General features: G+C 42.0%; 2 protein-coding genes and 1 pseudogene across 5 annotated transcripts; 1 reads left to right on the forward strand and 2 right to left on the reverse strand.

Moving 5' to 3' along the window:
* Window positions 1–18,468: 18,468 nt before the first annotated feature.
* Window positions 18,469–43,228, reverse strand: LOC122889964 (cytochrome P450 4V2). Of its 3 annotated transcripts, XM_044225565.1 has the most exons (12): window positions 43,087–43,228; window positions 40,512–40,620; window positions 36,000–36,112; window positions 33,835–33,920; window positions 32,841–33,031; window positions 32,368–32,437; window positions 30,486–30,612; window positions 28,138–28,323; window positions 24,825–24,927; window positions 20,895–21,029; window positions 20,623–20,802; window positions 18,469–19,219 (listed from the first exon to the last, which is right to left on the reverse strand). In XM_044225565.1, exons 2-12 carry the CDS (start codon window positions 40,618–40,620, stop codon window positions 19,047–19,049), a joined length of 1,473 nt encoding a protein of 490 aa, XP_044081500.1. In that variant the 5' UTR covers window positions 43,087–43,228; the 3' UTR covers window positions 18,469–19,046. The 3 variants fall into 3 exon arrangements, with proteins under 3 accessions (XP_044081500.1, XP_044081501.1, XP_044081499.1); XM_044225566.1 differs by lacking the exon at window positions 40,512–40,620; XM_044225564.1 differs by lacking the exon at window positions 43,087–43,228 and having other exon boundaries at window positions 40,512–40,785.
* LOC122889965 lies at window positions 21,258–22,807 on the forward strand (annotated as a pseudogene).
* A 4,912-nt stretch (window positions 43,229–48,140) lies between the features above and the next one.
* Window positions 48,141–120,388, reverse strand: FAM149A (family with sequence similarity 149 member A). Of its 2 annotated transcripts, none has more exons than XM_044225567.1 (14): window positions 119,730–120,388; window positions 76,088–76,198; window positions 75,698–75,836; window positions 73,154–73,296; window positions 71,280–71,405; window positions 70,461–70,631; window positions 69,468–69,658; window positions 68,495–68,649; window positions 65,178–65,266; window positions 64,499–64,708; window positions 53,159–53,276; window positions 51,479–51,607; window positions 51,315–51,393; window positions 48,141–48,449 (listed from the first exon to the last, which is right to left on the reverse strand). In XM_044225567.1, the coding sequence occupies exons 1-14, from the start codon at window positions 120,386–120,388 to the stop codon at window positions 48,376–48,378; spliced, it is 2,394 nt and encodes a 797-aa protein (XP_044081502.1). In that variant the 3' UTR covers window positions 48,141–48,375. The 2 variants fall into 2 exon arrangements, with proteins under 2 accessions (XP_044081502.1, XP_044081504.1); XM_044225569.1 differs by lacking the exon at window positions 119,730–120,388 and adding an exon at window positions 89,260–89,345.
* Between the last annotated feature and the right edge of the window lie 4,422 nt (window positions 120,389–124,810).

Below are 124,810 nucleotides of genomic sequence, written 5' to 3' on the forward strand. Positions count from 1 at the left end.
AGCCACACAGGTGCTCCTTTATTGTGGTTTTGATTTGCATTTCCCTAATGATTCATGATGTTATCTTTTCATGTGCTTATTGACCATTTGTGTATCTTCTTCAGAGAAATGTCAATTCAAGTTCTTTGCCTATTTTAAAATCAGGCTGTTTTTTGTTGGTATTAGTTTTATTTTTTTTTTAAAAGATTTTATTTATTTATTTGACAGAGAGAGATCACAAGCAGGCAGAGAGGCAGGCAGAGAGAGAGGAGGAAGCAGGCTCCCTGCTGAGCAGAGAGCCCGATGCGGGACTCGATCCCAGGACTCTGAGATCATGACCTGAGCCGAAGGCAGCGGCTTAACCCACTGAGCCACCCAGGCGCCCCTGTTGGTATTAGTTTTAGAAATTTCTTATATATTCTGGACGTTTGCTCTTTCTCAGATATATGACTTGCAATTAGTTTCTCCCATTCTGTAGGTTGCCTTTTTCACTCCATTTCCTCTAACACACAGAAGTTTTGATGTTTGATGTATCTCCATTTGTCCATACTTGATGTTGTTACTTGTCCTCTGCATTACTTTTAACAGATAAAGAAAGCCTCTATCAGAGTTCTGATCCCCAATCCCTATACACACAGACTTCCTCCTAGGTAGCTATTGGCTGGGATAAAGCCTTATGTCATTGCCTCAACCAATCAATCCCTGTTAAATGGAAAGAAACCACTGTGATAACTTCAGACAATCACGGCTCACCTTTCTGTGGGTAGGAAGACAGGAGCCTTCTTTGATCACTCAGGAGTGAAATCAGAACAAAATTCAGGCTTTGCAAACAGAAAGGAGAAGAGGGGTATTACTGAGTATACAACCAGTGATTTCCCTGCGTTTTCATGATATTTGAAATGAGTTCTCAGAGATTTCTCAATCCAAATCTCATGAGATCATGCTCCAAATCTCATGAGGTCTCAGCCCAAATCTCGTGATAAATCAAGCTGGAGTGTCCATTACCTCCACTGGAGGCAGTGGTGATCTGCACAGTGAGAGGTGATAGAAGATGTGACACTGCAGCTTGACACCACTGGAGGCAGTGGTGAGCTCCAGTATAAGAGGCTGGAAGAATTCACTTTCAATCCACTGCATGCATTAGTGATCTGCAGTGCACGACCCCAGAAGGTATAGCAGTGCAGGTTCCTGTCACTGAAGGCAGTGGTCAGCTGCATGGGAGCAACACCTGAAGACCTTGCAGGCTGCTTATGGCCATTAGAGGCAGTATTGAGATGCAGTGCGAGACCATGGACAATGTGGCTGTTCAGCTTGTTGTCACTGGAGGCAGTGCTGAGCTGCCATGCGAGATGCTGGAAGGAGTGACAGTGAAGTCAGTGCCACTGGAGGCAGTGTTGAGCTGCATTTTAAGATGTTGCAAGGAGTGACAGTGCAGTTTCTTACCACTGGAGGCAGTGGTGAGCTGCAGGGCAAGATGCTGGAAGGAGAGGTAGTGTCTGTTCCTGCCACTGGAGGCAGTGGTCAGCGGCAGTGCAAGGGAAGCCGGAAGGATTTGCAGTGCTACTTACCACCATTAGAGGCAGTGTTGACATACAGTGCAAGACCATGTATGGTGTGGTTTTGCAGCTTGTCACCACCACTGGAGACAGTGATGAACTACAATACGAGATGTTGAAAGGAGTGTGAGTGAAGTATCCCCACATTGGAAGCAGTGGTGAACTGCAGTGCAAGATGCTGGAAGAAGTGGCAGTGTCCATTCCATCCACTGGAGAAATGGTCACCTCCAGTGTGAGGGATGCCTGAAGGCATTGCAGTACCGCTTACTGCCACTAGATGCAGTGTTGAGATGCAGTGCAAGGCCATGTATGGTGTAACTGTGCATGTTGCCACCAGATGCAGTGGGGAGTCTGACCCACGCCCTCAAGTCAGCACCACGGGGAGCTCACGTGAGCACTGGCAGATTGGGCCTGCCATGTCCCTAGGCCCTAACCCTACTTTGGGTTTTCTGGCTTCTGTCCCCAGAGGCTGGCACCCCAGGTCTCCAGATCAAGGATACCTGAGCCATCCCGCAGGACTCCACCTGCCACCCAGAAGGAAACTGTGCTTTTTGGAACTCCGCAATGGTTTCAGAGCTGGAGAAATATGCATGCCCACTGAGGCCACTCCCACTTTCAGCAGCCCCCGGACACAAACCCAGAGCCTGACACTCAGCCTGACACATGCCCTCAACTCAGCGCCCCCGCCCCAGGAATTTTCCTCAGTGCCAGAAAATTGGGCCTTCCATGCCCCTATGCCCTAACCCTTACCCTAGTTTGGGTTTTCAGGCTTCTGTTACCAGAGGCCTGGCACCCAAGCCCTCCAGATTGGGGACACCTGAGCCATACTGGAGGACTCAGCCTGCCCCCCAGAAAGAAACTGTGCCATTTCAAACTCCAGAAAAGATTCAGAGCAGGAGAATTCTGATTGAAATAATCAGCAAATCCCTGTTTATATCTATGTTTGTTACCATACTGAACACAAACCCTGATCCTAATACTCTCCCTACTTATAGCCCTCAAATCAATCCTCTGTGATATTCTCCTGACATCAGCAGATCACACCTTCTATGCTCCTGGACCTTAATCCTTACCCTAGCTCAAGACATGGGTGAAAACCTGAATAAGCATTCCCTGTAGACCACATACAAGTGACTAACAGACATAGGAAGGAGCACTCAATATCACCAGCCATCAGGGAAATACAAATCAAAACCACAAGATACCACTTGACACCATTTAGAATGGCTAAAATTAATAAGTCATGGAATAACAAATATTGTGGAGGATCTATAGAAAGGAGAACCCTCTTCCACTGCTAGTGAGAATGCAAGCTCATACAGCCAGTCTGTACAATGACATTGAGTTTCTTTAAGAAGGTAAACATAAAGCTATCCTATGACCCAGCAACGCACTATTGGGTATCTACCCCAAAGATACAGATTGAGTGAAAAGTAGTGGCACCTGTGCCCCAGTGTTCATTGCAGTAATATCCACTATAACCAAAGGATGAAAAGGGCCCATATGTGCAAGACAGATGAACGCATAAATACAATGGAATATTACTCAACCATCATAAAGGATGTATACTTACCATCACATCAACCTAGATCACACTGGAAGGTATTATGATGAGCAAACGAGTCTATCAGAAAGGAAATTGTCATAGGGTTTCCCTCATACATGAAATAGAAGAAACAGCACAGAGAGTCTAGGGAAGGGAGGGAAAACTGAATGGGAAGTCATCAGAGAAGGAGAAAAACCATGAAAGACTCTTAACTACAGAAACAAACAGGGTTGCAGGAAGGGAGGTGGATGGGGGATGGAGTAACTGGTTGATGGGCATTAAGGAGGGCACGTATGCAATGAGCACTGGGTGTTATACACAACCAATCTATTATTGAAGACTACATCTGAAACTAATGACGTACTCTAAGTTGGCTCATTGAATTTAAATTTTAAAAAACCAAGAGCTCAAACACTCCTAAAAATTGGTACGGAACCACCAAAGATACTGAACAGCCAATGCAATCTTGAGAAAGAAAAACAAAGCTGGAGGAGTCACAATTTCAGATTTCAAGTTGTACTACAAAGCTGTAGTCATCCTAACAGTATGGTCCTGGCACAGAAATACACACAGCGACCAAGAGAACAGGGTAGCAGCTCAGACATAAACCCATAATTATGTGACCAATTAATCTTCCACAAAGCAGGCATGAATATCAAAAGGGAAAAGGGCATTCTACAAAAAAAAAATGGTATTGGGAAAACTGAACAGCTACACACAGAAGAATGAAATTAAACCACTTTTTTACACAATACAGACAAATAAACTCGAAACAGTTTCAAGACCTCAATGGAAGACCTGAAACCATAAAAATCCTACAAGAGGACACAGACAGTAACTTCTCTGACATGGACCACGCCAACATTTTTCTAGACATGTTCCCTGAGGCCAAGGAAACAAAAGCAAAAATAACTGGGACTACATCAAAATAAAAAGTTTCCAGACAGCAGAAGAACAATGAAAAAGTAATACTCATAAATCAACCTACTGAAAGGGAGAAGATATTTGCAAATATCCTATAGAATGAAAGGATAATGTCCAAAATATATAGAACTGATAAAACTCAACACCTGAAAAACAGAGTCCAGTTAAAAACAAATAGGCAGATGATAGGAACAGACATTTCTCCCAAGAAGAAATACATATGGCCAAATGTTGGAAAAGATGGTCACCATGACCCATCATCAGGAAAATGCAAATCCAAAGTACAATGTGATATTACCTCACACCTATCAGAATGACTCACATCAACAGCACAGGAAACAACAGGTGTTGGGTGGATATGGAGAAAGGGAAACCCTTGTGCACTCTTGGTAGGAATGCAATCTGTTGTAGTCACCATGAAAACAGTAGGGATGTTCCTCAAAAAATTAAATACAGAACTACCCTAAGATCCAGCAGTCACACAACTGGTGTTTGCCCAGAGAATAGGAGAACAATAACTGAAAAGGATATATGCAACCCTGTGTCTTGAAACATAATTTACAATATAACAATAGCAAAGAAACCCAAATACCTACTTATAAATTGATAAATGAGGTGATGGATATGTACACACACATGCGTGATGGAATACTACTCAGCCATAAAAAAGAATGAAATCTTGCCATTTGCAGACATATGGATGGAACTAGAGAGTGTGATCCTAAGCGAAATCAGTCAGTCAGAGAAAGATAATACCATAGGATGTCACTCTTATGTGGAATTTAAGAAAGAAAAAAATAAGGGAGATAAAGAGACAAACCAAAATACAGACTTTTTTCCCCAAAGATTTTATTTATGTATTTATTTATTTGACAAAGAGTTAGAGAAAGAGCACAAGTAGACAGGACAGCAGGCAGAGGGAAAGGGAGTGGCAGGCTCTCTGCTGAGCAGGGAGCCTGGTGTGGGGCTGGATCCCAGGACCTTGGAATCATGACCTGAGCCAAAGGCAGATGCTTCACTGACTGAGCCAAACAGGTGCCCCACAGATTCTTAACACTAGAGAACAAACTCGTGGTTACCAAAGGGGAGGTGGATGAGGGATAAGTGAACTAGGTGAAGGGGATTTAGAGTCTGCTTTTCATGATGAGCACAGAGTAATATATCAAATTACTGAATCACTCTATTGTACATCTGAAATGAATATACCACTGTATGTTGTCAAGTGGAATTAAAACAAAACCTAAAAAAAGATTTTTCTTTCAGTAACCTATTTGAAAAAGCTTTTGCTGTGCAATGGTCATAAGCCCTACTTGGGAGTGTTTCCTTGACAATATTTATTTACTCTCTGTCTCAAATTCAGATTTCACTAAGTTCTTATAGTTTGATTGTTAATCCTAGGAGACACAGTCCCGACTCTGCACCTAGGCATTCAACAGTGTAAACAGAGACAGAGGCCACTTCACAGTCCAGAAAGCAATTACTCTTTCTGTTTTAATGTGAGATAGTCATGGAGTATGGGACAGGTTTCAGAGAAGGTTGGTTCTCTATCCTGGATCTCTAATTCAATGGTTGTTCTCTAGATCCATTTGGCTGATAGGTTGCCTGTGGACAGGCTTCCTCCCAAGCCCATCCATGGAGGATGCAAAGGTGGGTGGGCTCAGTTCAGGGCAAGAAGAGGTCAAAGTGCAGACAAAGGTACGATCCCTCCCCTGATGCAGGAACTGCCATGGGAGCAGGTATGGGAGGTATAAGCAACAGGAGACCACCGAGGTCACCAAATGAAAGCAGAAGGCACAGGTCATGCAATCTTGAGATGTGGGGCTTGGGGCCTGTTCTGAGCTACCTCTGGGAGGGAGGGCGGTGAGGAATGAGAAAGAGAAACTGTCTGCCTCTGGCCCATCCTAGCTGCTCACTGCTCCTGGCACACTTCTGTCTATATAGTTGACACAGATCCTGGGCTCAGGATGGGCTGGCTCAGGTCCCTCAACCCTCAGTGGGTTAAGTGGTCCCAGGGCTCAGGGACATGCTGAGGGAGGTGGGAAGGTAGGCTGCTCCTCCCAGGTCATCTCCTCTTTGAGCAGACATCCCTGCAGGACTGCAAAAAACCCACCAAAAGGTTTGAAAGACATGCTGTGGATGAACTAAGTCAAGGAGAAATAGAAAAAAAATGACTTTTAAGGTCAGAGCTGTTAGCTCAGGAAGTAGGGACAGCTTCGCTGAGGAGGACTGAGGGAAGGGAGGGCAGGCCAGGATGAAAAGGGAGATGTGGCTCTCCTGATTGGGGACCTGAAGTCCCCTTCCAGGGCAGGGCATCGTCCTCACCTCATAGGGTATCCATGCAAGTGTTCCATCAGGGGACAGAACCACCCTGGCATCAGGGTGCACAGGGCCTCAGGGAGAAGGGCCAGATGGAGGGAGGGCAATACCCCAGAGACCATGGGGAAGAGCAGAGGCTCATGACCATGAAGATGATGAAAAGGAGGCAGCAGCATGGGTGCTGGTTTGAAAGTACCATGGGCACTGTGCCCACTGGTAGACCTGGCCAGAAACCCCCAGAGAACTCGCTTCCAACAGTGGGGGCCCTCAGGGGAGCCTCCTGTGCCTGACTCCTGGTCCCCCATGTAGCAGCCAGAACCTCACAAAAACACGCTCCAAATGCTATTTGCGCACGTGGCCCAAATCTCTGCACAATGCTGGCCAATTCTCATGAGTTTTCTCCCCAGATCGATATCAATTTGGGCAGAAAACTTGAGAGAATTGGACAGAAACTCCTGGTTAACTCGTTTCTGGCAGTGGAAGCAGAGCCTCCTGTGCCTGGCCCATGGTCCCACACAGTCACGACCTAAACCTCATGAGAACCTGCTCCAAACACCGGCTAAGTCTCCTGAGCAGACAGATCATGGGAATTGGCTGGAAAGCCCTGGCGAACACGCTTCTGGCGGCGGGGGCCCTCAGGAGAGCCACCTGGGCCAGGCCCATGGATTGGGGACACCTGAGCCACACCACAGGTCTTTGATTGCCCCCCAGACGGAAACTGTGCCATTTGGAGCTGCGCAAATCCCTCAGAGTGGAAGAAACCTGCGTGACCCCCAGAGGCCATACAGATCTTTGGTGACCCCCTGGACACAAACTCACAGCCTGACATTCATCCTGATCCTCGTGCTCGTCTGAGCCTCCCGGGGAGCGTGGCTCAGCGCCAGCAGATCGAGCCTCCCATGCCCCTTGACCCTAAACCCAAGTTGGGTTTTCAAGCTTCCATCCCTAGAGGCCCTGCCCCCAAGGCCTCCAGATTGGGGACCCTTGAGCCACACTGCAGGACTCCGCCTGCCCCCCCCAGAAGGAAACCTCACCATTTGGATCTGCACAAAATCCTCACAGTAGAAGAAACCTGCATGCCCCCTTGGCCTCCCTGGACACAAACGTGAAGCCTCACAGTCAGCCTGACCCCTGCCTTCAACTCAACCCCTCCCCGGGGAGCTCCTCTCTGGGCTGGCAGATCAGGCCTGCCATGCTCCTAGGCCCTAACCCTAACCCTAGGTTTGGTTTTCAGGCTTCCGTCCCCAGAGGTCTGGCCCCCTAATCCCTCCATATTGGGGAACCCAATAGGTCTCTGCCTGCCCTTCAGAAGGAAACTGTGCCATTTGGAGCTGCACAAAACCCTCAGAGTGGGAGAAACCTGCACAATCCCCTGAGGCCACCCCCACCTTCAGTGACTGCCCTGGACACAAATCCCAGCCTGACACTCAGCCGGACCCCCACCCTCAATTCAGCTCCCTGGGGAACTCGCCTCAGGGCTGGTAGATGGGGCCTGCCATGCCCCTTGGCCCTAACTCTAATCCTAGGTTGGGTTTTCAGTCTTCCATCCACAGAGGCCTGGCCTCTAATCCCTCCAGATTGGGGACCCCTGAGCCATACCACAGGAATCCACCTGCCCCCTAGAAGGAATCTGTGCCATTTGGAGCTGTGCAAAACCATCAGAGGGAAAAGCTGCATGCTCCCCTGACTCCACCTCCACACTCAGCGGCCCCCCTGACACAAACCACAGCCCTCAACTCAGCCCCCCAGGCAGCTTTCCTGGGGAGATCTTCCCCCCTGGGCAGATCGGGTCTGCCAAGCTCCTAGGCCCTAACACTAACCTTAGGTTGGGTTTTAGGGCTTCTGTCTCCAGAGGCCTGGCCCCCAAGCCCTCCAGACTGGGAAACCCTGAGCCACACCACAGAACTCTGCCTGTTCCCCAGAAGGAAAATGCACCATTTGGAGCTGTGCTAAACCCTCAGAGTGGGAGAAACCAGCATGCCCCCTGAGGCCACCCCACTGAGACCTCACAAGATTATGGGCCCGGCCAGCACGATTCTCCTGAGAGCCCCACCATCAGAAGCGAGTTTGCCAGAGGTTTCTGGCCAATTCTCACCACCTTTCTACCCAAATTGATGTCGAGATTGGCCCTTGTTGTCTAGCACTCAGTGTTTGGACGAGTTTTTGCAAGGTTTGGGCTGAGACCTCATGGAATTGTGGGCCAAGCTCATGCAATTCCCCTGAGGGCCCCTTGCCCTATTATTTTTTAAAATATTTTCTTTATTAGAGAAAGAGAGAGAGCAGGAGCAGGGAGAAAGGGAGAAGCAGACCGCCCCCGCCCCATTGAGCAGGGAGCCTGATGCAGGGCTCAATCCCAGGACCCTGGGATCATGACCTGAGTCAAAGGCAGATGCTTAACCAACTAAGCCATTCAGGAACCCTGCTTTCCCCACCTTCCAAGGATGGCCCAGTGAAACAGGGGGCCCATGGGGTCACGGCCCTGCAGTGATTTTCTGTCACCCTACTGTCACCTCCCTGAAGTCAGGTCCTAAGCTATCTCCTGTGGCCACAGGGCCTGCTTGCTGCTCCTGGACATACCTGTCTCAGGACCTTTGCATACACTTTCTCTTGCATTTAGAAGGTTCCTGATGTGACATCACTCATCTTTTTTAGAAGTTTAATCAAGCATCACCTTCCTAGTGAAGTCCCACCTGGCCTCCTTTGAGCTACCCTTTAAAAGGCAGGAACAGGTCCATTTAGGCAGACCAGCCAAGTGACTCTGTGTGCGGGAAACTCAGACAACATCGTCCCTGAACAGAGACGCTTCCAAGTCCAAGATTCAAACCCTCACTCTGTGCTCTAGGCACAGAGCACCACATCAGCATGAGCCCTGCTCTTTCAAATCTCTTGTCCCCCATTCCTTCAAATCAGACACCAAGCTCCAGTCCCCACTCTGTTTTCCCTTCAGAGAAGTAAGGAAAAGGATAGAATAAAGCACTGTGTGTGCACAGCACATTTCTATCCAAATAGAATTTCCTGTTCCTTTTCATCCGGGTAGCCCTACATTGCCCATACTCATGAGAGGCACCACAAGTGCAGTCCTCATGAGTATATTGGACCTTATATTTTTCCTTTTGATATTGGTATCCCGAAGTCAATGTCGGTTGCTTTCTTAAAATAACAAGAACTGTAGATTGCTTTCTTAAAATAACAAAAATAACAATGACATGATCACGTAAAGGTCTGGATCTCCATAAGGAGAAGACATGGATCAGATAAGGATGAACACACAACCTCTTCCCAGGAAGCAAAGCCCCACACCCTCAGGCATCCGGACATGCCACACGGGTGATAGGTTCCTTTGCTCCATGGAGTTGTCCAAGCGCAAAGGATGCAGGCACCTTCCAGGGTTCATGCTGTTTTCTTCACAAATTCCCCAGGTCAAGTCACAAGTGACTCACTGGGTCAGGTTTCAGAGCCCAGGATGGGCCACCAGGTGAAGGCTAACAGGGGCTTGTGTTCCACTGGGAGCACAATGAGCCACTCCCCAGGCTCCTAAACAACCTTCACTCCTCTGTTTCTCCCCCTCACAAAGGGCACTGCACCCTGTTACAACTCTGAAGCTGTGCTTTAAAAAATACTTTCTTTTTTTAAAAAAATATTTTATTTATTTATTTGACAGAGAGAGACACAGTGAGAGCGGGAACACAAGCAGGGGGAGTGGGAGAGAGAGAAGCAGGCTTCCCACCGAGCAGGGAGCCTGATGTAGGGCTCGATCCCAGGTCCCTGGGAGCATGACCTGAGCCGAAGGCAGATGCTGAACAACTGAGCCACCCAGGGGCCCCTCAAAAATAATTTCAAATATCAGAAAGTGGTTCATGGAAGAGAAAAACATGAACTCCCCCACAAAGGATACTTTGACTATTCCAGAAGACTGTTTCCCCAGTGTTTAATTAAAGCAGGAAATAAAAACACACAGATCGCCCCTTCCACTAGCAGGTCTGATGCACTTCAGTGATTGGAAGAAGATCAGGAAATACAAGAGGAACAGATGTCCTGGTGACCCGTCATTTCCACCATCTAACTTTTGAAACATCACCCACACGCAGAGAATGATGCACAAACCAACATCTTGGCCTGCCAACGCACAGAGGTCTTAACTGGAGTGACAGGGACAGACGACAAGGTTGTGTGTGTTGGGGGAGGCTGGTGGCACAGAAGCAGGTGCTCTGCCAGCTCTCTACCTGGACCTCATCTGTCTGTCCTCAGCCAGGAAACTGCTCACAGCCCTGACCTGTCACAACTGTCACACGGGGGACACACAGCCACCCCTGGAGCCAGCCCTGCCCACATCCCCTCCTGCAGAATGCACTCTGCTCTCCTCCGGGACCTCTGTCAGCTCTACCCAGCCCTGGAGCTCCCCTGTCTGTCGCAAAGCTCCAGGACCCACCCACCCCTTCCAAAATTATACTGGCCCAAGGCTCTCATGAGAAAGGCAGGCTACCTCCTGAAGGGTTAACACTTCCTTTCCTCTTCTGTCATATTTCTCGCACTCACCTTCCTACCTGGGCAAACCATAAGTCACAAAGCAATGGAACATGAACGTGCTCTGAGATCTGAATCTTTCATTGCAGCTTTCCGAGGACTCCTTATGCGATAAGAAACTGTTGTATCCTACCACAATGTGTTGGAAAGCTATCATCTACAGAATAGGAGAGCAAAAATCACTCCGTTCCTCACTCTTCATGAAGCAGAACATGATCTTTTCCTTTTCTTCACTGACTTAAATTCCAGTTCGTTTCCATGCAGTGTTCATTCCTTTGCTTTAGGGGTAGGATTTCATGATTCCTCATCTGCAGACCACAGCTGGGACTCATCACAAGTGCTCCCCCCATAGCCATCACCCATTTAACCCTTCCCCCCATGCACCTGCCCTCCAGCGACCCTTGGTTTGTGCTCTAAGGTTGAGTCTGTTTCCTCATTTGTCTATCTTCCTCCCCCACTATGTGCATTCGTGCTCTCTCTGAAATGCCACAGGAGTGCAGTCAATGGGGATTTGTCTTTCCTTACAGATTTTGCTGAGCTTAATCCACTCTAGACCCATCTGCATCCTCACAGATGGTAAGATTTCATTCTTTGTGAAGCTGGGTCCTATTCCATTGTGTATATGTCTCCCATATCTTCTTTCTCCATTCATCAGTGAATGGACACTGGGACTCCCTCCATAGATTCGCTATTGTTGATAATGCTGCTATAAACATCATAGCGCTTGGACCCCAATAAACGTGCACTTTTGTGTCCTTTGGGTAAATGCCTAGGAGTGCAATTGCTGGATCCTATGGTTGTTAGATTCTTAGCTTTTGGAGGAACCACCAGACTCTGTTCCAGAGCGGCTGCAGCGGCCACATGCCGACCAACAGTGCAGGAGGGTTCCGCTTTATGCACAACATTACCTGCCAGAAATTTCCTAAGGAGGAAACGGAAAACCTGTGGGACAACCTGACTGACCCAGCGTCAGGCAAGAAGTTCCAGAAATTCACCCCAGCCAAGCTCCTTGGAGCCACCAGCATGCCTCTATCCAGGAGAATTCCCAAAGACTCTCCTTCTGACTTTACCACAAATGAAACTGCAGAGAAAATATGGAATGTCCAAATATCTAGATGATTCATTTAGTGAAACAAGAAAGTCAAGCTTCACTTTTAAATCATAAAAGACTCCTTGGAATCATTTTGAATTTCGATCCGCCCTCATTGTAAATCTTTGGATGAAAAAATGAATCAATTATGAAACAGCACCTTTGACAAGTGACAAGATATCATCCAAGTCTCTATCTGACCCCAAACAGCCAAATAACTCTAGATGCCGGCCACTCCACCACAACCTCGGCCCAATGGAATAAACACTGTTAGAGAAGAAACAAATTACATATTAAAAATACACACAGAGTAAATCTCATCTTCCCCTTGTAATCAAAGTGATTGCCCAGGAAAGAGATGTTCCAAATACCTTCATAAGCCACAAATGAACAGAGAAAATGGGATCCCCTGCCACATTCTCCCTGCAGGGAAACTAAGGAACTCTTGCCCCCACTCCACATTGCTGACAGCTGCTTCAGTTTGACTTTGTGGCTCCACTAGAGAAAAGAGAAAAGCCCAGGAGGTTTGGAGTTAAAGAGAATTTTTTACCTCCTGTCCTGACATGGATGTGACATTGCACCCAATGTACCTGCTTCTTTCTTTGAACACTGACGTCCTGGGAGAAGGTGCTTGACTGACTCAGATGTTGATTTCAAGACTTTGGGTCTCGTGGAGCCAGAGTGAAGTGTTGTCAGGTGGGGATAAGAAGGCACCTCTGACCGAAGGCCTACACACCTGCTCCATTTCCTGGGAGAAGGGGAGACACACGCTTCTTTCTGAAGTAGTAATTAGCTTCATTCTAAAGTTGACCAATGCCGCTGTCCTTTTTGGAGAAGCAAAGTTACTCTTTCAAAAACAAAACAAAACACGCTCAACTCATCAGTTCCAAATGCAACATGAGTGGGGTCTGATTTCCTCCAGCCTCCAGACCCCCACCGGGAGGTCCCTCCTCACCATCCTGTCAGTCCATTACCACCAAACCTGGGGACACGGGGCAGAATGCTGAGTTGGTGGATGGCTCCAGAGGTGCCACTCTGGAACCTGGGGTAATAGAGGCTATAAAGCTCACCACTGCCTCCTGGAGAAACAAGCTACAGTGAGTTGCCTCTCAGGGTCTCTCACCCAGCACCTTGCCACTGCCCTCATTGCCAACAGGCTGCACAGACTCATCTTCCAGTCTTTCACACTGCAGCTCGCCACTGCCTCCAGTGGTGGCAAACAGCATTGCCATGCCTTTCAATGACTCTTGCACTGCAGTTCACCACTCTTTCCAGTGGCGTGAACCTGTACTGCCCTGCCTTCCAGTGTCTGGCAATTCAGCTCACAATGGCCTCCACTGGTCTCAAGCCACACTGGCACGTCTTCCACCATCACTCAGACTGCAACTCAGCACTGCCTCCAGTGGCAGAAATCCACACTACCTCTCCTTTCCATGCCTTGCACTGTATCTGTCCACTGCATCCATTGTCAGGAAGCTCCAGCAGCACATCTTCCAGCGTCTTGTCCACTGCAGCTCTTGGAGGCAAGCTGAGCTGCCCCATCTTTTAGCATCTGTTGCTCTGGAGCTCAGCACTCCCTCCAGTGGTGGAAAGCTAAATGATGAGAGCTGCTTGATGGCTTGACAGTGCAGAAGTCTTTTACTGGAGGCAATGCTGAGCTGCATTGGGAGAGCTGCTGAGAGATGTGCCAGTGCCGCTTGCAGCCACTGGAGGCAGTAGAGAGTTGCATTGCGAGACTCTAGAAGAAATGGAAATGTTGGTTCCCGCCCCTGGAGGCAGTGGTCAACTGCAGTGCAAGGGATGCCAGAAGGTTTTGCAGTGCTCCTTACCGCCTCTAGAGGCAGCGGTGAGAGACAGTGTGAGACCATGGGCATTGTGGTTTTGCAGCTTGTTGCCACTGGAGGCAGAGTAGAGCTTCAATGCAAGACTGCAAGAGTGGCCATCAGGTTCCTACCACTAGAGGCTGTGGGGAGCTGCAGTGTGAGGGATGCCTAAAGGTTTTGGAAAAAGTGGCAGTGTCAGTTCCCACCATTGGAGGCAGTGGTTAGCTGCAATTCGAGATGCTGCAAGGAGTGGCAATCTAGTTACCTAGCCCTGGAAGCAGTGGTGAACTACATAGTGTGATGTTGGAAGGCGAAGTCATGTCGATTCTTGCCACTGGCGTCAGTGGTCAGCTGTAGTGTGAGGGATGCCTAAAGGTTTTGCAGTGCTGTTTATGGCCAGTGTTCAGCTCCAGTGCAAGTCCATGACTAGCATGGCTGTGCAACTTGTCTCCACTGGAGGCAGTGTTAAGCTGCAGGGCGGGATGCTGCAAGGAGTGGCAGTGCAGTTTCCTACCACTGGAGTTAGTGGTGGGCTGCAGGGCGAGACACTGATAGAAGAGGCTGTATCCATTCCTGCCACTGGAGACGGTAGTCAGCTGCAGTGTGAGGGATTCCTAAAGCCTTTGGATTGCTGCTTATGGCCACTGGAGGCAGTGTTGAGATGCAGTGCAAGAACATGGATGGCGTGGCTGTGCTGCCTGTCGCCACTGGAGGCAGTTCTTAGCTGCCATGTGAGAAGCTGGAAGGAGTGCCAGGGACGTATCCTGCCACTGGAGGCAGGGGAGAGCTGCAATTTGAGATGCTGCAAGAGTGGCAGTCTACTTACCTAGTAGTGGAAGCAGGGTGAGCTGCAGACCAAGACGCTGGAAGAAGCTGTGTTGATTTTGCCACTGGAGATAGAGGTCAGCTGTAGTATGAGGGGTGCTGGAATGCTTTGCAGTACTGCTTACCGCCACTAGAGGCAGTATTGAACTGCAGAGCAAGACAATGGATTCCATCACTGTGCAGCTTATCGCCACTGGAGGCAGTGAAGTGCTGCAGTGCGAGATGGTGAAAGAAATTGAAGTGCTGTTTACTGCCACTGAAGGCAGTGGTGAGCTGTGCCGTAAGTGGTGCTGGAGACAGGACACTGTAGCTTGCCACTACTGGAGGCAGTGGTGAGCTCCAGTGTGAGACACTGGAAGAAGTTGCAATGCACTTTCAAATCACTGGATGCAGTGAAGAGCTACAGTGTAAGACCCTGGGAGAAGAGGCAATGTCGGTTCATGCCACCAGAGGCAAGGGTCAGCTGCAGGGTGGGGGCAGCCAGAAGGTTTTGCAGTGTTCTCTACTGCCACTAGAGGCAGTGTTGAGATGCAGGGCGGGACAAGGGATTGTGTGGCTGTGCAGCTTGTCTCCACTGGAGGCAGTGGTGAGTTGCCATGTTAGATGCTGGAAGGACTGGAAGTGTCAGTTCCCTGGACGTATGAGATCTCAGTCCAAATCTCATGAGAACTCAGGCAGTTCTCTGAGATTTTTACCCAAATATCATGAAAACTCATTCCAAATATCGTGAGATGAGAACTTATTCCAAATCTCGAGAGATCTCAGTCCAAATCTCCAGAGAATTTGGGCAATACTCATGAGATTTCTACCCAAATCTCACGGTTCTACCTAGGAGGGTAGAAATCTCATGAGAACTCATTTCAAATATCTTGAGAACTCAGGGAAATCACATGATCTCGGTCCAAATCTCCTGAGATCCCAGTTTAAATCTCATGAGAACTTTTTCCAACTCTAAAGAGATCTCAGTCCAAATCTCCTGTGAGCTCGGGCAATTTTCACGAGATTTCTACCTACCTGGAATGGGTAGCATTGCATGGAATGTGGGATGTGGACCCTCTAGGAGTCTGTCCATTTCTTTCCTCTGCTTCTCCTTTACCCATCACCTTCTTGCCATCTCCTAGCCTCTGCTCCAGTGGCTCAACTGCCAATTGATGCCCAGTCTCACAGCTTGAAACCTCCACCAAGTCCCAAGGGGAGAACACTGAATTGGCCCCTGCTTGGATCACTCGTAAGTCAAGAGAACAAGATTGCTTAAGAACAGGGCATCATCAACTAGAACTGTGTATTTACAGTGTGCATATGTTGGGGAAGCAAAAAGTTGAGGAAAAAAAAGGAAAAGGGGGGAGGTATTTATCATGGGATAGTTCCAAAGATAAAGAGGGCACTGTTCCTTAAAAAAGAAAGGGGGAGGTTTCCAGATAGACTAAAAAATTTGTCATGTGCCTACAGCATCTTATTAGATGCTGGAAAGAAAAACATTTTGGGGGCGCCTGGGTGGCTCAGTGGGTTAAGCCGCTGCCTTCGGCTCAGGTCATGATCCCAGGGTCCTGGGATCAAGTCCCGCATCAGGCTCTCTGCTCAGCAGGGAGCCTGCTTCCTCCTCTCTCTCTCTCTCTCTCTTCCTGCCTCTCTGCCTACTTGTGATCTCTCTGTCAAATAAATAAATAAAATCTTTAAAAAAAAAAAAAAAGAAAAACATTTTGGTCTTCCAGATACATTCCAGGGTAAAAATTGATTCCTTCCCCCCCAGCCTCCTTCACCAAGCAACTCTTTCATTGTGATGGGCCACTTGTTGAGAAACTGACATTCTTTAGTTGTCTGTGACAATGAATAGAACATCACTTGATTTGCTAGTCCATCACCTGGGAAGGTTTCCAGACTATAAATGCCTGAGATCCAATGATGCTGATAGTTTTGCTGATTCCCAGGCCTCTGTGGGAGATTTCACTTTTTGCTATCAGCTGAGGGAAATGTGTTGGTATTTCTACTTCTCCTCTGGTTAATTCTTCAGAGTCAGGAAAACTCAAAATCAGTCTATGACAAGGGCACAAATAACATTTTGTTAGAAAGTCTGAGTAGCACTGTTGACATCTGCTCAAATGTGCTATTTCTTTTATTACTCATTATGAATTGGTCACCACTAATTTGCCTTTAAACCTATCTATATTTATTTTTCTTGAGGTACCTCTTTTGAGCAGTAGTAAGACAGGTAGTAGGGTCATAGATATTAGATCCTCTTATTTAAAAAAAAAGCCAGCATGTGCATTTTGATATGACAGACTATAACATAATTTCTCAATTCTACCTCTAATGCAGTTAAGAGAATTTCTAATTAAAACACAAATAACAAATTATTCCAGGGCTACTTGAAGATCTTAGGCCAAAAGGTAACATTAAACAGTGTTTGACTTTAAATTTAATTTCACATCCATTGTAGGGTCACTAAAAAAAGAAAAAAGGAAAAAGAACAACAGCAAAAAAAGCAAGTTTTATATCTAAACACATAAAATTGGGAAGTAATATTAATTTCCAAGAATAAAACTTTGATTATCTATAGTCATCTGGAAATAAGATTTTCTGCCTATATCCACTTTCTAGATAATAAAGTTAAGCATATGATGGAAATCTTTTCCAACTGTATCATATGCTTCCTTGACTTTTTCTCAACAATTTAGCAACTGGGTTGTCTGCACCAGGGTTTCTTGGGATTGCAGCGTGGGTAGAACTTCTGACCTTGCCCTAAATGACTCAGCCTGAAGTGCTTGCAAATGACTTTGGTTTTGTAATCTCTTCCTCTGATATTGATTGAAGAATAGAAATTCCATCCTCTTAATTTGTTGCTTTTATCTGCTATTGCCTTGGAATTATTGAAGAAAAAAATCTTATTAAGTTTATTAAAAGTTGCTTTTTAAAGTCACTGAGTGAGGGAGTAGAGAAACTAACTACGGAATTAAAATTCAGAGAATTTATGTCAGTTATCATCTTGATAGGTGTGCTCTGGAGGACTGAATTTACTCAAAGTCTAACCTTAAACTACATGAGATATTACTGGTTACTAAATATAAATGAATGGCTTCTCTTTTCCTTTAGTGATGGAAGAATTCTAGAAGAAGTATTCAAAATCAGAGGCAGAAAACCTGTGCTTTTTTTTTAAAGATTTTATTTATTTATTTGACAGAGATCACAGTCAGGTAGAGAGGCAGGCAGAGAGAGAGGGGGGAAGCAGGCTCCCCGCAGAGCAAAGATCCCAATGCGGGGCTCGATCCCAGGACCCTGGGACCATGACCCGAGCCAAAGGCAGAGGCTTTAACCCACTGAGCCCCCTAGGTGCCCCAAATACCTGTGTTCTAGTGACACACCTAGTTACAGACCTGAGTTCCATAAAGTAAAAGTAGACATAGTGAAGTCTATCGCATTGGGCCTGGTGAGATATAGAATACAGATCTCTGTTTCCGGCCCTATCGCCCGCTAGTGGCATGGCTCTGGGTAGAAACTTGCCTTCTCATTGATCTCATTCCTTTCTTCTAACGAAAGGGAGTGCAACAAGATAAGCAATAAGGACCTTCCCGCTCCAAAAGCCATTATTTAACCTGGATGCAATGTGTGGGATTGGATATTACCAAAAGGAATCTTTCCCAACTATATATGATACATAAGGGTAGTTGTGATACTATGAATAATGAAGTCATGGCTACAAGCACATAGTCAAAAGGGAAGTAGGAACAGAATCTATGAGTCAACATAAAAATTATTTACTCTAGGGACGCCTGGGTGGCTCAGTTGGTTAGGCAGCTGCCTTCGGCTCAGGTTATGATCCCAGCGTCCTGGGATCAAGTCCCACATCGGGCTCCTTGCTCGGCAGGGAGCCTGCTTCTCCCTCTGCCTCTGTCTGCCTGTGCTCGCTCTCTCTCCCTCTCTCTCTCTGACAAATAAATAAAATCTTAAAAAAAAAATTATTTACTCTAGGTGATAGAATCCCAAAAGTGCTGTAATAATAATTCTTCTCGTAATTGATGCCACTTATATAATTAAAAAATTTAGGCTTCTTATGCCTAAGTACTTAATTACTCACGCTTTTCAAATTAAATGCATATGTATACATGCATATATATGTTCCCCAGTCTATAAGAATACCTTTTAAAAATTCTGGAACTTTAAATTATATCTTTTGGATCTGCCAAGTGAAATGGAGTTGGTTGTGGATCCCTTTGTTGAGAAACTTGTCCTATGTTTATTTGGGTGCCATCATCAGTTAACCCTACTTTTGGGATCAAAACCAAGAATAAGATCTATGGTGGTGATTAAAATATAAAACTCTTTGGTGGACTTGATCGCAAGGCAAGCAGGACAAGAAAGAAAGAGGTCTAGGGACAGGGAGTATTGATCTCCGACCTAGAAACTGTAAATCCAGTTTCCTTCAAGAAAGACCTTTTACATGACAAAGGCACAGTCTAATTACACGGTTAGGATTCATTTGCATTTCTCCTCTTCAACTTGATCCAGATGCCATTGGTTGGACGAAGAATCAGCTCTCCTGCTAGACCAAGTTCTTCTCTTTTCTGGTTGGATTCTACCCAAAAATGCCTCAGGATGCAGGAAAGAATGCTCTTTTCTTCCATTATGGCAAATTTCTGACCTTCAAATTAATGTAAATAGCATTACTTTAATTACACATATATCTCAAATCTGAGAAATCACAGATCCTATTAGAGAAAGCAAGCAATTTCATATTTTCACAGTAGGGACAATCAGAATCACTGGGGATGTTTGTTAAAAAAGGAAGATTCTTCAGTTCCCTTCTCTGCTCCTACCCAGTGCATCCGAATAGGTCGGATGAGGTAGGTATCTGTATTTGAGCAATATCCCAGAAAAATTCTGGGGTCACTGAAGCATGAGAATTGCTACTTTAGATGGCTTTCTTATTGGGCCTTTAATTTAACTTACTATAGAGTCACCATATATGTTTCAGATTCATCATTTAAATCTGACCTCATTTTACTAACACCTGCATTTACATGGATGATAAAATGCTGGAGATCCTAAAGTGAAAGTGTTTATAATACATGGTGATATGCATTCATTTTGGTTAAGTAATTCAGCTGGCCATATGGTGAGCATTCTTTGTTTTCATCTTGCATGATGCAATTCTTAAAGCAACAAAAACAGATATTAGGTTAAATACAGCTAATCATTACAAATAAATTTTCCACCATATAAAATATATTCTTCTTTGGTCTAAAATTGACATTTTAAAACTCTACTATGTAACTGATTGTGTTTATGTTATGGGCTGAACTGTGTCCCCCCCAAATTCATGTGTTGAAGCCCTAACCCTGTACCTTGGAATGTGGCTGTTTTTGCAGATAGGGCTTTTAAAGGTTAATTAACTTAAAATGAGGTCATATGGATGGACCTTAATCCAATCTGAATGGTGTTTTTATTAAAAGAAAAAATCAGGGCACCTGGGTGGCTCAGCTGGTTAAGCATCTGCCTTTAGCTCAGGTCATGATCCCAGGGTCCTGGGATCAGGCTCCCCTCTCACTGGGGAGTCTGCTTCTCCCTCTACCCAACCCCCCCCCCACTCATGATCTCTCTCTCTCTCGCTCTATCTCAAATAAATAAAATCTTTAAAAAAATAAAATAAAAATAAAAAGAAGAAATCAGGACACAACACACACAGGAAAGACCCTGGGGAGATACAGGGAGAAGACAACCATCTACAAGCCAAGCTTTAGAAAGTGCCCAGAAAAAACCACCGTGCTGACACCTCGATTTCAGACTTCCAGCTTCCACAATAGGAGAAAATGATGATCTGTTGTTTAAGCCACGGCTGGTAATATTTTGTTATAGCAGCCCTAGCAAATTAATCTACTTTATGATAGTCTTTTTGGGAACAATAATGTATAACAAGGGGGAGGAGAAAAGAAACCAGTTTTTTAAGACTGTTGCCTATGAGACACTACATCGCAAAGAAATTACTGTGAGAAACGCACTACCATGTGGGCTGGAAAGGTGAAACCAATTCTGAGGGATACAAACCTATACAGTTTCTGGGTCCCGCAGAGAAGGGCACGTATGCGTACGGATGGCGTCCTTGCAAATTCTCAGGAAAGAACCTCTCCGGCTGGAACTCCTCAGGATTTGGGAAGTATCTTGGATCTCTATGCAGTGCATAGGGAATGATGATGACTTGAGAGCCTTTCACAATTTTGTAACCCCCTGTCAAGAGGTAGGCAATATGCCATAAGAATGGAGTAAGATGGACATTAAAAAATCCGTTCTACCTACTCTTCCGATTACAGAGTTCTTACCAACTTCACAATCTTCATTAAGATTACGAGCGAATAAAGGAACAGAAGGAAAAAGGCGAAGGCTTTCTTTAATGACACACTCCAGGTATTTGAGTTTCTTCAGGTCGTCTAAGGTGGCAGGACGATCAGACTTCCCTGGTTAAAGGAAATACATGAGATGACAATGAAAGAACTCTGTGGGCTTGGGGAATGGGACATCCAAGAGGAATTAATCAAAGCACCAAATGTTAAATACTTACAGCCAAAGTAGGATTTCTATTATACATAATCAAAACAAAATGAGACGTGTTAAGTGAAAGAAAGACAGACACGAAAGGTCATGTATTGTATGATTCCATTCATAGGAAGGGCTCAGAACAAGTAAATCCGTAGAGACTGAAAGTAAATTAGTGGTTGCCAGGGGCTGGAGGAAGAGCGAATGGGGTATGGCTGATTAACAGTACAGGGTTACGTTTCGGGGTACTGAAAATGTCCTGGAATTAGATATGGCTGCACAACACTGTGAATGCACTAAATCATACACTTTAAAATGGTTAGTTTTGAGTTCTCAGAGAATCCAGATATACATCTTCTCTTGGGTCAGCTTCTTGGACTCTCTCCCCAGCAGGGCCCCTAAAGGCCTTTCGTGCCTGGGTCAAACAAAGACAGGGAGATTGCCTCCTGCCTCCAGGCCAGAGGAGACATCAACCTCTCTGGACTTGCCACAGGAAGAAGAAGAGCAAGGAGCAAATGAACATACTGATGAGGTACAAAATGAAATAGACGGACTTAAGGAAAAAGCCAGTGAAGAATTTTGAGGTGATAACAGAAATATAACAAATGCCCCAATCATGTTTCCCAAGGAGGATGGAATTGATCACCCAAATCCCAAATTCTGGGGTAATAGCATCTGTCAACCACTCACAAATCTGCTACTATTTGGAGAGGAAGACGAAGAGGCATTATCTGACCAGAGTCGAAGTGACCGAATTTGAAGATATTAAATCATTATAGAATAGGTGTTCATTTTGATAAAAACCCTTCCTTCAAAATAAAAGTTCTCTCCAGAGATTTTCATCTGGATGAGAGGGTGATCCATCTTCAAAGCCTACTGAAGTCAGATGGAAATCGGAAAGGATTTGAAGAGATGCTCCGGTCAAATGCAAAATGAAGCCAGCAAGAAGAGGGAGCACGAGAAACCAGAGAGCTTCTTTTTCTGGTTTACTGACCACCCTGATGCAGGCACAGATGAGTTAGGAGAGGACATCCAAGATGGTATTTGGCCAAATCCATGACAGTACTTCTTAGTTCCTGACATGGATGATGAAGAAGGGGATGGAGGAGAGGAATCTACTAAGGAACACGGGAATGGGAATGAAGGAGAAGATGAGGCTGTGGGGGAGGGAGGAGATGGAGGAAATGAAAAATGGAAGGCTGATGGAGTCCAATCTTCTTGTTTTAATTTTCTCCAGTCCCCTTGTGCTCAGTCACGCTATTCTTGAAATCTCTCTTCTTTCCTTTACACCATGGGTATCAACTAATTTTGGGGGGTAATTTGAGCACAATACACTGGGAAGAGAAACTCTACCCTTTTCTATTCCAAATTTATTCTTAACCCTTTCTGTCTCAACCAAAACTTCATATAAACAACACTACTGTGTTCTCTGGGGGACAAAAAACCAAACCAAACAAAACCAAAACAAACAAAACACCCCATGAGCTCCCTTAGCTCTGCTAAAGATGGAGAGTGCTTGGTTCCCATGTGTTGGTGCATAGAATTCTAGCTTTTCTCCTTTTCCTCAATATAGGGCTCAGATATTACATGTCTTTATGTGAATATGGACAGTTAGCATTTACCAACATGTATATGTCTACTTTCTTGTGTTTTTATTTACTTCTTTTTAAATGGGTTTCTAGAAGATCAGAGAAGGGTGGGTTAGAGATCTCTTGGTTAGAGACAAAGTGGGCATTTTTATAGCATAGTTTCTCCTTTGGCATGTTTAATTGTGATGTTTAATGGGCATCCTTGAAGTTTAGGATGACACTTTAGAAATAAAATCCTCTCCTCATGACTTGAGCCCTACCACTGGATAGGAGACTCAGCGAGCCTATAAGAACTTATCTGGAATTAACATTCTTTAGTGTAATTTTGTTCCTGTTTATTTTTAAATTTTCTTTTTGTTTCACTGGGTTGGGGGAATGGTCAGTTTAATTAATTAATTAATTATTATTATTATTTTTAAAAGATTTATTTATTTATTTGTTTGACAGACAGAGATCACAAGTAGGCAGAGAGGCAGGCAGAGAGGGGGTGGGGGCAGGGTGTTCTCTGCTGAGCAGAAGCCCAGTGTGGGGCTCCATCTCAGGCTCTGGGATCATGATCTGAGCCAAAGGCAGAAGCTTTAACCCACTGAGCCACCCAGGTGCCCCAAATGGTCAGTTTTAAACACTAACAGTGTATAAGTTGCTTTGTTATAAAACAACTAAACAGACACAAATAAATGTTAATTTTATGTGTAACAAGAGGAATTATAACTTGCAACTTAATGCCCAAAGATTAGTTGCTTGTGAAATTTTAGAGTTAATACTGGGGATAGAAGAGAAAGTGAGGCACCATCACAGAAGACAGGAGAAGCACCAGAATAAAGCATCTAGAATAACAGCATTTTAATTATCAAAAAGTTTTTGTGAGACTGGCAACAAGTGAGACATTGTAGAGGATACAAAATGTGAATGTATCCACAAATAAGGTGTGAGTTTTTCAAAGACCAGATTAACTCACTGTAAGCAATATGAGAGAAATTAAAATCGATACAGAAAAAAATAAAATGACTACAGAAGCAGAGTGAACAAGTTTAGATTGTCTCCGTTCTACAAAATAAAAGTCTTCCCTCTTGGGATGAAATTCCAGTTCTCACATCATATGAACACAAAACAACTTGTCCAAACTCATCTCTCAATATGTTCTACTATAGGTTCTAAATCCAAGCTACCCCTCACTATTCACTACTGTCTTCCAAATATTTCCATTTCCGTGCCATTGTCCACCTGTTCTCCTCATTCTAGAATGCCTGACCTCTCCTCCTCTTACCTTTATTTTTCCCTTCCTACTTCTTTTCTCCATGCAACTGTATCAGATACCACTTTTTTGGTTGGCTGCACCAATCTTTTATTTCCTCCTCCCAGCTTTGGGAGCCACGCGATGTGTGATTAAACAAAGGATAAAACTGATGGCACAATGCATGGCCTTTTTGTGGTCGGCCAGCACACTTCATTGCCCCTCCCTCTTTCCTCTAGTCTTGAAGACAAACCCGAGACCTAGAACAACAATCAAGGAGACAAAAGCCACGATGGCCAAGAACAGAGAGCATAAAAGAGCAAGATTGGGCCTCTGACAACATCTCTGTTGGCTTCCGCCTAGGACTCCTTACTTACACTCTTACAGCTTGCATACCCAGCTACACAAGCAGATTGCTGGTTGTGTAACTGAAATGTATGTCCACCAGCTTAACCCACCTTTCCTCTCATTTGTGGCCAGATGCAATCCAATATGGAACAGCTTTCCTGGACGCCCTCTAATATCACCCGTTCCTTGCTGCTCCCAAAGGGCACCTTCTTCCTATCACTCAAGTACAAAGCCAGGTTTCCATGCACAACAGCTGGTTCATCTACCAAGCAGTGAGGTCCTCAGAGACAACAGCATTCGTCTGTGCGACCCCAGCACCCAGCCCAAGGCAGTCACGTGCCAGGCAGTTACGAAATGCCTGTAAGTCAGCAGAAGAAGCCTTGCAAAGGAGACAGTACTGGAAGGGATCCCACAGGGGAGCTTTCCTGCTTATGATGGTGTCTTTACAACAGGCCCTACAGCACATCCTTGATGAGCACTTTCAGTGGCATTTGTTTCAGTGGACTTGGGACACACAGAGCAGCTAAAGATGGGGTCAAACATACCAAACACTTCCTCCAGTTCACTGTCCACTTGTTTCTGGACTTCTGGGTAAGAACCCAATAGATACAAGGACCAGTTTATTGCCGCTGCAGTCGTATCATGGCCCTACAAATGTGAGAAGAAACATGGCTTACAAAGCAGAATTATATCAAGAAGATCAGGAATGATGACTCTGTTCTGAATTGTCTCTGGATCTAACAGCTGCAATGTGACTCCAGAGCATATAAATTCATTCCACATAGCATCTCACCTTGGTGAGAAGCAAACAGATAAAATAATCCCTTCAAGGTGGAGGTTCATGCTTAGAGAGACATTTCTCTGCTACTTGGAGCTGTCCACCTGGTGAGAAGTGGTTCACTGTGCTGATAAGGGGCGTTCCCAGGAATGGGGCACACCAGGCAGTTTTGAAGGCATAGAAGTCCAGGGGTGCCTGGGTGGCTCAGTCAGTTAAGCAACTGCCTTCAGCTCAGGTCATGATCCTGGGGTCCTGGGATCAAGTCCCACATCAGGCTCCCAGCTCAGTGGGGAGTCAGCTTCTCCCTCTGTCCCCCCTCCCCCGGCTTGTGCTCTCTTTCTCTCTCTCTGAAATAAATAAATACAATCTTTAAAAAAAATAAAGGGGGGGGGAAATGTGTGATTTTTATGAGTCAGCTTTGCCAGATCTGTACTTCTCTACTTTACCCCACTTGCAAGGTAGGTTTTACCTATCCCTGTGGACACGAGGCAGTATCTATGCAGTTCTGAATATTCTCATTGCAAGAAATTTTTTTTTAAAGATTTTATTTATTTATTTGACAGAGAGAGATCACAAGTAGGCAGAGAGGCAGGCAGAGAGAGAGAGGAGGAAGCAGGCTCCCTGCTGAGCAGAGAGCCCGACGTGGGACTCGATCCCAGGACCCTGAGATCATGACCCGAGCCAAAGGTAGCGGCTTAACCCACTGAGCCACCCAGGCGCCCTCATTGCAAGAAATTGATCATTAGCTTCATTTAACATGTGCTGAGTTCCAGACAAAACACTAAGTACTTTGCAGAAACCAACAGAACTGTTCTTCACATGTTGAAACATGTGAATGTTTCAAACATGATGAAATACGTGATACTGTTATTCACATTTTCGAGATCAAATACTGGATGCTAAAAGTCCTATTTCATTTTGTCTGAGAAATCCAGAGAAAGCAGGATGAAATGAAACAAAGCACGGATTTTTACCAGAGCACACTGCTGGGCTAGGGCAGGGGCAAAAACCTTCCTATCCAGTGCCTGGCAGCCAGGCAATGGAAGGCCGGGCACTGAGAGCCTGCGGCTCCCTTAGGGAGGAGGTCTCACTACTACAGTCTGGGGAATGCCTCCTATTCCATGCAAAGAAGAAAAAAACTTAGGATTTCAAAGAATGTTAAAACTGGAAGAAAAAGAGCATTCACTGGTCTGGTTGTTTTCATGGTGTGCGAGGTCACTGGTGGGAGATGGGTGTGTGTGTGCCATATACAGGTACGTATGTGTAGGGATAGGCACATGGATAACAGTGTGTGTGTGTGTGTGTGTGTGTGTGTACACGTATGTGTAAGTGCATGCGTAGGTACATGTGTGTGCAAATGGCGTGGTGATGGGAGAAGGTCTCTCCCCTTCGACATCAAATAACAGCCAATATCTGCTACATACTTCCTACATGCCAGGCACAGTTCTTTTTTTTTTTTTTTAAAGATTTTATTTATTTATTTGACAGAGAGAAATCACAAGTAGATGGAGAGGCAGGCAGAGAGAGAGAGAGGAAAGCAGGCTCCCTGCTGAGCAGAGAGCCCGATGCGGGACTCGATCCCAGGACCCTGAGATCATGACCTGAGCTGAAGGCAGCGGCTTAACCCACTGAGCCACCCAGGCGCCCTGCCAGGCACAGTTCTAACTTTAAAAAGTTATTGGTCTAAACTACAAGCCCCGTGCTCTGACAACGAGGCTGCTGACGCCCAGAAAGCCTGGATGAGGGCGAGGTCACACCTCTAGGATGTGTTATGGCTGGGACTTGGCCCCAGAGCCCACATGCTGAAACACTCTCCACTTTTTGGCTAAGTAGATGTCCATTTTCTGCATAACATTTCTTTTAATAAAGTGCTCTACTTAAAGAAGAACTTTCGACGCCATCTCTCTATTTTACGCAGGAAAGCTGGGACAGAGATCGGGGATGACTGAAACCATCTCATAGGGCCAGTATGAACCAGAAGGAGAAGCCAAGTTGACAGAAGCTTAATGCCACCTGCTTCCTGCTCCAGGGCGCTGACTGTCCTCCCTCAGGAAAAACAGACCGACAGACAGGTGCTAGCGTCACATCCCGACGGCTGCTGGCAGAGCAGCGAACACACCGTTGAGCGTACGCTGAGGCATCGAAAACTCCTGATGTCTTCTGCTTTCCTCCACGTCCAAAATATCACCACGTGGTGCTTAAAAAATATTTCTTTATTTGGCAAGCCACGTATTGAGACTCACTCCTTGTAACAGTTAATATAGTTAGAATTATCTCTGTAAAAAGTGCATCTTTTATTATTACTATTATTATTTGAAGATCACAAATCTTTTTAGAATCACAAACCGGTTAAATTCTCAGGAGGACTCTTGCCCTCTCCTTCAGCTGGGGCAGCTCACGGCAGTAGCTAAGAACTCATGGGTAGAGGCAGGAAGAAGACAGACTTCTTTAAAAGAAGCTAGTGAAGAAACAGACTCATGGGTTTTAGAGATGAAAAGGAAGCATGAAGCGATGTAGAGAATGGACAGTAATTTCTGGCTGCTCTTCTGCTTGGGAAAGTCAGATAGAGCTTAGATTTTTTTGAGGAAAAAAAAATGTATCTACTCTGTATCTATTCTGTAACCACCATGAATCAAAGATTTTCTGAACAAGGAAGTTGATCTGATACTTAATTATAAAATTAATTATACTGATACTTAAATATAAAATTAAATTTTATAATCTTTAATGCTAATCTAATGATTCTCCCTTAATTATATGAAACTACTTTAAAATTTCATTAGAGGTGCCTGAATGGCACAGTCCATTAAGCATCTGACTCTTGGCTGGGCTCGGGTCATGATCTCAGGGTCGTGGGATCGAGACCCACAGGAGGCTCCATGCTCAGTGTGGAGCCTACTAGGATTCTTTCTCTCCCCCAGCCCCTCCACCCCCTCTAAAATAAATCTAAAAAAAAAAAAAAACACTTTAAAATAAATACATAAAATTTCATTAAACTTCTAAAAATAATGTTAAAGATTCTCCAGAAAACCTGAAATTTATTTAAAGGTATCAGAAAATAACATGATGATATAAAATACCTCAAACATGAAAGTGTCAACTTCTTGTCGAACATCTTCATGACTTAGCTCATTCCCTTCATCATCAGTCACGTTTAAAAGCAAGTCAAGGAAAGCCCTGCGTTTATTTTTGGAAGATGAAGAGTCCTTGTCAGCACTTCTGTGTTCTTTGTCTCTCTTCATTTCACTGGTCCGTTTAGCGATGACCTATGATTTAAACAATCACATGCTTTTGTTTGGAATTTATTATAACTTAACCATATGCCTTCCTATGGAAATATACTAGCTTCTTTAACTTACTTTTTTTCCTAAACCTTTCCTATCCCTGCTATTGCAGTAATAACTTAGACTCTTATAAAAATACAGCCAAGCTTCCTGATCAATTTTAGGGCATTATTTGATAAGACTTCGAAAGATGAATTTAATGTCAGGCAACTTCGGAATTTTTGAGGGCTCTTTTTATAGTCTTTCCAATGGGGTACAGCCTAATCGTCTCTAGAGGTCTGAATGAGCCAAGGAGATAAAAGTATAGGTGTGGAGAGAACGTAGTCCTTGTATAGTAGATTCAGGACCAATCACTGTAATTTCATGTTGTACTGGAAAAAAGAAATAGCAAGTTGATGATCAGTTCACCTGTTTGCTTGCTGTTCCTTCTGGTGAGACTACTTCCTCCGCATGGCTGGCTCCCTCCTTTCTTTCAAGTCTCTGCACATCATCACACTGTCAGAAAGACCTTTCCTAATCCCTGCGACACTAGTCCCTAGCACTATCTTCCCAAGCCTGCTTTATTTTTTCCCATTTCCCTGGCCATCTGGCATGATGTTACACTTTGTATTTGGTGTCTTTCTTTTCTAATTCAAATGTACAACCCACATGAAAGCAAATTTGTCTTTGTTTACAGATGTATTTCCAAACTCTAGAACATGGCCTGGCATTTGGAGAATGTTCGTTATTTGCTGAATGAATGGAAGCGTGAAAGCCACCAACTCAACGTTTTTTCCTCCTGTCAGGCAATTGACTCAACCAAGTGGTTTGAATGAATAGACCCCAAGTTCTTCGAGGGCAAGGTGTCCTGATGGAACCCTTGGTGCTTCAGATTCAGTATGCAATTTTCAATTTTTTTTTTTTAGTATTTTTTTAAAGGTTTTATTTGTTTATTTGACAGAGATCACAAGTAGGGAGAGAGGCAGGCGTAGAGAGAGAGAGAGAGAGGAGGAGGAAGCAGGCTTCCTGCTGAGCAGAGAGCCCGATGCGGGGCTTGATCCCAGGACCCTAGGATCATGACCTGAGCTGAAGGCAGAGGCTTTAACCCACTGAGCCACCCAGGCGCCCCAGCAATTCTCAATATTTATTAACTTAATAATACTGTTCATCTGGTTTGGAATTCATTAATTATTGATACTGATATTCATGCATGAAATTTGAGGAAAAACTCAACTGTATCCATGAAAGACAAATTGTTGGCCAGTCTCCTAAGCCAGGTGATTGTTCTAGACTCGTCTTTAATGTAGACTGATACCCTATATCGAAAAACAACATCACTATCTCTTTGTTAGCTTTGAATTGGAAATAAAATAGTAATATCCAGTTAATTTTTATCTTTTCTGTGTTGAAATACTACCAAAAAGGCCCTTTGCCTTTGAAAACTGTCTATTCCAGACATTTTCCCAGACGACCCTTATAATCCTCATCTCTTTGTTCTCTTAATACAGCACCCTATTAAAAACTATTCACAGTTCATATTGCATTTTGTCTTTTTTTAAAAAAAGATTTTATTTAGTTATTTGACAGAGAGAGAGATCACAAGTAGGGAGAGAGGCAGGCAGAGAGAGAAGGGGAAGCAGGCTCCCCGCGGAGCAGAGAGCTCAATGTGGGGCTCAGTCCCAGGACCCTGGGATCGTGACCTGAGTTGAAGGCAGAGGCTTTAACCCACTGAGCCACCCAGGTGCCCGCATTTTGTCATTTTTAATAGATAACCTCTGTTACTAAATGGAACTTTTTAGAATAGGGAACATACAGGTCCTACTCAATACTCTATTTCTAACACTAGGTAAAGCATTTGGTACTTAGCAAATGTTTAATTAATATTTACTAAATACAGAATTGAAATTTAATCATGTTGCCTATTTTTGTCTATTATTCCATTCAAGTTTTATAAGGCACAGGCTCCATGGTCCTGCACTGGTTATATTCACAAAACACAAAAATCATGGATTTTTAAAAAAGTTCTAGAAATGGACGGTGGTGATGGCTGCACAGCATTGTGAATGTATTTACTGCCACCAAAGGGGACCTTTCAACTAGCTTCAATGGCAAATTTTCATATTATATATCTTTTACCACGACAAAAAAATGAATGGAGGACTTACATTATTGGTAAAGTTATGGAGGACCTCTAGGCTCCTTTTGTGTTCCCGCCCTTCTTTGCACATGAGAAACAGAAAGTCAAGCCAGAGCCAGGGCGCCTTCATTCTTCGATGTATGGAATCACTCATTCTATAAACAGGATGAAAAGCATCAGCTGATGCATGAGAAATGTGTATTTCTTTAGCACCTGTTTGGTGCCTGCTCTCAACAAAAGTAGTATATGGAAATGAAGATGATCTGTCTTAGAGGCTATTAAGAGCTCCGTGCTCTACACTCAACATGAATGCATGGGCTTTTACATGTCCAGGGAAGCTTAACATTTTAATGGTTTCATTAGTGGAAGTAGGAATTCCTTACAGAACATCCTTACTAGGTGGCCGTCTGATGTCTGCTTTTGTTTCTTCAGAAACAGCTCTGGACCTCCCAAGGCTGCTGTGGCTCTTGGATCGCACACTGGGATGCAATATGCCTCTTTTTAATATCCTTTCATTTGCTTGATCATTCCTCTGGAGTGAGAGGACCCGAGCGGTTGCCCTCTTCCAGAGAGAAGTGCTCACCAAGCACCCAGGTCACACAGCTGTCCCGAGGACCTCCCTCATCATTTCCAGTGATAAAGAAGCAAGACCTCAACAGGTTCCCCTCCTTTGGGATGGACTTAGACATCTGTTCTTCAGAGAGGTGTTTCTTGAGAGTCATCCATTGGACATATCCCTGTTTTCCTTTTCCTTTCCTTTTCTTTCCTTTCCTTTTTTCTTTTCTTTCCTTTTCCTTTTCTTTTCATCTCTTCTTTTTCTTTTTTTCTTTCTTTCCTTCCTTCCTTCCTTCTTTCTTTATTCCTTTCTTGAGAGAGAAACACAGAGAGAGAAAGCTCGAGCAGAGAGCAGAGGGAGAGAAAGAATCTAAAGCAGGCTCCATACTCAATGCAGAGCCCCATAAGGGGCTTGATCTCACAACACTGAGATCATGACCTGAGCCAAAATCAAGAGTTGGACACTTAATGGACTGAGCCATCCAGATGTCCCCACCCCCCCAATTTTCCTTTCTAATGTCAACTTGATCTTTTCTTTCTAAGCGATTATTAGAATTCATGCTGGCACTCATTACAGTGTGTGTCTCCCTGCTATTCTTCCTGTTTGCGTGCTGCGATAAAACTAGTCAGCACCTAGAGCCGTGAATGGTGGGTGACAGATGCTCAGTAAATATTTATGAAAATAAAGTGAAATAAGAAGTGAGCTTAAAGATAGGAAACATCAAATCAAATCCTGGCCCTGACTCTTACTCGTTGGATACCTGCAAGCCATTTTTAAAGCAAAACTGATTATTTCAATTAAAAAATAATATATACTCAGAGTAGAAAATATGGGAAAGGAGAATGAACAAAGGAACAACAAAAAAACCCAAAACACTGTAAGAAAGAGAAGCACACACACAAAACAATAGTAACCACAGATAATATTTTGGTATAGTGTCTTCTAGTTTTTTCTTTGTATAAATATTTTTTATACCTACTGGTAATCATACTAAAAAATTGTTTTTATCTTTATCACTTACATCATAATGTAATTTTTCAATACATTATAAAATCATTTTTCAATACATTATAAAATCATTTTAAACTATAGCATAATCTGGGTGTGTCATCATTTACAAAACTATTCCTCTCCTGGCCATCTACATGCTTATATGACTAGGTCAATTTTAGTATCAAGTTTTATTTTGAAACAATGAAAAGATTAATAATTCATTAATAATTAATAATTATGAATAATCGCAGAAATTATTAGCACTAATTTTTAAAAAAAATTTAAGCCCTAATCAGTACCCATTTTAAAGATAATTAAAATAAGATAGTTAAGATAAGATAATTAAAAGGACTTCATTTACCTATAAACTGCACGGACATACTCGGAATCATCATTACTTTGAGCACCAATATTCTTCCCCATAGCTGTTTCTGCAAAACAGGGACAAGAAGCAACCATTCAGTTCAAGCACATTTCCTCTGTTTATTTTCCAAGGGCAAACACTTAAAAAAAAAAAAGTCATAAGTCTTGTTCTGTTCTCATAGATTTAAAAATCATTCTCTCCCCCTTTTGCTTCTTCTCTTGTATCTTCTCCTACTCCCTGTTCCTGCACCTTTTTCCCTCGGCCCTCCTAGGCATGTTGGCTATGTGACTGTCCTGCTCAGAGCCCTCACAGTGGCTGCTGCTTTTCAGGGACCTGAGCGTTAGGACCACCCTGAAAAAATCCAATATCCTTTCCGATCCCCTCATTCACCTTCCCACTGCAATGTTATTTTCCGTTTGGGCCGTTCTATCTCTACACCATAACTTTAGAAACAAATCAGTGAGACTTACCACAAATTATATCTAAGGCACAAAGGGTGATGTAAAAAAAGCAGTTAAATGCTCCTTGGTTAACATGCTTTTCAAGCTTATGGACCAATATATTTGCTTGTTCATTCATGACATCTAAGAAATCCTCCAGAATTGTAAAATGGAAAGTGGGTGTTAACATTTTTCTCCTAGATCGCCATTTGTTTCCAGTACTAGAAACACAATACATGGTCATGAACAAGAGAGGCAACATTGGAAACAAACAAAATATAAATTTAGCTGAGTCAACAAAACTCTTCTGAAAGAGATTAATCTATACATTGTCAAATGCTTCCGTCGGAAAGACAAAGGTTGATACATAGCTACTGACTGTGCATTGTTTAGCTATTATTCTATATTACTAATATTTAAAGGGGCACTCATAAAAATTGAAAAATTTAAGAATTTTTCTAAATTTCCAAGTTCCAAGTTTCTAAAACTTAGAATTTGTTTTCCTCCCCTCTATTAAAAACCTCAGTCCTCCGATGATCCCTGTGGTCCATGATTCTACTTTGGTCTCTTCTATTTTCAAATTCTCCACAGACCCCACAAAGGTTTTGCCTTTCTCTTGGCAGGCCTTCTCTCAGAGGATGGAGCCCTATGTCTGGACACAAGTTCCAGGATGGAGATTTTGTGCTCCATATTCTTCACTGGGGCTGACTGCTTTTTTCACTGGATTTTCAAGATCTGCCTGCCCCGAACTCTCCTTTCCTTTCTTTTTTGTACACCAGTACCTGACTCTTCTTGAAACGCTGGTCATCATCATTATAGTCCCATGGCTAGAGATTACCATACCTGGACTCTTGTCTGTCAGAGCCCACTGTTCTCCACAACTTTCCTTCCAGTTTCTCCCATACTTCCTGGTAGCACAGTCTTGCAGATAGGAGAAGTACTTTGTGCCAATTCCTGACATAACCAATTACCTATCGGAGTAACTGTTTCTGTGAGACAGCATTACAGATCTACAATGACATACCTTGTAAGAAGTCCTAGGCCAAGCCATGGTTCCAGAAACTTGTACATATAAGATTTATCAATTTGCTTTGAACTAGTTAAAATTACCTTGGAAAGAGAAAAAAAAATTGAGATATATATAGACATCAAAACAATTTCAACTCAAAGTTGAATTTTACCTGGCTAGAACATTACTTTTTTTTTCTTTTTTTAAAAGATTTTATTTATTTATTTGACAGACAGAAATCATAAGTAGGCAGAGAGGCAGGCAGAGAGAGGGGGTGAGGCAGGCTCCCCGCCGAGCAGAGAGCTGGATGTGGAGTTCGATCCCAGGACCCTGAGATCGTGACCTGAGCTGAAGACAGAGGCTTTAACCCTCTGAGCCACCCAGGTACCCCAAAACATTACTTTGAAGGTACATCCCATAGGGGCGGCTGGGTGGCTTGGTCGTTAAGCATCTGCCTTTGGCTCAGGTCATCATCCCAGAGTCCTGGGATAGAGCCCCACATCGGATTCCCTGCTCCACGGGAAGCCTGCTTCTCCCTCTCCCTCTGCTACTCCCTGTTGGTGTTCCCTGTCTCACTGTGTCTCTGTCAGATAAAAAATAAAGGAACATCTCATAGCTATTATTTCTCTGTGATTCATTTTTATTCCTGTGCTTTAAGGGAAGTCAAGTCGAGTTTTGAACATGTAACTGTCATTCAGTCTTGGGACAAAATGGAGTTGAGAAAAAGGAAAATGTCCAAGATAAAGCTCTGGTTCTTACAATGAACTCGGAACCAAGTGGAGTCATTTATTGAGGGTGGGAGGATGGGAGAGAGAAGATAAATGAATCCAAAGATGACCATGTCCAAGGAGATGAAAATCAGAAGTTCATTTTGGGGCATGATGACTTGGAGACATTCGAGTTGCTACGGTCTGAAATAGGAAAGATGTCAAGGATAAGGACTTGACCTAGAGGTACACATTTGAGTATCTCCAGCAAGTGAGTAACACTGAAACCCATGAATGTGATCGGATCACCTGGAATCCAGGTGAAGTAAAAGGGATGAGCCTTTAGGTCTGAGCACAAAATCCTCCCCAGGCTCCTAACTCCAGTCACACACTCTGGACAGATCTCTCACATACATACTGAACCCGCTCACACCAAGTCCGCAGTGGTTGAAATCCTACACCTGTCTCCTCACTACCTGTTCTGAACCAGGCTGGTATAGTGTGGTACAAGAGAAATCTAACATTTTCACTGCAGTAACTAAGAAAGACATATCCCAGCATTAATGCCTAGGAAGTTATATTTAATTTTGTTTCGAGAAGCTCTGTTTATCCCATTCTTACTCCCTCACCCTAATCCTTTTCTCATCAAATCACAAGAAAATCTCCCAGGTATCATAATGATAAGTAAAAGGTATACAATCGTTTTGAGCAGTTATTTCAATAGCATGGATTAATGATATCTGCCCTATCAGTATCACAGGCACATTCTTTTTTAAGAAAATTAATGTGGAAGAGTAAACTCGTAATGGATCAGAAACTCTAATCTCTTGAGAAAAATATTCATAGCTTCTTAGTCTTTTAGTTTTGAACTCTTGAAACAGAGCCTGGTAAGATAACTTGCCTGCTCACCTTATGGAACTTATTTACTTATTTGTAGTTCTATAAAACTATATCCTTTTGGTGCGCCTGGTTGGCTCAGTTGGGTGGGCAACTGCCTTTGGCTCAGGTCATGATCCTGGAGTCCTGGGATCGAGTCCTACATCAGGCTCCGTGCTCAGCAGGGAGTCTGCTTCTCCCGCTGACCTCTCTCCTTTCATGCTCTCTCTTTCTTTCTCTCAAATAAATAAGTAAAATCTTAAAAAAAACAAAACAAAAACTACACCCTTATGCAGACTTTCCGAAAGGAAGAAAGAAAGAAAAAAAGAAAGAAAGAAAGAAAGAAGACCAAATATCTCGGACCTGATAACAAATGTGTCCAGAGGCTTCTTTGTCCAGAAGTTGCTACCCTCCCCAGGATTACGACAACATCTGGAAAGCATTAAATGGCACCTACATAGCCAAAAATATGTAATGAGCTGCTCAATATGCTGAATTCAATTAAATATAAGAACAATGTTGCCGTATTTATTCTGATGAGACTCTCACACCATCAGACGTGAAGGGGACTAGAGGTCATACTGACCACACACTCACCTCCACATTTTCTGCTTTTAAAATGGCCACTACTGGCATGGTCCCAAGCCAGAGTTTCAGTAGTGGCTGGTGTTGGTATTTCTCGGCATAATGAATGATCTGCTGAAAAAATTCTGGGAGAAAATATTTAATTTTCAATGAGTTTCTTGTGTCTTTTGGGTTTGGGTTTTTATTGTTGTTGTTAATCTGTCTACTTTGGGCAAGTCACTTAAGATTTCCCACATCTCTCACATCTTCAAGGTAAACCACACAGTTTCTATTAAGTGATATAATGATTGCATGGCGAAGGTAATTTAATTATAAGATAACAACCAAGAAACGTGCATCTCCAAAGGACCCAATCCCTACTCTGAAGGAGCTTCTAAGCATGGGAGATGGTGATTTCTGTAGCACCAGAGAAAATGAAATGGTTGCTAAAATCCAAGTTTTAGTCTGAGGAGTTACTGATTCTCCTGGGGAGGACTGAAAAAATTTCATGATGGAGGTGGCATTTGAGCATTAAAAAATGAGTTGTATTTTTTATAGGCAGAAAAGGGGGAAGTAGGGGGAGAGGCAGAATGTAAGCCAAGCAGCAGAAACAGCAGAGCAGAAGTGCAGAGGTCTGGAAATTGCCCGAAGGTGCAGCCAAAGCCTAACATAGGCCATTGGAAGAGGAGACTGGAGCATTGGAGGCTTTGATTTTCTTGTATATGCTCTGAGGAGTAACTGGAAGTTTCTGATGAGGACTACTATGACTGGAGTCATATTTTAGGACAGTAACACTAATGTGGTAAGACCTGTGAATCACCTGGGGCCACTGAAAGCTTCTGGAGGTGGGGAAAAGCATTGGCTGTGCAGGACAGTGGGTCCTTGCATTAGGTGTGGGGAAATGGTGATCGTCAATCCCAACTAGCATCGAAGGAGTGTGGAAAACTTGGGAGTCAACACTTTTCCATGTTGCAATCAATGAGGACCTTGTCTGGGGGAATCCAGTATGGCATTACAAGAGATGAAGCCATGACAAAATTCTCTGTTGAGTGTTTTCTGAGTGAGAAAAAAACGACAGTAGCCAGCGACTAAAGAATTAAGATACAGGGTCCAGACCTCAGAGAAAAGACATGACAAAGGTTAGACCTGCTTTCGGAACATGAGTCAAACAAGATGAGGTTAAGGGAGGATTTGAGTCCTAGCTGGGGAACTGATCACATGTCAGGAAACGGGGCAGAAATCTCTTTACACGGCTGGGAAAATCTAGGTAGGGAGGAGTGGGGGTGGGGCAGGCTAATTGGTAGGCATATGGGGATTCTGGGCTTCTTCTGGGCAAAGGGAATGTCTGATTGACAATACCAAGGCTAATTCCAACCCCACTGTGAGGCTACGAATATGGTCCTTAAGATTTTGACAGAGCTCTTTGACATGGTAATTTGGGCACCAAGGACAAATGGACAAACGAACCATTCAACTTTCTGGCTCTTTTTCAATGCCAATAAATGTGTGCATGCTCAGCCCATTGTTGTTCCTTATTCACCTGTAAGCTTCACCCATTCCCAGGCTTCAGGGCAAGATGCGCAAAATGCAGTGGGAGAGGAGCTAAGGCTCACAGATGCCCATTGCACATGATGCTAAATAAACACTAATGCTTTTTTTTAAGTGTTTGCAGATTTCTGTACATAAAACTTAGTAATAGTTATCCCAAAATAGCTAATATCCATTAAGTCGTGTTCATTTACTGCAGCAAGTTATTATATGTCAGACCTAGTGTTAGGGTTTTTGATGCATTGTTTTTTCTGCCTCACCATAGTTAGACGAAAGGCACTATTATTACTGTCCCAATGGGGGAAATTATGCACTGCTAAGTAACTTGCCCAACATCACAGAGCTGGTATATTATAGAATCTGGCTTCATACTTAAGGCAGTAAAACCATACAAGGTGCCATCTTAACCATTGCACCATATTGCTTGAAAATGTCTCCTGGTCCAAACAGTCGTCGAAATTTCTATGAAAAGAGCTGAGTCAAATCAACAGTGTCAAAAGACCATGCTTTATGATAATAACTGCCTGCCTTGGCCTGATCTGACAGAGGAGACAGGGAAGTGTGAGCCTGTGGTTTGAAGGTATCGGGTCCAATATCAGAGAACAGTTGGGAGAGGCAGGTGTTGACATAATGAACTACAGAGCAAGAGTTTGGTTTGCAAGGTCAATGAAAAGCTAACTGCAGAGCTCCAGGAGAGATTACTGAGGTCAGCCCTGAGACCAGAACTGTGGCCACAGATCCAAAGCACAGCCTCCTGCCCAAGAGACAAGGTCACTGAGAACAGAGACTATATCTTAGAATGATCTGACATCAATCACTTTGTTTAGCTCCATGTTGGGGACAAGGAGGGGATCCAAGTTTGATGGACACTGAAGGAACTTACTCTAACCAACTGCTAGACAGTGATCTAGAAACAGCATGCATTAAATTTAGTCCTTAAGATAATTCTGTCATACAGTTACTTTTACAAGTAAAGAATAAAAAGAATAAAACAAAAAACCCCAAAACCTTCTAACTTAGCTCTAATATTTGCTTTATGTATTTTGGTGCTTGTCGGTTATACACACACACACACACACACATATTTATAAATGTTCTATCTTCTTGTTGGGTTGACCCCTCTGTCATTATGGAATACCCTCTTGGTCTTTCATTACAGTCTTTGTTTTAAAGTCTATTTTGTCTGGGTTTCTATTTGCATGAAACATCTTTTCCTACCCCTTCACGTTCAATCTGTGTGTGTCCTTATGTCTAAAGTGATGTCTAAAGTGAGTCTCTTACATGCAGCATATAGGTGGGTCTTCTTTTTCTATCCATTCAGACACATCATGTCTTTTGATTGGAGAATTCAGTCCATTTGTGTTTAAAGTAATTACTGATATTGCCATTTTGTTCAGTGTTTTCTGGCTGTTGTAGTTCTTCTCTGTTCCTTTTTCTTCTCTTGCTCTTCTCCTTTTAGAGAGTTTGAAACAACTTCTCAAATTTAAACAACTTGGTAGCAAAGTTGGAAACTGAGCAGAGCTTTGTCTGATGCCAAAATCCAGTACTTGCTGGATTAAAAAAATCCCTTTGTAAAAGCCAGTATATTGTCATTCTCTTCACTCAGAAAGTAACTCCAAGGAGAATTACCTTAAATATTCTAATCAACTAACTCACCATGTATTTTGAAACGCGTCTCATTCACTGGAGATTTCCATTCTTAGAAAAATTTCCCAAAAGAATATGATGAGATTTTTAAACATGTTATTTCTTATTGGGGGTGAGAAGTTAGTATTTCTACACAATTATTTTTTCATGCTATAAAGCCTCGGGGTAGAAGGAGAGATTAGCTCTGCTTTTAGTATTAACCAAGACAATTTTTACAAACATGGTTTTCATATATCTAAACACTTCTTCAATCTCTTGCAACATTAGTCACATTGATGTTTAGGTGGTGAAAAGTTAACTTGGATTTCTTCTGCCTGGAAACATTTTCAATATTTTGATAAACACTCCTCCACGAGGCCTTACTTATTTCTGTGAAGTTGAAATGACAGCATTCTGGCAGTGGGTGGGCGACAGAGTTGGAAAAGAATCCTTCAAGATTTGGAGTTAATGTTCAACTAGTAAAACTGTTATTTACAATTAATCTGAGGTGAAACTGGGTTGTGGTCCTAGGCTTATTTTAGATCATTTCATTTCAGGAAAAAATTTTCAGCTCAACTTATACAGCCGTTAAAATGAAGTGCTAAGATCTAATTCACTGTCCCCGAGGGGGAACTGTAAATATCAAGTACTTTTGAAAGCTTTCTAACTTAAAGTGTTGTGTTTTTTTGTTTTTATTTTTCTCATCAACAAAGCACAAATCAATCTCTTCAAAAAGCTATCAGTAGAAAACCCAGAAGCCCTGCCCTCACAGTTTTACTGTTATTATGTAACCTCCTTAAAAGAACTAAAATAAGAAGGTCAAGAAAGAAAGAGTGTGGGGAGGGAGGAAAGTCTCCAACCAGCCTCCAGTTCCTGATTTTCCGGGGGGCGGTGGGTGCGTGGAGGATAATGGAACCGTTTGGAGGTACTCGCCACAGTCCCAGGGAAGTTTCTGTCCTTAAGGTTTTAACAGCTTAGAGGCAAGACAGGCAGTGTTTTGAGATAGGAGTAGTTAGGAGTGGAAAAGAAGAGAAAGCGCGGGGGGACAGGGTTTTAGAAACACTGCGTTCTAGCCTGTACACAAAGAAAGGGGAGCCCAGACAATTTTATCAGGTGTCCCAGGGCAAACTGGATAGAACTGGGAATCCCCCTCTCTAGCGGTGACAGACTCTTCTTTCCCCTAACCAGCCAGCCCCTCCAGTAGAGGTGGTCTCGGCAGCCGAGAAGGCGGGCGCGCGGGGAGCAGGCGCGGAGCCGGCAGAGGACCCGCGGAGCTCTTGCGCCCTAGGGCTTCCTGCTAGTGGGCCCCGCAGGCAAGGAGTCCCACGGCCCCCGGGTGTGGGTGCGTCCGGCCTGGACGCGGTCCCTTACCGGTCCCGTTAGACTTCAGCATCAGCGAGTGTCCCACCAACGGGAAGGCGCCGGGTATCGTGGGGAGGGGCCTCATCTGCTGCCATTTCCGCGCGTAGCTCGTCAGCATCTGCAGAAGGTTCAGGACCAAGGTGGCGCCCGCCACCGAGAAGGCGCCCAGCGCGCCCCAGACCAGCAGCTTCTGCCCCCAGTGCACCAGCCACAGCGTCAGCATCGCGCCCCGAGTCCGCTCCGCAGCGGGACAGAGCCTGCCTATAGCGCAGGGGCGGGGCATTGGACCCGCCCCCTGGAGTTCAAGTTCCCTGTCCTGGGAGGAGTTCCGGGACGCCGCAGGGATGCCAGCGCTCCCCGAAGGGGGAAGAGGTGGCGCCCGGCTGGTTCATTTCTTCCTCCTCCTCCCCCCCACGGAGGACAGGCCTGGGGAGCCCTGGGCCTCGGGACGAGGCTCGCAGAAAAGGACCGCAGGGGTTGTTAATCGTGCTCCGCAAACACCTAGGTAATGACCACGGGCCTCTTTATCTGGTTAAGAAGAAACCGAAAGACCGGAAAACGGCTTCGGGGTTCCTTAGCTTGTTGCTGAACGTAAATAAAGGCATTTAAGTGAAGTGGGAGGAGAATGTGGGTGAAATTTAAGGCAGCCGCGTGTGGCCAGGGGGAGCTGAGTTTTGGGTTTGAGGTCCCCGCTGCTGGTCACAGCACTCCAGCCAGAGACAGCCATAGTTTAAAAATTGAAATAAAGAGGCATCTGGTTTGAAACCCAGCCTTTGGAGCTGCCCACCCCCCGCGCCCCAGGGAGTCTTTAACCTTATGCTTCCTTGCACAACCCTGCAGTGTTCTACAGTCAGGACTGGCTGTCCTACCCCAGGGTGGTGCCCAGCTTCAGCTCAGAGCACCGTCTACCTTGATTTAGGGGAGTGCTAGGGGCAACAACCTCAGGAGGTTTTCAGTTTGTATCACATGCCTGATAGAGACAAGGGAAAGCTGGTTTGCTTCGGACCACGTAAAGCCAGCACCCAAAAGCACAATCAGGGGGGAGGTCAAGGCCTTTGAAAGAAGCAGAAGTAAGAGAAGCTGAGAAAGGAGGGTTTGGTAAAGAGACAGTAGTTATGACTTAATCTCAAAAGGGAGAGAAGACCAACCACTGAGCCTGCAGAAGGAAAATGACAGTGACAAGGACGCTCAATTTTGCCCCCAGAGCTGTGTTCCTTAACTACCAAGTTCCCTCTCTTCCTCAGTCCTGCCTTAACCTTAGAAATACAACTATCATAGGGGTGCCTGGGTGGCTCAGTGGGTTAAGTCTTTGCCTTCTGCTCAGGTCATGATCCCAGGGTCCTGGGATTCAGCCCCACATCGGGCTCTCTGCTCGACAGAGAGCTTGCTTCCTCGCATCTCTCCCTGCTTGTGATCTCTCTCTCTGTCAAACAAATAAATAAAATCTTAAAATAAATAAATAAATAAAACTGTCAGTTATTTTACCAGCGAAATGGGTGTGTTTGGGAGTAGCAAAGAACTGCAATTTGAGGTATACGAAAGACAGAAAAACCATAAACAAGCCCAGAGGAGAAAACACACACACACACACACACACAAAACAAAACAAAATGAAACAAAAAAACAACGTTGTTTTACAGAGGAAAGACGAAATTGGCAGCAAGTTAGAAGCAAAAAGTCCACTGGCTAATGTGGGAGTTCCAAGTGCAGTGGCTTTTCATTGGCTGAACTGTGACCATCTCTCATTGGCTGTGCCGTTGCCAGGGGAGGAGAAAAACTTTCCTCCCGCCCTCCTGCGGTGGTAAAGTAGCATCACTTTCAAGTACCTCTCCCGACTTCCGGTCTGCAGTTGAGGAAGAGTGGTGGGGTGTGAGAGCTCACCCTGCTGGCCTCCCACTCTATTTCAGATGAGGTTTCCCTTTATTAATTTACAAAGGGCCTGGGCTGGGAGTGTGCCCCTCTCCTAGAAGCCAGGCCCTGAACTATGGCAAAGGGGCAAGCAAGAAGGTTAAACTGAAAAATGCAAGGGAGTCCTACTTTGCTTAGTTAGATTAGTTTTATCTCCAGCTATTGCATAGGTTTCACACAACCATTTACAGGGCTTCTTTGAAATAGAAAGAAACACTGCCCAAGGCTTTTCTCCAACTGATTTTTTAAAAAGTCATCTGTAAATACCGATGTGGAAAGAGGCTCTCCATATACTAAGTAGAAAACTAATAATAAAACAGGTTGCAGAACTGAATAGATAATGCCATGTCATCTCTGGGAGAAAAAGTGTTTTCTCTACAGCAAGACTAATATTTGGAACGAAAAATACCAATCCTACGCAGTGGGAATGGAGAAGAACTTAAACTATGAGTTGTCTTTTGTCTTTCTGTCTTTTACTTCTGTATTCTTGTCTTTTACTCACTTCTATATTGTTTAACCACGTTTAAGACCTTAAGAAAATGTATTTACTTAATCTCTTTATGTGTACCTCATGATTTTTATTTTCTTTCTCTCTAAGGGATTGAGTTTCCACATCCTTCTAGATCCATTCCCCTGCTCCCCTTTATAGAAAAATCCCTCAAAAGACTAGCCATACCTGTTGGCTTCATTTCCTCTCCTCATACTCTCTCCTGAACCCTCTGCAGTCAGGGTTTGTCCATTTTTGTCCGTTCCACAAAGATCTTGTCCACGTCTCAGGTATCTTCCCTGTGGCTAAGTCTTTAAATCAGTTCTCTGCCCTTATCAACAGCATTCAACATATTTGAGTCCTTGTCACCTCCTCAGAAAACCTTTTCCCCCCACTTGACTTTGAGTGTTCCACATTCTTTAGTGTTTTTTCTTCCTCATGAGTCATTCCATCTCACTTGGCTTGGCTAGTTTCTCATCACATCCTGTTCCTCTGGATGTTAAGAGGCCCAGGGCCCAGAACTCTTGTTTCCTCTGCATATCTACAGTTAGTTTCTTGGTTACTTCATCCAGTTTGGCACTCAAATACCATCTAGATGTTGACAGTTGCCAAATACATCCATCCAGTCTGTACTTCCTCTCTAAACCCATGTCCAGTTAACCAAATGTCTCAACATCCCCACTTACACATCTAATAGGCATATCTCTTTAAAAAAAAAAAAAAAGATTTTATTTATTTATTTATTTGAGAGAGAGAGAGAGAGCATGAACAGGGGGTGAGGGTAGAGGGAGAAGGAGAAACAGACTCCCCAGTGAGCAGGAAGCCTGATGCAGGACTAGCTCCCAAGACCCTGGCTGGGATCATGACCTGAGCTGAAGGCAGATGCTCAACTGACTGAGCAACCCAGGTGTCCCTCTAATAGGCATCTCAAACATGACATGTCACAGCATGCTCCCTAGTGTTAAGCCAAAGCCTAGGAATCAATCTGGATTCCTTTCTCCACATTCAATGCAATGGCAAATCCTATTGGCTCAAATCTCAAAACATCTCCAATAGCCTTTGGCTCCTCACCAGCTGTGCTACTATCTTTTGATCCAGAACATCCTCTGGGGTCAGATTACATCACTCCTCCTGGAAACTCTCCAGTGGCTGCCTATTTCAGATAATTTACCATTTCCAAGGTCAAAAAGGATCTTAATCCTTTGGCTCCCAATTACTGCACCCATCTCATCTCCTATGATACAGCCCCTTGCTAATTCCAAGCCATGTCCCACTGGCCTCTTTTCTGTTCCTCAAACTTCCAGGTATGCTCCTGTTTTAGGCGTGTGTGTTTTTTCCTGTCTAGAATGCTTTTCTTGATTTGTTTATAATCATTCCCCTTTGCCAGAATTGAAGTTTTATTAGGGCAAAGACTTTGGACTTTGTCATGTTCAATCCAATGCTTAGAACAGAATTTGACACAAAGAAGGTGCTTGGTAAATATTCAATGAAATAATAAATCCATGATTATCACACGGGAATGTCATCTCCTGGGTGGGTGGGGGGAGCTTAAATTGGGATATTCATAAATGAGATAAACCCTCCCAAACACGTATAGTTATGTATTTTTAATTCACTCGAAAAGTATTCTAGCCGGTTAGAAATAAGTGAGTGAATAGCACGTGGTTTAGAAACCAGAGAGGTACACAAGTTATATAAATATTGGGAAAGGAAAGGCGTCTTTTTTTTTTTTTTTTTTTAAAGAGGAGTCATCTTGTGGTTGTTTTTTTTTTAAAGATTTTATTTATTTGATAGAGAGAGACATCACAAGTAGGCAGAGAGGCAGGCAGAGAGAGAGGGGAAGCAGGTTCCCTACTGAGCAGAGAGCCCAATTCAGGGCTCGATCCCAGGACCCTGAGATCATAACCTGAGCTGATGGCAGAGGCTTAACCCACTGAGCCACCCAGGCGCCCCGGAAAGACGTCTTATGAGTGTAATGAGGTCTTGAAAAATTTTTCAGTTTTAATTAAAAATTAAAGAGCTAGGGGAGCCTGGGTGGCTCAGTGGGTTAAGCCGCTGCCTTCAGCTCAGGTCATGATCTCAGGGTCCTGGGATCAAGTCCCGCATCAGGCTCTCTGCTCAGCAGGGAGCCTGCTTCTCTCTCTGTCTCTCTCTCTGCCTGCCTCTCTGTCTACTTGTGATTTCTCTCTGTCAAATAAATAAATAAAATCTTTTAAAAAAAATTAAAGAGCTAAAATTCCTGAGAAATGATCTGTGGTCATAATGAAGCAGGGACAATAAAAATATAATATCCACATATTTTATGACATTATAAAAATGTACCTCTTAATTGGCATAGAAATTCCATTCAAGTTCAGAATAACATCAGTATGGATACTACTGTTGGTATTAAATTTATAAAATTTAGCAGTTTTCTATGGCATTTTACATCTTTTTATTACTTTATTAAAAATTTTATCTGTCAGCAAGTGAAAGAGAACACAAGCAGGGGAAGCAACAGGCAGAGGGAGAGGGAGAGGGAGAGGGAGAAGTAGGCTCCCTATTGAGCAGAGAGCCTGATGTGGGGCTTGATCACAGGACCCCGGGATCATGACGTGAGCTGAAGGCAGCCACTTAACTGATTAAGCCATCCAGGTGTCCCTGTTTTTATATTATTTTAAAATTCCTTCATTCCTACCTTGGTTTTGGATGAATTAACAGACATTTCTATTAATGTAGTTATTAACCTTCATTCAAAAATTGATCTCAGGAGTTATTCACTTTGCCTTTTTCAATTTTTAACAGAGAAATTCTAAGACTTATTTATCAAGGTAGATTATTGTGAAAACACTGTCCCAGTTTTTCCCAAATCAGTTCAGAAAGCACCATCCTTGATACAAACATTATTTACTAACCTCTAAGGTTCACTTAACCTATATATAAAATGTTATCTTTAATACAGGTGTAAAAATATATGCTATATGCAAGTCTTTTTAAATTCAGTGGCAGAGCCAAGTGTCTTCTATTTCTAAGATTGTACTTTATCTTACTGAAGTGTTTAGAAGATATGAATCATGATCACTGCACTGGGTTCTATTTCTGAAAGCATTTTTATCAATACATATATCAGTAACAGATTCTCATTTACAAAACTCAGAAGCCACATAAAGTACAGCTATCATAAAATATATTCCATGCTTCTGCATGAAAAAAATAATTTATCTTGGATACTCTTTCTGAATGTCAGTTTAGAATGCATACCAGTCATTTTCCTTCTAAGAAGTCTGTGCTGATTAGGAAAGGAGTTGCAAGGTTCTTGGAAACTGACAGGAATGAGCTTGAGCGGTTCTGTAAGAGCAGGGTGGCTAGAAAGGATAGAGTTAGCCATAACTAGTGACCAGAGAAACTAAACTAGAGGCCCTTAGGAACTGGGACTCCAGACTGCTCCCATGTCAAGTAATTTCTCCTATTTGGAGACCGCTAAATTGAGACTGATATTTTCTCTTGGAAGTTTCTATAGCTAATGTTGAGGGAGAGTTTATAAAACTCTCAAAATTCTCCAGTCTGTTTTGTGTGGGTAACTAAGCATTAATAAACAAAACTATGCTAAAAATTTTAAAGTAGTACAGTATATAGTTATGTACATACTCTGTCCATACAGTCTCCGCATTCTGTACATACACATACGACATTTCTACATTTTTAAATTCCTTACATCACTTCTGCATTAAGTTCAGTTGTGATAAACTCGTTCCGCTCTTCGCATATGCAACACACTTGACCTTTCTGTTTTATCCTTGTACATAAAGAAGTGCAATATGGAGATGTACACAGTCTTTGCTATGTTAGGTTTATAAACTGTTTTAAAAAAATTTCATCCTTTTGCCAAAGTGGTAGAGTGTATCATCGGTAAATCATAAATCCTGTGGTGAATAGTGGTGTAATTTTAAAGCTTTCACCATGTTATATTTTCTTTTGAGACATTAATTTAGTAATTTTATATTTGGAAAAATAAAAGTTTTTAATTTTATTTAACTAGAATCTCTGCCCTGCTGTAATTAAACATTCTGTACCACATCTGTATTAAAAGTAACATTGCTCATTTAAAAAAAAATATTACAGAGCTGTGGCCATCCATCTACTCCCTCACATGCTGTGTTACCATAAGAAATGAGTCAGGAATGTAAGGGAGAAATGATCAGTGAGAGGCAAGGGGACTCTAGCATCGTGTTTGTTCTGTCACTCCGTGATCAAGGACGACACTAATTCCAGTCCCAATGCACTTGTTAATTTCAGACGTCTATAAATAGGCCAAGATTCTCTTTTCTTACAACCAGAAATATGTCTGAAAATAATTTATTACACATTTGTATGATGATAGATAAAATTTCATTTTGGATTAATAAAAAAAGAGATTGATAAAATATAAGTATCTGATATAAAAAAAGAAATTATGGTGATTTGAGATCTGAAAGTGAGCCTAAGGATACAAGTCACTATAGAGGAAAACCATGGGGAGAGGGAATGAAAGAAACTGGCTCCAGAGCCTGACCTCTGATCGATCATTTCTTCTTGACATTCCCTATTCCATTTTCTATATGACCATCAGATAGGGACACATGCCCTGAAGGAAAACAAAGCAGGGCAAGAGGACAGAGGGGACAGAACCTGTACTTTAGACAGAGGGGTTGGAAAGGCTTTGTGGCAAAGGTGGCATCTGAGCAAAGGTCACACTGATCAAACAAGAAAGCTGCTGCTGAAACCATCCCTCTAGTAGATGAACAATTTCACCTGCAAAACCATATGCAATATACTTTATACGTTTATATTCAGGTTTAAAAATCAGTAAGTTTGGGCTATGTTTGAATAGTTTGAGCATGAAAACTAGTAAAACCTAATTGGCTCAAGAAATAGCCACTGACATTCCACGAAGAGGCCGGTGACTTAAGTCCTTTTTTAAAAAAGATGGAAGAAAGTTAGCACAGCGACTCGGACCATCTGAACCTTAGTCAAACTGGCATATTGTGCCAAAGATGGCTTTGTTCTTTCCTAGAGAAGGGAGTGATATCTATTAGTGGCTAGGATTTTGATGGGTCAATAACAGAGTGAGACGCAAAACACATGTCAAGACACAATGTCACAAAATGGCATGTTCCTAGATAATATCCTCTCCCATTGTTAAGTAGTGTGTGAATACATGCACTGATTATGTGTGTGTCTGTGTATAATTGATAAAAGATGGATGATAAACACAGATCAGATTCTTCTGAGCAAAGCCTAAAGAACCTTTATTGGAATGCTTCCAGTAAAGAAGGTTGGTGAATTGGACTTGTATTCTCTTTACAAAGCAAGTGTTCAAAATTAAGTTGTTTATTTGTTTGCACTTCTCTCAGACAGGCTCACAATTCACTGTCAGACAAACAAATACATAGTATAATACTTGTTTTTCCATTTTTCAAGTGATAAATGGTATGCTGAGGCTTTGAAGTTCAAGTTCCATCAAGAGGCCACTTGGAATCTTTTTCTTGTCGTCAGAGTTGTCCTCTGAAAAGACTTAGGTGGATATTGTGAACCTGAAACACCAACCAAAAAATAACTCCTTTTAAAATGCTAATAAGTCCCAGCTCTCAAAAGGATTTTATGCAGATGATATTTTTTAAAAAGAAAAAAATGTGTTTTCATGTCACTTTTACATAAACCAGGAAATATGCAAAAACTGCCATTTTGGGTCCTGAAAGGAAAGACGGGGGCTCTCCCTCCATTAAGCCTGGATGCTGGCCCTGTGTCCTCCTGGAGCTGGTAGGTTTGCTAGAACCTTCTACTTAGACGTGGATGCCTAAGGGCCAGGAATTTGAGTGGGGAGCTCTGGCAGCCCTACCACTTCATGGGGGTAGAAACAATGTCAGCTGCCTTAAGAGATCCTTCCCACTGTTGGGGATACCCCACAGCTTCTCCTTTTCTCTTTTTTTTTTTTTTTTTTTCTGCCACAGAACAAATGTCGATAATAGATCCCGCTATTAGCTTTCTGACCTGGAAACAAAGGGTAAGAAAGTGATTACATGCTTGCTTGTCAGAAGAAAACATAATAAATGCTTATAAATAGAGGAATATGTCTCTTACGTACCCTCAGTTATTCTTATAGAAATGAGAAAGGCTTCTGACCATCAATAACGATAGTCACCAAATTAACGATAAGAGAATATACTGACAGGAATGGGGCAAAGTGAAGTGTGCAGATTTAAAACGAGCACGCTGCGGTCAACATCTCCAGAACCTAATTCATCAAAATTCTGTGAGCTCTCTCCCTCAGCAGCTGTCTCCAGGCCATCCTTGGAGTCAGTCTCTCTCTCTCTCTCTCTCTCTCTCACGTACCACGTGATGCTCATGCTAGGTGGCACGGCTCATGGCTCCTCTGGGAAGCCTCTCTGTCCATTTACTCATCTGCATATCCAGCTGCATCCCCTCTCTCGTGGTCCTTTCCATTTCCCCACTACACTGAGTGGTCCTTGAGGCACAGACCAAAACATCCTGGGTGTTTGAATGCCAACACTTGGCAAAGAACTTGGCACAGAGTGAGCACTTGGCACATTGTTTATTTATTAAAAAACATGCTTTGATGCCTACTTTCCTCCAACCATCTACAAGGCAGAGCAGTCACTGATAACAGAGCAGGGCTGCCCTTTAGAGAAGGAACTACTGTCCCTGACAGTGAGAGCGAACGCTGCTGGGAAACGTACAAAGAAAAGCAACAGGAAGGCACAGTAGCCTAGGGCTATTTGCATAGGAGAAAAATTGTAAAAGGGCTTAAGGATCTTGGACAGCACCAGACTACAGAACTATGGAAGGGCTGGTGTAAACAGTGATAAAATCGCTGTGTTGTCCCGGTGCTTCTGTTTTACTAGATTTATTTATTTATTTTTTAAAAAGATTTTATTTATTTATTTGACAGAGAGAAATCACAATAGATGGAGAGGCAGGCAGAGAGAGAGGGAAGCAGGCTCCCTGCTGAGCAGAGAGCCCGATGCGGGACTCGATCCCAGGACCCTGAGATCATGACCTGAGCCGAAGGCAGCGGCTTAACCCACTGAGCCACCCAGGCGCCCTTTACTAGATTTATTTTAAAACTATAGCATTTGCGCTACAATAGCTGATTATCTTTCACATTTCAGATTATATATAAAACAAATTATTCATAATGTTTGAACAAAAAGTAGATGCTTGGAATCTAGCGAGGTCCTTTGCATATGTTTTTCCAAAGATGGTTTTATCCACCCAGCCTCTAATGAAAGAGGAAACGGAGGCCCAGAGAGGTTGAGACTCTCCTAAGATAGCTCAACGAAGAGCATGGAGAACAGGCATTTGATTCCAGAGTGGCTCAGTTCATGACAGTGCTATGGTGCCTCCTTAAAAGTGCTGGCAAAAAATTTTGAAAACTGCAGCAATGGCCACGGTCGCCAAACTGTGGAAAGAACCAAGATGCCCTTCAACGGACGAATGGATAAGGAAGATGTGGTCCATATACACTATGGAGTATTATGCCTCCATCAGAAAGGATGAATACCCAACTTTTGCAGCAACATGGACAGGACTGGAAGAGATTATGCTGAGTGAAGTAAGTCAAGCAGAGAGAGTCAGTTATCATATGGTTTCACTTATTTTTGGAGCATAACAAATAGCATGGAGGACAAGGGGAGATGGAGAGAAGGGAGTTGAGGGAAATTGGAAGGGGAGGTGAACCATAAGAGACTATGGACTCTGAAAAACAACCTGAGGATTTTGAAGGGGCAGGGGGTGGGAGGTCGGGGTACCAGGTGGTGGATATTAGAAAGGACACGGATTGCATGGAACACTGGGTGTGGTGCAAAAACAATGAATACTGTTATGCTGAAAATAAATTTAAAAAAAAATTTTTTTTTGAAAACTAAAACATCATTGGTCAAAATTGAGACTAGAAACTTTATCCTAAAAACAGCTATTAGGCTGAAAAGAAGTCTGTAGCTGTACAGCAACCCATTATAAAATAGTTAGAATATTTGCATTAATTTTATGGAGCATTTTTTCCTCATTAGATCTTCAAAGAGAAGTAAGATTAGGGTTTCATGGAAAACATGAAAACTATTGCAGAAAGAGAGAGAGAGTGACCGCGATTTCTCGTTAAGACTCATGAGACAGACTTTTCCTTTTTTCTGAGAGGAGGCCCCAATTTAACGAAGAGTGTTTGGGCATTTTCCCCTTTATACCAAACAGTAGGTAGGTGCTTAGTTTTGCATCTTTGCTCTTTGTAGAGACTTCTGTGTTTGCACGTAGAGGGCAAACGTTTGGTATTTCCTCCTATGTGTCAAAATAGTCCTCTTAAGGTAGATAATCCCTAATTTCTCTTTCCAACACTTGAAACCTCACATATGACATCATTTTATTTATATGTGGAGAAAACTGACCTGTGAAGAAACTCTGACCTGTCCACGTGTGACCAGCAAACTCCATCAGGGTCAGTGAACCTTTTCGAGGAGTATCTAACTGTTGGAAAAAAACAAAAGGAGGGATGAGTTTTATTATTTCAGATATTTTTAAAAATCATATTTATGGTTAACAGGCAACCTACCCGAAATGCGTGGGTCGTGCTGGGTCTTGAAAAGTGTTCTATCGTCAGAGATCTTTCTCGAAAGGGCAATCGCTCTAAACTGTCAGGTATCGCACTTAGCACACGGTGTTGTGGGTGCCTCCCTCTGTACTGAATAAAGGATAATATGTTCTGGTTTAAGGTAAATGCAATCCTCTTAAAAGACAAAAGAAGATCCCTGTGCTCATTGCCTCGCTAATTTAAAACTTTTTTAAAAAAGATTTTATTCATTTATTTGACAGACAGAGATCACAAGCAGGCAGAGAGGCAGGTAGGGCGGTGGAGAGGGGGAAGCAGGATCCCTGCTGAGCAGAGAGCCCAATGCAGGGCTCGATCCCAGGATCCTGGGATCATGACCTGAGCCGAAGGCAGAGGCTTTAACCCACTGAGCCACACAGGCGCCCCGCTAAAACGCTAAATTCTTATTTAAAGACTGTGAAGAATAAGGTCCATCAAGCATGACTATCAATATATATTTTAATTATGTAATTTTGTTATGTAACTTGAGAAAATGGTAGTGTCCTCATAGATAAACATGGATTCAAAAGCTCAGCCACCTAAAATCCTTACCGTTAAATTAAAATAGCCATATAATTTGGCATTTGTGAAGCAACAGACTTTTTTATTAATGTAATGCTTGCATCCTTCTATTAAGACTTTACTCTAAGGGGCACCTGGGTGGCTCAGTGGGGTAAAGCCTCTGCCTTCGGCTCAGGTCATGATCTCAGGGTCCTGGGATCGAGCCCCGCATCGGGCTCTCTGCTAGGCAGGGAGTCTGCTTCCCCCTCTCTCTCTGCCTGCCTCTCTGCCTGCTTGTGATCTCTGTCTGTAAAATAAAAAATAAAAAAGGACTTTACTCTAAGCCACAACATGCTAAGATTACATGTCAACCCTTTGCAACTCCCGCCTCTCTAGGAATTGGTTCGATTGCTGTACTCGAGGAGACAAAGGAATGCAAGAGGAAATGTCTGTCACATCTTCTCTCTAGGCCTTTATGCTCCCACAACTGGAGTCCTTCTGTGTTTTGTGAAATAGAGACAAGTTACTTGTATGGGAATAAAGTAAGGACTCATCGTACACCTGGGGGGAAATGTGGTTGTTCCTACCAGCCACCCCAGACCTGCCCAGACCGTTAGCCATGGTGTGGGTGGGAGGGCTGGTCAAAATGGCACAGGCGTTTTCCTGAGGTCTTACTTTATGCAGGCAGAATTTACCACCTATAAATTCATTTCACCCTTACAACAATTCTTTGAGGAAGGAAACACGATGGCCCTTTTACATGTGAGAAAATTAAGTCCCAGGGAGAATAATGTCTACAAGTCATGCAGAGCTTGCCTGGCAGGGTGCAAACACAGATCTCCGTGTCTCCTGACCTGACATTCATGCTCTTTTCTTCCCTCTACCATCCTGACTATCAGATGTTCCGTGACACCTGAACCTTCTGACTTAGTTCAAATCACGTCTGTATTTTCACTAAACAGTGAATTAACCCTCCCGTCCCCTGTCCCTTGTCGCAAGCCAGTTACTTTCAGGAAGCAAGTCATGGAGACATTTGAGGACACTGAGTTCATTGGGAAGGGCCAAAATTATATTTCGCTTGTTTGTCTGTTTTCCCATAGACAATCTAAACGGTGCACGTAGATAGAAAAAGAGTTGTCTTACAGAAACAGGGCGAGATCCAGGAATCACCATATTCTGCTCCCCGGTCTCGGCACCTACTGGGGGTAGCCTGCTCCAGGTGGAAACCGGTGGGGAGGACACTCGCTCCAAGCCAGTTTGCCTGTGAACACAACAATACATGACTGAGCAGCGGGTTCTGGACAGAGGGGGGCAAGTCCCCACCCCAAACCTCCTCATCTGAACTACTAATCACAGCTGCCTTCCAAAAGAAATGCTCACATAGAATGAGTGGAGTGTCAGCCAGACCAGTGCGGAGAGGCCACTGACCACCAGCTGTAGTCACCCCCTCCTTGGTCAGCAGTGATGTCAACCTGTATTTCCTGAGTGCTCGGCTGTGCCAGCCCCTTGCAGAACATAAGTTCCTCCCCCTAAAGAGCTTACAGGTTCCTGAAAACACGATGAAAACCCACGAAGTAATTAGAGAACAATTTAATCAGTTTATGTAATAAAAGGCCATAGTGAATGATTCTAAATGAAAGTACTGTAGAAATTTAGGGCATGGATGATCAAGGAAGTATAAAATCAATACTATAAAACCTACATAAGGTCATTAAAAGGAGAGGCAAAATACATTTTTTCTTTTAAAATTTTGTTCATTTATTTGAGAGAGAGAGAGGGAGAGAGAGAGAGCGAGCATGAGCTGGGGGAGGGGCAGAGGGAGAAGCAGGCTCCCCTTGGAGCAGGGAGCCTGATGTAGGACTCAATCGATCCCAGGACCCAAGGATCATGACCTGAGCTGAAAGCAGTTGCCTAACCGACTGAGCTACCCAGGTGCTCCAAGAATATGTCCTTTGATGGGAAAACGAATAATTGTGACAATGTCAGTTATCCCCACGTTTTTAATAGATTTAAGGCCCGATACTTTTTATTTTTGAATTTGACAACCAGAACATAAAGTTTGTCAGGAAATGTGAGGAAATGTTAATAAAGAAGAGTAATGATGATAGACTTTCTCTACCAGATATTGACATCTAGTTCATGCACAAGAATAGAGATGGATATTCTAGGAAAAGATTCTAATTCATTTATTCATTAATAATAAAGTTATGAAAGGGGCTGGGCAAGATGGCAGAGAAGTAGGAGACCCTGTTTCAACCGGTCCCCTGACTTGAGCTAAATATCTATCAGAACACTCTGAACACCCATGAGACCAGCCTGAGATGTAGGATTACATACTTCTGGATCTCTATGATGGCAGAAGACACTAGTGGAGAGGTAAAGCAGAGTGGGAATGCTTAGACTGATATCAGAGGATAAACAGAAGGGGGAGGGAGCCACCATAACTGACCCACTGGAAAGTAATACCCCAATATGAAAGTGCCCTCTGCTTGGGAACCAGCATTAACGCGGAGTCTGGTTAAAAGCACTCAAAAAGAACAAAGGGTTTTAAGAGGCAATTGGTGGAATTCGGTGGCCACAGGCATGGACCTAACCCCACAGGCATGGACCTAACCCCACGGCCACAGGCATGGACCTAACCCCACCCTAAAAATGCTGGTCACAGCCAGCATGCACCCATGTCTGAGAGAGCCAGGCAGGGCTCTCAGTTGGTGGTCCCTGAGCCTGTGGCTTTCTGCAGCTTGCACCACCGCTGGGGCTGGGCACATCTCCACCTGTGCCTGAGACAGCCTGGCACAGGCTCCTGCCAGAAATCTGCAGCAATATGCAACCTGGGTTACCATGGGGTCCGAGTACACCCGGCATGGGCATGGACTCTAGACAGCAGTTCCAGCAACAGCAGGCATCGGTATTGGGCTCACCTGGACCAATATCACTTTCGGTTTTAGTGGCATTGGGGTGCCACTAAAGGGGCCTTGGGAGACCACTGAGACAGTAGCTGGGAGTGCACACTGCCTGTGGGAGGCTGTGGTGTTCAGTGGAGTTTGCAAAGGGGGAGTCCGTGTGTTCTGGACCACCCAGAGGGGAGCAGACAGGCTTCTCTCTGAGGTGGAGATGTGGGTACAGACAGTTTACTTTGCACTAACCCTCAGAAAATCTGCAAAGAGCCACCAAAGAACAAAAAGCTCCAGAGAACAAAAGCCTGAAAAACCAGTTTCCACAGAGCCCAGCCTCTTGATAGGGGGCAGGACAGCTCAGCCCAGGCAAGAGTGACTGAAAAACAATGTAGCAGGCCCCTCCCCCAGAAGACAAGCCAAAAGAACAAGAGGATAATAACCACAGGGTCCCCATAAAACTGTAAAACCCCAACATCAGAGGAAAACAATATATTAAGCCCCTTGTATTGCCCCCAAACCTGCATATTTCATAGATAAAATTTTTTAAAAATATTTGTTCTCACGATTCTTCTTTTATTTTTCTAACCTACTTACCATTACAACTAGATTTTAATACAACATCTAGATGTTTATATACAACATATGCAGATGTTTATGTTTATAAACATAGGTGTTTATAAACATATTACATGATGCTTATCATGTAATATGATAGAAGTTTAATATATCTAGATGTTTAATACAACATATTACATAGTAACTTTTTAACTTGAACTTTTTAAATACATGTATCTGTGTTTCTTTTTCTTTTCTCTTTATATATATATAGATATAAGCTTCTAGGTAATTCATTCAATACTACCCCTATATATAAAACAGTTTTAATTTCCCTATATATCTGGAAAGTTGAGTCATTTAAGGAAGAAAACAAGATACACCCAGGAAGAACTGAAATAACCTTCCTTGCCCCCCCACATCGAGGGTTTTTAACCACCCTCCCATCTTATTCTTCTGTCAGTGTTTCTGTGTATTTGTTTTTGCACTATATAAATCTTACTTTTGGGACTCATTTTGGCTGGGTTTTTTCTTGTTTTTCTCCCTTTCTCTCTCTCTTTTTTTCCCCTTTTTTCTTTCTTTTTGGTGATGACTTCTGATTGCTCCGAAACTGTTCAAGGTTCAACTTGACTGGATCGTGGTTGATATATCCAGATATACATCCCCTTAACCACCTCTCACCAAATGATTAAGAGGAGGAACACCCAACAGAGGAAAAATTCAGAGACTGTGGCCTCTGTCACAGAGTTCTGTGACATAAACAATATGTTGGAATTCAGGGTAACAATTATCTAGGCGATGACTAGGTTGGAGAAGACCATTAGTGACAACATAGAATCTCCAAGGGTGGAAGTGAGAGCTGATCTGGCAGAACCTAAAAATGCTATAAATGAGATCCAATCTAATCTAAATACTCTAACAGCTAGGGTAAATGAGGCGAAGATAGAATTAGTGATCTAGAAGACAAACTGATTGAAAAGAAGGATCAGGAGGAGGCCTGGAACAAACAGCTTAGAAGCCATGAAAACAGAATTAGGGAAATAAATGACACCATGAACCATTCCAATGTCAGAGTGATTGGGATCCCTGAGGGGGATGGAGGGGTGGAGAAAGAGAGAAGACTAGAAGATATAGTGGAAAATATACTGGACAAAAATTTCCTTAATCTGGGTAATGGAACAAGTGTTCATGTCCTAGAGGCAGAGAGGACACCCCCCAAGGTCAACAAGTCTAGAAAGACCTTGAGACACTTAATTGTGAAATATATGAATCATAAAATCAGAGATGATGTCTTAAGGGCAGCTAGGGAGAAGAGATTCCTTACATACAGAGGAAGGACAATCAGAATAATGTCAGACCTGTCCACAGAAACCTGGGAAGCCAGAAAAGTCTGAAAAGACATTCAGGGCACTAAATGAGAAGAACATGCAGCCAAGAATACTTTATTTGAAGGTAAGGATGACATTCAGAATGGATGGAGAGATAAAGAGCTTCCAAGACTGGCAAGGTTTAAAAGATTATGTGACCACCAAGCTGCCACTAAAGAAATATTAAGGGAGGTTCTATAAAAGAAGAAAGAACCCAAGAGTGACATAGAACAGAAATACACAGAGACAATCAATAGAAAAAAGGACTTCACAGGCAACATGATGTCAATAAAAAACGCATCTTTCAATAATCACTCTCAATGTGAACGGCCTAAATGCTCCCATAAAATGGCATGGGTTGCAGATTGGATAAAACAACAGGGCCCATCATATGCTGTCTATAAGAGACATATTTTGAACCTAAACAAACGTCAAGACTGAAAGTGAAAGGATGGAGAACCATCTTTCAGGTCAATGGGCCTCAAAAGAAAGCTGGGATAGCAATTCTCATATCAGATAATTTAGATTTTAAGCTGAAGAATGTAGTCAGAGATACAGAAGGACACTACATCATTCTTTTTTTTTTTAAAGATAATAATTTTTTTCAGATTTTATTTATTTATTTGACAGACAGAGATCACAAGTAGGCAGGGAAGCAGGCAGAGAGAGAGGGGAGGAAGAATGCTCCCTGCTGAGCAGAGAGCCCGATGTGGGGCTTGATCCCAGGACCCTGGGATCTTGACCTGAGCCAAAGGCAGAGGATTTAACCCACTGAGCCACCCAGGTGCCCGCACTACATCATTCTTAAAGGGTCTATCCACCAAGAAGATCTAACAATTATAAATATTTATGCCCCCAACATGGGAGCAGCCAACTAATAGCCAACTGTTAAACAAAATAAAGAGTCATACTGATATGAATACATTAACTGGAAGGGATCTTAACATGCCACTCTCAGCAATAGACAGCTTGCCTCAGCAGAAAATCAGCAACGAAACAAGAGCTTTGAATAACACATTGGACCAGATGGACCTCATAGACATATACAGAACATTCCACCCTAAAACAACAGAATACTCATTCTTCTCAAGTGCACATAAAACTTTCTCCAGAATAGACCACATACTTGATCACAATTCAGGGCTCAGTTTACACCAAAGGACTGAGATTATTCCCTGCATATTCTCAGACCACAATGCTTTGAAACTGGAACTCAACCACAAGAAAAAGTTTGGAAGGAATTCAAACACTTGGAAGCTAAAGACCATCCTGCTTAAGAGTGTTTAGATTAACCAGGAAATCAAAGAAGAACTTAAACAATTCATGGAAACCAATGAGGATGAAGACACTTTAGTCCAAAACCTATTGAATATGGAAAAGGCAGTCCTAAGGGGGAAATACATAGCTGTCCAAGCCTCAATCAACAATAACAACAACAACAACAACAACAAAAAAAGGAAAAACCCCAATACACCAACTCTCTTTACACCTTAAAGAACTGGAAAATCAACAACAAATTAAGACAACCCCACTCACAGGAAGGGAAATAATTAAGATTAGAGCAGAGATCAATGAGTTAGAAACTAGAGATACAATAGAACACATCAATGAAACTAGAAACTGATTCTTTGAAAGAATTAATAATATTGATAAACCACAGGCCAAACTAATCCATAAGAAAAGGGAGAAAACCCAAATTAATAAAATTATGAATGAAAGGGGAGAGATCATGACTAACAACAAGGAAATATAAACAATCATCAGAAATTATTATCAACAACTATATGCCAATAAGTTAAGCAACCTAGAAGAAATGGATGCATTCCTGGGAAGCTATAAACTTCCAAGACTGAAACAGGAAGAAACTGGCAACCTGAATAGACCAATAACCAGTAATGAGATTGAAGCAGGAATGAAAATCCTCCCAAAAAACAAGAGTCTGGGACCTGATGGATTCCCTGGGGAATTCTACCAAACATTCAAAGAAAAAATAATACCTATTCTTCTGAAGCTGTTTCAAAAAATAGAAGGAACAGAAGGAAAACTTCTAGACTCTATGAGGCCAACATTACCTTGATCCCAAAACCAAGCAAAGAACCCATCAAAAAGGAAAATTTCAGATCAATATCCCTGATGAATATGGATGTCAAGACTCTCAAGATCCTAGCTAATAGGATCTAACAGCACATTAAAAAGATTATCCACCATGACCAGGTGGGATTTTATCCCTAGAATGCAAGGGTGGTTCAACATTTTCAAATCAATCAATGTGATAGAATTGTGATAATGTGATAATGTGATAATCTTATTGATTTCAATAAGAAGAAAGAAGAACCACATGGTCCTCTCAATTGATGCAGAACAAAATACAGCATCTGTTCCTGATTCAAATTCTTCAAGGTACAGGGATAGAGGGAACATTCCTCAACTTTGTAAAATCTTTGAAAAACCCACAGTGAATATCATTCCCAATGGGGAGAAACTGACAGCCTTCCCATTGAGATCAGGAACATGACAAGGATGCTCACCCTTGCCACTGTTGTTCAACATTATACTAAAAGTCCTAGTAACCGCAATCAGCCAACAAAAAGTAATAAAATGTTTCAAATTGGCAAAGAAATCAAACTCTCTCTCTTCATAGGTGACATGATACTTTATATGGAAAATCCAAAAGACTCCATACCCAAACTACTAGAACTCATACAGCAATTCAGTAATGTGGCGGGATACAAAATCAATGCACAGAAATCAGTCACTTTCTTATATGCTAACAATGGAAATATAGAAAGGGAAATCAAAGAATCAATTCCATTTACTATAGCACCAAGAACCATAAGATACCTTGGAATAAACCTAACCAAAGAGGTAAAGGATCTGTACTTGAGGAGCTACAGAACACTCATGAAAGAAATTGAAGAAGACACAAAAAGATGGAAGACCATCCCATGCTCATGGATCATTAGAATAAACATTATTAAAATGTCTCTACTGCCCAGAGCAATCTATACTTTCAGTTTCATCCTGATAAAAATTCCATCAGCATTTTTCAAAGTACTAGAACAAACAATCCTAAAATTTGTATGGAACCAGAAAAGACCCCATATTGCCAAGGAAATGTTGAAAAAGAAAAAACAAAGCTGGGTGCATCAAGTTGCCTGATTTCAAGCTATATTACAAAACTGTGATCACTAAGACAGCATGGTACTGGCACAAAAACAGACACATAGATCAATGGAACAGAATAGAGAGCCCTGATATGGATCAACTCTATGGTCAACTAATCTTTGACAAAGCAGGAAAAACTGCCCAGTGGAAAAAAGACAGTCTCTTCAATAAATGGTGCTGCAAAAATTGGACAGCTATGTATAGAAGAATGAAACTCAACCATTCTCTTATACCATACACAAAGATAAACTCGAAATGGATGAAAGACATGAGGCAGTAATCTATCAAAATCCTAGAGAAGAACATAGGCAGTGACTTCTTTGACATTGGCCACAGCAACTTCTTTCAAGACATGTCTCCTGGAGTGCCTGGGTGGCTCAGTGGGTTAAGGCCTCTGCCTTTGGCTCAGGTCGTGATCCCAGAGTTCTGGGATTGAGCCCCATGTTGGGCTCTCTGCTCAGCGGGGAGCCTGCCTTCTCCGTCTCTCTCTCTCTCGGCCTGCCTCTCTGCCTACTTGTGATCTCTGCTTGTCAAAATAAATAAATAAAATCTTAAAAAAAAAAAAAGACATGTCTCCAAAGGCAAAGAAATAAAAGCAAAAATGAACTTTTGGGGTTTCATCAAGATAAAAACCTTCTGCACAGCAAAGGAAACAGTCAACAAAACAAAGAAGCAGCCCATGAAATGGGAGAAGATATTTGCAAATGACACTACAGACAAAGGGCTGATATCCAAGATCTATAAAGAACTCAAACTCAACACCCAAAAAACAGATAATCATGTCAAAAAATGGGCAGAAGACATGAACAGACACTTCTCCAGAGAAGAAACACAAATGGCTAACAGATACATGAAAAAATGTTGATCATCATTAGCCATTAGGGAAATTCAAATCAAAATCACATTGAGATACCGCCTTATACCAGTTAGAATGGCCAAAAATAAAGAGGACAGGAAACAACGTGTGTTGGAGAGGATGTGGAGGAATGGGAACCCTCTTACACTGTTGGCGGGAATGCAAGTTGGTACAGCCACTTTGGAAAACAGTGTAGAGATTCCTTAAGAAAATAAAAATAGGGGTCCCTGGGTGGCTCAGTGGGTTAAATCCTCTGTCTTTGGTTCAGGGCATGATCCCAGGATCCTGGGATTGAGCCCCACATCGGGCTCTCTGCTCCGCAGGGAGCCTGCTTCCCCTCCTCTCTCTGTCTGCCTCTCTGCCTACTTGTAATCTCTCTGTCTGTCAAATAAATGAATAAAATATTTTAAAAAAAGAAAATAAAAATAGAGCTACTCTATGACCCTGCAATTGCACTACTGGGTATTTACTCCAAAGATACTGACATAGTGAAAAGACGGCTATATGTATCCCAATGTTCATAGTAGCAATGGCCACATTCACCATACTGCAGAAAGAGCCAAGATGTCCTTCAACAGACGAATGGATAAAGAAGATAATGGTATATATATATGAATATTACACAGGCATCAGAAAGGATGAATACCCAGTTTTTGTATTAACATGGATGGGACTGGAGGAGATTATGCTGAGTGAAATAAGTCAAGCAGAGAAAGTCAATTATCATATGGTTTCACTTATTTGTGGAGTGTAAGGAATAACATGGAGAACATTAGGAGAAGGAAAGGAAAAGTGAATTGGGGTAAATCAGAGGGGGAGACAAATCATGAGAGACTGTCGGCTCTGAGAAACAAACTGAGGGTTTTGGAGGGGACAGGAGTGGGGGGATGGGTGAGCCTGGTGGTGGGTATTAAGGAGGGCACATATTGCATGGAGCACTGAGTATGGTGCATAAACAATGAATCTTGGAACACTGAAAAAATAAAATAAAAAAATTGTAAATAACAACAAAAAAATAAAGTCATGAAAATTAAAATATAAGCCTTTTGACCTCTGATGTTTTAAAATACATATATTATCCATTGTTTAGAAGCTGCAAGGAAAGAGTCTTGTGTCCTGCCAGTGGAATTATAAATTGTGAGAACCATTCTGGGAAGAGCTTTGGAAAAATATTTCAAGAGTCTTAAAAATACCTGTAACCTTTGACCTGGTAGCTTTACTTCTGGGTCTATACCACCAGGACACAATTTAAAGTCTTCCTTTTTAAGATTTATATCAAATGATATTGTACACCTGAAACTAATATTACACTAACTGGAATTTAATAAAAACTTAAGAAAGGATTTATATAAAATGATGTCCAGGGACACCTGGGTGACTCAATGCCTAAGTGTCTGCCTTTGGCTCAGGTTGTCATCCTGGGATTCCTTGGGTTGAATCCCACATTGGGCTTCTTGCTCAGCGGGGAGTCTGCTTCTTCTCTGCCTGATGCTCCCCCTTTTTTGTACACTCTCTCTGACAAATAAATCAAATCTTTTTAAAAAAGGATGTTTGCTGTACATTATGATAGTGAAAATACAGAAGGAATGAAAAGTTTCCATAACAGGAAATACTTAATAGATTATCACATACCACCTATTATTTTCTAGTCATTAAAATCATGCTTTGAGAAATATTTAACAACATGGAAAATATGCATAAAATTAAATGAAAAAATCATATGAAAAAGTGCCACAGTAGTATGATAATGTGGTATTAGAAAAAAAAAAATAAGGGAAAGAAAAGAAAAGAAACATGACCATAGACAAAATTGGCAGTAAACTTAGCAAGTTATCATTTTTATATTTCTATGTGTTGGCCATACAGGGGATCTTTGATACCTAGTCATATTTCTGGTATTGTTCTAATGTTCCACAGAGAACTTTTTGTACTTTGATAGTCAAAAAACTTATTTTAATAAAAGTGAAAGGCAGAGCATGAACAAAATCCCGGAAGTCAGAACATGCATAACTGGTCTGTTTGTGGCTCAGAAAGATGGTAAGGCTTCCCCCAGTCAAGGTGGGTGAGGAGAAGTAATGGGAAGATACAGTTATGTAGAGTCAAAGTTGGTGACATTGTCCCCAAGGAGCAAACATGGGTTGTTGTTGGGACCAAAAATAACCCTTATTCTTTTTGTGCATAAAACACAGATATAAAGAACAGTACATAGACTGTACAGTATGTTTGTGGCATTAAAATTCCACAAGTGGGGTAGAAATTAGGAAAACCAGTCTTAAAGGGCTCCTTAGTATGGTGATATTAAACAAAAAATTTTTTAAAAAGTTGGAAAACACAGGTCTACAGTTAGGAACGGGGCAGAACATGAAGGGAACAGACAGCTGGAGGCATCTGACTTATTTCAATAGAAAACAGAAGAGGTTTGAGATGAAAGCTTGACAATGGAGCCCAGCTGGGCTGGGGGAAGGAGAAGAGGGCCATAGATGTGCTAATGACAACGGTTGCAGGGGTCAGGGGCCCAGGTGGCCACAGTGAGAAGGTGGGAGTTCTTGGAAGAACTGCCAGAGCAAACAACCTTGGAAAACCTGAATATCCCAAATAACAATGGAAATATCAGCTCCAGATGGTGAAAGGAACAGTGACCCATCAAAAAACCAAACATGGCCTGGCATTGTGGAATGCATCCTGAAAAACCCAGTTGCTGGTTAAGTCCTGGAGGCTGCTCATGCCTTCCACCCCTGCAGAGGGGATGCGGGTGGCCCCAGTGCTCCAAAGCTGGACAGCACTGTGGGGAGTCCCAGCTCTGTCTTTCCCTGGTGGGATCATCTTTGGTGAGTTATGCAACTTTTCTCAGCCTCTGTCTCCTTACCTTGGACCTGGGATACTATGAGGACCAACTCAAACGATTTGTGGCAGGGAATAAATAAGATAATAAATGTGACTCCCTTAGCCGGTGCTGGTAACCGGATGCACCCAATAAACACTGACCCTTATTAGTGAGAAAGCTGGTCTGCTCTTTTGTAATTCTGCAAAAAACGAGGGGACAAATTCTTTTCTAACAAGGCAATGCTCTGAAGTTGATCCCGAAGGTCAAAAGCTTTTTTGAAACTCCTCATGTGGGGCAAAACACAGCCTTAGAGATAGATAAAAACTAACAGTTATGCTACTTCTGAAACCAATATCACACTACATGTTAACTAACTAGAATTTAAATAAAAATTCGAAACAAAAAACTAATAGTTACATACCTCCCTTTTATTAGTATAGCATTTTATGCACATTAATTGTTTTGAACCTCATAATGAGAAAGAATGAATTATGTAATTTGAAAGCATTAGCTAACTATTCCTTTTACAAGTGAGGCCACTGAATACCAATTAAAGATGGCCTCACCATTACAGCTGCATTTTGCTGCCCGGCTGTGGGTATAGCTGTGGGTACAATACCTGACTTTATGTTCTAGCATACAGCCAACTCAACTACCACAACACAGCTCACGGGAAATATCCAAATTCACAAACTACTTAGGAAGTGGCCACGTAAAAGCTGACAGAGGATGCTTCGGCGTTTGGGTCCATAAGCCCTAAATGGTGAGCCTCTCCATCCTCTGTGACATCTGGTTTACCAGGAGAGAGACAGGACTTACAGTTTTGTTCCCCTGAGAACTTCATCACTGTACACATTGGGGGTTTTCATCCTCTGTGAGTCTGCAGTAAGAGAAGGCAGCCTCGTGTAGGCGGGTGTTTTCCTTTCAGAAGTGTGGAGCACTCGAGCATCAGAGGTTCGGCCCAGGCGGTGCCGTGCCAAAGAAAGGGCACCGGACCCTGCACCCAACGATCTGTCCTCTTGCTCATTCCTGCGGGGTGGAAGTCAAGCTGATTACTCAGATGTCAGCCTTAGGAGAACTTGTGTCCATGACCAGGCATCATCTAGAACAGCGCCTGGCTCAATAAACATCAGTTGAATGAATGGACAGACTATTATCTCCAATTCATTTTCTGTTTCAATGAAGAATCTTCCACAGGGAGAAAGAAGTCTAAGGTTCTCACTGATTGTAATCCTGTAGTATAGCCCACGAGAGTAAGAACTCACAGCTCTCTTCCCCTTATCTATCTGCCCTAGCCTAACGGTGATCATTTTGTGGATGGTATTAGAATGGTGTGTCTTCATTCTCATGTGTGGCTTTCTCCTTCCCTAATAGGCTCAGGCACACCTAGTGCATATGGGGTTAACCAGGATGCTCCATATCCCACAAGCTCTGTAGTCTTAAGGGCTCAGGGGTATCCAGCCTACAGAAGAGGCAGGTAATGATTTCTTATACATACTGTGTTCTAGGTCTCTGCTGCAATGGCTTTGCTTGAATTGTCATCACACCACTCAAATCACTATAAAAATTGTTGGAGAAGCGATGAATCTGAGAAAAGTAAAAACAGTACAAATTAAAAAATAAGCACCCAGTGCTATTTTGATTATCGGTGCCTGTCAGGAATTAGCAGGAAAAAAAATGACACACTCCAACTGGCTAATTTGAGGAAAAAAATGGAACATGTATGAGATTTTATAAAGATGTGGGAAAAGAAATTAACAAGGACTGGCTTAATTCCCCCAGGCAATATAACTACATAACAGTAGAGACAAATTACCACAAGCAGACCTAGAAGGCCAAAAGTAAGGGAGAAGTTTCTGGAATCTGGACAGTGTAACTGGTTGGGAAAATGCCACCAATTGCTGTGACCTGGCCAAGAGGCCAGGAATAAACAGCGTCCCGCATTCACCTCCCCTGCTCTGAGCTCTGAAAGCTGCAGGGCAAGGGAGCCCTCCCTACAGCTTGCATGCACCAGCCTCCAGAGACACCGGGGGAGGAAGGTAGAGGGAGAATCTGGAGAGGCAAAGAAAGGCTACCCCAGCTCCTAATTGGGCTGTTGCTTCGGACCTCTTCTCCTACCCCAGCCTTCATAGCTGGCTCTATGTCATTGCCTTGGGAGCTGCACAGAAGCCTGGAAAAAACCCAAACACCAGATCTCCAAGGCTTACATTTGAATTTCAGTTCTAACTGCTTCCTGTTAGGTGGTTTTGGAAAGATGACTTTGTTCCTGGAGTCTTAATTCCCTAATCTTTAAGTTGAGGATAAGGACACATACTTCGTATGAGAATTAAATTAGATAACACTGGTGGAAGCATGAAGTGAGGGTAAATAATCATGATTTCCCTATCTGGTCCCATGATATGGCCAACTGGGGTGGAAAACAACATTTAGATTCAGGGAAATGGGATTTCTGAAACTAGAATCATATTCTAGCTGGAAAATGGATGTAGCAACCACAATCACATTTCCCCCATGATGAATGTTAGAAAAAATGTTAAAGGAATAAAGTAAGACCTGTTGTAATTACCGCTAGAATGCTTTGACTATTTCAAAACAGGCTCTAATAATATTTCATTTTTACTTCCACCTTTGTTGTCCATTCTTTTTCTCTTAACATTGATCCAAATGAAAACAACAAATTAGCTATAAAAAAAAATCTTCAAAACCCATCCAAAGCTATAAGAAGAAAATGCTTATAGAAAGCCCTTTAGATTTAAAAATTTCCATATTTCTCAAGTTTACTTATATTTCCTAATACTTAAGGTTCTTTCCTATGTTGTCATCAGCTGCCCATTTTTATACGATTCATACTGCATATTCGAACATGCAAAGTGGGAAACACTGTTGAACCTGCCTGAGCAGTTAAAAAAAGTCCAAAAAAGGGGCACCTGGGTGGCTCAGTGGGTTGGACCTCGGCCTTCAGCTTAGGTCATAATCTCAGGGTCCTGGGAGCTCTCTGCTCAGCGGGGAGCCTGCTTCCCCCTTCTTCTCTGCCTGTCTCTCTGCCTGCTTGTGATCTCTCTCTCTCTGTCAAATAAATAAACAAAATCTTAAAAAAAGTGTTTAAAAAGTCCAAAAAATACAATAAATGGTAGCAGTTCTGAAAGTTTATTTGGAACAGCAGAAGCAAAGAAGGTTTACCATAAAGCCCTTATGCTACAGAGTAAAACAATCCTCTGAGGCATTTCTATTTTAAACTTCTGCCCCCTGGATCTTACACACTATTCTGTGTTCTTCCAGTCTTGCGAAGAGCATCTGTTTGCTCCTGTGTTAGGTGCATATTTTTGCCTCTGCCTTGAATATCTTCCTTTCTCCTTTCAGGTTTACTAAATCTTACCTATCATTTAGGATTTAGTTCTTGTATCACTCTACTTTATGGAGGTATGCTGCTTTTCCTGTGAGCCCCATGGCATATATGAGGTAAAGGACATCAGATTATAATATGTAATAGGATAGGATAGGATAGGACAGAACATACAATTCACATCTGGTTATGATGAAAGCTAATGCTTACTGAGAACCTTCTCTACACTACACGCTGTACCACATGTCTTATTTCCTTTCCTTCTCACAGCTTCCTGACCACATATCCCATAGATAATGAGATGAAGGCTTTGATTCAGGATCACAGAGCTAAGAAATTGTGACTTCAGACCCTATACTTGTAGTCATACAGCTCAAACTGTCATCCACTCTACGATCTACTGACTGCCTCATGTTGCCTGTGTGCGTACGTGTGTCATAGCGTTAAGCATGGCTTGACTCCCCCCAGCTAAACTGTATGTACCACAAGACCAGGAATCCTGTCTTATCCTTTTGCTCTGTTCCCCCACATAGGACGAGCTGTGTGATACATAAAGTCTAAGCTCCTTAGCACTACCGAAGGTCTCCCATGAACAAGCTCAGCCTTTCCAGCCTCACCCTCCACCAGATCTTTGACTAAGGAAGCAAGCTGAGAAAAATGTATTGCGTGCTTAGCATGTACCAGGTTCTGTGTTAGGTGCTCGTACCCATTCATACGATTCTCTTCTCTCCACCCCAGCATTCTCGTCTTTAACCCCACTCCGCCCAATCACTGCTCTCCAAACGGGCCCCCCTTCATTCCTTCATACCTCTGCCTGGCCTGAAATGACCCACGCAGACTTCCTACCCATTCAAGACCTACTTGTTTCTTCATAATTCTGCTCAGTGTTCACCCCCAACCTAAAAGATCAACATTTGAGCCCTAGTCAGGATGACTCATTCTCTCTGTGATTCTCCTGAGGCCTTGTTCGGGACATGACTCACACAATGTATTTCCTGCGACTTGTATTATACCTTTCCTTTGACTAGAACAGGGACCATGCTTGGTTCAGCTATATACCTCCTCAAAATACCTAATACAGTGCATTTTAAATATAAACTCAATAAATGTGGGATGAGCCCAACATATTCTCACTGACTTACTTTATTTTATTTTTTATCATTTTGGTGGGAAGACCGGAGAACTCTACAACCTTCAAATTGGCTAGAAATGTTGAGAAAAGCATTTTTTTCCTCTTAAAAAATATGGAAACAGCTCCACAGCTCCAAGCAGGTCAGAAGTGTCAAATCTGAGTGTCTATCCTCTATTATAGAATATGGCGATGCTACTCACTCCATGAAAAGAGTATTTTTAAAATCTTGGCCTAATTGACAAATGGAACCAAATATTTGATAACAGAATAGCACTCGGACAAAACTGGCCAGAGGTAAAGATACTGAAGAAAAGAGAGATACTGGTTGGCAAGCCTCTACCTGAGGAGGATTGAGGTGAGAAGCCAGGGATACGCTTCGGGTTTCAGAGCTTCTGCCTGGGGGGACACTCGGTGCATCAGTGTTAACACGGGCTGTGAGTATCAGTGGAGATTTCTTCTCAGCTACTTTCAATTTTTCTTTCTGTTTCTTTCCTTCTGTGTCACCAAAAAAAAATAAATAAATAAATAATAAAATAAAATAAAATAAATCAGTATCATTAGGAAACATGTTATCGAATATATGTACTTAAAATTCACAAAGAGAATCTCAGTTTTTCAGTTACGGTGAGTCTACTATGGCCGCTGAAACCCTGCAGAGAGCAGAGACCCCAACAAAGCCATTTGTTGACGTGAGGCTTTGCACACATACACGCCTATCATTTCAGTGGTGGGTAGAAAACTAGGGATTATACACAGGGGCAAGAACAATTCTTGGTATTTTATCATATCTCAATCCTCTCAGTTGGAAAAAGAATATATTTAAATTAACATGAGGAGTACCCTATTATACAAACGGATTCTGTGACATTAGCCATAATGTCTACCACAGCCATTTCTAGGATTTGTTTCTTCTCAATTTCAAGTAGTTAAGAGAACATTTTATAAGGTTAAATGAAGTGATTATTAAATTACCTATGTTTCTGTTTTGCTTTACAGTTGTCATAAACAATTAAAAACCAAGCTCCCATTATTAGAGAAGTTATTCTAAAATTCAGAGATTTTTAAAAAAGTAACTTTAACCTTCTTTCTTCTGGATTTCGATGTCATCATTCCAAAGTGCATATATATTATTTTTATAATTCAAAAAATGATGTCCTTTTTGAAGGGATTAAAGATCATTTGTGAATAAGGGAAGAAAGCCTGCTTCTCTTCTCACCTGATCATATTCTAGGTACAAGCTGGGTGGCCACACAAAACTGAGCAAAGAGAGTCTTTTTTTCTTCTTGTTAGGGCTAAATGCTGCAAATAAGTACCTGTGAGTGTAACTTCCCAATTTTTTCGAATCAGCTCTTCCAATATCTCTACCACACTTTTCCAGACATGATCAAACACTTCAGCGGCCACCGCATCTTTGATACAGTCATGAGGAGAAACGGGCGGAAGTCCGTGTTTCCACCACATTCTGTGACGGTGAGGGGATTTTTGTTCAAGACGTTCATCGTCACTAAGGACAAAAGCCACTGTAATTACTAAAAGTATCAATGGTTAAAGTTATAATAGTGCTATCTACTTCTTTATCTCACTAATATGCACACCCATGTATATTATACTGTATAAACATAACTTTCTTTTTAAAATGGCACATTGTTGGGGCGTCCGGGTGGCTCAGTGGGTTAAAGCCTCTGCCTTTGGCTCGGGTCATGATCCCAGGTTCTGGGATCGAGTTTGGGGTCGAGCTCTCTGCTCGGCAGGGAGCCTGCTTCCCTCTCTCTCTCTGCCTGCCTCTCTGCCTACTTGTGATCTCTGTCAAATAAATAAATTAAATCCTAAAAAAAACTAAAATGGCATATTGTTACTTTCTGATGTATCCGTTTTCGATCACAGGCAACTTTTTATTATTTAGTTTTTGTAGCTTTTTATCAAAAACCAACTGAAGTCTCTGTATTTAGTGCAGAGACTGGGCCTTCCTAGACCTTTGACCTTCTGGGCAGCAGCCTGAGTCTCCTCAGGGAATGAAGGCGACCATGAGCCTTGTCCACTTTCACCAACATGGTGAACACAATTCTTGTTTTCTAGCTCTGCCATGTTGTCAAAAAAAAAAAATAAAAAAAATAAAGGAAGCACTGCTCTAGCATAGACATAACTTGCTAGGAATCCAAGAGCTTCTGGTGGTGTATTACTCTCAGAAGAATGGAAAATCTTTGGGGCAACTAAAAAATCATTAAACACTAAATGAGCATATAATCAAAATAAATTCCAAGTAAATTAATAGTATTGTAAGTCAATGTCAAATAAATTCTATTTACTCTTCTTTTCCGTCAAAAGCAAAATATTCTTCAATCTTTCCATCTACGTCATAAACCTCTTCTTGCAGGGGTGAGCCTGCCTTCAGGTCAGCAACCCCTGGGCCATCAGGGCCTGGCAGGGCAAGGGCTGAGCACGTCGCAGGGAGAATTTGAGAACCAGAGACATACAACCTGTGGGGAAAAGCAGATCCTCCATGAACATCGAAATATATTGCTTGCATGATATGGGTGAGTCTTTAAATAAAGTACAGAATCCCAGGCCAAAAAAAAAAAAATCATTGTTTATTACATTTGATAAAATCGTATCCTTCAAAGCGACATTTTAACACTGGCACCATTAAAAAATTTTAAGGGCCTCTTAACTTAAGTTACTCTATGAGTTTGCATCCTTTTCCTGTAATAGGATGATATCTTGGCATAGTCCCAGATATGTGTGTCTGGCATGGAGGATTTATCAAAATCTGTTGGTAAACAAAAGAAAATGGGATAGAGCTTAATTTCTTCTGCTATTGTATTAGAGCCTAGGATGGATCACAAGGGGTCAGGTTTTCATTTTGCATCTAGCCCACCTTTCAGAGTCTTTGAAACAAAGTTCGGAACTTAACTTCGTTGCTATCTGTATTACACACACTCTCCATCATCATCAATCTAGAATTGGAAGCATCTTGGGGAACAAATGCTCTGTACCTGCCCTTCACTGAAATCTGAGCTTCTGAGTCAGTGGAACCAAGGCTCATGGCTAAGATAGACATGAAAAAAAAAAAAGTATAACTAAAATGAAATTAAAAATACTTTCAAAAGTAACTTATAGGAACCTACTCTCTGCTGTTGTGGTTGTGTCCACAGGCATCTGAGAAGGGTTTGTGGACCACGACACTAGGCTTGCTGCCCTGGAAATGTTGGAACCCTTCATCAGTTGGCACGATGAGCTGTCTTCCTAATACTCTGCAAGGTACAAAAAGGAAAAAAAAAGGAACTTACTCATATTTTTGGTTGAAAAAAGGAAAAACTCTTTGCAACGTTGGAAGTCAGATGACACAATATTTCGAAGGCATGTGTATAATGTGATACTGAATAGACTGTTAATGTGAGAAGCACAATGGTGTCAGAGAGAAAGCACAGGTTTGACGGAGAGGGATAGGCTGTTCTTGCTACTGACGAAGAGATCTGAGGCAAAGTTCTCAGGCTCTCTCAGCTACTGATTTCATGTGTTTGTTATTTGTGCATGAGATAAAGCAATAGTTACCTGGAGGACTGATGAGTGGTTTAGAGACAATGTGTATCAGATTCGGACAGCGAGGGTAACGCTGGGTGCACAGGAGCTTCTCTATGTTAACTAATATTTACAAAATGAATAAAACTATACAAATATATATACCTGGCATATATTCCTTGGTCTTTTCTTTTTTTTAAATTTTACATTTTATTTATTTATTTGAGAGAGAGAGAGAGTGAGCATGAGCAGAGGGGAGCAGCAGAGGGAAAGGGAGAATCAGACTCCCCACTGAGAAGGGAGCCAGACGCAGGACTCGATCCCAGGACCCTGGATTGTGACCTGAGCTGAAGGCAGACCTTAACTGACTGAGCCACGCAGGCACCCCTCCTTGCAGTCTTTTCTTTTTCCAACATCCCCTCCTTCACTTTTATCTTAACTATATAAGACAAGAAGGACAGGAGCAGGTCTGAGCTCCTGGCTTTTGGGTAAGTGCTCCATGCCTAGAAAAGTAAGCGTCCACAATAAATATCGGGTGGATGTATTAGATTCTTCAAGACAGGGGGCTTATGAAGGACTGAATAGAAAGATTTAAAGACTACTTAGTTAAGATTTTTTTTAAGTTGCCTAGTTGAAGTAACCAGAATATCCACCTACATTTGTATGAGGGCTCTAATCTATGCTTCCAAATGCAATACAGAGGAACTTCTGATAATGGAGATGGATTTTTCTCCTAAGTGGGTTTGGCCAAATCACTGAAAGAGGAAAAGCTCTCCTTCAGACCAAATCTATGTTCTTCACCTTTTTATGAAAAAAATAAGTGATCCTGGGGTGCCTGGATCAGTTAAAGGTCCAACTCTTGATAACAGCTCAGGTCTTGGTCTCAAGGTCATGAGTTCAAGCCCTGCACTGGGTTCCTCACTGGGCATGGAGCCCATTGAAAAAAGATAAATTAAAAAAAATAATAACCAATAAATAATTACATACATACATACATACATATATAAAATCCCAGAGGGATTAAAAAAATAAGTGATCCTTCCTATGTAAGGAATCTTCAGTAGTTAGAAGACTCATCTATCCATTCATTTGGCAAATAGTTACTGTGTTTCTCCTCCAACTCTGGCCCCGGATGGAGTACTGTCCTCAGCTCTGAAGACTGACGATTTGCTCACATACTAGTGAATGTGAAGGTAAAGGATCGCTTCTACCACTCTTGCATTTGTTACATACGTAATGCCTTTTTGAAAATGAGCTAGATTTGCTTCTCATGAGTTAAGACGCACTTGGGTACCTGGAATGTTCCAGTATTTCCTCACACATCATTTCAAAGGCTGTGCTTTCTTAGTAAAGACATGTGACCTGGATACGTATTTTGACTGGGCAATTGCTTTCAGTCAAAATATACTGATTGTATTAAAGAGGCCAAGAGTGGGTGGTTCCAGAACCCATTTCAAAGAGTTACTCTGAACTTCCCTACCTCAGATGGAGGGATCTTCTTGCCCACTCACTGCATTCCGCCACGAGATTCTGAGTCTGAGGGCTTACTTTCCCTTCAAATAACATTTCCTCCACCTCCCAGAATAACTGCTGCACTTTCTGTGCATTGGCTTTGTCAAACTCCTGAAATAGAAATGGCACATTTTGTTACAAGACTGAAAGTTGTAGAAACACAGCCTTCATCAACACTTACGAATTTAAAGTGCCCGTTATATAAGAAGAAATATGACATGATAACAAGACCGTGGACTTTGCAGTCAGACATGGCAGTGGCCCAATTTTTACTCTTCTGGGAAATTACATCCCACTGTTGAGATTCGGCTTCTTTAACTGTTAAATAGAGATAATTTCTACCACATGTATTATGAGACTTACTTGAGATTTTATATAGATATAAATAGAGGTAAAGGTACACATATTGAAAGACATCTATATACTCACATGTACACATACTTACAATATCTACATGTATATGCGTACACAGACATAAGTCCCTCATATAGTTGAGCGTGACACACTTAAGCACAGCTGAAAAATACCAGCTTGTTTTTCTTCTGATAATGATATCATTGAAAAGGAAAATGACTTTTATTTTTACTTCTTAATTTATTTTTAAAGATTTTTAATTTAGTTATTTGAAAGAGAGAGAGAGAGAGAGTGAGCATGAGAAGTAGGAGGGTCAGAGGGAGAAGCAGACTCCCCGCTGAGCAGGGAGCCCGTTGTGGGACTCGATCCTGGGACTCCAGGATCATGACCTCAGCCGAAGGCAGTCGCCTAACCAACTGAGCCACCCAGGTGTCCCAAAGAAAATGACTTTTATATGAAGGGCCATTTCCCTTCTTTTAATGAAGAGCCCTGCCCAAATCTTCTTTTAGGGTTGTGTGAACCTAAAATCTAATCCACAACTTCAGAGCAACAAAATGCACATTCATTTTTGATACGCCTGATCCAAGATGCTCAAACCGGATTGATTTTCATAGAATATACTTAATACTTTTTTGTTTTGCACCTTCCATCAGATTGATACTATACCAGATGCCCAGACAGCAGGGGAATTGAATGATCTCTTCTAAAAGGTGAATCGGGTAAAAAACTAATAATATTTGCCTCTGCGGAGGGGACAGGGTGGCTGAGGCGAGGAAAAGGGCTGACTTTCAATTTCCTCTCTTTTGGCTTTTGATGCTTTTTGCAGCTATTACCTATCAAAAAAGTAAGTTAAAAAGTTTTTAAATGAAAAGCAATTGTAGGGCCTGAAGGCATTTCAGTTGTTCCATAAATGGAAGTCACAAGAATCTCTCTGGAGAATTACATAAAATCATCTACTGAAAGAATTGCAGAATCAGGAAGGTATGAAGCAATGGTCTTCAGCCTTCTTCCTACCTGCAGACCCGGGAGTGAGGGTGGGGGCTGTTTATCACAGGTGAGCTAGTCCCACCTTGTTGGAAAAAGCCTGAGTGGTTTGGAGCTGACTCCTTCCAGGGTCCCTCTTGCTGCTGTGGGAAGCCCCGCTGTTACACACATACTCTCTCCCTCCCCCGTCTGAGAAAGTGGGCCCATTGGTGCCTTCCAAGTGGTGAACCGTTTTCAAGAGGGCAAAGGAAACCAGAACACACACCAAAAAGGTGCAGGAGTCAGAGCATCCAAGGTAATATAGTGGAGGTTCTTCGGTAACCACGCGGGCTTCACAAAAGGTTGGGTCCCTATTCTCAGGGGTGCTTGAGGGGATAAAGAGGCAAGAGCCCATGGTTGGTAGAGTGCCCAATGAAAGACTGAGCTGGAGACTCAGGTCCACAGAGCTAAGAATCCCACTCCCACAGAGAATGAAAAATAGGGTTCAAGTTAACAGCTTCTTCCAGGGTGAGAGGGGAATGTAAGACATCTGATTTAGAATATTGGGGGGAAACTCCCCTAATTATGGTGATTTTGTACAATTTTTACTTCTCCACATTTTCTCTTGTATTTAAGTTGCTCATTGTCAAAGTCTGTCCTGAATTTCTAGTCACAGATATGACACCTATCTATGTGATCATATACAACATACTAGGAGGAAGGGCTGGGAAGTGGGGAAAAAACCAAAATTATGAACAGCTATGACTCTGGGTTGTGTAATTATGAGTGATTTTTTTTTTTAAAGATTTTATTTATTTATTTGACAGAGAGTGATCACAAGTAGGCAGAGAGGCAGGCAGAGAGAGAGAGGAAGGGAAGCAGGCTCCCTGCAGAGTAGAGAGCCCGATGCGGAATTCCATCCCAGGACCCTGGGATCATGACCTGAGCCAAAGGCAGAGGCTTAGCCCACTGAGCCACCCAGGTACCCAATTATGAGTGATTTTTATTTTTCCTTATCTTATATTTTTAAAGTTTTTCCATGTTGTGATATGTAAACACGTTCATAGGGATAAACACATATGTATGTAATGGGTAATGTGTTCAAAATTGGTAAAAAAGATTATTTAAAAGTAAGAAAGCAATTCCTCATTATCAACTGTAATCACAGAATTATGTAAAACGGGTTGAGACATACATCATCTCTCCAAGAGTAAATGGAGCTCCGCTCAGTTGATAAGCCAGTGGTAGAACTCCGCGTCCCAAACCCCGACCAAGAGCTGTGGGCGCCTGCAGGTGTGGCGCTACCGCTTGATGGGAATGACGACCCGGATTCACTGGAGAGACAAACATAAGCCACGTAAAGACCATTTCCTGGGAAGAGATTAAACTGGAAGTGGTTTTACTTCTCTGAGCTGATCTTAAAACTGATTTTAAAACACTTAATGCCGTAAGATTTCCTTACACTAAAAATGAAACTGCTTTTTAAATTTTACTCTTAGAAATGCAATCCTGATTTTGCTCCCTATGCTCACTAGGAGTATGTTTTGATTTTGCAATCTGAAGCAGGCAGCGCGCTCATTCTTACCAGGTATATGTATCAATGGCTTTCTGCACATTGCTTGTAAAATGTGTAGGTAAAGGATCTTTGTTTTTCACAGCCAAACTTTGCTTTCCGGAGCCTTCTGACAGTCCTCTTCTGAAAAATAAAATAAATATGAAAAGAATATCTAATGTAATAGTTTTATTTGTGAAAACTTTTAAAATGTTCTTCTGCATAGTTGCTCCTCTCCTGGCGTCATGTCCCCCGAAACACACATGTTCGCATGTGCACGAGCCCACACCCACACCCACATCCCCCCACACCCCATAGCCTCAAGAAACTGAGGCCTGGGGCCTTACTACTCTTATTTTTCCTAGAACAAGGTTTCCATGAACTTACATGCTCCTTTATGTAAAACAGGAAAAAAGAAAAAAAAAAAAAAACCAACAACAATTTTTTTGTGACTTGACCAGACTCTTAAAAGTTGCCCAAAACTCTGGGCAGATACAGCCTCATCCCAAGGCAAATGCAACATGAGCTGGATTTCAGGTCCCACTTGTCCTTTGACCAGTGCCCAGTGCCCTTGTGATTACAAAGCAACCAGCCTTACAGGAAAAAAAAAATCAATAATTCCATATTAATTCTAAAATATATTAAATTCTCTTTAATCACTAAACACATGAATGAATTGAAAATATGACTGAAACAGGGGCACCTGGGTGGCTCAGTTGGTTAAGCGACTGCCTTCGGCTCAGGTCATGATCCTGGAGTTCTGGGATCGAGTCCCACATCGGGCGCCCAGCTCCACAGGGAGTCTGCTTCTCCCCCAACTTTCTCCCCTCTCATTCTCTCTCTCTCTCTCAAGTAAATAAATAAAATCTTAAAAAAAATGACTGAAACACACAAGCAATAACTCATTTTAATTTGATGCCATTGTTTGGTTTGTAGCCTGATGTGCAGAGAGTTTTAAAATATGAAAATTAATGGAAAACTAACACAGAAGAAATCTCAAAACTTTAAATAAAGTAGTAAACCTGACTGGTATATGGAAGTTAGTGTTAATCATTAAAATGCCCTCTCAATGAACCTCTTAAAACATTTACTTTCCTTTTAGTCAAAGTAACTTCCTAACATTTAACAGTAAACACCTTGTATTCTTTTATAGAAATAATATTTTCCCACACAAATAACTCATATTTTATATTAACTGAAGATATGGTAGTGATTTAGGGGAAAAAAAAGTTAACTTTCAATGTTTCTAAGAGGGATGCCACAGTAAAATTCATTAAAAAAAAGTTTGCTGTGTCATTGATTAAAATGGTGCCTAATTTACAACACTTGTATTTCAGAACGTAAATGGAGTTTTAAAAAATATAATACAGGGAATAGATTCTGTCCTTAGTTATGTACCTATAGTACTCCACAACAAAGGAATTTGAAACACAAGTTCATTACTACAGAGGGTAGCAAGACCTCTGCCTTCCATACGTATGCCCTGTACGAGAGAAGAAGAGAATTGTAGATTTTTTTTTCCCTCCTTATTGCTCATATGTCTTTTAAGTCCAATCAAGCGGTTCTGAGGATAAAGGTGCTAAGAGAAAAGAATACAGGACAGGCTTTTATGCTAATAAACTGCTTTACCTTTGGCCTTGTTTAGTTGCTTCAAAACCATCAATTATTTATCATCTCCATGTGACTCAATAACTCTCTAAATAAACAACAACAACAAAAAAGCCCCACTTATGATGAAAAAAGAGACCTTAGCTAAAACCTACATTAACAAGAGCTGCTTTGAGCATTAAGAAATATATGCAGGTATATGCATTAATCTGCTTATTCCTGAGAGATAATTTTAAACCCCAGGAGTGAACTAAAATAAAATATGTTCCTTCATAATAATCTGTGTAAGTGGGGCACCTGGGTGGCTCAGCTGGTGAAGCACCTGCCTTTGACCTAGGACATGATCCCTGGGTCCTGGGATAGAGCCTCACATCAGGCTCCCTGTTCCACGGGGAGTCTGTTTCTTCCTCTCCCTCTGTCTGCTGCTCCCCCTGCCTGCGCTCTCTCTGTCAAATAAATAAATAAAATCTAAAAAAAAAAAAATCATCTTATAAGAATAACAAAGGTAGCTTAGAATCCTGCTTTGGCCCTGATAGGCTAGTCCCTCCAAGCAAGTTGCTTCTCCTCTCCTGGAGCCACTACACACATCATCAGTAAAGCAGTGACAATACAGTCAACGTTGTCCTACAGTTGCTGTGAGACCTCACTTAGATCACGTGTGGAAAGTGTCTGCATGATCCATGCTGGGTTGATCAAGCTTCTCCTGCCGTCTGCTATCCCTACCACCTGCTCCTCGATGAAAACACTGAATGTTTCTTTGAACCTCCCGCAGCATTTCATATAATATAGATCTCTTTCCGGCCCTCAGTTGTTTATTGGGCTTGATTATTATTATTTTTTTATCAGCAGCACCTAAGGGAATGCCTGTCATCTAATGCTTCAGGTTCACTGAAAGAATCAACATGTAAAGATTCAAATAGTGAGTCAAACAAAGACCACGTTTTTACCCTGTGAATTCATGCTTACTACAAAAAGATTACGTTGTGACCAGACACAAACATACTCTTCCAGTTCAAGACATCTCTGGCGATGTGTTGGTCCTTTATAAAGGACCAGAGTTCACAGCTGTTGGGGTAACTGCTATCTGCCAAAATGACTTTTACAACTGAATGGTTGTAATGAGGGAGCAGAAGGCTGGCTGAGGACAAAGCAAAAGCTGGCACCTTACACACCTTCTCCCAACCCCACCCCCACCTTCGGGACATGTGTGACATACTTCAGGCACTCCTGGCTGCCCTAAAAGGAAAACAAATAGTTAACTTGTAGAGATCACAATCCTGCAAGACAGGAGTCTCCCTTGGTTTATAAAAGTCCTAGTGATTAACAACAAAGAAGCTATCTTATCAATAGCCTAACTTCCAGAGACAAGCAACTCAGCTCTGAAAGCCCTAACACCTCCCTGCCCTCCATAAAACTGAAGGAGGCTGAGATGAAAGGAAATATAAATCAAGTTAAATTTCTTCTAAACCTAAAGCTCATTGACAAGGATGCTTGATAGGAGGAATGTGACATTCCACCAGGACACTCCCAACTGTCTTCATGTTAGTGCCTCGTTAGAGGTGAGATCAGCCTTGGCTTGACAATAACCAGGTCTCCAGTATCCTGACAGTCTTCTGAACACCCCCTTTGTCCTCACCTACCCAACTCCTGTGTGTATTATCAGCCACTCCTTAGGATAGTGGGGCAGCAGCTCTTCCTGCCCACGGGTCCTGTCTCTGTGCTTTAATAAACCACTATTTTGCACTCAAGATGTCTCAAGAATTCTTTCTTGGTCATCGGCTCCGGACCTCACCCCACCGAACCTCACCTATGTTCTAGAACTTCGTCATTAGGTGCCTGAACGTGGGGCTATGAGTCTTTACATTTGGACTCTGAGCTTCGGTGAAAAATTGGTGAGTACTTTCTCTTCTCTTCCTTTAGTCTCATTTCAGGGGCTTTTCAAGGAGTATGATCTGGTTGGAACACTTGCACGTGAATTGCTCAGGCTGTAATCCTCTAGCCTATGGCTACTCTACAGGGAGGAGAACGTCTGTCTTTTGACTTGAAGTCAGTACCCTGGCTGGAATGGTAATAAGACCCAGGAACTTGATGCCTTCTCTCTGTTCCTGTTCTTATACAGAATTGTCTCTCTTGGGCATGGGACAGTCACCTAAGTCACCAGGATGGCTGCCAATCTTAAGACTCCCATGTGAGGTTTCCTACTGATTGATCTAATGTGATCCCCTCCACATCCCTGGGCTAGCCACTTCTGGCCGCGGGACCTCCACTGGGAGTCGGCCGAAACCAGTACCCAATTGAATTAAAATGCAACCAGGGACCGTTTCCTAGGGAAGTTGGCTGTAAGGACCACATGTGTTGGAATGTCGCATAGACCATGATGGATTTCAGTCTTTACTCAGTGTCGTCTACAGACTACTTAAAGCTATGAAACTGGGCAATTTCCCCTTGCCAAACTTTTCTAGTATTTCCATGGGTTAAAATGGCAAAACAGTATGCAATCTTCAGGACAGACGATGGCATGGCATGGCACAGTATATTGGTCCATTCACCAGGCACCCATCAGCAGCCTGGGACGTGATGGGGAAGGATAGGGGTGCCGGCATGCCTTCAGGGCCTTTTATGGCAGGAAAGCTTTCCTGGGGAAGGCAGGATGGTGATCAATAGCGATATCTTGAGGGACGGCTCTTGTTGCTTTTGACACACGGGAGCCTCTGACATATCCTGCGTGGGATGCCACCCAGGCGTCAGGGGGATTTGGTGATGGACCATCTTTACTTTTCTGGGATCATGGTCTCAGTAGGCTTCTTCAGTTCCCAAGGACTCTACGGTGGGGTGCCTTTTAACCCACTGGAAAAAGTTTGGATTGCAAAACTTAGGAAAGGACTGAGCTCTTGTAACACTGCATGGCCTCAGTGGGATCTATCAGTTAGATCTCCTCTGCAGGAAACAGGGCAAAATGGACCAAGGATACCTTCATTGCTCATACCTAGGCCTTCATTGCTCTACACCAGGACCTGATCTAGGGGCCTTTTGCCCAAATTGATGAAGTTCTAGAATATAGGTGAGGTTTGGTGGGGTGAGGTCTGGAGCAGACAACCAAGAAAGAACTCTTGAGACATCTTGGGTGTAAAATGGTGGTTTATTAAAGCACGGGGACAGGGCCCATGGGCAGGAAGAGCTGCTGCCCCAAGGATGTGAGGAGTGGTCTATTATATACTTGTAAGTTGGGGAAGGGATTAGGGATGATGTAAGTCTCTAAGGAATTTTGGAAGCAAGGTTTCTAGGACCTTGAGGGGCTAGCTATTTCTGGGGAAAAGGTTATTCATTACCAGTAATAAAACCTTCTTGTGAGACCCTTTAGATGTATATCAGTGGGCCATATACTTGGGAATGACTGTCGACACTCTCTTGGAGGTTTAGAGATAAAGTTTCCTAAAGGAATTGTTAAAGTAGACTTAGAGGCTCCTGGTTGGGGGTAGGGGATTGGTTGGGCTAGGATTGTCCTTTGCCCTTAGCAAAGCCTTAAGGTGGGGGTCACTCTGTTTTAAGGCCTTGTCAGTAAGTAAGGAAATTTAATAATTATTCTTCTGCCTCTGTCCCACATCAGTGGGAAAGCATGGCGTCCTCTCCTCTGTTGAGGCTTATGAGCTCTAAAACTGGGAACCCTTCATCTGCCTTCTGGCAGCACTTTGTTTCTTCTATCTCCCCTTTTTTCCTGTTTCTGCACCAACTTGGGCACAGCCTGTATAACTGGCTTCTAGACCATCCTCGGTGCTTCCTACACCACGGCTCCTTCTCTCTTCACTGTCAAGGAGCAAGAAGAGCACCCCCTGGACCTAACACCCCCCACTCCAGATCTTCCCACCTGTGTCTCAGGTAAACATTCAAAGTGGAGTGGGCCCAGGTGGAATGTAAATCAGTATTTGAACTAAGTTAAGTTTGTTGGTTTAATTAAGATAAACATGTCTTTAAGTCATCAGCCATAAATAAGAAACTTCAAATCAAATTTACTTAAGATCAAATAAGCTCGTGTTATTTGTTAAAATCTGCTAGCAAAGAAATGACTAAACTGATGGTTAATTGTCTGTCTTCAAGTTTTAACTGGTAATTGCTGAGATAGCTTTCAAAGTCTTTGGTAACCTGAAAGTTTAAAGTTTTGCTTGGTTAACAAATAAAATTAAATTTGTTGGATATGTAGGACTTTTACAAAGAGGATAAAATGCTAAGTCATTGATTACTGTACATAGGTTTGTGCTTTGGACATCTTACTGCAAAGAAACCAAGAATATTTAAATCTTTTGGTAAACATATTTTGCGCTTAACTGATTCATAAATTTGCCATCTAAGGAATTCTGTTGTAACAGTTCACAATTGGTTTATATTTAGTCTTCACTAGAGATTAACGTGTTTCTAAGAGTACAAAATTCTGCTAAGTGTAATTAAGACTGATGGAAATAAGGGAAACAACTCTGTATGTGGAAAAGTAGAAGATATATAAGAAGGATTTAAGGAATGGAAATACATTTTGTTGAAGGTAAAAGAAAAAAAAAGAGTCATTTTGCCCTAAATGAGATGGTTTTTGGAAGGAAATGGCTTGGGACAAAACCTGAATGCAAAGGAAAGTTGTAGAAGGTTTGTGAAGGGAAATCTTCAGAAAAGGAATTTTAGGTATGATCAGGACGGACTAAGATTGAAATAAAAAAAAAAGGGGGAAAAAAGAGAGACACTGGTATAGAAAAGCTGGTTTTTTCTCTGTTTTAAAAGGATAAAGTTTTCTTAGGTTAATTGATCTGCTGTTAAGAATAAAATGTAAACCGTTGTTTCCTCTTTGCCTGTCCAGAAAAACCATTTTCGACATTTCGCCCATATCAGGTGTTTAACATCCCTAATTATATTTAGGCACATGCTTTAAAACTTTCTAAGATTTTAGCAACTGTCAGCAAGATTTAAATTGTAAATGAATCTCTTTGACTCATAAGGCTTTTCCTTGGTATGCTAAGTTACTCAGGAAGTACTGCTAAACCACTGATAAACCCTGGGTTACATTTGGGTAAATGCTGTAACTACTCTAGAGGTTCTATACATTTCCTAACGTTTTAATGTTTTGATAAGGTCATCACTTGATATTTAATTATTAAAATGTTATATATCACAGAAGTTACCTGATTTTCTTGCCAGCTAAATTGTAAACTCTCATCTCATCAGCTCTTTAACCATATCTATTCTGAGCTTTTATCATTTACAATTGTTTTAATTCTCTTGTAAAATGAATTTTGCCTTAAAGGAGATTCCTATAAAGGACTTTCAGGACAAATACAGATATTTGATATACTTGAAAATCCTAAAACTGAAATGGGTAAGAATTTCCAGAACTAACTAAAGCTACATCCAAACTAAACCAGAATTAGTAACATGGGACCAAACAAACTAAAAGATCATAGTGTTGTATCTGTTATTTTAAACACTGCTGGTTCTCTAATGTTTGCTCTTCCAGACTAAGGAAACTTTTTTCTTAAGATGTCTGTGACTTACAGAAATGTAAAAATATTCATTTGTAAGCAAATCAAAGCATTCAACTTTTCTCTCTATCTGAACCCTCTGAAACTCAAAAGGTCTCAGTAAGTACTGTTTCTTCCATGACAATCAGTCATTTGCATAAATTCAATAAGAATCCGTTCTCCTTGTAACAGGACACCATTGGAAACTTTGGTTATTTTACCAAGGCTTTGACTGGAATGTCATATTTGAGAAAGACATGCATAGACTCAGATATGACCAGACAACTTTAAGGAACTAAGGTTAACTTTATGAAACCGGGAGCCATAAAGCCCCTTGGAACTGTTGGCCTGATACATTGCTTACAGAGTTCCCAGCAGCCTCATCAGGTGAGTAAAGAATGTCACTTCCTGGCAGGTGCAGGAACCTCAGGATACATTGGGGACCTCAGGAGGAGTAATTCGCCCAAATCGACTGGTATTGCAGGCATGTCTGATGGCAAGTACGTGGCTTGGCTTCTGGCCTAGAGAGGCTACTGAAAGTTCAACCTAGAGATTCTTATAACTTCCTTATAAGAAGTTCCAGCAAAACAGATTCCAAAAGATCTATATGATCACTCACTGTTCTTGCTGAGCTTATGTAAATAATTAGGCCAAATTTATTAAAACTGGACTTTTTTTCCCAAATAAATTAGTCCTGATTTGGCTGTCTCTGGAAATGAGGGCTATTTTAGAGAGCAAAATTATGTTTCAGTAACACACCTTTGTGAATGTGAAGTTCTCAATTTTGTTGTCTTTAAATGTTTGTTTACCTAAACTAGACGACTTGAGGTAAACTTCAGAAAAGTTGCACAATAGCTCATTTAGATGATCTTCTTGCTTTTTTATTTTGTGGGGATAATAAAAAGACCTAATGGCATGTGATTAAACAAAATGCAATTGATTCCCCAACAATTATATAACTTAACTATCACCTTGTGTGTGGCTGGGATAATGAAATTGCCTAAAAGCCAGTGTACTGCACTCCACAGGATTAACTATGGACTTGTGGAGATAATAGATGACCCCACTTTATGATTGGATTGAATGAGGTATGTCGGACTCCCCTTAGCTCCGTTCCAATTTTAGTGTATGTGCTGTCGAAGCGAGCACTCCCCTTATCTCTGGACAAGTTTTCTCCCACTTTCCAGTGGTCCTCTGTAATCAGGATATTGTTAAGGCTGGACCACTCAAAGGGCTTCTTAATGGTTTCATCCCTTAGTCATATTTATCCTAGAAGCCACCTCTGTTGAGGTACAATTGCAAACCAATGCTTTAGCTAAGCATAGAACAGCCCTCTTCATAAAAAGAGCCTCAAAGCTCACTATGGGACAGTCCCTCACTGTAATGACTTCACATCAGGTCCAGGTTTATCTTAGAAACCAAAGGCCGCCATGGATGAAGGAGGCCGACTTATTAAATACTGGGCTACACTTACAGATATATGCCATTAAAACCTGTCAAACTTTAAACCTAGTTACCCGTATGCCTGAACCTGACCACTGTACTTCTTTCTCTACAGAGCAAAACTGTTCAGAGGTTATTGATCTTGCTTATTCTAGTTGGCCAGATTTAAGATGCCCCTATTAAAAATACAAATGACAGTTGGTTTACTGATGACAATAGTTTTCATAAAAAGAATAAGAAAAGCTAGGTATGCCATAGTCCTCACTAGCACTTTGCAATTGCCAAAGCCTTAAAAATAAACATTAACACTGACTCCAAATATGCCTTCCTGATACTACATGCCCATGGAGCTATTTGGAAGGAAAGGGGATTGCTATCAAGCCATAACTCCCCAATCAAATATGGGCCCAAGTTACAAAACCCTCCTTATCGCTATACTGAGGATGGCAGTTGTCAAATCTGGGATACATATTTGTGGCTCACACCCACTATTGGACAGCTCAGTCGAAAGGCTGGGAACAAAGAAATCATACATATGATACTTGGGCAAATAACACACAACATCTAGGATGGCTATCATTAGAAATGTGTTCCCAAATAATAGTATTCCAGGCTACTGACTGGTTTGCTACTGATTGGGTAAGGTGACCTGGCATTAGTTGGCCAGCTCCAAACGGAACCCACTGGATATGTGGATCTAACTGTGGCCCCGGCTTCCTCCAGTGTGGATAAGTCGCTGTACCTTAGGATTTGCCTGGACTCATGGGCCATTACTAAAACCATCACCACTCCAGCTAGTCTCCCCGATTTAAAGCAAAGATGGACACGATCTGTTTTTAAATGGTATGATCACTTAACATCCATTTTTGCTCCTTCTGTGGGACTCGAGGATGTCATATGGCATGTAGAAGCCCTTAATAAATACACTGCAAAGGCACTCAATGATTCACTAAATAGCATCCCCTTACTTAATATCGAAGTCTCACAGATGCGCAAGGCAGTCCTACAAAATAGGATGGCCTTAGATGTCCTGATAGCAGCACAGGGCGGCACATGCGCAATTATCAAAGCAGAATGTTGCATGTACATCCCAGAATATCACAAAAATGTCCCAGGACTAATAAAAGATATGAATACCCAGATTGAAGCTCTACAGGGTCCTTCTGTCTCTCTCAGTGATTGGTTAAGTTCCTGGTTTAAAGGAGGACTATGGCCAACAATTAAAAATCTCCTTTTCGGGCTTCTCATTCTTATTGCCTTATTAAACTTAATGTGTTGCTTGGTTCGATGTTTCTCTACTTGGTACTGAGACTCCATTGCTGCAATGACTTCACAATGACAGATGATCCTGACCACGCACAAAGACACTTCTTCACTGTCAGCATTGGATTCAGCTACCTCTGTCTTTCCTAACTCCCCTACACATTCCTCAACTGATCAATGAGTAGATAGGGACAACTCTAAGCCCCTACTCAGCAGGAAGAAGATGAGACCTTCTACCCTCAAGAACCTTAAAGATTTAAGGGTCAAAATTGTTCAGGGGGGAATGATGAGGGAGCAGAAGGCTGGCTGAAGACAAAGCAAATGCTGGCACCTTACACACCTTCTCCCCCACCCCCCACCTGGGTGACATGTGTGACATCCCTCAGGCACTCCTGGCTGCCCTAAAAAGAAAACAAATAGTTAACTTGTAGAGATCACAATCCTGCAAGACAGGAGTCTCCCTTGGTTTATAAATGTCCTAGTGATTAACAACAAAGAAGCTATCTTATGAATAGCCTACCTTCCAGAGACAAGCAACTCAGCTCTGAAAGCCCTAACACCGCCCTCCCCTCCATAAAACTGAAGGAGGCTGAGATGAAAGGAAATATAAATCAAGTTAAATTTCTTCTAAACCTAAAGCTCACTGACGAGGATGCTTGATAGGAGGAATGTGACATTCCACCAGGACACTCCCAACTGTCTTCATGTTAGTGCCTCGTTAGAGGTGGGATCAGCCTTGGCTTGACAATAACCAGGTCTCCAGTATCCTGACAGTCTTCTGAACACCCCCTTTGTCCTCACCTACCCAACTCCTGTGTGTATAATCAGCCACTCCTTAGGAAAGTGGGGCAGCAGCTCTTCCTGCCCACGGGTCCTGTCCCCATACTTTAATAAACCACCATTTTGCACCCAAGATGTCTCAAGAGTTCTTTCTTGGTCATCGGCCCCGGACCTCACCCCACCGAACCTCACCTATGTTCTAGAACTTCATTAGTTGGATGAAATGGTTTCTTGCTTACGGCACCTCCTCTGCTTTTTGTGTGACTGGAAAACAAAGTTCACTAAGCAGACACATGCCTGTTTGTTTTGTTTCCAATGAACAATAATCACTTCCTCCAGAAAATTCACCTTTTGGGGGAGAGGGACAGAGGGAGGTGGGAGAGGAGGGAGTTTTTCCAACCTAAGAAAATAATTTACAAAATCAAAGAACGACTTCCTCTCTACATATGACACCATATCCTTTCGCAGATGGCATCACTACGCACTTTGAAGAGCTGATGACAGACCTTTAAGATGTAGGGATGGAGTGGGAGGGTGCAGGGGTAGGAACTACTGTAAAATGTATGCCCTCAACCACCATCTACTTCTCTATTATTTCTTCGACTTTTTTCTCCTCACTCTTCCTGTCTCATCTCCTTCAAAAGCCTATTTCTGTAGAACTTCTTGAGCTTCAGAGTTCATCTGACCAGAGAGTTCAGAAAAATTCTAAAGAGGAACTTGAACCTGTTAATGCCGTGACTACCCAAAGTCACCAAGAAGACAGGGAGGGAGCTGCTCCCTGGACCCAGGCCATTTGAATGTCTCCCCAGGGACGCCAAATTGCTGATGTTCTTACCTAAAAACAGAATTGATACAATCTGCTTTTGTTTTTTCTTCTTGTATTTTGCTTGGAATCTTTGATTTCTCTCCAACCATTGTACTGAAGGACCCCAGGTCAGAACTATAGTACAGCCTATAAGTTTTAACACGTTTTTCTTATAACCAGCTTTTGCTAACTAAGGAACTGTGGCCAGCTGGCCATAGATAAGGGAGTCAACAAGCAGCACAACAGGATAACAAAGGAAAAATGTAAAAAGCAGAATTCTGTGTTTAACCCAGCTGTTTCTGGCTTCTGTATAAAAATGCTTTGCTAAAGAAATGAATAATTGCTTAAACCCCCACTATGTAATTAAATAGTGCTCCACCTGGAAGGCTGCTTGGAGGACCTCCACCCCCTCTCCAGGCCCAGGATTAGGATGAAGGACAACAGCCTGCGTCCTGTTATCTAAGCCTTGCAGCTGGTCAGCATCCGGGCCTTGAGAAAAACAAATAATAGGTAAGCGTCATTTTCTCATACCAAGGGCCGGAGAAGTGCAACTCAGCACGTACACTCTATTGTACACTATCTGAACGGTGACTGGCCAAAATGTATAATTTGTCTTAAAGGATTGGCTGCCTGCGTGCAGACCTTGCTGTAATGCTTTAAAATTACTGGCTAGAAAAGTGCAGGCTCTGCTGTAACGGATTGTAAGACTCTATAATAAGGCACACCCGAAACAGATCGGGTCTCTCAGACACTGACCCATCCCTTGCGGATTTCGTGGTCAAGTGTCCCTGGGAGCCCGAGCATGCCCGAATGAAATCCTCTTGCTTATTGCATCCAGTGGTCCGTGAGTGCGTCCTTGGGTGCGGGTCTCCTAGGGTCTTTCAGTAGTTACTTCATGCATAACATGGAACATTTTTAATTCCCTGTGAACTATCAATTCCTATGTAAATGACGGAGTCTAAAAAAGTGTACAGGATTTAGAGGATGTGTGAAAAACCTTCAAACTTGGAAGTGGTGGAAAGTCTATTAAAGCTTTTATTACATTATACATGCCATATAAGTTTTACATGAGTTCCTGTCTATACTGCTTAAATTTTAGAGATGTCAAAAAACTGCTAATAGGTACATTTAAGGCTGTTCGTTTGGAAACAGGACTTCGGTTTTGGGGCGGACTAAAGGGCACCCCCGGAACCATATGGCTCTCATTTGTTGGTGCATCAAAGTGAAGGCTGGGTACCAATTTCAGTGTCAAGATAATAACTCTAGGATATAGTTTTACTTTTTAAAATTTGCCTCTTGATAGCTCACAAACCCTCTGCCACTTTGCCTTGTAGACATTCAATATCAAACAGTGATCGAAGCTTTCAAAATTTTGGATTTCTGCTTAAAAGGACTGCCTGAAACGAACACTTGTATTCTGAATGGGTTGAAACGCAGGATGGTTTTCTGGGTGGACTGGCTCTCGCGAAGCCCCTCTTCCCACAGAACCCTCGGCGCCGCCCTGACTTAATACAAGCACGTCCTAGAAGCAACTGCAGCTCTGGGGACTGATGGAGAATCTGTCATCTCAGACACAACGGATGCTTCTCAGTGCAAGCGCGCAGCTTCGCTTGGGAAAGCGAGGGGATGTCAGCACGAGAGATTTCATGAATGGATTCGGGGAAACAGACCAGATGGATTCCAGCTTTGCAACCAGGAAAAAAAAGAAAACAAAAAAACCAAAAAAAAAAAAAAAAAAAACCCACAAATGGCACAGAAATATGACACGACAGAGTTCATCCCACTTCCCTTACCAGATCAAGACTTACCCAATCACAATCAGCCCCAGGCCTGCGCTCGCGTCCCGGAGGCTGGGCGCCTCGTCCCGAGGCCTGCGCGCCTCTGGGCGCTGACACCCCGCGCGGGTCCCCTGCAGGCGGCGGGCGGCCCTGAGCCCCCGCGACCCCGGGGCCTCCGCTCCCCGCCCGCCCAGCCCTGCGCCCCCAGCCTGCTAGTCCTGCACCGGCAGCCGAGTCGCACCCGGGAAGCTCGAGCCTTGAGCGGCGCGGCCAGTGGCGCTCCGAGCCGGGTCTGCGCGGCCCATAGGCGCGGCTGCTCGGGGGGCGCCCCCACCGCCTTCCTCTCCAGGTCCTACAGCCCCGCACCGGCCAGATTCCGGCGCCGCGGGGCGACGCCTCCCGTCCCTCGGCGCACGCCCTTCCCTCCTCCTCCCGCGCCGCAGCGCCCTTCGCGAAGGTCGACCGGGGACAGGCGGCAGGTCGCCAGCTCTCCCCGCCCCACCCGCCGCCTCCCGGCCCCGCGTCCGCCTCCCAAGTTCCCAGGAACCTAACGTTGGAAAAGTCCTGCTGCCAGAGGCCCGATTTCACAAGCCAGTGACCTGAGCTTTGGCCGCCAGCCACTTGGCCTCTCGGCACCCGACGGGCCGCCCTCCCCGCGCCTCCAGTGCGCACCGTCTGGCCTTCTCACCCTTCCCGGGACTGGCGGGGGAGGGGGCTGTCTCGGCGGGAGGTCTGTCCCGACAGGTGTTTGCTATCCTTCATTCTTTTAAGCAGACCTTTCACTAACAGGAGAAAAACCGAGAACTACAGAAAGATTTCCTCTATCCACCTTCTCCTATGAAAGGATTCCTAGTTGGGCAGGGGTGCCGTGGGGAGGGGAGGCGGAAGGAGTTAAAAAAAAAAAAAATTGGTCTCAGACCTGGTAAATGCAAGATGCTAATCTGGTTAACAGAATCTCTGGGTCAAAGATTTGTTTTTCTCTCTCTCCATCTTCAAACAGATGCTTGACCTCATCCAAACCAATAACTTCTCTACAAAGCAGGGAGCACAGCTGTGTTCCCCTTTGTGTGCTTGTCTCCATCTTGGAGTCACACAATTATGCCAAGACCAAAGTCACTGAACCCTATGTTGTGAGACAGCAAAATGACCAAGCCACCATATTCATAAACTGAAAAAAATAGGAATGAGTAGCTTAAGGAAGACACATAAGCAAAGGGTCAAAGTGCGGGCACTTCCTATGGCATGCCTTTCCCCACTAAAAGATTTTTCATAATTTCAGTGAATGAAATGGATGCTGGTACTTTGCAGCCTGTCCTGTATATCCATTCTCCTTTGATCTGAGGCCTTCTGAGTCTGCAAAGCAGCCCATCTAGTCCTGTGCAGCTTCCTGCACTAACAAAGGTCTACCCTGCCATTTCCATTTGTTAGTGAAAAAAATCTGGTTGATTTATTTTTAATCTTTTAAGGAATAACCCTAAGAGGATGATAAGAAACCACTACCAACAACGAAACAGTCCATTTCTGGAAATACTGGAACCCTCACCACATTTACCACCACGAATACTCGGTTTCGAGGTGGTAAATGGTTATAAACCGCCAAATGAATAAGATTTTAAATCCGGATCCATACATATGTGTATATACATGGGGAATGAGTGTGCATGGGTATGTCTATCAGGAAAACTGCTGGTGTCCGGAGTCAACACATACCCATGAATACTATGGAAATGTAAAGGGAGATCTGATGGAGAAACAAAAGAAAGAAGAAGATTATGATCCAAATACATGCTGGCTGCTTTATATGTATGTTGTTTTGTTTAATTTTTTAACACCCATGCTAAGTAGTTACTATCATCCAGTTTTACTGATGAAAATACTGAAGGCAGAGACCTTAGTTAAAATGGTCTGGGTCTTGAGGCGCCTGGGTGGCTCAGTGGGTTAAGCCGCTGCCTTCGGTTCAGGTCATGATCTCAGGGTCCTGGGATCGAGTCCCGCATCGGGCTCCCTGCTCAGCGGAGAGCCTGCTTCCCTCTCTCTCTCTGCCTGCCTCTCCATCTACTTGTGATTTCTCTCTGTCAAATAAATACATAAAATCTTTAAAAAAAAATGGTCTGGGTCTCTCAACTAGGATGCGGCGTGTGTGTGTGTTGTTCCAGGTATCTACTATTGCGCCACAAACTATCTCAAATCTGGTGGACTGAAACAAGTCATTTTGTTCCACTAACAAAGCATAGCAGTCAGGAATTCCAGCGAGCCTTGGCCGTGGGGTTCATCTGCTTCACGTGGCACTGTGACTCCGTGGCATTGCTCCGTGGTATTCAACTAGCCTTCGGGCTGGTCTGGAGATTTCAGGGAGTCACACCTACATGGTGGGTAGCACTTTGGGTTACTTTGGGAGGGCTGGAAGGCTGGGCACAGCTGGGCCCTTCTCTCACGTTGTCTCAGGACCTCCCTGGGGCTTGTCTCCAGCAGGGTGGTTAGAATTCCCACATGGCAACTCAGGGCTCTTAGAAACCACTCTATTAAAGGCTGGCTCTGATCGGGCACGGTGTCACTTACACTGTACTCCATTATCAAAGCATTCACATGTTCAAAGCATTGGAACATAGAACCCATCTCTCAATGGGAAGGGTGTCAAAGCCCATTTTTACTCCACCATTTCCAGACAGTAATCCCATGCACAATATACTCGGGCCATTCAAAATGCCCTAAAATTTGACCACTTCAGTCATGTCCAAGTGAGGATGAAGAGAGTTGGTCCTCCTTAGGGGCATCTCCTGTGGATCTGAAGACCTGCGAACGGAAGAGAGCAGCGAGCGGTCTTCTGCATGCACAGCGAACAACGGACAGACAGAGACCCAAGAACCACAGCTAACACTGCTGTCCCACGGGAGGGACAGCGGGAGACACAGCGGTCACTGGTCCGCGGCTATTTGAGTCCAAGAAGGCTTCTGTTTCCAGTGTCTTCATTAGGACCCACTTCTGCTCCCAACTTCCTCCTGGCTCTTCGCTTTGCCTTCTGGGCTCTTGCTTCCACCCCCTGAGTTATCCTCATGAGAAAGAAATGGTCCCGGTTTGCACCTGAGTAGGCCCTCAGCCTGCTTCCATCCAGAGTGGCTTCTAGTCCGAGCCAACATGCTTTTACCTCTCCGCTCACATAATCCCCTCACGTGACGTGTGTGCTTTCCTGTGCATGTCTTCAGAGCTCACTCCGTTAGCCATAAGCCACCCTGACTTTTCTCTCTGGGGCTGGTCATTGGGGCAACTTGGATGCTGCCGTGGGACAAGGCCCTTAAACCCCTAAATCTTCCTGAGGCTTTTAGTTAGCCAGACCTTTGATCTCAACTTTACGGCAGCCCCATATCTGATCTGCACATGGATGTCATTTCTTAATTTTGCTCAGAGAGACTGTGAGGTTGAAACAGCTTACTTTCCAAACCCAACATGTCCTGGCTCTTACATTTCTTATGAAATCTTCTCAAAAATCGGACAGCTCCTTTTCTAGTGCATATCTCTCTTCTCTCAAATTTCAAAACCCAAAGCAACACTGATTTAGAGAAGAGAATCATAGGATCCTCCCACTGGATTGGTCTAGGGTGGTGTGCTCCAGGAGAGATATAATGGGAGCCACACACATATTTGTAAATTTTCTTGTGCCTACATTAATCAAGTTAAAATAGTTGAAATTAGTTTTAATATTTTATTTAATCCAATAGATTTAAGATATTATCATTTCAACATGTAATCAATATAAAATAATTAGGATATTTTAAATACTTTTGGGGGGACACTCTCTTTGAAATCCGGTGTGTATTTCATACTTACAGCACATCTCAATTAGGACGAGCCACATTTCAAGCGCTTATTCACTGCATGTGGCTAGTTACTTCTGCACTGGACAGTAGCCCAAGAGAATAAAATCCCATGACTTTTATTTTTAATTTGGCTTAAACATTTTAAGACTCCATCATTCTTAGCCAGGCCTGAAACTGTGAGATAGATAGATACATACATACATACAAACATACACACATGTGTATGAGAATATGTATGTATTCTCTTCTAAACACACTCATATTCCGTGTAGTTATAAAAATCATCAATACACAGTTAGAGGCTTAACTGCACATCAGAACTGAAAGCTACTATTCTGTCAGTTTATACTTGAAGGTACATTGAAATATATATAGCAGAAAAAAATTCATTAAAAAGAAAACTAAAAATATTATACATTTGAATATGATTTATAAAAGAAAAACATTTTTCTCAATGTTATTTGTACTTAGTACATACAATTTTCATCCTTTATTGATTACTTAAACCATAATTGAAAACTGGAAGTAAATAGCAATTTCTGCATTCTTGTTTGAGTGTTTTACATTCTAATGGGGGCAGGGGGCTTGGGATCAATAATGACAGGAATTAAACAGGAGACCTCAATTCCTAAAATAAGGATATCAGAATCTGCCTTAGCCTATTTTGAAGACTTCATTAGGATGAAGTGAAATTGTACATGTGATCACCCTCTGAAAATCTATTAGTCATTTAAGGATATAGCAATAGTTACAAACAGTATTTAAATTGTCTAAAAATTGATCTGATTGGAAATTCTGGCTTTGCCTTGCTCAAGCCAGGGAATCTTGAGCTGGTAATAATTCTCTGAGCATACATTGTCAAAAACAAGTCTTCCTTGTAGAGTTGTATGAATTAATGACGATTTTCGGGAGTGCATGTGGATGCATAAAACATTGTAACTTAAAGCATTCCCCCTTTCAGCTCTCCAAACACTGAGTTACTTCCAGTGAGAGTTTAAAAGGAAAAGTGAGTGGAGAGTTCACTTGTGTTCATTTCACTCTTAGGCAGCTGCAATTACAAATGTTGTGTATAGACTTTTGTATTTATCCAGTACAGGCAGCCTTGCCTTTGCACAGGTAGCATGCAAACGGAAACTGTGATCATCAGAACTGTGTCCTTGTTTTGCAAATATACACATATAGATACACATGTATTTTCTTTCTCCACCACAGAGCTGTCCGCCCGCAGCAATGAACACACCTAGCACCTAGATCTTGGTTTCTAGTACCATTCTCCAATAGGAGGAGCTAGGGTTCCTTGGAGAAAGATGATTCCAGGGCTGGGGCAGGGAAAATACAAAAATATACCTGGAGCATTCATAATGCCAGAAAATAAGGAAGTACTCAAAACCTATGAAAGAGTGGGGGCATGTCAGAGGGACTCAGGAACCAACCTGAAAGAGCCCTGGATAGCTAAAGCTGAAATAATTTGAGTAACAAAATAAATAATGTGGTATTGAATTATAGTCCAAGGAGCAAAATAAATATCTGTGAGTACATACTGATATAAATAAATGAATGAACTGAACAAATAAATAAATGGAGGGAAAGAGGTGAATCTCCTACAGATGAATTATAAATGAATTCTGTAGTTGCCCCTTCTTTTAGGAGATGGAGCTTAACACCTCCTGGCTTCAGCCTTGAGTATGGGCTTGATTCCAAAGAGTATAGTATGAAAAGGGGGCAAGACGACTTTACAGGGGAGAAGCCTGACAAGCACTCCCTCAGCCAGGGGATCAAGGTCAGCATCATTAGAGATGAGTCATGATGATAGCATGTCCTGAAGAAGATATGAAGATAATGTCACTTCATCTCTGTGGTCTTCCTCCCAGAAACCCATAATCGCAGCCTAATCATGATAAAAACGTAAGACAACTTTTAATTGAGAAGCATTCTACAAAATACTGTACTCTTCAAATTCTCAAGGTGGTCAAAACAAGGAAGGTCTGAGAAACTGTCTCAAACCAGAGAATACTAAGGAGACATGATGATTAAATGTAATGTGGTATCCTGGATAGGATATTGGAACAGAAGAAGGACATTGGGGGAAAAACTGGTTGTAATGGCTAACTTTAAATCAGTGGACTTTGAATAAAGTAGATAATCCTCCATAACATGGGTGGGTCATGTCCAATCAGTTGAAGCCTTTAAGAGAACAAAGATGACTTTCTTAAACAAGAAGGAATTCTGCAAACAGACTGTCTTTGGACTCAGACTGTAACTCTTCCCTGGGTCCCCAGCCTGCCAACCTACCCTGCAGAATCTAGACTTATCAAGCCTCCAACATCATGTGAGCCAATTCCTTAAGATAAATCACTCACTCTCTCTCTCTCTCTCAAAATACATCTTTTCATATAAATGTATAAATACAGGTGCAGATGTAGACATAAAGATGCATCCTATTCTGTTTCTCTGGAGAATCCCAACCTAATACACTGGTGAAATTGGAATGAAATGTGAATTTTAGTTAAAAATAATCATCAATTATGGTTCATTATTTGTGACAAATGAACTATTCTAGTATAAGATGTTAACAATAGGGAGCAACTTTTCTGTACATTTAAAACTGTTCTAGAATAAAGTCTATTTTAAAAATGCTTGTGATAAACTATTCTATATATTTAAATATATTTTACAAGTTAATAACTACTTTCCAAGAAGACCAATAAAGCAATATAATGTTTTATTATTTTAATGTGAAGAGTATAATAATCTTACACTGTGTTAGGTAAACTGTGAAGTCCATAGCTTATAGAAAATTACAGAAAAAATATAGAATTCATATATATGTACACATATATGTCTGTATGTGTGTGTGTATATATATATATATATATATATATTTTTTTTTTTTTTTTTGAGAGAAAGAGAAAGCAGCAGGTGGAAAGGGGCAGATGGAGAGGGAGAGAGAGAATCTTATGCAGGCTCCATGCTGGGCAATGTGGAGCTCATTCTCACAATCCTGAGATCATGACCTGAGTTGAAATCAAGAGTTGGACACTTAACAAACTGAGTCACCCAGGTGCCCCTAGAATTAATATATTATTTAATGTAAAAATGAAAAAAAAATTACCTAGGTAATAAAATTTATAAGAACATTATCTTTAAAGAATTATAATAAACTATAGTAAGTTATATCAGATATTAAATAACAATAGAAATGCTTTATATAATTTTTTTCTAAGAACAAACTATGTAAAGCAAAATATAACTATATTATCTGACTCCTTTAGGATTGAAATGTTTGCTGTGATCCCACTAGAGTGCCACTAGATGTCAATCTTTCCCATTTTTAATACTGAAGAACATGCCCAGGTCGATTTTAATACCATGTATGTCTTTTTGCAAGGTTTAGGATTTAGTGAAGTTTCTTTCCAGCGCAGATATGGAATACTGTTTGGATCAAACATCACTACTGCAGTGCACGATATCTAGTATGCACAGCTAACAGAAAATATCAAGACACTAACATTGTCTGTCCATGGAGCACCAACACTTTGGTAGCAAATAGGCTCGGGGACCAACATCGCTTGCTTCTAAACCTTAACAACACCGTTATGGGTGTTGTTTTAAGTACAGAGAAGAAAACTGAGGGTGAGCAATATAAGTGAATTATCGAGGACAAACAGTTTTATCCAGATCTGTCTAGTCCGAGTTCGAAAGTTTGTCCTTTCTAAGATTCATCTCTGATCTAATTTGCAGCTTTCTGTTGAAGTTCCTTCTCTCATAAAGATGTTCTATGGACCTCCCTTTGGATATACCAAATATGTTCTATATTAATATTTGGTAACATTTCCTGAAGACTAACCACATCCCCATCCCTGCTTTAAAGCACTCGAAACGAGTTAGTGCATTAAGTTTCACAACAAATTATTTGAAGAGGAAATACTTTTAGAACCATTTTGCAGATTGGCAAACTGAGGCACAAAAGAAGTTAATGACATGACAGAGCCAACATTCTGACTTAAGCTATTGAAGACAAAGCTTATTCAATGCCCCACTTCAGTCTTTTATCCATGGCCTACCCCTCACAAGCCCTCTACGAAAGATTTGGAGGAGCTCAAGCACACTACATTTAACAAAGCATATAGAAAAGGTTTTAAATTTAGAGGAATGTTGCATCTGAAAAGAGTAACAGAGGGAAAAATTATTAGACTTTAAATATGAAAACTATAAAACACTTAGAAAGTCCGAAGTAATATATGAGGTTGATAGGCTATATATATAAGATACAGAATTTGTATTTTATTCTAAATTGGTTATTTAGAAATGCAGCAATTTCTAAATTCATGCTGCAGTCTATTAAGGACAACAATTTTTGGGTAAGAGCATACAAAATTGTCAGTCATGTACTGTTTGAATCAGAAAACCAGAAATTTTATCCATCAACCTAATACACTGGATAAATGGATTCAATAACATTCTGTAAACAGTATTTTTTCTTACTTTTAAATATTAACTTTACTAACTTTTTACTAACTTTTTAAATATTAACTTTTCTTACTTTTAAATATTAACTTTTTAATATTACTTTATTTACTATTATAGTAGAAAGTGACAGAAGAGACAAACAATCTGAAAAATATCTTATAAATATTTTTATAAAGAATTCATCAGGGGCACCTGGGTGGCTCAGTGGGTTCAGCCTCTGCCTTCGGCTCAGGTCATGATCTCAGGGTCCTGGGATTGAGCCCCTCCTCCTCCTCCTCCTCATCTGGCTCTCTGCTCAGCAGGGAACCTGCTTCCCTCTCTGTCTCTGCCTGCTGCTCTGCCTACTTGTGATCTCTCTCTCTCTCTGTGTCAAATAAATAAATAAAATCTTAAAAAAAATAGAATTCATCAGACTTTCAAAGTGAAAAAAACTACCTACATATATTCTATGAAGAGTTTATTTTCCCCCAATGCAGAATCAATGTAGTCAAAGTTTTCAAAAGAGTGTTTTTAATGTTTAATTTCACTCATTCTTTTAATTACTGGAGCAGAAAATGAAGACTTGGTAATAATTGCTAGATCACTATTATAAGTTTCAGTTTCATTTGATGTCATTAAAATATTAAAATACAGTTGATCTTCATTATTTATGCATTTCATATTTGTGAATTCACCTACTTGCTAAAATTTATTTGTAATTCCAAAATTAATACTCAGGGTGATTTCATGCTTATTCACAGACATGCGCAGAGCAGCAAAAAACCTGACTTGTCTGAATTGCATGTTCTCAGCTGAGGTGGAACAGAGCACCATTTCCCTTCTCAGTTTTGTTCTAACACTATGAAGTACCCTCTTTGTAGTCTGTTTCATGCCATGGTTTGTTTAGTTGTTGTTGTTGTTGTTTTGCATTTTGTGTTTTTAGTTAGTGATTTTGCTGTAAAAATTAGTGGGGATACAGCAAAAACAGTGCTTAAAGGGAAATTATAGCATTGAATGAATATATTAAAAAAGAAAATCTAAACTCAATCTCCTACCTTAGGACACCAGAAAAAGAAGAGCAAATGAAATGCAAAGTAAGCAGAAGAAAAGAGATAATAAAAATTAGAGCAGAAATCAGAAAAACTGAAAACAGGAAACTTAATAGAGAAAACCAATGAAACCAAAAAAATTGAAAAGCTTAATAAAAATCAAAAAGCCTCTAGCCAGAAAGAGAGAGAGAGAAGGAGACAAATTACTGAAGTCAGAAATGAAGGAGGGACTATCACTACAAAGAACCATGGACATTAGAAGTTTGTTTTTGTTTTTTTTTTTTAAGATTTTATTTATTTATTTGAGAGAAACACAGTGAGAGAGAGCATGAGTGAGGAGAAGGTCAGAGAGAGAAGCAGACTCCCTGTGGAGCTGGGACCCTGATGCAGGACTTGATCCCGGGACTCCGGGATCATGACCTGAGCCGAAGGCAGTCATCTAACCAACTGAGACACCCAGGTGTCCCTGGACATTAGAAGTTTAATGAAGGAGTATTCTGAACAAGTCAGTGCTCACAAATTTGATAATCTGGATGGGGCAGACCAATGCTGGGAAAACACAATCTGCCAAAACTCACACAAGAAGAAAGAGATCATTTGAATAGGCCACTTAAATCTATTAAAGAAATTAAATCAATTAAAAACTTTCCAGGGGCGCCTGGGTGGCTCAGTGGGTTAAGCCGCTGCTTTCGGCTCAGGTCATGATCTCAGGGTCCTGGGATCGAGTCCCACATCGGGCTCTCTGCTCAGCAGGGGGTCTGCTTCCCTTCCTCTCTCTCTGCCTGCCTCTCTGCCTGCTTGTGATTTCTCTCTGTCAAATAAATAAATAAAATCTTTAAAAAAAAAAAAAAAACTTTCCAAAACAGAAAGCACCAGGCCCAAGTGGGCTCACTGGTAAATTCTACCAAACATGTAAGGAAGAAATTGTACCAATTCTCTAAATATCTTTCAGAGGATAAAAGCAAAGGAAATACTTCCTAACTCATTCTCTGTGGACCACATAATACCAAAACTAGACAGACATTACAAGAAAACTATAGACCAGTATCTCCCATGAAGATAAAAGCAAAAATCCTCCACAAATTATTAGTAAATTGAATCTACAATGTGTAAAAAGAATTATATACCACAACCAAGTAAGAGTTATCCTAGGTATGCAAGGCTTGTTTAACACACAAAAATCAATTAATGTAAACAATCATATCAACAGGCTAACCAAAGATCACATGATTATATCCATAGATTCATAAAATGAATTTGATAAAATCCAACACCCATTCACGAAACTCTCAGTAAAGTGGATAGAGTGGAATTTTTTCAACTTGATAAAGAGGATCTACAAAAAGCCTACAGCTAACCTCTTACTCAGTTGTAAGAAACTAGAAGCTTTCCCACTAAGGTCAGGAATATGTCAGGATGTCCTCCCTCACCACTCACTTTCCAACATAGTGCTAGAAGTCTGACAAAGTTTAAAAGACACAAAAATGAAAGAAAAGATATATTGATTTGGAAGAAAGAAAACTATCTTTGTTCACGGATTATGTAATTGTTTTTGTAAAAAATCCAAAAGAACTGAAAAAAAAAAAAAAAAAAAACCCGAAAAACCCTTCCTGGAACTAGTAAGTGGTTAGAGCAAAGTTGCAGGATCCAAGATTAAAATAAAAAAGTAAATTGCTTTCCTATATATCAGCAATGAACAAGTGAAAATTGAAATTATAAATAAGCTATTTACATTTGCAGACCCCCAAAATGAATTATTTAGATATACAACTAACAAAGTATGTACAAAATCTATATAAGGAAAACTATAGAAATCTGCTGAAAGAAATCAAGGGAGAACTAAATAGAGAAGTAGTACATGTTTATGGATAGAAGGACTCAATATTGTCAAGGTATTAGTTCTATCAATCTCAGATTTAATGCAATCATAATAAAAATCCCAGTAAGTTATTTTGTGGGTATCAGCAAACTGGTATCTAGAACTGATTCTAAAGTTTATATGGAGACACAGAAGGCCCAGAATAACCAACACAAGATTGAAGGAGAAAAAGTTAAGAAACTGATGCTACCTGATTTCAAGACTTACTATAAAGCTACCATAATCAAGGCTGGTATTGGTAAGAATACACAACAGATTAACGGAAGAGAGTAGGGAGCTCAGAGATATAGCTACACAAATATATTCAGCTAATAATGGACAAAAAAGTGAAGACAATACGATAGAGTAAAAATCTCTTCAACAAATGCTGCTAAAATAACTGGACATCCACATGCTAAAAAGTCAATCTAGACACAGACCTTAAACCTTCTCCAAAAATTAACTTGAAATGTATTATAAACCTACATGTAAAATAAACAACCAAAAAAAAAAAAGACAAACAAAAACAAACCAAAAACCAAACAAACAAAACCTATAAAACTCTTAGAAGATAACACAGAAGAAAATCTCAGTGACTTAGGGTTTGGTGGGTTCTTGATGACTTTTTAGATACAAGACCAAAGGCATGCTCCATGAAAGAAAGAAGTGACAAGTGGGCCTTCATTAAAATAAAAAAAAATTCTATTAAGTGAAGGACATTGTCAAGAGAATGAAGGACATTGTCAAGAGAATGAAAAGACAAGCTTGAAGACTGGGAAGAAATACTTGCAAAAGACATATTTGATAAAGAACTGTTATCCAAATACAGAAAGAACTCTTAAAGACCAACAATAAGAAAAGAAACAACCTGGTTTAAACATGGGTCAAAGACCTTAAGAGACACCCTACCAAAGAAGATATACAGATGACAAACAAACAAATGAACAGATACTCCACATCCCAGGTCATCAAGAAACTGCCAATTAAAACAACAATGAGATACTCCTGTACACCAGTTGCAATAGCCAAATGCAGAAGACTGACAACATCAAATGCTAGTAAGGAGTAGAGCAACAGGAACTCTTTTATAGCTGGTGGGAAAGGAAAATGGTACATCCACTTTGGAAGACAGTTCAGCAGTTTCTTACAAAACCTACTCTTAAAAAAAAAAAAGATTTTATTTATTTATTTGAGAGAGAGAATGAGGAGCAGGGAGGGGCAGAAGGAGAGGGAGAAAGAATCTGAAGCAGACATTGCACTGCGCACAGGTCCAGACGCAGGGGGCTGGATCCCACACACAGGAGATCGTGACCTAAGCCAAAACCAGGAATCTGATGTTCAACCCACTGAGCCACCCAGGTTCCCCCTAAACATAGTCTCACAATAAACCCAGTAATCACACTTGTTGGTATTTACCCAAAGGAGTGAGAACTTACGTCTGCACAAAACCTGCACACGGATGTTTACAGCAGCTTTATTCATAATCGGCAAAACTTGGAGGTAACCAAGCCACCTACCTTCAATAGGTCACGGAATAAATAAACTGAGCTACTTCCAGACAATGAAATATTCAGCTCTAAAAAGAAATGAGCTATCAAGCTATGAAAGGGCAGAGAGGAAACTTAAATACATATTACTAAGTGAAGGAAGCAATCTGAAAAGCTTACCTACGGTATGATTCCAAATATACAACATTCTGAAAATGGCAAAATATGAAGGAAGTGAAAAGATCAGTGTTCGCCAAGAGTTACAGAGAAGAAGTGATGAACAGAGCACAGAGAATCCTTAGGGCAGTGGAAATACTCTATGTGGTACTACAATGGTAGATACATGTCATACGTTTGTCTAAACTCATAAAATATACAACATCAAGGCTGAACCCTAATGTAAACTACAGATGTGGGGTGGTAGATGTAGGTTTATCATTCATAACCAATATCCAGCTCTGGTGGGAGATGTTGATCATAGGGAAGGCGCAGGGGGTATATGCAAAAATATCTTCACTGTCGCTCAGTTTTGCTGTGAACTTGAAACTGTTCAAAAATAGTCTTTAAAAACTGCCAACCAAAAAGACACTAAAGTAAAAAATAAAAACCAAAATTTCTCACTTGAATCTCTGAGGTTGGGTTGAGTATCACCAATAGCATCTTACGGTGGCCAGCCAGGCAGCAAACAGACAATCCTTGTCGTGAACCATAAAAAAGATTAGCCTCCCATGCCACACTCATTAGGATGATGGTTAATCCAAAAGAAGAGAACATGACATGTGTTGGAGAGGATGCAGAGGAAATGGAACCTTCGCATTACTGGTGGGAATGTAAAATGGCACAGCTACTATGGAAATCAGTCTGGTGGTTCCTTACAAAATGAAACACAGAATTACTGTATGATGCAGCAATTCTATGTCTAGGTAAACACCCCAAGGACTGAAAGCAGGGACTCGGCAGATACTTGGCACCATTATTCATGACAGCATTATTTGCACCAGCCAAAAGATGGAAATAACCCAAATATTCATCAACATACGAACAGTAAAACAGAATGTGTTCTATGCTTACAATTAAATACTATTGAGCCTTAAAAAAGAGTGAAATTCTGATACACGCTACAACATGGGTGGACCTTAATGATATGATCAGTGAAATCAACCCAATACCAAGGACCAATAGTATATGACTCTGCTTCCAGGAGATGTCAACAGTATTCAGTTTCATAGAGACAGAAAGTGGCACGGTGACAGAAAAAGGCTGGGGGAACAGAGGAATAGAGAGTTCTTGTTTCATAGCTGCAGAATTTCTATTTGCAACGATGAGAAAGTTATGAAGATGAATGGCTGCATACTACTGTGAATGAACCTGATGTCATTGAATTACACACTTAAAAATGGTGGAAATGAGGGGCACCTGGGTGGCTCAGTTGGTTAGGCGTCCACCTCTTGATTTTGGCTCAGCTCATGATTTCACGGTTGTGAGATCGAGCCCTACATTAGGCTCCATGTTGGGCATGGAGTCTGCTTGGGATTCTCTTTCCCTCTCCCTCTGCCCACCATGTCCCAGCTATTTCTCTCTTTAAAAAAAAAAAAAGTAGTTAAAAAAGTACATTTTATGTTATATATATTTTACCACATTAAAAAAAAAAAAGAGTTCACCTTCCAATCTGCATAATGGGTATTAGTGACTTAAGAAGGAAATCTTGAGGCAATACAGAAGCACTTATGTAAACTTTAACAATCAATGCCTTAGGGAGGACTTGGAGCTGTCCTGAACCAGATGTCTTTGTTCATGCTCCATAAGCAGGGTCAAGTATAGGCTGGCTCTATGTTACTAACTGCAAAGCCAGAGTAGGAGCCCAGTCCCAGGGGCACCTGGGTGGCTCAGTCAGTTAAGCATCTGCCTTCCGCTCAGGTCATGATCTCAAGGTCCTGGGATCTGCCCTGCATCAGCGGGAGGCTGCTTCTCCCTGTCCCTCCACCTCTCCCCTCTCCCCTCACCGTGCTGCTTTCTCTCTCTCTCTTTCACTCACTCTGCTGTCTCTCCCTCTCAAAGAAATAAATAAAATCTTAAAAAAAAAAAAAGAGCCCAACACCAAGAGCTTTTTATACTTTACTGGATTCGTATTTAAAATACTATCTCAGGGGCGCCTGGGTAGCTCAGTGGTTTAAGCCTCTGCCTTCGGCTGGGGTCATGATTTCAGTGTCCTGGGATCAAACCCCGCATCAGGTTCTCCATTCAGCATGGAGCCTGCTTCCTCCTCTCTCTCTGTCTGCTTCTCTGAATACTGGTGATCTCTCCCTCTGTTAAATAAATAAAATCTTAAAAAAATAAAAATAAAATAAAATACTGTCTCATCTATGTTTTAATGGCATAGAAAATATGGAAATATGGAAATGTGAAAATATGGAAAAACCAAGGCCTTGACAATGCTGAGTGGAAAACAAATTCAGAAGAGTTAGTCTTTGAATATTAAGAACTTTGAGGAACTTACTTGGCCTATATTTTCTTTTTTATATTGGCAGAAGAGCAATTTATGGTTTTAAAAAAGCAGCTTGGTTAAACCTAAAAGATGTACTACAATAAGAATAAAATTAAAATTCTAATTGATGGGAAAGCATTGTATTATAGTTTAATTGACAACATTTTTCTTTTCCGTGGCATGTGAAATAATAACGTGTCTTACAATCAAGAACATCATAAATTCCATGAAGTTCAGTAATTCTTGGTTTTGAATAAAGGTTTTTATCAACACAGATGGCTTAATTTACTGAAATGGATAATAGGTCGGTAAAGATTTGCCCTTCGTTAAAAACACAGCACAAACTGGAAAATGATATTGTACCAACATAATTTGTCAAGTAATTAATATTACCAAGTCTCTGCTGTGGAAATATTAGTTTATCTTGTCTAGGTCTTTTTTTTTTTAAATTAATTTATTTATTTGAGAGTGAATATGGGGGGAAGGGCAAAGGGAGAGGGAGAGAGAGAGAACCTTCAGCAGGCTCCCTGCTCAGGGTGAACCCTGACACAGGGCTCAATCTCAGGACCCTGAGACCACAACCTGAGCCGAAATGAAGAGTCTGGCCCTTGACTGCCTGAACCACCCAGGCATCCCTGTGTTTTTAAGTCTGAATCTGAAACCCTTCAGGTTTTTGTCTTCCGACGTTTTACAGAGATGATGATAAAGCAAAACAGAAGCTAAACTCAACTCATGAATTCCAAAGGGCCTCCTATCCAATAATGAATTGCAATTACAGGCCCTGTTGGCCTTACAAAGATTTCTTGGGGTAAATAAAACTTTCCAGTTAGGGGTCTCTTTTGATTAACTGAACTTTTTTTTTTTTTTTTAAGATTTTATTTATTTATTTGACGGAGAGAGAGATCACAAGTAGGCAGAGAGGCAGGCAGAGAGAGAGAGGAGGAAGCAGGCTCCCCGCTGAGCAGAGAGCCCGATGAGGGGCTCAATCCCAGGACCCTGAGATCATGACCTGGGCGGAAGGCAGAGGCTTTAACCCTCTGAGCCACCCAGGTGCCCCTGATTAACTGAACTTCTTAATTTTACTATCATGTAATATGCCAATCTTTTCTTTCTGGTTAGCATTTTTTTTGTCCTATTTAATAGATCTTTGCCTACCCAAGACATAAAGATCATCTCCTATGCTTTCTTCTAGAAGTGTCATTGTGTTTCCTTTCATACTGAGATCTACTATTCACTTGAAATTGATTTTTTGTGTGTAAAATATGGCACAGGTGATTACGTTTCTTTTACTTCTTTAAGGATGTACATCTGATTTTGCACCATTTTTTGAAAAGACCACCTTTCACCGATACTTGCAAAGCCCACTTTGCCACAATATATATTCATATACTTAGAAGACTGCATTTGACTTCTTTATTATGTTCCACTGGCCCATTTGTCTGTCTTTGCACCAATAATATACTTTATGTATTAATGTGGCTTTATACCAAGTTTTGTGTCCTTTAAAGTAATTATTACATATTACTGTAAAAGTGTTGTATAATAATTGTTTTTCTGTATATTTTCTATCAATTATTGTGAAAGGTATGTTAAAATCTTTCATTATGATGTTAGATTTGCTTATTTTGTTCTTTTCTGTCAATTGTTGCTATAAATACATAGGTTTTTGTTCTCACGAACTCAAGTTTTAGGCTCCTGTTTTTTGGTATAGAATACACTCTTCACAATCTACAAGGTCATTTCTGAGTTGTAAAATTTATCTCCATCCCATATTTGGTAATTCTTGTATTCCCCCATTTAATCTTTGCTGCCACAATCAGAAAGCAGGAGAAGACTTTTTTCTTTCACTGGTAGAGAAAACTTAGCAGCAGATATTAAGTGTTCCAGGTCTGTCAAAAAATAGACACACTTTATATATTTTTGAAATTACTGGTGCCTCTAAATTTAGAATTTTCATATCTTCTAATAAAGTGGCCCTTTTATATTTATAAAATGGCCCTTGTTACCTCCATTAATGCTTCTTGTTTTATAATTTACTTGGTCCGATATTATGAAAGCTACACCAGCTTTCTTTTTTTTTTTTTTTAAAGATTTTATTTTACTTATTTGAGAGAGAGAGACAGTGAGAGAGAGAATGAGCGAGGAGAAGGTCAGAGAGCAAAGCAGACTCCCCATGGAGCTGGGAGCCTGATGTGGGACTCGATCCCGGGACTCCAGGATCACGCCCTGAGCCGGAGGCAGTCGTTTAACCAACTGCGCCACCCAGGCGTCCCGACCAGCTTTCTTTTCATTAGCATTTACGTGTACAAACATGCCATCCATACAATTATATTCAGTATTTCTGTATTCTTATATGTAAACTGTTCCTTTGGTAAACAATATAAAGTTGTTGCTTATAGCTAAATTCAGAGAGGATTACATTTGCTTCTTCTGGCAGACGGGGCTTTGGGGCTCGAGCAATCCCAAATCAGGCTAATCCAATCAATAATTAATAAGATTTAAAACTGGGTTTCAGTCTCTTTGGTGCTGGTCCCTTTCCAGTTTACCCTAACTCATAGAGTTTTTGTTTTTGTCGTTGTTTATTGCCCAGCCTTCAGCTGTATCAAGTGGTGGGTGGTCTGACAGTCTAGTCTGCTATTGCTAGAAGTAGAATTAAGGGAATTTTTGTAGAAAAATATCATACAATGTGTGATATAAATCACCATTCATCTCCCAGGAGAATCTTCAGCAAAATATACATTTTCCCCTAATGCTTTAATGAGGAAGAATTCATAGACGTTTTAGGGTAAAAACATGGTTGCATCCTGCTTCATGGTCAGCGTAAAAGAGATTTCCAACTGGGACAAGTTGGAAACCTTGTTTCCAAAGGGTTTGGTTTGGAAACAGAGGTTTCCAACCGGGACAAGTATATTGATTAGAAGTGTATTTAGAGTACACACACTAAACACACACACACACACACACACACACACACACACACACGTGCACACACATGCGCACAAGATGCTAAAGTGTCAGCATTAAACCAATGAGTAGCTGAAGTGCATTAAATAATAAAAATAAACATTCTAATCCTAAACCAAATTTAATATTGACCTTGAATACACAAAAATCGTGAGCTCTGAAACACAACAGACATATTTCCAGTAAGCAGAGCTCAACCCTTGGCTATAATAAACTCAAAAACACATTTTCCTCATCGGGAGGAAAATGTATTCTGTGCTAAGATGTTTCACGAAGAGTTCCTTTGTTTGCTTTTGTTTTGTTTTGTGTTTGATAACATTTAGCTGAGTCAGTCTTCAAGACAGAAAACTATTCTGAGTCCTCCCGCAGGGAACAATTTCTTCTCACCCATGTATCTCCTCAAATCATGGTCCTTAACTTCTATCGTCATTGTGAGCTATGAACCACATATTTGAGACTAATTTTATCAACAATGTGCATTACAAAATAGAGTGCTTTCAAGACTATCATTTCATATTCCTGTTTATGGGGAGAATAAGGGATTACATGAACAACTGTGCATGAAAACATGCCTCACACATAAAAATGTCATCCTCTAATGTGGGGGAAACGGTTTCAAGGTTGAGAGCCCCTCCTTGACAGGGACCCCCTATCTAATGTCCAGCTCTGTGCCTTCTGAAGGGCACAGCTCCCAACATCTCTTTTAAATGTTCATAAGAGACAACCATTTTCAGTATATTCATAAGCTATTGCTAAAAACATCCTTTGTTCCAATCTACCTGTCATGGCAGGATGGCTTTGGGAGTAAACATACTTCTTATACTCATTAGCAGTGGTGTGCTGGTAAACCAGCTCTCTGATGTGAGGCGTTTGCAGATTTGCAGGGTGTGAATACTCTCAACTTGGCCAGCAATCAGCCACCACTGGGGTGCCACTCAGCGTGCAGCAGCAAAGAGATGAACATAATTGGCTCCTGCCAGCCACTTCAATCAACTCCAGCACACTGCTGTCTCATGGGGAAGGAAGGATTCTCCGAGAATCACACAAACTGGTATTTTTGCCTCTGAAACAACTGTGCCACCACATTATTCGTAACTGACTCACAAGACAACTTGATCCCTGCAGAAGACCTTTCCACTCTTCAGCAAGCCTCCTCGGTGGTTCTGAGGTGGAAAGCCAAGTCAAAATCACCACAGAAGTGACCCGTTGTTCATCTGTAAAGAGCAAGCTTAAGCCAGGTTTCTGGGAGTCTCGAGGGCTACATTAAGAGCCAAATTTTCTCACTGAGTCCAAAGTTAAACTCCACCACCAAGTGAAGACAAAGGAGTAGAAGCAGAAGGGAAAACAAGGAGGGAGATAAGTGCCAGCCGGAGGATGACACCTGCAAGATTCAGTCTTAGAGCCTCACACTAGACAGTGTGTACGTGTGGGGAAGCATGTTAGGATAAGCTCAATGTATGTTTAGAATTCAGCAACTGTCATTAATATTTCTTTTATATCTGAAACAGGGTCCCACAGTTTTCTTCAATGTAATTTCAATGTGCTTCATAAAAAGAAATTTCATTGTAAGGAACTGAAGTGAATGATTAATTTAAAAATTGTCACTCCAGTAGATCTTTAAAATAAATACCTCATTATTTGATTTTTTTAGGTACTCAAAATTATATCATTGTGTTGGAAATCAATAAGCAAGATCCAACATGTTAAATTGTTATGTGAAAGAAAAAAATTCATTAGATAAACATGAATATAAGTGCCCGGCAAGGATTACAGTGGTCAATATTTAATTATAAGCCTTCTTCTAAACCCTTAAGTGAAACACCTAATTAAGAAAATGCTAATGTGAAGGTATACCCTTTCCCCTAGCAAGGGCCTAGTATCTAATTGCTGCTTCTCCATTTTTACTCGTAAGACAATGCTTGCCAATTATCTGCCTTACTGGTATGAATAAAATATTTGATTTGCTATTAAATATATATGAAATAATTTATAAGAACAATATATATAATAAAAGAGAAGACAGTTGATAAAACTAATGTTTCATTTTAAAGAAGTCATGGCTTTGAGATAAAAGTTATTTTTTTATCTGCACTTCAAAATGGGCAAAACTAAGCCTTAAATTCTGTCCCCTTACCAGTATTACTAGAAGTATTATTCTAAGAAAGATAGTTTTAGATTGCTTATTAACATAATTCTTATTTTTCAGATTTATTTTTGGAAAGGGTGAAATTTCTTAGAGTCCATTTGTTCCAGGGAAAATATTACCAAATACATAGAAATAGATTTTTATCCTCCTTACCGTCTTCAACAACTCATTAAAAAACACTTGGTTATGACTGCCTGGATATAAATGTCACATTTTCCACACACTAGCCATGGGCAAGTAAATAATTTCTGTTCCTTTCTGAGCCTCGATTTCTTTATCCATAAAGAGGAAATAAAATTCCTACCTTGTATGTTTGTTTTGGGGATTCATGATAACATCTATAAAACACGCATGCAGCACTTGGTACCTAGTAGACTTGGAAATACCAGCTGTTGTTTCCAATGCTAAAAATCTTGGCTTTGCAGAGTAACATGTATTTGAGGAATGCTCACATAGATCAACAGGCTCATAAAAATGTTAAAACTAGTGGGTAAAGCAAAAGTCTGACTGAGGTAGACTTTTTCTAGAGAATATATCACCTGCTTCTTTAAAATATGTTTTATATATAAAATTAAAGTTCTCTAGGATTTATCTTTATGCATTAATTTAACAATGAAATTATTGAATTTTAAGGGGAAGGGGCTCACTTTCTTCCAGGGAGAACTAGATTTTAATGACAACTTGGATGAATCTTGAATCTTGGATGTACATAAATGGCTTCTAAGACTTCACAGATGAATGGAAGAAATTTGAATTAAATGTTCCATTTGAAAAGAAGTCCTCATTTTAACCTTCTAGTTATCTAGTGACACTCTCTGAAATTTAATTATTAGCATTAAAAACCTAATGTAATTTGTGATCTTCCAAGTTGGGGTTTGTTTTCATCTTTATTATAATAAAGATGACATTACAATAAATTTGAGATGACAATTTTCCTAAGAAGAATATATACTTGTCTGTGTGCATATGAATAGAACATTTTATTTAGTTCTTTATTTTACTTAATTTATTTAGCCTTAATAATCTGTTTATTAAATAAAATTAGGGAAATGTTTGGCTTGACTGTTTTTCTTGTCATTGCCAAAGACCATTCACTTCTTTTCCAAGTTCACAATTGGATATTTACTCATTTCAAAAGCTTTATTTAATTTCTGTGCTTTATGAAACATGCAGTCTTTGTTGACTATTTCTACCTCTCAAGAATAAAACGTCATTTAAAAATGATTTTTCAATACATACTTAATGAATAATATTTATTCATTTATTTAGCGGATAGTACAAAGTATTTTGAGTCATGTCCTATTTAATATGTATATGTAAAATACCTAGTATTCCTAGGACCAAAGAACATTCAGATAGTTTTTTGTAATAAAGCAAAATGTTTGCCTACAGATTGTAAAATTAAATTCAAGAAGTGTGTGGCTCAGCTGTTGTTGAATTAAACAAATGTCCATACTACTCTGGTGAATGGAAAAGTGTTCTCCTGTGAAGTATTTTTAAATTTATTTCAACTGATTTTTTTCCCTAGTGTTTTCATGTTCCTTTGTCCCCTCTCATACTGCATAATCCAAAACTTTTTTGCTTATTGCTTCAGAAAACAAATGCAGCAGAGTTCCCCTTCTTTGATTTTTATGTGTGTGTGTGTGCTTATAAAGCCTGAGCTTACAAGATTGATATGAACTTTTTTTTTTTTAAAGATTTTATTTATTTATTTGACAGACAGAGATCACAAGTAGGCAGAGAGGCAGGCAGAGAGAGAGGAGAAAGCAGACTCCCTGCTGAGCAGAGAGCCCGATGCGGGACTCGATCCCAGGACCCTGAGATCATGACCTGAGCAGAAGTCAGAGGCTTAACCCACTGAGCCACCCAGGTGTCCCTGGTATGGACTTTTAACCTAATAAAAGATTTAGGGAAAAACATACATCGTGGAGGGTCTTCTAACACTCTGAAGAGAAACAGATTCCCTAGAATGGGAAGATTCTGTGAGTCAGATCTTCTGTCTCAGAGAAGGGAACCTTAGAGAGATTAGGAAATGAGGATGTGGACTTGAGTGGCCAATACAAGGCAAAATAGGCCATCAGAGACACTGTGCCCTAGAGAAGGTGCAAAGCCAGGAGGTAGATTTGAAATCTAGCCAGCCTTTGATTTGGTGCTTGATTTGCACCACAGTGCAGTAATGGGCCCAGCGGAGGAAGGAACGTCTTTTCTCATTCCCATGAACTGGTGGGTCCTTGAATCAGGCATTCAGCACCAGGAGTTCCTAGAGCTGTTCTCGAGGATCTAGATAGGGCAAGGGATCAGAGGGGACCTGTGCCCTGATCCTTCAGGAGAGCTGGCGTGAGGATCCTGGAGAAAAGAAAAGCTATGTGGTGTGGACTGTCATCTTCCTGGAAGTCCTATAATGAAGAATGCTCGTATGAGAGCAACAGGCTGACCCCTGGGGCTCTCATGAGTAATAAGGGATAATTTCTCATGAGAAATAAGGGACAGAGCCCTAACTTAAAGAGGCTTGGTGGATATGTGCATGGGACCTGGGTTATACAGAAGGATAAAATGAGACTGTGGACATTTCAATGGGTTCAGCAAGAATAGAGGTCATCAACATACAAGTGGGCTCCTTCCCTGCCACTGAATATCCTGGTCCCATATTAGCACACCCCCAACCATCCCCCAGCTCAAGCCTAAGACAAAGATGAGGGAAATCCCACACAACTGAGTTTTAGTTTCTACCACTTTGGCAGAATCTCAAATGGAAATTAAATGTGAGTCTCAAATGGAAATTAAATTTCAAATACGGGAAAATAACCTCAGGGGGCATAAGATCAGTGTCCTCACTGTGACATGCTTCCTCTCTATGGGATTCAAAAGAGATTAATACATTATGATCATCTCTTTCATCCCAAGCAAAGGACTGCTCCCAAAGAGGACAGATGGGCAGCAAGAGAAGATAGCATATTGTGTTTGCAAATTTCCTGTCAAAAGTTGCTCTTTTTCGGAAAGTATCTGTGTTTGCAAGTTATGCTTTATGAGACAAATTGCCATCAAGGGCTGTAAATGAGTTATGAGAGTTATGGTGGATATAGCCTTTGGATTAAAACTTCAAAAAACAAAAAAACAAGAGTATGAGAAAACCCTCTTACTGAGCATTCCACTCTTGCCTACAGGTTGTACTCTGGGGACCCAGCTCCCAAATGTATTGTGAACAGAGCATATCTGCAGGTCTAGATCATTTGAGCAACAGAAAGAATCTCATCTTTAACCAGAGGGCGCTCTGAATGTTGATTAGCCCTGTATTTTAGGGAGAGTAAAAAGGCAGTAGAATCACTTGGCTAGTCTCGTCTCTCTTGGTGTCCTGAAATATTTTGCCCCTTGTGGTCTAAAGGTATCTAAGTCAAGTCTGCCTCAGTGCTTCTCAAACTATTGTGCAGTGTCATACTATTTAAAAAATATTTTTCCAATTCTTCGTGGGTAAATATTGTCAAAGCATAATAAAAATCAATTAGCTAGAAAATGAAATGGGGAAAAAAAAAGATGCACCAAATAGAAATGTTTTGTTATCAGCCAATAGCCATAAAGTTACTCTGTCAATTGCTATAGAAGTTTCTAAATACTTACTCTTATTCCCTGTACGTATCTTTTTTTTTTAAGATTTTTTTGTGTGTGTGTTTTATTTTTTTATTTTTTTTCTCCAATTTATTTATTTTCAGAAAAACAGTATTCATTATTTTTTCACCACACCCAGTGCTCCATGCAAGCCGCGCCCTCCACAATACCCACCACCTGGTACCCCCAACCTCCCACCCCCCGCCACTTCAAACCCCTCAGATTGTTTTTCAGAGTCCATAGTCTCTCATGGTTCACCTCCCCTTCCAATTCACCCAAAAGCACATACCCTCCCCAATGTCCACAACCCCACCCCCCTTCTCCCAACCCCCTTCCCCCCAGCAACCCACAGTTTGTTTCGTGAGATTAAGAGTCACTTATGGTTTGTCTCCCTCCCTATCCCATCTTGTTTCATGGATTCTTCTCCTACCCAATTAAGCCCCCATGTTGCATCACCACTTCCTCATGTCAGGGAGATCATATGATAGTTGTCTTTCTCCGCTTGACTTTTTAAAGATTTTTTATATTTATTTGACAGACAGAGATCACAGGTAGGCAGAGAGAGAGAGGAAGGGAAGCAGGCTCCCCGCTGAGCAGAGAGCCCGATGGGGGGCTCGATCCCAGGACCCTGGGATCATGACCTGAGCCAAAGGCAGAGGCTTTAACCCACTGAGCCACCCAGGTGCCCCGATCGTGTACTTATCTTGTCATGGATTGGGAACAGGTGACCGATGGGACACATATTGAGAAATGCTAGTCTAGCACAGAGAAGAAACACCTCTAATTTTAGAAGACCTTTAAACACCCAGCAACAGCAAAAAAGAACACTTTATCTTGCAGAGGCTGTAAGGCGCTGTTACACTGTAATATGTAACTGCTGTACATATTCTCCATCAACTGCGTATGGAAAGCTGCCGTATTTATATTCCCAGTCCTTAATCTTTCTCCCAAGTTCCACTCACGAATGTCCGGCTTTTTGCCCGACACCTTCTTCAGTTGTTTTCCTAAGATTTCAACTGAATGTGCATCCCAAAGTGAATTCCTCATCTACCCCATGAGCCCACTTCTGCGTTCCCACTTTATTAATGGCATTTTCCTCGCAGCCATGTAAAATGATCTTCATCTCTCCTTGCTTCCTTCAGCTGCACCAAGGCATTGCCATTCTAGTGATATTGGTCATCCCAGTATCTTTATTTTTATCATCTGCATCCCAGGCCCTCGTACCACTCAAGGGTTTTACTGCTGGAGCCTTCTACTATTTCTGGGCTTACACTCTCCTGTGCATTAGCTTAATCCTTCTAGCGCTCAGTCCAGTTTATGCCACTTCTCTGTCTAAAAACATTTAGTGGTCTCTCCAGTGTTTACTAAACAGAGTCTGGTGTCCAAGCCTCTCCCTGGGTTTTCTCCTAATGGCTTTTCACAAACACTGTGCTCCTAAAAAATTGAACTCCTTATGCAACATATAGTTTTGTGCCTCCATTATTTGCTCACACAGTTTTAGTCTCCTGAAATGTCCTTCCAAATCCCAAGTCTCTATGTGCCCAAACTTGACCCATTCTTTAGGACTCACATTCCCTTCCCATTATCTACAGGCACCTTCTCCCCTAACTATGGGCTCATGGGCTCTGAGTGTTCATCTTATTTTTCTTATTCTTTGAGGATAAGATTTATTTCTAGTTGTTGCTCCAATCATTCAGAAGGTTGAGCTCTGTATGGGTCTTAAATGGAAGAGATATTTTATACATACATGTTAACAGCTATATTTTGAAAAATTATATGTTGATCTTTACTGAAGATCATAGCAATAAACTATTTTATACAAAGAATGCTGATGGTGGGTGATAAATAAATAGATAATAAATGATAATTATGAGCCAAAGGTAATTAGCTGCTTATTGAGTGCTTATGTCCCCAACACCAATGGGAGATGCTTGCATATATTATCACTTTTAGTGCCTACAGTGTCTCTTTGACTCGGTATTATTATTAACGCCCATTTTAGGGATGAAAAAGCAAGGCTTAAAGACAAGGAAGGTGAATACTTAACTACTATTCTATTCTTGGTATTCTCAGAAAAATTATCAAGTGGGATTTGATCGAAGTCAGTCAGACTTCAGACCCATGCTCTAAAAACTATCCTAATATAAATTAACTAGTATGATTTCAGAACTATCAAGATTTTATATCCACATTATGGGATTAGTTTTATGTACTTGGCACCTATCAAGTGTTATATATCTTAGCTACTACATTAGAAAAAAATATGAAAAGGTGTTCTTTAAATACATAGCAGAACGTATAGTTATTGGTTCAAATATGATTTTTGAGATTTTAAAATATAACAAAGCAAAGAAGATAAAGCATAAAAAACAATTGCAGAAGACAGTAAAAATAAAATTGTTTTCTTGGATTGAAGCAAATGCTAGACAATTAAGCAAATATGTGCACAACTAACTCAAGCTATTAGTATTTTTTAATAAAGATAATGGTCCTAAGAGTGTAATAGAAAGTAAATAGTCATATGATAATAGTCTACCGAGCTCACTGTTCATCCCTGCGGAAATGCATAGTCCCAGCAGAAAACATTACTAACTTTGGGGAAACTCTAAGACAACGAAACAGAAAGACCCAAGACAGCAATTATTCTTAAGGAAGGACATTTAAATCGCCTCTAGGTTTTTAGGCAATTACCCATGAAAGTTAATAAAATTGTTTTTTATTTTACATTTATTCTTTTATTTTTAAATTTTATATTTATTGTTTTATTTATTGCATAGGTTGTCTTCAGTGGCAAAGGACAAAGAGTTTATAGTCCAAATAAGACTTAATATGTGAACATGAATCACAGGGCTGGCCGGTAGGAATGGCCAAGAGCTGTACAGAGGGTGGCTGGAAACAATTCATGATGTTACGATTATTCTGCAGGGTCTATAGAAATTAAAAATTAAAAGTCTGATCCCAGGGTGGCAAATACATTCCTTCTAGGTACTGTACCACAATCAGTGGTCGTACTAATGAAGGTAACCTTTATCTTCTGTCAGTTGTGATGAAAGATTCAAGTACTCTAATTTGTTCTCCCAAGTAATGGAACTAAAAGATGCCATTTATAAGAGTCAGATGATAACTGTCAATGAATTCTTTTTTCCTGTCAACCTTTCCTTCACCTGGAATGCATCCTTTCAGGAAACATGCTCTCAACTTTCATTTCTGTGCCAGGAAGCAGATGGTAATCATGGCTAACATTTTTAAAGCCTTTCTCCATGCATTAGTCACTTAAGATATTATTGCAATTAATTTGGGGAACATCCCTATGAGGCAAGTACTATTCTCAGCTATATTACCAAGGAGGAGATCCTACAGTTTGGAGCATAGAGTAACCGGCCCAGAATTACACAGCTGGCAAATGGTTTGAGATTGAAATCCTAGTCTTCCGACTCCTGACTTCCATCACTCCCACTGCTTCAAGAATGGATGAACTGAGAGATAAGCCCCTGCATTTGTGTTATCGCCAGCCAAGTTAACAAGCCCCGCTGGCAATTACTGCAATATTTCCCACATAACATGACTCTGACAATGGGACTCAACAACTCGAAAACAAAAACAAAAACAAAAAAAACAATGATAATGATATGTCAGCAGCAATAACTTATAAAAGATAGAAATCCTTTCTGACTATGGGAAGTTCACAGTCTACCAATACTCATATACAGCTGTTATCTGTATAGCTGCCTCCCTGACCTACTGTTAGCAATTCTTACATGTCCAGAACAGAGTAAGACCTTTCACAAGGTGGTTACTGTGTAGTTCAGAAGCGGAAAAAGGCAGTGTGGTGTGTGGGTGAGACTGAATGAGTGTGAGTGAGGTACAAGGTGTAAAGGAAAGGCAAAAGGGCCTAGGGAAGTGAGGGTGAAGACAAAAAGTGTGGGATCACGTATCTGGGAGTGCGAGAAGGCGAGGAGAGGAAGGAAACTCGGTATCCTCTACCTCTGCTTCAGATGTGGCAGCCAGTGTACCCCATGGAATGCAAAGGGCAAGCCTTTCTTCTGGCATTCCTTTATTGATTCCACGGTTCAGAGATCAAAATTCATGCTGCTAGACAGCAGTGTAGTTAAAAAAAAAAAAAAAAAAAAGAAAAGAAAAGAGAAAAGACCCAGAATCAAAAGTTTGCATACCTTCCCACTCCAATTAATTTCACTATTTTTAGTTTTAATAGAACAATACAGAATCAGAATGTAAACACATGGGTTTTCGTCAAAGAAATAGAAACTGTGAATGAGGATTTTGCTTTGTAAGTGTGTGTCATGGTCTTGCCATTGAGTTGGTGTTTCCCAAAGGTTTATTTCCAGTTGTTTCCAAGTCTCCATATTCTCTCTACCTACTGCTTTTTTCTTCCTACTCCTGCATTAACCATCTCCACTGACTCATGTCCCTGGGGTTTAGAAAACCAAATACTCTATTTTAATATCTCTAATTAACTCTGTTTTAATCAAGCAGGCTAGTAATTCCTGGCAGCTATCTATAAAATAGCAGGTGAAGTTGTGTTAGTACAACGGAAATCCATTATTGAATGATGAACATTTATTGAATGTTATAGTCAACCTAGAAATCCAGGAGGGGAAAAAATATCCTTTAAGGAGCAAAAGGTCTGTATGTCATAAAGGAAAAAGCAGCTTAATACTTTCCTCCTTTCTCCTTGTCCCTTGGTAAACTTTATAAATGACAAAGGAATGACAAAGGAATGAAAGGAGGGGGCTATGAGGATTTGTGTATCTACAAAAGAAAAATGGTGCACACAGAGGGCTGTCTGATGTCCCAGGAGAGTGTGAACACACCTAACCAGAAAAGATTATGCACATATCTACGCATATTATTTCTCATAGCAGTTATCTAAAATTCAATGCCTGCACTTTCAGTAAAAGTGGATACACTTACTAATGCAGAAGTCACTTCTGTATATAAGGCCAAAGAGTGTCATTCAAAATGTGCCTATTAAAAATTTTTGGATAATAGAAACAGACTAAGATGCTTGAAAATTGAAACCAGCATCAGTTCTCTCCCAGGCCACGATGAATGTCTGTGTGTCTGTTTGTATAAAGGACTAAGCCTAGAGTTTAAAGTCAGGGTGTTGAACTGTTTGCTCATAAAACATTAACTGCGCAAGAGTTCAGGGCCAGTAGCCAATAACAAAGGCCTAATTTCTCAGGATAGGTATTCTAACCACTTATCCAAATGCAATTGATTTTCCTTCGAGAAAAATCAGTTGATTAATGTATTTCTCACTATGTTGTTTTAAATAAAAAGAAACAACCTAATGCCATTTGTTTACCTTTGCCGAGAGGTGAATGTCAGGCAGTATTGTGAAAACGCATTTATTTAAATTGTGAAAGGGTTAGAATCCATTTTAACGCAAAAGTTCTCCAGTACCTTTGTGGGATGGGGCTGGCAGAGGGGAGGAAGTGGTAGGGAAGAGCTTCGGGGCCAGCAGGACGGTCCTTCCTTAGACAGATTATAATGCAGAAATTTCCACCTGTCAATGGGCCCCTCTGGTCCGCTTTTGATCATTTCACTATTCTTTTGCAGGATTCGGAAGGCTGAACATTTCTCTACCCACCTAAGGTTAGCTGTATGTTCTGCTCATTAAAAAAAATAAAATCGGGGTGCCTGGGTGGCTCGGGGAGTTAAAGCCTCTGCTTTCGGCTCAGGTCATGATCCCAGGGTCCTGGGATCGAGGCCGCATCGGGCTCTCAGTTCAGCAGGGAGCCTGCTTCCCACACCCTCCTCCTCCCCCCTCTGCCTGCCTTTCTGCCTTATTGTGATCTCTGTCAAATAAATAAATAAAATCTTGAAAAAAATAAAATTCACCTTAATTCTAAACTGCATGTTTTTAGATGATTGTTTTCATCACTGCTGTCGATGGTGAGAGGGTCGTGTGTGTGTGTGTGTGTGTGTGTGTGTGTTGAGGACAGGGTTCCCCAGTCCCCAGTGAAATGTTCCCGTGAAGTCAGTCAGCGTTTCTGTAGTACCTCAGCGCACTATGACAATAACTCAGAAGCTCTAGGGTGTACGATCACAAGTGTCCTGAGCCTTACAAATCCCACGTGTGTCAGACGATGGCGTACATATGTAAGTTAATGAGATGTCACACAAAGTAAACCCATCCCATTTGGGATAAGGGTTGTGGCCGATCTTTGGAAAGCAGGGAAGCACCGTGTGTCTCACCGCGTCTCAAAATCGTAGCTGCCAACGAGTGTGCTCGGTGCGGCTGCACATGGAGCATATTCTGCACGAGAGAAAGGGACCGGAGGAGGCCTCCTCTCCAAGTCCCTAAGGAAAGCAGGGTCTCAAACGATCTGAACGAACGCTACAGTTAGAAGAGAAGCCAAATTCCGTCCTTTCCTTCAAGCCCTGCTTGGCCTCCCTCTCTGCCGAGAAGCAGGAGAGGATTATCTTTGACAAAGTTGAGCAAAAGCACGTCGCCCCGTGTTTCCGATAAGGACTCGGGGGAAGTGCAAGGGGGGTGCCCCGTAACGCAGTGGAAGTGACTGCCAATAGCGCGGTTCTCTCCGCGGCGCGGGGCGAGGTGGCTGTGCCGAGGGAGCGGAGGCGTCCCAACCCCGACCGACAGGGACCCCGCTGCTACTCACGCTTCTCCGCCGCCCTCCGAGTCGCTGTCCGAGGCCCACTCCTCGCCGATGTCCGGCAGGGTGAAGAACAGAGTCTTGGGGCCGGGCCCGGGCGGCATCCAGGCGCCGGGCTCTCGCTCGCCGGGGCCAGGCTGGCGGGCGTTCCGTGGGCTCGCGGCGGCACTGCGGCTGCCCGCGGCGCCGGGGGTCGACGGCAGCGCCGCGCAGACCCCGCCTGCGCCCGCGGACGGCCGCGCCGAGGCCAGGGCGTGCGCGGGGGGAGCCGCCGCGCCGCAGCCGCTGCTGCCGGGGGCCGGGGGCAGGGGCTGCGCTCTGGCGGCGCCCGGGCTGCTGGGCAGCGAGAGGGACGTTCCGGCCGCTTCCGCCGCGCGGCTCGCCCCCGAGACCCTGGGGTGAGAGGCGGCGAGCGCGGGCTGGAGCGAGGCGGGCGGCCCCCTGGAGGGCGAGGGGGAGTCGGGCGCCCGCGCGGGGAAGGGGAAGGGGGTCAGGGTCGCGGCCATGCTAGGCGAGGCGCCCGCGCTGGAGCCCGCCCGCCGTGCGCTGGCCGCGGCTCCCGAGGGGCTGGAGGCGGCGGCCGGCGAGGGGACCGCGGGGGGCGCCGTCGGGGTCTTGAAGATTTTGGCAAACAGAGACCCCAGGTCCAACACAGCGACCTTCATGTCCCAGCCTTGGAGATGCCGTCCCCGCTGCTGCCTGGACCTCCAGACCACAGGAAGCCGGGCTGCCGGGCTCCATCCACCGCCGCCCGCAGGGGTCGGACCGGGGCTGTCCCGGGCTGGGGCGCGCGGCCCGCGGTCCGCGTCCCACGCCGAGCCTAGGGGGCCTCTGGCGCTCTCTCCCGGCGGAGGAGCCTCTCCCGGCGCTCAGCCCCGCTCGGCTTTCGACTGACCTTCCCCGACAGCCTGGTCCGCCCGCGGAGTGCTGAGACTGCGGGCGGCGGCCACCCTCTGTGGGGAGCAGCCCCTTCTCTGCCTAGTGCGTCGAGACCCCCCGAGGGCCAAAGGTCTGGGAGCCGATGGAGGCGACGTGCCGCAACCGCCCAGCGCCACCGCGGGCTGGAGGTTGATCTGGGCCTCCGCCCGCCAGAGATACCCCAGCGGGCCCCCGGGACCGCGCAGGCGGTTGCTAAGCTAAACAAAAACCCTGCTTAGCTCATTGCTAATTGGGCCCCAGACTGCAGCCTGGGGCTGCGTCCACAAGGCTCACACTCGCTCCCTTCCTTGATTCGTGCCTTAAAGGAACACAGCAATTTCTCCATCACCCTGAGGAAGATAAACCTGGCTCCAAAAGATCTTGGCGAAAGATTTGGCAAGACCAAATGCGCCAGGGTCAGGAGGATGGCCGGATCTCTCATAGGAGGGAAGGTCCGTGCAAACGTGTATTCAGGTGTATTCAGGTGAGTGGGCTTGAAACAGCAGGGCCAAGTTCAAAGTGTGTCATGAAGATGGCCTAGGGGAATAACAGCAGGGTGTCTCACCCATGAACTCAGGAAGAAGATCAGGCTCTGATAGTAAAACCCATGTACAATGCATGTGTTCTAAACACCTATTGGAGTGAACCAAGAGATTTTATAACTAAAATGTCTGAGAACTCGAACTATAATCAGACTGGATACAAACTCAAAGGCAGATATGAAAGTTAAGAGTTCTTTATTAAGTGGACTAAATTGCATTTTGCTAAATCTGAAGAAATGTGTGCAAGGTGAAGTTATGAGTGTAAATATATCTGCAAGGGGATGGGGTCAGTTTTGGGCAAGATTTAAAAATAAGATATTGACAGGGTTTGTCCATTAATTAATGTTTAGTAGAGAGTTTCTGTTTTGATCTCAGGAGGTTTCTTTTCTGATTTGAGGTGAGGAAAGGAGATGAATAAGGCTGGTAGTGAATAAATTAACTGATAATCACTACTATATACATTTTCTTTTGCAAGTTATCAAACTGGATTCTGCACCATGGGACATTTCTATAATAATGCCAAGCTTTTCATTGGCTTGAAGACAGCCAGCCTATCATGAGCCCTTTTCTGCATCCAACTACCATGATCAAACAGGCACGGGGCACTTTTCTACTTCACAATTGTGTTGAGCATGAGGATGTAAAAAGGAGATATTCTCTTCACACAATGTGGAATAATCAGCTTAATATCACAGGCTAAGTGTCAGGTGAGTGCCCCAGAAAGCAAGACAGGCACCGCAGTCAGCATTAGATTGAGGCAGGAAGAGCACATGTGTGCTTAAGAGAAGAGACAAGGCAGAGAAGGGTCAGATTATAAAAGGCCTTGCATGTTGGGAAAGGGGAGAGCATATAAAGCACTGCAGTGCTTTATTGCAGCATATAAAGCACCAGCATGCCATGAAGAATCAAAATGAGGGAAAGGGGGGAAAAGTAACTAGAAACTAGAGGTCAAGGTCTCAGGGTCAAATCAGACAAGTGGCACTAACTCTGTCCTCATGCAAGGAAACAGAAAGCAGCATGGTGTGGGACCATCAACCTTCTCCTGTTCTCATTTCTCTTTTGTAGCAACTCGCCAGGTGGCCTCAGCGGTGTATCAGGAGCATTAGAACATTGAACTGTTTCTGTTTTCATACAGTACTCATTCAAGATTTAAACTGTTTCCTAAAGGTTTTCTGTTTATTTCATAAGGATCTTGATTCTGGTTCATAGAACAATTAAATCCTCGAGATAAGTAGAGGTCATTTCTAGAGTAATGACCTAAGTGTCTAAGCTTTTAATCATCTGATTGAGTCTGAACACATGCACTGTAACTTGAAGGACAGACAGCAAAGGAGATCCACTACTGAGTGAACCCTGGTTCAAGTCACCCAGTTCCTGGGAAGCAGTACGTGTTTGCTGCCGCATGTCAGAGCTCCTGATTTTTCAGGCTCGAAAATCTGATCAGCCCAAGACCATCAGAGCTGACCAGCCTCTTAGAATGGAGTTCCACTAACCTGACTCAAAAAATACTGGTGTATAAGCCCAAGTTCAAATGTGGTAACTAATAATTACACAACCACAGAGCTGTCTTCTGACCTTTTCCTATGAGAAGAATTCCTGTTAAGACCAAATTCATTGGGAGATTGTTAAGTGAGCAGAGAATCAAATCAAGGGGAGTAAGTCATATATATATATGAATATATATATATATGAATGACATATATATATGTCATATATATGTTTTATAACAAAGGGACAGTAACCATATAGCCAACACCCTCTTCCCTCTTAGAAGAGCTACCTTATTTTAGATATTTCTGTGCTTACATTATTAGCCACTTCCTTTCTTTTTTTTTTATTTTATTTATTTGAGAGAGAGAGACAGTGAGAGAGAGCATGAGCGAGGAGAAGGTCAGAGGGAGAAGCAGACTCCCCATGGAGCTGGGAGCCTGATGTGGGACTCGATCCCGGGACTCCAGGATCACGCCCTGAGCCGGAGGCAGTCGTTTAACCAACTGCGCCACCCAGGCGTCCCAGCCACTTCCTTTCTATGCACGTTTTTCTTGAAGTATATAGATACTGTTAATAAGACTACAGAAAAGGGGCGCCTGGATGGCTCAATGGTTTAAAGCTTCTGCCTTCAGCTCAGGTCATGATCCCAGGGTCCTGGGATTGAGCCCCACATCGGGCTCTCTGCTGGGCAGGGAGCCTGCCTCTCTGCCTACTTGTGATCTCTGTCTGTCAAATAAATAAATAAAATCTTAAAAAAGGAAAAGACTACAGAAAACCTATTCTTCCAGAACCTGGCTTGAAAGTATTCTACCTCTAAGTTGTGTCTACAGGTATTCTATCTGTCTTGCCTGAATCATATCTCCCCAAAAGATATGCTGAAGTCCTCACTCTCAGTCTGAAACTCCCTAACTCTCTGTGTGAAAGTGGCCTTATTTGGAAATGGGGTCTTTACAGATGTAATCAAATTAAGACAGGGTCATTAGGATGGGCCCCAATTCAATATGGCTGCCATGCACTTAAGAAGAGAGAAACCTGAAGACAAACACAGAGGGTGAACACCAGGTATTGACAGAGACAGAGTCTGGAGTGAGGCATCTGCAAGCCAAGGACGGTCAGGGATTGACAGCCATCACCAGAAGCTAGAAAGAGGCAAGGAAGTTTTTTCCCTGTAGGTCTCAGAAAGGGCATGGCTCTACCAGCACCTAATACCGACTTACAGTTCCCAGAACAATGACAGAATCGATTTCTGCTGTTTCAAGCCGCCCAGTCTGTGGCATTTCGTTATGGCAGCCCTAGGAAACGAATGCGCTATTTGGGTATTAATTCCTTATTGGGGTACTTCGTGATCATAGTGTCTGGCTGGTATGTTTACAAAGATCTTCAACAGGGTATTTGCTCTATAAAGCTGGTTACAAATGAAAATCTTCATTGTCTCAAATCTACACGGAGAATGGCGGGAATCACAGAAAGGATGGGCTTGAGGGGCGTGGGAGAGCAGTATCACTGTCTGTGAAAGCAGTGGATAAAACATTCCGGCCACCCCGCCTCATGAAGAAGGCAGAGCAAATGAAGGATTGATCCTTTTGTCTGAAGGTCCTTTCAAAATGGCCTGTAATTGCAAACATGGTAAACAATTCTTAGCAAGATGCTAGGTCTTTTACTCCCATTGTACATCTGTCAACAGTCTTTCAGGCAGATGTTAGATGCTACCAGGCTTCTCTGTTAATTACCGTTCTCAAAATATGAGCCCCAGGTGCTGTACCACAAAGATCTAGCTCAGGTGTAGTCGTGAAAGTGAATGCAATAAACCATCGCTTCTAACTGTGGCAGTGTTGCTTTTTAAAAAGACTTTACGTCCAAGCAGTATTTTACGTGCTAAAATTCTTCTGGTTAGATTGGCTAATTAACAACTAGAGGCATTGGTTTTCCGACGTGTATAATGATGCTTGGCTGCCTCACTGAAAAAATATTAGGAAGTCATGACCATGTTGCTATGAAGAAATGTTATGTTTTGGAAACCTGAAAGTTAAAACAAATAACCCGAGTAATTAATCTGTTTAAGAATTTAAACTGCCTGACTTAGCATGACACCAAGGCCAGAACCTACAAGGGAAAAGACCATCAGATTTGATTATA

This window comes from Neovison vison, chromosome 11 (genome assembly GCF_020171115.1).
Source record: "Neovison vison isolate M4711 chromosome 11, ASM_NN_V1, whole genome shotgun sequence".
NCBI lineage: Eukaryota > Metazoa > Chordata > Mammalia > Carnivora > Mustelidae > Neogale > Neogale vison.

Coding starts and splice junctions, on each gene's coding strand:
- LOC122889964 (XM_044225564.1), bottom strand. CDS start 40,785: ATGCCCCGCCCCTGCGCTATAGGCAGGCTCTGTCCCGCTGCGGAGCGG. Junction 28,324..30,485: donor TCCATAACTTTACCAATAAT/GTAAGTCCTCCA, acceptor TTTAAATCATAG/GTCATCGCTAAACGGACCAG. Junction 20,803..20,894: donor TAATGAAGATTGTGAAGTTG/GTAAGAACTCTG, acceptor ACCTCTTGACAG/GGGGTTACAAAATTGTGAAA.
- FAM149A (XM_044225567.1), bottom strand. CDS start 120,388: ATGAAGGTCGCTGTGTTGGACCTGGGGTCTCTGTTTGCCAAAATCTTC. Junction 75,837..76,087: donor GCCATTGATACATATACCTG/GTAAGAATGAGC, acceptor TTGTCTCTCCAG/TGAATCCGGGTCGTCATTCC. Junction 48,450..51,314: donor AGGTCAGAGTTTCTTCACAG/GTCAGTTTTCTC, acceptor TTGGTGTTTCAG/GTTCACAATATCCACCTAAG.